Source organism: Dicentrarchus labrax, unplaced genomic scaffold, assembly GCF_905237075.1.
Source record: "Dicentrarchus labrax unplaced genomic scaffold, dlabrax2021, whole genome shotgun sequence".
NCBI lineage: Eukaryota > Metazoa > Chordata > Actinopteri > Moronidae > Dicentrarchus > Dicentrarchus labrax.
The window spans coordinates 15,005,430-15,146,080 of record NW_026136713.1 but is presented as its reverse complement, the minus strand read 5'-3'; the positions used below and the strand labels follow the sequence as shown (position 1 = coordinate 15,146,080).

The 140,651-nt window shown below is 41.2% G+C and overlaps 10 protein-coding genes across 19 annotated transcripts; 6 read left to right on the top strand and 4 right to left on the bottom strand.

The window, feature by feature from the left end:
- The first annotated feature begins 4,295 nt into the window (after nt 1-4,295).
- On the top strand, nt 4,296-16,718 carry clint1a (clathrin interactor 1a). Of its 3 annotated transcripts, none has more exons than XM_051418966.1 (12): nt 4,296-4,484; nt 7,518-7,622; nt 8,549-8,645; nt 9,100-9,208; nt 9,736-9,900; nt 10,032-10,212; nt 10,647-10,863; nt 10,958-11,045; nt 11,618-11,683; nt 12,176-12,480; nt 13,936-14,146; nt 14,277-16,718. In XM_051418966.1, the coding sequence occupies exons 1-12, from the start codon at nt 4,444-4,446 to the stop codon at nt 14,573-14,575; spliced, it is 1,884 nt and encodes a 627-aa protein (XP_051274926.1). In that variant the 5' UTR covers nt 4,296-4,443; the 3' UTR covers nt 14,576-16,718. The 3 variants fall into 3 exon arrangements, with proteins under 3 accessions (XP_051274926.1, XP_051274927.1, XP_051274925.1); XM_051418967.1 differs by having other exon boundaries at nt 10,029-10,212; nt 12,179-12,480; XM_051418965.1 differs by having other exon boundaries at nt 10,029-10,212.
- A 1,379-nt stretch (nt 16,719-18,097) lies between these two features.
- Nucleotides 18,098-21,333, bottom strand: lsm11 (LSM11, U7 small nuclear RNA associated). Its single transcript, XM_051419750.1, has 4 exons — nt 20,746-21,333; nt 19,419-19,558; nt 19,207-19,290; nt 18,098-18,595 (listed from the first exon to the last, which is right to left on the bottom strand). Exons 1-4 carry the CDS (start codon nt 21,212-21,214, stop codon nt 18,281-18,283), a joined length of 1,008 nt encoding a protein of 335 aa, XP_051275710.1. The 5' UTR covers nt 21,215-21,333; the 3' UTR covers nt 18,098-18,280.
- Nucleotides 21,334-21,439: 106 nt separating this feature from the next.
- On the top strand, nt 21,440-26,192 carry thg1l (tRNA-histidine guanylyltransferase 1-like). Of its 5 annotated transcripts, XR_007887034.1 has the most exons (8): nt 21,440-21,785; nt 22,190-22,390; nt 22,500-22,676; nt 22,760-22,929; nt 23,024-23,112; nt 24,520-24,619; nt 24,907-25,014; nt 25,513-25,530. XR_007887034.1 is itself a non-coding variant. In XM_051419752.1 (7 exons), exons 1-7 carry the CDS (start codon nt 21,718-21,720, stop codon nt 25,672-25,674), a joined length of 975 nt encoding a protein of 324 aa, XP_051275712.1. In that variant the 5' UTR covers nt 21,440-21,717; the 3' UTR covers nt 25,675-26,192. The 5 variants fall into 5 exon arrangements, 4 of the variants coding, with proteins under 4 accessions (XP_051275712.1, XP_051275714.1, XP_051275713.1 ...); XM_051419752.1 differs by lacking the exon at nt 24,520-24,619 and having other exon boundaries at nt 25,513-26,192; XM_051419754.1 differs by lacking the exon at nt 24,520-24,619 and having other exon boundaries at nt 21,440-21,813; nt 25,513-26,192.
- A 2,017-nt stretch (nt 26,193-28,209) lies between these two features.
- On the top strand, nt 28,210-46,461 carry adam19b (ADAM metallopeptidase domain 19b). Its single transcript, XM_051419749.1, has 23 exons — nt 28,210-28,515; nt 28,854-28,966; nt 29,125-29,195; nt 36,804-36,882; nt 37,139-37,215; nt 39,102-39,303; nt 39,390-39,455; nt 40,013-40,084; nt 40,193-40,359; nt 40,571-40,655; nt 40,979-41,118; nt 41,249-41,426; nt 41,527-41,616; nt 41,708-41,903; nt 42,783-42,891; nt 43,038-43,254; nt 43,448-43,525; nt 44,049-44,157; nt 44,257-44,386; nt 44,498-44,558; nt 44,657-45,019; nt 45,112-45,209; nt 45,302-46,461. The coding sequence occupies exons 1-23, from the start codon at nt 28,398-28,400 to the stop codon at nt 45,306-45,308; spliced, it is 2,826 nt and encodes a 941-aa protein (XP_051275709.1). The 5' UTR covers nt 28,210-28,397; the 3' UTR covers nt 45,309-46,461.
- A 4,286-nt stretch (nt 46,462-50,747) lies between these two features.
- On the bottom strand, nt 50,748-53,511 carry gpr151 (G protein-coupled receptor 151). The gene has a single exon (XM_051419216.1). The coding sequence runs from the start codon at nt 52,794-52,796 to the stop codon at nt 51,474-51,476; it is 1,323 nt and encodes a 440-aa protein (XP_051275176.1). The 5' UTR covers nt 52,797-53,511; the 3' UTR covers nt 50,748-51,473.
- Nucleotides 53,512-54,470: 959 nt separating this feature from the next.
- ppp2r2ba (protein phosphatase 2, regulatory subunit B, beta a) lies at nt 54,471-96,530 on the bottom strand. Of its 3 annotated transcripts, none has more exons than XM_051419206.1 (10): nt 96,107-96,530; nt 66,261-66,358; nt 64,190-64,355; nt 63,161-63,273; nt 60,478-60,655; nt 60,163-60,327; nt 58,153-58,322; nt 57,488-57,579; nt 57,270-57,393; nt 54,471-56,473 (listed from the first exon to the last, which is right to left on the bottom strand). In XM_051419206.1, the coding sequence occupies exons 1-10, from the start codon at nt 96,183-96,185 to the stop codon at nt 56,318-56,320; spliced, it is 1,341 nt and encodes a 446-aa protein (XP_051275166.1). In that variant the 5' UTR covers nt 96,186-96,530; the 3' UTR covers nt 54,471-56,317. The 3 variants fall into 3 exon arrangements, with proteins under 3 accessions (XP_051275166.1, XP_051275167.1, XP_051275169.1); XM_051419207.1 differs by lacking the exon at nt 96,107-96,530 and adding an exon at nt 74,070-74,947; XM_051419209.1 differs by lacking the exon at nt 96,107-96,530 and adding an exon at nt 66,977-67,158.
- An 870-nt stretch (nt 96,531-97,400) lies between these two features.
- rpl26 (ribosomal protein L26) lies at nt 97,401-101,383 on the top strand. The gene is made up of 4 exons (XM_051419229.1): nt 97,401-97,487; nt 98,238-98,409; nt 98,508-98,648; nt 101,218-101,383. Exons 2-4 carry the CDS (start codon nt 98,242-98,244, stop codon nt 101,344-101,346), a joined length of 438 nt encoding a protein of 145 aa, XP_051275189.1. The 5' UTR covers nt 97,401-97,487; nt 98,238-98,241; the 3' UTR covers nt 101,347-101,383.
- A 1,094-nt stretch (nt 101,384-102,477) lies between these two features.
- On the top strand, nt 102,478-105,861 carry atp6v0e1 (ATPase H+ transporting V0 subunit e1). Its single transcript, XM_051419232.1, has 4 exons — nt 102,478-102,683; nt 103,239-103,286; nt 104,455-104,578; nt 105,462-105,861. Exons 1-3 carry the CDS (start codon nt 102,580-102,582, stop codon nt 104,546-104,548), a joined length of 246 nt encoding a protein of 81 aa, XP_051275192.1. The 5' UTR covers nt 102,478-102,579; the 3' UTR covers nt 104,549-104,578; nt 105,462-105,861.
- Nucleotides 105,862-106,566: 705 nt separating this feature from the next.
- Nucleotides 106,567-110,981, top strand: LOC127374172 (vesicle transport protein SEC20-like). Its single transcript, XM_051419226.1, has 6 exons — nt 106,567-106,864; nt 107,607-107,699; nt 107,797-107,888; nt 108,082-108,186; nt 108,363-108,481; nt 108,940-110,981. The coding sequence occupies exons 1-6, from the start codon at nt 106,691-106,693 to the stop codon at nt 109,134-109,136; spliced, it is 780 nt and encodes a 259-aa protein (XP_051275186.1). The 5' UTR covers nt 106,567-106,690; the 3' UTR covers nt 109,137-110,981.
- A 494-nt stretch (nt 110,982-111,475) lies between these two features.
- Nucleotides 111,476-133,353, bottom strand: nkx2.5 (NK2 homeobox 5). Of its 2 annotated transcripts, XM_051419222.1 has the most exons (3): nt 133,300-133,353; nt 113,761-114,143; nt 111,476-113,265 (listed from the first exon to the last, which is right to left on the bottom strand). In XM_051419222.1, the coding sequence occupies exons 2-3, from the start codon at nt 114,110-114,112 to the stop codon at nt 112,652-112,654; spliced, it is 966 nt and encodes a 321-aa protein (XP_051275182.1). In that variant the 5' UTR covers nt 114,113-114,143; nt 133,300-133,353; the 3' UTR covers nt 111,476-112,651. The 2 variants fall into 2 exon arrangements, with proteins under 2 accessions (XP_051275182.1, XP_051275181.1); XM_051419221.1 differs by lacking the exon at nt 133,300-133,353 and having other exon boundaries at nt 113,761-114,295.
- Nucleotides 133,354-140,651: the final 7,298 nt, after the last annotated feature.

Sequence of the window (140,651 nt, the reverse complement as noted above, 5' to 3'; positions counted from 1 at the left end):
TTTACTTGAAGTATTTATTCTGTGTCCAAACATGATTATGGTTTGGCACAGTGGTGATCTTCTGCCTCTCTTTCTTAATTCTTGCACTCACGCAGTTCCAGGTCTTTTTCCAAACACCCCTTTTTTCACAACTTCCCCTCAGCTTTTCCACAGCTTTCCGTCTTATCGGGATGATTTCCTGTGAGGAGGTTCAAGACACAAACAACATCCATTTATCTCCTCCGTTGTATTATCTTTGCTAAAACTGCATTTCACTCCCCTGCAGTATCTCACTGGCCCTCTCCTGTGCTCTCCCCTGTACGCTCTACCTCTCCATTCACTGGTGTTCCATATGCCCTCTAAAGCCCTCTGCTCTGTCCCATTTCTCCCATTGCCTCGGGTCCTTTTTGACACCCCTGGCATGTTAATGGGCCAATCAGAGACACTGTCCTTGAGAATCTCACTTTGGCTCATTTTCATAACCCCCACCCCCCTCTCCCTCTCAGATTTATAACCTCTGCTGCTTACAGCTCCAGATGTTTTGTTCTGGTTTTTACTCTCTGTAATTGCTAATTCAATCTGGTTGTAAAGGAGCAGATGCTCTCAGGACTTGAGCGTACCTGTGTGGGTTTCTCTGTGTGTATGTGTATGCTTTCTCGCCCCTCTACAAAGCAACAGGATTTACTGTATCATCCTGACTCATAAACATAAGCCTTCACAATTACACCAAGCTCATTTCTTCATGTAGGAGAATAAGACAACAGCAGTTTTGACTTGCAAAGTATTGCACATTGGCATCAACTTCCATTATACACTGAATTACTGTCACCCTTAAATCACCGGGGCTGAGGTTTGCTGGTTTAGCAGTACTGACAGTTGGCTTTGGGGGTCTAAACTGTGGTGGGAGCCTCTCTCATCAGCCTCTTCTTATTTTTTTTATCATCTTCCATCCTTTTTCTCACCAGGGAAAGTGGCAATCCAGTCCAGTTTAGAGAGAAAAATAAACAGACTGGTTATCCACAAGAATGTGAATACTACTTTAGTCCCATTAGGAACATCTGTGTGTGTGGTTTGAGATCACAGCGGGTTGTCTGCGCGACTTTGAACATGTGACAAGTGGCCTCATTGTTTTAGCATATTCAATACTTACATACTGTGCCAGATATGCTCTGTACACTTGCACACATTATGCTGCACGCACACACATATTTACTACACATTTACATGAAAGCATACACACCAGATAAATGCACACACATCAGTCCTTGCTCACATGCCCACACACACGCACCACAGTGGACCTGTCATGTGTCATGGAGACAGGGGTCAGATACTGTGTGATGTGTGTGGGGGTTATATCGCTTGGGAAAAGGACTAAAGATCTTACCGAGGCTGCAAGAGGGCCAACAATAACAGCCTGAAATATAACAGCAGTGAAAGAACCCTCGCTCTGACAGGAGGAAAGCTGGGCCCCAGCGAGTGACTCCACAGATCTGAACCTCTTCTGCGGGCACAAAGATGGGCGGGAGCGTTAATTCGTAGCTAATGTGCAAAACAAAGAACATTGTTTTCTAATGACACTGTAAAACTGCAAAGAAAAAAAAAAGCACAGTGAGTTTCAAGAGATTGGAAGCACATGTTCGTAGAGAAAGAATAATAGCGTTGTAGAGGCTGCCTCTTTTTTGTGCACATTCCCAAGCTGAAATGATGTTCTGACCACGTTTGTCATGGGAACTTCAGCCATGTAAACACACAGCCTCGACCCCCAGTGGTTGCACCGACTGACACACACTCACATGCGCACAGACGTTGAACACACTCACCCCTGTGCAATACTCAGCAGTCTCCAGAACCAGAAAAGTCAGAGTGCCCCCTAGTGCTGCTTGTGTTACAACTACACAGTGTTTATCTGGCTTACTTTTTTCATCTCCTTCAACTCAAAAGTTGTTAGTGACAACTTGGTCTCTGTAGACCAAATTGATGATCAGCCAAAGAGGAAGATGATGAATGGAATGTGGTTATAAAATATGAAATATCAAGGAAAGGCTGACATTTTTTTTCCATAGTCAAAGACAGAACACGGGTCTACAAGATTGTCTTACAGAGAATGTATTTGCATCTCTCTTTCTTAAAATTAAAACTCAGCACAGTTTAATTGCACAAATATTGTTTGAGACCAGACTTTTACAATTAAGCCTTCTGCCAGCTATTTTTTGTCCCAGACTGCACAACACCATACTATATTTAAAACAAAGACTCACCCCTCACACATACATCCTATACATGAGTGTACAGAAAGCTGATCTTTAAGGACACAGGGGCTTTTCAATCAAAGCTTTGATTGAATACTTTGCCATCCTCAGCACTCACAAATACACACACATTGTTGACAGAGCGTGTCTTGAGCAACATCATTTACCACTTAGGCCCCTCCCAAAGGACCGTGCCATTCTTAATGCGTGGCAGATAGGTTGATAGTTCTGGTTTCTGTCGAGAAGTGCATGTCAATCAACAGCTCGCGTCAACGTCACTGAGGCAAAGTGTTTCTGAAAGATCTTTTTACTGAGTGCCTTTCTATCCATCCTCCTTCAACCCAAACACTCGCACAAAAACACACTCACGCATGCACAAACACACATACAGCCATTTCCATCTCAGCAATCACTTCTCCTAGAGTTCTCCTCTTCGGACGTGTAACAGTAATTGAGGTTGCTCCCATGGGTGCGGTGCATTCTGGGCCGTTAAGTGCTGTTTCTTGTTGTTTTTTTCTCAAATGGGTTGTATTTTGGCTATTGTGTTGTTTCTTCCTGCTCTCCTATAGAAGTGTAAGCCGTGGGCCATATTTACACGTATCATTAGAGAATAGAGACCCTGTCAGGTGCAGGGGCATCTGAGGGCTTATCTTGCCCACTGGAATATCAATCAATACAACAAAGAGTCTTAATACTTTTGGTATACACCCTGTCACAGGAGAATCAAAAAACATTTCAAGTTGGAGGAATTGACCACAGCCAATCATTTAATTCATCCTTTACAAAAAAAATGAACATTTTTTTCTTACTCATAAGCTGACTGTGTCTACTTAAGATGACACTCACTCTGTCAAGGGTGTTCACTTGCTATACTGACCTCCCTGCTCACCACATCAGGCCTGGCTTGAGTACACCCTGTGACCTTTCTGTGCGTTGATGGCGTTGTCCGTCCAGAAGAGGGAGTGATTGATCTGGATTGACACAAACAGCCAGTGCCCAGCCTGGCCTGTCACACAGCATCACTGGGTCATTGTAGCATGCCTGAATGCCAGATGAGGAAGGATGGAGAACACACAGGGTGGTGACCTGCTGATGATGATGTAGGCTATAGTTTTGGTGAAGCTGGAACGACATTTAGACAAAAAGGACAGGCTTTTACAACAGAGCAGAATTAGCAGTGTGAAGTGGAAGCAGAGAGATTATTGTCAAACAAATAATAATTGAGAATAAAACATTAGAAATTTATCTTTTATGGATAATATAGCCCAAAAGATATTTGTTTAGTGTAGATTGATATTTGAAAGTTTAAACATAATATATCGTAACTTATATTAATGTTCTATATAAACACATAACCCATTTTGATAATGATCTCTTAAATTTTTTTGGTTTTGATTAGTTTTTTCCCCCTTTTTTAAGAAAATTTGACACTTTAAAACATAAACTTGTCAGTGATGTCTGATGCACAAACTGTAATGTCATCAATTCGATCATCAATTGAAACTACCTCGGACATATATTGGTATTTCTTTAACGCAATATTTTTCTACTTATCAACTCTACACAGCAATATATATAATGCAACAATAAGACAATACCAAATGTCAGTCATACTATACTGGATAATGGCAAAACCAACATTATAAACCACAATACCTGTATATTGTATGATCGAGACCCATGCAAAACCACATTTTGACTGCTTGTTGGCCTAAAGACAGGTAATATTTAAACATGCTACTTTTTCCAATTAGGAAAACTTTTTAAACAATAACATTTTGTCTGGATGTTTTTAATCATTAAAATGAAACTAAACTAAACTATTCCTCCAGCAGCTGTTTTTTTTTTTTTCTCTCTCTCTCTCTATTGTTTTTACCTGCACCCAATAATCCCCTACCAAGTTTACAGCTGTTTCTGTATCCATTTAAAAGGTGCTAATGTCCTTAAAGTGTCACGCCTGTTGAGTAACAAAAAAAAAAAAAACCCCAAAAAAACTACAACTCCAATGCTGCTTTACGCAACTGTCGATGACGTGACGGCGGCATTTCCCGTAGTAACCTTTCCTGTCTGCGCCTGGTGGTGCGTTTGCGCCTCCTGTCTTGAAAGGGAGGTGAAGAAGAGTTTACTTTCCAGAGTTCAAGGTTTGGTGTCGGTGTTTCGTCTGGAGTTAAGGGTCTGCCGAGGCACAAAGCCCCCTTTTCACGGAGCCAAGATGCTGAACATGTGGAAGGTTAGGGAGTTGGTTGACAAAGCGTAAGTATCCCCCCGACTCCAGTCTTGTCCGTGTCGTGTAGTTTGTGCCCGTAGTTTACCTGCTCGAGAGAGAGAGACACGTACCCAAAACTTTGACGTCACCTCGCTCTACAAGTGAGCTAGCCCCCGTATGCTACTAGCGAGTTAAGTTTAGCCGACTTTAACAAACACTTGTTTGTCTCAAGCGACCCCCCCCCTCCTTCTTTGTTACACGTATCTCACTCGGTTATGTGGCTATTGTGAGACGACATCCGCACGGTTTTGAGATGAAGGCGCTTGTTGTTCGCGCGTTATCTCCGATCATTGCAAGCTAACACGCTAGCTAATTATCTAGCCTTCTTGCTAGGTGGCTACCGGACCAGGCTAGCCAGCTAAGCTAGTTTGACAGCTCCGGGGCTGTATACTCAACTGGGGATGTGTAACTCTACATATTGTCCTACCGTGGCTTGGCTACTACTATTTGGGAGTGTTTTAAAAACTTAATTGAGTGTAAAAATGTGTTAAAGTTACTCTCCGGGATGATTGTTATGACACTTGTAGCAGAGTTAGACTCAACGTTACAGAAGCTGTACTGTAAGTTAAATCCGTGGTTAAAGTTATTGGAGTACTTGTAGTGGGATTACTTCACAGCCCAATTGTTTGTCTTACACACTAGATTGCTTGACAAGTGGAACAAGTTGGACAACTTAAACTAAAAGACCTCAAGGTTTTCAAAACGGTATAAAAGCTTTTTTTTGTTTTTGCAGGCTAAACGACACGTTAATCCAATCTGTAATATACAGCAGTCTTATCAAATAAGTTTGTTAAATCACTATATATGGTACTACATGGTCGTTTTGTTGTGATATGTAACATCAAAGAAGAATGAGATAAACAACAGCGCCACAAGAGGCTGCTTATTAATCAGTGACCATTGATCCGGCAGTGTTTTGCAACTTGTTGGTGGCTGTCCAGCTGCTTGCTTAAGTGCACACAATTTGGATGATTTAAGTTTAACTAGACAGACTAGTCAGTTACTGTTTACCTCTCCTTAGTCTTTTGATTAAGAAGTAAATAGTCAGGTAACACGCTGGCAAAATGTACAAACACTGACAAATTCGTACACTGTCATAATGGGTCTTTGCATAGTTTTTATGGCAGTGTCAGTCCAGGCCTGTACGGCCAGCAGAAGTACTTTAGCACCTGAAATTATATACCAGCCATCACTGAGCTTGTGCAACACCTCGGGGGATTGTGCGTCTTTTGTTCTGCTGCGGACTCTTGGTTTACTTTTTGTCGCTGACTAAATGTGAGCATGCTGCCCTGTACTGTAGGGCTGTGGTAGGCTATTGCACAAGTTTTCTTCCCTTCAGAGGTTTAATGGCTAATTTTGCACACCCAGACAATAGCGTGTTCTTAAGTCCCCCGCCCCCCCAAGAATGCATTCCTGCTGAACACATTTGTCTCCCTGGAGTGTGACCCCCCTGGTACATGGGTTATAAGAGAGAGAGAGAGGAGAAAAGATGCCAGTTTCAAAGATTAGAGGCAAGGGGCTTTCCATGTTTATTTTCATCCTGCTTTCTTTAATAGCAAGAGTGATGAAAGCGCTTGTGTTTTTGTATTGACGGGGCAAATTAAAAATGGTGTTCATAAAGGGCCACCAAGCTGTAAGTCATTCACACTAACCGTGTGGCACTTGTAGTTGTATGACTAAAGGTGAAGTTTTTGTGGAGGCATGCAAGCAAATGCAAAATCGATTTTGCAGTGAATGAAGGCAACATGTATTATATGAAGCAGAAAATACAATTGGGTTCATGAGTAACTGCTAGGGAAATTTTTTGACATATACAGCACTACAGCCATCAAACGGAAATGTGTGTCACTGTGAGAAAGTATCACAACTTCCGTTTTATCTGTCTGATATCTAGGACACGGGCCAACGCTGTGAAGAGATAAGATGTTAAATCACTACATCATGTCCTGTTGTGTTTTACATGTCATTCATGCAAACATGAAACTTGTTGCAGTATCAGTAAAGTAGCTAGACAGAGTAATCAAAAACACTCGTCAAAACTAGATGAAACTACTAGCACTTTCCTAAACACAGATTTAGTCCTGTCCGGGACTGAACTGAGCGTAGTATGATATGTGATATGATATATATTTTAAGGATTTCTCAGCACATAAAGTTACTGTAACCATGGTCCATCTTGGAGGTTTATTTTAAACAGCTGTGAAAAAGCACCTGGCATGGTTATTTTCAAATAATTTCGTTGGCATAGACTACATTTTCACAAAAGAAAGTATGTTGTCAGAGTGGTAACCAATACCCTACAGCTTGTAGTAGTTCTATAGCTTGTCTCCAAAAAACACAGGGAGTGTGTATCTCTCCATCCATCAAACCAATGCTGCTCTTTCATGCCCTGTACATTTTATTGCTGATGTGGCGGTTGTGAGGAAGGGATGAGGAGGGGCAGGGTTCAAATGTTTTGGCTCACCATGCTTTGGCTAAAGCTGTAACAGGGCTCACTTAATTATCTGGGATGAGATGCATATTTGGTTACAGTGTACTTCTGCTGTCCTGTGAGAAAACAACCTCTCAGTTAACCTGAGAGCCGCTATTTGTAGTGCTGTATTTTCCCTATTGAGTTTCCTTTCTCTTTTCTAGTTAGTTTCTTAGAATGTCAACAAGGAAGATCTCCCCCACAGTAAGCACAGCCCTGTATCAATCAGTGCCATTTTCGGTCTCATTTATGTGTTGAGAGTGAACACAGATTTGCATTTGCTTCTTTAGTCCATTGTTTTTGACTAGTGGTTAGATTCAAAGTACACACACAAACACTCCCTATTGTCCCATAACCCTTTTAGACTCTAAAAGGACAAGTGTATGGGCGTGGCTGTAACGAGAGTACCTTTCATCTGCTATCACCCTTGTTGGTTTCAGTGGAGGCCACATATTTTGAACTAAAATGCCAAATGCCTTGTATAATGCTTTTCATAGGCATAATTAATTAAATTATGTTTGTGCTTGTTTTTTTTTATCCTGCTGTATAGAACCAACGTGGTGATGAACTATTCAGAGGTGGAGTCCAAAGTCAGAGAGGCCACCAATGATGACCCGTGGGGACCATCAGGACAGCTGATGACTGAAATCTCAAGGTAATAACAACGCACTGTGTTGTACAACATGTCCTGCTCAAAAGCATCAAGGTTATTTGTAAATTAAATGAAATTGTAGAAATATTATCTTTAGCCCTTTTCAACAGCAGGAAGTTTTGCAGGAACATTTTTCAGAGAACCTCCTTTTCGACCGCAGGAACCTATTTTAAGTTTTTTCTTCTTTGGCCCTGCCCACGAAAGTCCCGGTTTACAAAGTTAGTATTTATCTGCCAACCAGAAACCACTGTTCTACTGTTTTCAATACTGAACACAAGCTTCACCACTGCTACAACATGTGTGCAGCATTAATTCAAACTGCTGTAATCACCGGTTGTAGTATCAGTATTAGGGCAGACCCGGGAATTTTAAATTGTTCTGTTCTTATTGACATTTAAATTATAACTATGTACCCAAATAGAGACTGAATTGACCAAGTGAAAAGAAAAAAAAGTAACTTCAGTGTGGTTACATAATAACGCAGCAAAGGAACCAGGCAGAATACTGAAAAGATCCTTGCTATTACTAACAGTCCTGACCTCAATGTGTTTGCTTCAGACTCCCTTTTCCACCTCAGCATGTCTTATCCTACAATGAATTCAGACATATCAGATGCACAACAGTAAATTACAAAAAACAAGACTACGACCTGTACCTCTTTTTTAAATGTACAGTCTTGCTACATGCAGCGACATTCATAACTTTTTTTATTTTATTTTTTATTTTTTTCCATTGATTTGCCTCATCCTTGCAGTTATTGAGATGCACTGATACACAAACACAAAATGTGCATAAGGAACCTGTAGATCCTGGATACTTCCTGAGTTTACTTCCGGTGGCTCTGTCGTCAAAGGCTGTAAAATAACTAGCTCGTCCAGTAGGTTTGTTGCCATACATTTAAATTTTTCTGTGAATGTTTCTGTCATCAGAGCCACCTTCATGTATGAGCAGTTCCCTGAGGTGATGAACATGCTTTGGGCACGCATGCTGAGGGATAACAAGAAGAACTGGAGGAGAGTCTACAAGGTCTGCCACAGTACTGTACCATCAACACACATGTTTAATTATGACGCAAGGTTTGAAGGCTTAAGCACTAAGTACAGTTTTGATTTAAACATTTTGAACCAGACCCCACTCAGACCAACATGGCTTTAATTTTAACCAGACTGGTAATCCTTTTAAAATTAGCTATCTGTTTAACTTCGTATTTTCTGCTCATTACTTACAGGCAGGAATAAATAAAACTTTAGGTTAGGTGAAGAGGGATGTTTTTCATTGAAATTATAATTTTTTTTTCTTCAAATAATTCACAAAACAAAAACAGTTGGTTTTGAATACAAACAGTTGGATGACTCACATTGTTTACATACTGTGGCCATGTGAGAGAAAACAGGTCAGATTGACTCTAACAAAATTAAAATTAAGAATCAAACCATAAGCCCTTTCTGCTCCTAACTACTGTTGTGTGTTGGTTTCTCAGTCCCTGCTACTGCTCGCCCATCTAATCAGGAATGGATCAGAGAGGGTGGTTACGAGTACCAGAGAACATCTGTATGACCTGAGATCATTAGAAAGCTACCACTTTGTAGGTAAGGTATCATTCTGTTTTTTTTCCCTCTGTATCATTCCTCTTGTTTTTAAACCATCTCTTCATTTGTTGGAAGAGTGGTACGTAAACAGACTATGCTAAACAAAAAAGCGGTTTCATTTTTTAAACTTAGGTTTGATTAGGTCACTCTCTACACCTCAGCATTGTAGAGTTTAGTGTTTATTAACAATAGCTTCAGTGTGAGCTGTAATGAATGGATGGAGGCCCTAAGCACTGCTTAGTCCACAAACCTTTAAACCACACACACACACTCTCTCACGCACACACACACACACACAGCCCTAAAGCTGCTTTCACTCTTCCCAACCATGTGTGTAATTAATGTACAAACAACATTTGACCCGCCCTGTACAGGTGTGTGTGTGTGTGTGTGTGTGTGTGTGTGTGTGTGTGTGTGTGTGTGTGTGTGTGTGTGTGTGTGTGTGTGTGTGTGTGGTTTGAATACATTGTAAAAATTAAAACAAAAAGTAGCTAATTCATGAATTATTTAAATTTCTCTGTCTATAGATGAGAATGGGAAGGACCAAGGTGTGAATGTGCGTCAGAAGGTGAAGGAGATGGTGGACTTTGTCCAGGATGATGACAGGCTTAGGGAAGAACGGAAAAAGGCAAAGAAGAACAAAGACAAATTCATTGGGGTATCCTCAGACAGTATGGGATACCGAAGTTACGGTAAGTCCTCAGTTGAAGGAGTAATATACTGTACCAGACTGATAATTAACAAAAACTTTGGGGTTTTAATTCAATTCATGTTCTCTTTTTTTTCTCTTTTTCCACCTACTTGAATTATTTCCCTCCAGCAGGGGATAGATACGACTCCAGCGAAAGCCGGGGAAAGTGGGACGACGACTTCGACAGGAATAAAGGGCAATTCCCCTTCAGCGAGAAGCTGGGGGAGATCAGCGACAAAATTGGCAGCACCATTGACGATACCATAAGCAGATTTAGAAAGAAAGAAAGAGACGACTCACCAGATCGAATTAGGTTGGAGACAGACTAATCATCATATTGGTTATTTAAAGGCACAAACCATGTTCCAAATATCAACAAAAGGGAAGCTCCCACCACCAAAATTCATAATAGGAATATGAAACTTGGTATCACTCTCAAACTGTTTTTCAATACAAAACAAACAGCAACTAGTCCAAAGTTAAGTTTTCTGATGCTGTTAAAGGTTCTTTCATTATAACAGATTGTAAGCGCAACAGTAAATGTGTCTTTATTTTCAATTATCACATTAGCAAAACTCAAAATGCTTTTTTAAATCTACAAACATTTTATTTATATTGTGAATATACCTGTAAATTAAATAGCCCAACAGAGTTTGGATCTTGGTTCTTTTTGTTAATATATATATATATATATATATATGTACAAAGAAAATCCTGTCCTCACCGGACCCATTATTGCCTCCATAGTGACAACGAGGAGGACCGGGGACGCTCGTCTCACAATGGCCAGACAGGAAAAGAGTTTAAAGATGAAGAGGAGACTGTTACCACCAAGAGTGTACACATAGTCCAAGCAACAGAGACAACAGCAACACGAAAGAGAGGAGTCCCTTCCAGGAAAGTAGACTTGGGGGCTGCGGCGCTCTACACAGGAGACAAGAGCCCAGACCCCACCAACAAACAGGTAGCAAGAGTGAGCATTTGAGATAAGACTTCAGTTATATGCGTGTAGTTATATGTGCACAGTGTACTGATCTTTTTGTTGTTCTTTATTCCAGCCCCAGCCAGCAGCCCCTCAGCCCTCCAGTACCGGCCTAGCTGACCTACTAATGGTAGACACAACACCGAGCCAGCCTGCTCCCACAGGTATATTGTCACAGAACTTAAAGTAATACCCAGACATTTTGTGAAATACGCTTGTTTGCTTACCAGCAGCTATCTGAGAGGATTGGTATCCGTTGTATTTCTGTGGTTTATGCATAGTAATTGATCAAAGACGTGCAGCATAGCCTATCATAGGGAACCAATTCCCAAAAGGAACAATATGTCTTCCAGTACCACCAAATATGTTTTATTTGCACGTTGTATATTCTTAACAATACAACCTTATACAAAACAGGAAACTCCACAGTGACTGCAGGACTAGACTCAGCAGTGACAGTGCCCAGCTGCTGATGCTAGCTTAAGATTTTGGGGACAGCAGGGGGAGGGAGTTGATGTATAGGAACTAAGTGCACCAGATGTTTTTGGAGCAGTCCCTAGTGAATGGAGAGGGTGGGAGCGCTGAACAGATGTTTGCTCTTCTCCACCTATCTACCACCACCTCCCCTCCCCTCCCTCCTACACTTCTGACACTGAAGGAATGCTAACTATGGTAGAATGACACCTGGAGCTTGCTTGTTTAAAATTGATGTGTTTATGTTGATTTCTCAATGCAGACCTCATCAGTGCATTTGCCGACTTCTCCTCGCCTGCTGCCTCTGCCGTCCTCTCTTCAGGATCTGGTAGGTTTGAAGACTTTAAAAAACATTTTTTTGTTAGAGTGTGCATGTGTGTGCTGCTGTTGCAGCCATACTGCTAGAATATTCAGAGGGATGCTGGGAGGAAGCCCTGGCCATATGGAGCCTGCTACCTGCTCTGCATAACAAGAACAGACACACATCAACTCCTGTTATGGATGACAAGGAGACAGGGACAGAGGATGAATTTGGTGGGGAGAGAGATTGAGTGGAGGGATAGAGACAACAAGCAGGGCCAGTTCAATGAAAATTTAAAACGTGGCACCAGTGGTCACTAAGAATGGCCCGGATAAAGCTTGACTGGCCTGAAGACTCAACTGTTTATTCCTAATTGCTATGACAGGTTAAAATTTGCTTCTGTGAGCTTTGTTTGCAACGTGTTGCAATTATTTACACAGTTCACAATACAAACATCACTGTTTAGATGGCAAATATAAACAATGTTGCAACTGCTGTTTTTTCTCTTTCTTGTTGCAGCAGCACCAGCCTCTAGCAGCAATGGAGAATTTGGAGACTGGAATGCCTTCCCTGGAGGTCAGATGCCTGCATCTGCTCAGACTGTTGACAACAGCGGAAATGACCTTTTTGGAGCCATGGCAGCAGGTCCTACCACTGCCCCAGCCCCCGCCCCAGTCTCAGCTCCAGGCTCTGGTCCTGCCTCAGCAGACCTGTTTGACTTGATGGCACCAACTCAGTCCCTCACATCCTCCCAGAGCCTCAATTTTAGCATGAGCAGCACACAGAGTATGAGCGCCACAGTCATGCCCCAGTCTAGGTCACAGGTATGCATGATTGCACTGATACACACATGCATCCTTTATTAATAATTTATTGAGATTCATATCATTACAAGACTCACGAAGGGGGGTTAAATGATACAGGCAAGCAAAATCTCCTCAGAGAAATAACTATACACAAAAATACCAGTTGTCTGCTGTATTTGAGAGATCTCCTGCTAAAAACCTGTGCATTTATATAAAGAAATATTGAAGCTGAAAGGCTTCCCTTGGGTCAAAACTTTACAGCCGAAGGGGTTCTGTGGAGGCCTGCTATTAATTTCAGTCAGCCACTGCAAAACCTGGAAAATGACATACTGCTAGGCTTATGCTTAATTCCAACATGTGACAATAGAAACGTATGTGTGAAATGCTTTGCTTCCAGCACTGGATTTGTTCTTAATGTACTTCTTTTCTTCACACCTTTTTAACCAGGAAAACAGTGACCCAAAGATCCAGAACAAGCCAGTCCGTAAACTAAATGGCAGAGTATAAAGAGTGCCTCCAACAATGGAAAATCTACCAGATAAAATGATTTATTACATTTAAAAAGCGTTATGGTTACATGCTTTAAATACATGAATATGGCCCTGTACACACTGTATCCTGCTTTGAATATATTTCCAACCAAACATCAGTATTAGCCCAAGATACAAATATTTTGTCATCAATTTCAAATACTGTTTGTCAGCTGTTACAAGGACAGTTTAAGATTCAGCCAGAGTTTTTTTTTAGAACTAGCGTAATCATCAAACCACAGGCTTGTCGATTTGGCTTTGGCCATCGTCACCTTTTAATCATTGTATGCCTATGTATGAAGTGAGAAATAAATAAATGTCAAATGATGAAAGTAGTGTTCCAGAACAAAACTTTTTAAAAAGATTTACATCCGGTTTACACTGCTTGTTGACCACATCATCGTCTGTACAGGCATACAGTGATAAAGACATACCTTGTGTGATTAAAAAATGGAGGACAAGCATCATGGTAGAGGGTTAACATGCAGCCTCACCAGATGCTCATCTCCCCCAGAGACCGCCTACTAACCACCCACTCCTCCTGTTACTGACACATTGAATGAGAAGAATCAGTTCTGAGTTACAAAAACATTGAAAAGCTTGTGGATGTCGACTGTATTTCCATGTTAAAAGGTGGTTGACCTACTTAAAAAAAAAAGCTCAGTCCTTGTTTTGCTGAGAAGACACCCACTACTCTGTTTTACTCTAGTAACTTTAGATGGTATGTTTTAATGAGTTCAGAAAGAGACAGTAGCAGATTCCTCTGTATCTCAGTATTGAGATTAAGTGGGTCAGGCTAAAGGTTTAAGACCTTGAATTATGAGGAAGAACTGTATCCTTTCATCATGTATCTCAGGGCTTGGGTAACATCTTATATTTTTCTTTGATTTTTAACATAAATTAGCTCTTTCTCTAACATTGTACCTGTCCTTGTCTTCGCCAGCCCCTCCAGAACATAGGTGGTCCACTCCAACCGCAGTCGGTCATGCCTCTCCAGCCTTTGCAGCAGGGAATGGCCTCTCAAGGTGCTGGAGCCAAAGCATCCCTCCCTTCCACCTGGGCAGACCAGACGGTTAACATCAGCCTAGATTTCCTCGGACCAGGCATGCAGCCACCCAAGCCTAGCCAGCCCACCCTCAACACCCTCCAACAAGGTGAAAGGAATGGTAGAGCTGGCATAAGTGGTGACACTGTAGCCAGGCTCGACTTCAAAGCGACCCCGCCAATCAACTGTGATTTAAAATTGGGCACTTTTATTCATTGAGTTTGTTCTGTCATTTCCAGGCAACCAGGTACCTGCCAACATGCTCTCCCAGGGATTTTCCGCTATGAGCCTTGGATCTACAACAGTCAGGCCTCCTGTAAATCCTATGATGCACCCTGGTGCTGGCATGGGAATGGGAATGGGCATGGGAATGGGCATGGGCATGGGCATGGGGATGACCCCAGCCCACAACCAGGGTATGATGGGGATGGGCATGAACATGGGGATGCCTGGTGCTATGGGAATGGGGATGAACCCTGCAATGGTCCAACAGCCCAAACACGATGCCTTCGCTGACTTTGGCAACTTTGGAAAGTGATGGAGCTGGAGAGCATCCGGTAGAGTGGTGTCGGGGTCTCTCTCCCACTCTCTCTCTCTCGCTCTCTCTCTGCTTCTGTCTCGCTCTCTCTCTATCTCTGTCTCTCTCTCTCTCTCTCCGTCCATTGGTGAAGGATTGTTATGAGCTGCAAACAAAGAGTACTTGAATAATGTCAACTATCACAATACCAACACCCCGCAATCTCCTTGATTTTTTTTTATTTTTATTTTAAATAATGCTGTGTAGTGATATGGATCTAAATGAATGTGTGTTTGTGTTGTGTTTGAACCAATGATCTGTCTAGTCTGGGGTGATGGTCACGGATGACAGCGTGCCTTGTCAGTTACTCATAAGTCAGTGAGAGGAGGGAAGAGTGCCACCAAGAGAATGTCGTGGGGGGGGGATTTGCTTTATAACCTCAATCAAGTTAAATCACCAGAATAGCAAAAAAAACATATATCAGTAGCTGCATAATTTTTTGAGATGCATTCTCAGTAACTTTACTGAATGAGTTTGAATAACATGATCAGCCATTTTAACTTTCTAATGTACATTTAAGAATGTCAAGTTACCTCTTGTTTTGTCCTTGCGCTTCCTTTTGACCTGTAAATATAAATCTGGAGCCCTTACAAATAAGTTATGAAGTTCCTATGAGAGGAAGTGACAGTGTGAAGACTTCTATCATACAGACCAAATCTGATATGAATTAAGACCTATAAGAAAGCACATTGACACCTTCTCTTTGTACATAAGCGTCCACACACTCCAAATGTGGCCCGTCAGTGCTACAGCTCAAGTAATGAGTGTTTGGAGTGAATACTATTGATTCATTTGAGGAGTTTCTCCTTCAACAGACCATCATTTGTGGCCTTTCTTATTGGTATATACATATCTATATATTTTACTTATGAAGAAGATTATAATCAGTTTGCATCCAAATGAGATAATCAGTAGGTAGAATAAGCCTCATACAGGGGTTGTGGGTTCTTAATTACAGCACAGAGTGCCTGAAAGACCTTTGCCTTGCCTTTTCTCCTCAGTTAACCTCTTTGAAAGACAATGTGACTGTTGCAGTGTTGAGGACAGCTACCAGAAAGGAGCTTCTGTACTATGTACAAATGCGTTTGTACTTGTGCCTCAAGCCAAGCGTGCTGTCTTTACGGATATCAGATGCAATTGTATAATTATTTCTCTCATTGTGTTTTGTTTGTCTAATTCAGTTTTATTTCCGCTCTGTTCACGTCAGTGGTAACTCCAGGGCTCAAAAAACAAGATATAAATATATTGAGCTCATCTTAATTCAACACCTCAAGTGTTTATACTGACTGTTATTAAGACTGCACCATTCATCTATCTGTTCTCTGTTCACAAGTGCATCTTGGTTAAGTGCTGCCTTCTCATCTTACATCTTTATTAATGTTACACATTACAAACAGCAGTCTTGGAAGGAGTGTTGCTGTCAAAGCTGTAATCAATCCAAGTCTGCAGGTTTTTGCAACTTATCAGGAAGATCGTATGAGGGGAAGCACTTTTACCAGTTGGTACATACCCAGTACGTCACGGTGGTTGAATGAAGATGTGCTGTGCGATGGCGCATAATGAACAATCCCATTCAGCTAACTGGCCTATTAAATGTACAAAACATTGCTCTTCAGTGGTTCAAGTGCCTGCCGATGGTTGCCTCCTGACCCTTGTAATGAGTAATTGATAAATAAATCTTGGCTGCCTGACATTTCTGGTTTGTCAAGGAGTAGATAAATAATTCACTGACCAGAGAAGAAGGCAGTGGATTCTGCAGCCCCAGGAGGATTAGAAGTTGTGCTTTCCTTCTTTCCCAAGGGCTCGAGGCTGAGCAAACTAACATGTAGTAGCCTTGCATTGGAGTCAGAAGCATTAAAATGACCAAAATCAGTTTGCTGTTTTTCTAAAATATATCAGTAGAGGTTGTTTTATGCATTTTTTTTTTTTTACTTCAAATTGTTTTGATCTTCTCTAAAATGGGATTGTTACTGAAACACTAGCATATGCAAATGTAAAAAAAAAAAAAAAATCCTTTGAGAAAATGAAATTTTGCATTCTTCCCATTTTGATTTGATTTACACATCAAGATTCTTTATCTACAACATTAAACAGTTGATTGAAATTTGTTAATGGTGTGTGTTATTTGGTGTGTTGTGTCATTAGCCTCATTCAAAAGAGCTTCAAGCAGCACAAGTGAAGCCACTGCGCTTGACTTTGAAATTACATTTAGTTGATGCAAGCTTGTTAATGTCATTGTTTGAGGTAATAAAGGAAGATCCTTAATAAATATGCACATGTACAAATTATATTAATAAGGCAGAAAGCCAAGAGAACAAATGTATGGAATATAAAAGTCTAAAAATCAGCTGGTAAGTGTATTAACACCAGATCTGGAAGTTGCCACTGCCAAATGAATCACTGTGCATGTACCACACAAGACCACAAGTTAGATCACATTGAGATATGGGAAGAGTACAGAGTAACAGCGAACAAGTTAACTGGACAAAGGAAATATCTGATTCTTATTGTGACAGCCGCAGTGGTTGAACGCAACAGATGTTGAGGAAGATCAGCCCTTTGTTGATTTGAGCTTTCATGCACGTATTAGTCGTAACAAAGCTATTCGTTTATTTAAAGACGGGTTGCTACTTTGTGTCCTTAATGCTTCAATATTATTTCAGCTGATGAAATTAAACTTTGTCCTAGTGAGATGGATGGCCTGATTTTCTCTGGTAAAATACACTCAAGAGAAAGATTGTGTAGTCTAATTGTGGCCCATCTCTTCACCACTAGTGCTGTGCCCTTCTCATATTATATCAAGGTTTGTTGGAACACACTGGTGTAACAAACACCACTAAAACACAGCTTGCATTAAACAATTGACCCCATTTTCCCTCTCTGGAGAGGAAATAAATGGGCTACACTAATAATATTCTGATACATTATATGAACAGCATATAGATGAACAACAGCTCAGCTACTGCTGGAATTTGTCCTATTTTTATGGCATAAAAATATATAGAAAGAGGGTCAAATAAACTGCAGTCAAATTAAGAAAAAAACTAATAAAATAAGCTAAAACTCTGACTCGGAAACATTACAGCAACATACAATCATTCTGGGCCACTCGCATCTTTACAACTTCCACGAGATGCAGTAAATTGTGCTTTTATGGGTAATGTGCCCATTAAAGAGTAAAAGCAATCTGAGACGTCAAGACAAATGACAGCTTTTGAGTGCCATCTGCAATCTCTAGCTTCACAAACTCAATTATTCATAATGCATTTATGAAGTCCGCTGAGACTGCGCTGTCATTCCTGTTCAAACTAACGGGAAAAGCAACATAAAGGGACAAGCTCTTTGAGATGACAATAGCCCCACAGATGGCACTAATGTGTTTATGCTGCCACCTGCTGGCTGATGCTTGCCCAATAACCAAAACACAATCACAGTTGTTAATGCAGTGTGAAAATACATTTCATTTAAAAGAAAAACAATTACTATAGTAAGAAATGAGAAGCTTTTATTCCTCAAAATCAAGATAATTCCTCTGGTGGGCAGAGAAAACCTCCATATCAATATGATATAACATGTTCAGCATCAAATAACACTTAGATTTTACAGATTGCGGTTGTAGCACATTTGTTCTGTTATCCAGGGTAAGTATCAAACAGAAAACAAATATCAGAGTGGCTGTGGGTTTACCAGGATGACGTTCTCCCCCCGGATGAAAAGCTGGTTGATGTGGCGTGTATGGACCTTGCCATACATCTGGGAGTCTTTCTTCTGACAGACCTCTGGACCCTGGGCCTTCAGTGAGACTTTGTGTTTATCCTGTTTGGGTCTAACAGTGTCTGACAGCTTGGACTCTGTCCTGCTGTGCCCTCCTTTGCCAGTACAGTGAGCGGCCTGATGCTTGCTGGCTGTTTCCTGGGCTTCGTGCTTCTTCGGAGGCTCGTCACCTTCTGAGCTCTCCTGGAGATTTAGCTTCTCAAAGAGCTGTACAGAGAGTTCAGTCACATTCATATTTGTGGATTAAACTTAGAGCTTTCATGAAATCAAACCCCATGTTTGATACTTTTTATGGTTGTTATTTTTCAGCTATAGACATTCAACAGATTTTTATTCTAGTTACCTTTATATATAATATTTATTATTACAGGCGATGCCGTGCAAAATCCAAATTACCTTCACAGGAGGGATTTACAGAAACAATGCATGGATGTAATCATCCAGCATTATTGTTCACTCTAACACACCATCAGAGCTGTATTTAGTTACTGCAAACACAACATTTTCTACTGCTGCTAGTTCATATTAAAATTGTGTAACTGGGAAAGCACAGTCCAGCTTTTATTGTAAAGAAGTCACAGACAGTGCACTGTATTATTTTTTAGGTTAGCACAGACAGCGATCGTTTATCGACGGCATCTACAAAACAAGACAATAGTAATTTAGGGCTTTTATTTGACAGCAGATCAGTTTCAGGGAGTCACGAAACAGGTTGCACTCTACCAATTCCTCAGCAAGGGAACATATACCACCAAATCTAGCTATTACAGAGTATACAATATATTACAGTTAGATATATAATAAAAACTAGGGCCTACCCTTGAGATGGTGAGGGCTTTCTCATGATAGAATGCCTCTCCAAGCAGAGGCTCTCTGTATGTCTCATCCACATCTACCATTGCCTGACAAAGAGAAATAAAAAAAGGACTGGTGAAATGCCAGAATAAAGATATCAAATGTATGTTATGGATTATTTCAAATTCAGCATATGGCAGCTGCCGTGTGAGAAAACATGAGTGGGGGAGCTCACCATGTTCCAGAACTTGTCGAAGGCCACAACAAAGCCAGTGCACACACCCCTCAGCCCCTTGAAGGTCCTGATGTGAACTTTGACCCTTATCCTCTCCTCAACGCACCGGTACAGCTCCCCCAATGGACTGCCTTTACATACTGAAGACACATGACAAACAGGTTATAGAACTGTCTCTACAGCCAATAAATAATGCAAGGAATTCAACCGAAGCACACAAAGATGTCTGCCAAAAAAGGCTTAACATGCAAAAGCCACTAATATATCTTAAATGTAGAAACTATAAAGTCATAAAGGTAACTTTTCAACTGGATGATGCACAAAAGAAGTGGAGGAACGCAAAGGATTCACAGGCCTTCTTACAGGGCCCAAGTTATTGAAAGGGTTGAGTATGAAAATGATTCGAAGCTGTGGCCTTTTCAATTCCCAAAATTCAACCCGGCTGAACAAAAATGGAAAATTTTGGGCCGAAATGTTCAATAATGTTTTCAAACACTAATTTTAAAACACCAAATTAGAGAATATATTCTGGAAGGACAGTGTTCATTCATCCAGCAGCAATACAGACAGGAAAGCTACTAAAGTTTTAGCCACACTGATCACTAGATTTTGCTTCAAGTGGGGCGAATGAGTCCTTTCTCTAACCGGTTATTATCTGGGTAGGTGTGTGTTTTATGGTGGATACGGCGTTATGAGAGGGCTGAGATGATTAGTCAAGTTACAGAAAATTAGGATTTACATTTTTTCTCAGTTTCATAGCATTGTAAATGGAATATTTTTGAGTTCTGGGCTGCTGGCTGCAAAAACACATGCACTTCAAATAAATGGTCATGGGGTCATATCTAAAGACATTTGCAAGTAAAAATATATTGCTTAAATATAAGATTAAAAGCACCAATTGAGCAGAAAAAACAACAATCAACAGGTGATTTAAAAGGTTTTGTTTCCTATTTAAAAAAGCAATAGTATGTCATCCAATAAAATAATTAAAAAGGTTAGAAAGGACACCAGGTATAAGTCTGAAATGAAAAATATTACATTATTTTAACTTATTACGTGTCCAGGCTCACTCAGTTGTGGAACTGGTGATCCCAGGCAAACTCTTCCTGCTGTAACTACTTAAATTATTTTATCTTGTTCATGTGTTTTTACTGTTTCATTATAACTATATATATATATATATATTTATTTATACTAATGTGTGAGAGGTACTGTACAACTTATGTGCAGTAGCTAGTTGCAGTTCCAAATGACAACACTAGTTCATATACTAATAGTAGTGGATGCAACTGTGCAGGTAAGCAGCAGCGGTGGGTATTGAACCTACAGGGCATCCTTGTCAGGACATTTTTCTGGGGCTTGTGTCTCCCCCTCTCCCTCCTCTGCGGTGTGCCGCTGCTCTCCCCCTCCTCCGTCCCCGACACCGGGTTGTTCACCATCAGCTTCTTCAGCCTTTCGATGCGCTCCGGGTCCGCCACCCCTTTCATCGCCTTCAGCCGCTTCTTCTCCACATTCTCCGGTTTGGCTCTGCCCCGGCCGCCCTTCAGAAAGCTCTCGTACGCGGACACATTGTTGAAGCACTTGACGTTTGGGAAAGGCAGCGTCACAGCCGGCGAGTACAAGGCCAAGAGAGGGTCGAAGTTATCCGAGCAGACGTCGGTTTTATCTGCGTCAACGACCCCGGTTTTACTGCGTGCCTCCGGTTCACGCTCCGGTACCGACGGCGCACTCGAACAACCAGCGGCCGTCGTGTCTTTATTATCGGGGTTTAGACTTTTTCTTTCTCTTTCCTCCATGTTTGAAACAACCGCAGATGTGCACACGGTGACGCGGGGGATCCTGGGAAAAGTTATTGTCAAGTTGGAGGTTTCACTCCGTCTTTTTTTTTTTAAGGGACCCTAAACAGGTGGAGGCATTTCAAACCTGGAAGTGTTGTTTTTGTGCGGTTTCCGGTGGAATAATAGGATAATAACGACCCCGCTTATGTGTTATTCATCCTTAAAAACTCAACTCAATCCCCCAGAAAAGAGCCGAGCCTATAACTAAACTACAAGCTCCCTATTTACGTAACATCTTACTCATACACGATCTTTGGTTGCAGTCTCTCCTTTTATCACAAGATGGCGCTGAAACACTTTGATTATGTTTGGTAGAAAGATTATTCCTTTCAACAGCACGCGAATACGATGATATATTGTTATGGGTGTTTTAAAGAGGGCGGATAAACAACTGAAAACAATGAGTTGTTTTGTTTTTTTGGTGAATTGTTTGTTAATTTCGGACGTGTGCTCCGGAACCAATGTTCGTACAGCTCCGCGGTAACACCAGGACACCATTCGTCGACGGACTGTACACAAACCAACATGTGTGAGCTGACAACTGTCTTTTAATAAACGTAAATATAAATTGATAACACAGCTTTCAGACCTTTCAAACTCTTTTGAAAATAGTATGTAAGTAGCGAAATAGACACATATCATCGCTCAAGCTCAAACAGGCTTTTAAGAAGCACCGAGCTCGTTGTTATTGTGGCCGCAGAGGACAAACCACACAGGACATTCAATTGTAAGTAATAACTATTGTTAGTTAAAGATGGACGGACATGTAACACTAATTATTCCCTAATGAGCTCCGGCAAAAGGACATCCAACTCGTGGATCTATAAGAAAAATAAAATAATCGTGCTGCTGTTTTGCCTGAAAATATTTCCTGGGAATGTGTGTTGTTGTTGTTTTTTTTTTAAGTATTTGCGTGTTGAATTTTCTTTTCAGGAGCACCCTGATGCTGATGAAGTTCTGCACATTTGGTGGACGTCTCAGGTCTTTTTTTGTCAACCCCTCGGCCTGTTCTTTCACTACTTCCAGCAACATGGCGAAGAGCAAGTTTGAGTATGTCCGAAACTTTGAAACAGATGACACATGTCTCCGAAACTGCTACATTGTAGTGAGACTGGATGGACGCAACTTCCACAAGTGAGTTTCCCCTTTTTGAAAGCTACACGCCTGTCATCTCTCTGAAGGCACTGGTAATGTTGCCAGTCTCTGGGTTCATGCGTTATTAGACATTTGCATTTTGTTTCAGGTTTGCAGAGCAGCACAAGTTCACAAAGCCCAATGATAACAGAGCGTTGGGCCTGATGACCCAGTGTGCACGCTCTGTCATGGGAGAACTTGAGGATATTGTCATCGCTTATGGTCAAAGTGATGAGTTCAGCTTTGTTTTCAAGAGGACCACCACCTTGTTTAAGAGGAGAGCCAGGTACAGAGTCACTCCTCACACATGCTCTTCACCTGTGGTTGAGGTTTATCTGACTTTCTTTCTCCCTCTCTCTCTTCTGGCAGCAAGCTCATGACCCACGTGACCTCCCAGTTCTCCTCCTCATATGTGTTTTACTGGAAGGAGTTTTTCGGGGAACAGTCCCTCTTGTACCCCCCAAGCTTTGATGGACGTGTGGTCCTGTATCCTAGCAACCGCAACCTCAGAGACTATCTCAACTGGAGGCAAGCGGACTGTAAGTAGATACGGTGCTCTAACACATTTGGCTTTTAGACAAACTGACGAGTGTAAATGATGTCAGACTTTCTTTGTGTCTTTGTGTCTTTCAGGCCACGTTAATAATTTGCACAACACAGTGTTTTGGACATTAGTACAAAGGGGAGGACTCACTACAACCCAGGCAGATGAACGCTTAAAGGTGAGCGCAAAACATAATTTTAACTTAACCAATACCAGTTTACATGCATAGATGCGTGTGTTTATGCAAATACACTCGTTTTTATTGTTATACCATTTGAATAACATGAGAAAATCTTCAAAAGATGATAAACAATCGAAAAAAAACAATCGTTAAGGGGTTTTAAAACCTGAACAGATTTATTATTACTATGTTATATGTATATTACTCATGTTAAGGCTAAGATAAGCTAAGGTACATCCTATCTTATCATATCCAACATAACACAGTTACCAAGTTAGATACCAGAGTCACACATCAAGGGGGTCAAGACTTAACAAAAATGAAACTTCCCAACTCTAACTTTTACTTAAATTGTGAGAAATTCTCCTCGTAAAAGATGGAAAACTGTCACATCTTATTGAATGTTTCAGTCTTGCTGTAGATAAAATACAACTTCTGCATTTTCATTTTCCATTACCTTGTGATGGACACCAACCGTTTTCTGATACTGATTCATTTTCTGTATTGATTACTGGTGGTAACACAATCAATGGTTTAAGGCATTTATTAAATAAATAGATAAAATATTTGTAAGCTGTTCAGTTTGTGTTACAAACTGAATTCTTTGGGGTTTTTGACTGCTGGCAATACAAACAAATCAATTGAGACATCGGGGTCTGATAAGGTTTTGTAGTCGATTATATTGATTAATGGAAAATATAATCATTAGATTAATTGCCCATGAAAATTAGAGTTAATAGCAGTTTTTTTTTTTAAATCCAGGATCCAAATGTATGAATTATTTTGTGTTTGTGATACTTCTGTAAACTTTGATTAAATACCTATGAAGACAACACCACAAATAATAACTTCTCCCTCTCACCTATGGGTGTGATGGTCAAAATATGATCTCTAGATTCCAGTAAATATAATCATCTCATATTGACCCATTGCAGACATATTGGTATCAGTGTATATGTTACTCGATACGTGCAAATATGAAAACCTGCTTGTGGTAATATATTGGTATCACTGCAAAGTTTATCCAGCAGAGCGCAGACTGTGGCCAGCAGTGCCAGTAAGAGAGGAGAAGCAGCTCTCGGCAATGTCAGCTAGAACTGGTTGACAATGTATATGTTAAATTATTTAACATGTTAAAGAATATTAGTTAAATATTCTCTAATAAAGTTATTTGTTTAAGAATGCAGCCTTCTGGGTACTTTTGCATAGTCTTATTAAATTGGTGCACAGTCAACATAGAAAAAGTCTATTTTCATTCCAGCTCAATCATTCACTATATCAGCTGCCATATTGGTAACTGATCTCAAAAATCCCTGTCAGGCTCTAATAGTGTCTATAGCTAAAAAAAGATGTACTGAGAAATAATATGTCAAATTAAACAGAAGAGGTAACATCTCTCTACAGAACATCAGGTGTCTATTTGTGCCAGCTGCCACTGACCGACACAGCTGTTCTCTGGAAGTCGCTTCATTGTCCAGTGGGCTGTGGGGGAAACTCTGATGAGGTGATGACAGCTGATGAGTTGTGGAAATGTTCATTCTGGCTGGATGTTTGGGGAACATGAGTCATTCACAGCCCATCAAACATCAAACTGTTGTACTTCCTAGTTCCTTGATCACTTTAAAAACATTTCTTTGGAAAAACAGATCAAACGCATCTTCCTTATATGTCATAGCATCAGTGGACTTCATAATTCAAACAACAAAACACTGAAAGAACCAGTGGGTGGTGTGGTCATTTTAGTGGTTTTACTTACATCCATATCTCTAACTATGTTGTGTCTCCCTCCAGGGAACATTAGCTGCGGACAAAAATGAGATCCTGTTCTCTGAGTTTGATATCAACTACAACAATGAATCTGCCCTCCATAAGAAAGGCACCACTCTCATCTGGGAAAAGGTGAGCTACTACAAAGGGTTTGAGTCTGCACAGTTATTACAGAGAAATTCACTTGGATAACTCCAACTCTGTTAGATATTTTTGTGTTCTTAAATCCTTTACTGCTCCCACTTCCACCTCAACTGTCTCTTCTACTTTACTAGTGATATCTGACACGTTCCCTGCATATCTTCTGCCTCAGCTTCTGTGCTTTGCAATGGGTTTCTTCCTTTATTCTTGACAAATATCAGCAGAAAATGTTGTGCCTAGAAACTGTTTTGTATACTAGGCTTTGGTTCTCAGATTTGGCTGGAACCAAAACTTGACATTTACTGTTGATGTTTTGGGAAGTGGAAATCTCAGATCAGAGAGTGTTCTGAATGCATCAACAGGTAGACTTTATAACAGGTCCCTAGTTAAATACTAGTTTGGTATTTCCCAAATTTCAAAATCATCATTTGTTGATCTATTCCTTTTATGTTAATTTTACCAATAATATTCCTCTTTCTTTTTCTCCAGCGAGATGAAACTGTCACTAAACGCACAAAGCTACCAAATGAAGAGGAGAAGGACGTGCCTGTGACCCGCACCAGGAGGAGGGTGCAGGCCCACCACTGTGACATTATAGGAGACCAGTTCTGGGAGGAACACCCAGACATCCTGGAGGATGACAACTGCTAACAGCTTCTGAGCTGCTGTAGGAGAAGAATACTGAACTCCAGAGTCCAGCCAGAAAGGTTGAAGAGGACCCATACAAGAAGTGGACAGGTTGAATTTGACTTTTAAGGGATAAAGGACTATGTGTCAAACATGCCACCATGAAGCTTAGTACCCTTGAATCCCTTGAATTGTTCTGAGACCAAAGCCTTTGATGGTTGACTTTGTGCGATTACAGCCAGAATACATATTCTTACTTTCACGTGTTAAACTTCTGTCATAATGTTCCCTTAAAGTAGGATGTTTTCAGCTTAAATTGCATGATAATGCCTGTTGTGTTCAAACGGAAGCAGATGATTTCATAATCTTTCACCAGTGCTGTTGAGGACATGCACAGCAGTTTGATAGTTTATACTGTCTCATAGACATCTGGTCATTCCTCTCTAACCTTTTCTAAGGTTATATATAATACACCCTCATTTGATGTCATGAATGGCATTTATAATACTACTGTGACTAAATCTTTCAGCATGTTAAACATCTCTTGGCCCACTGCTTCTTTTTTTTTTTTTTTTTCGCTGCAGGGTTTTCATGTGTGATTTGAATCCTAACTATTCTCTTTTTCAGGGAGCTGAGTTCCAAATGTTTGAATTTTAATGATTCAGGATCTGCAAAGTGTTCGATATCACTCGCAGTTTATAGTAATAAAGAGCGTATCTGGGGGGTAGGAATAAGCGGAGTAAAGCAGAAACCAATACCTTGGCAGCAACGAGTGGCCTTGTTTTGCAGCCAGGACACCATTTAGAGATGTGAATGGATTCGGTGGCCTGCACTGTCATCAGGGCTAAGAATACCTCACACACCCTGCGTACACTCTATCCTCCTGACATGTGCTCTGTGGCATATTTATCATCACACTTATAAATGACCGGCGCAGTATGAATGGCTGCTGGAAGCTTGACGTGGTAGCAGCCTACTATATTTTGTTACTGTACTAGGCTCGGTTACTGTCAGGTATTGGAGCAGTATTTTTGGTGTTGTGACCTTGTTAAAAGCATGTAGCTTCTGTACTGTACTTTATGTAACCAGGATTCAGCTCCTCTATTCACATTTGGGATCAAATTCTTTCCTTGTTTTGTTTTTTTTAATAAGATCTCTATGATCAATTACACTCTGCCCTTTAATTAAGCAAGATGTACAAAACACATCTTGATCGTGGAGGTTTATCTTTTCCTAATGACATAAATTGTGTGCATGGATCAGTTTACCTTGACCCTTGCCAAACTCGCTACATACAGTGACTCAACATATGGCCCGTGTATAAAAACTAGAGCATGTTGAGGCAAGTGGTGCAGTTATTTAAAGGCTGCAAGTGTTTACATTCAAGGCCTAAACTTAAGCCTGTTGGGTTACTGGTTGGAATAAACAGAGGAAATAGTCTACACAACCGTAATATAATTATACTCTCTTGAAAATATTTCTTGTTCTCAATTCTCATTGGTTACATAGACACTCACACATAAGCTGCATTCACATCACATCTTTCAGACTGCATTTACAAGCAGCCGAGTGGGGATAAAAGATTTGTGGGTTGGCATGAATCTCTGACTACATTTGTTGAAAAGAACCACAGAAGTGTCAACAAACTGGTGCCAACATGGCTGTTAAGTCACCATCGTTGCCAGTTAGAGCTACATAATATCCATTGTACACCAATACAATAGAATAACTTAAAGAAGAAAAACATGTTTTTTATCTGTTATTTTTGTTGTTAAGAAACTGCTCCTGTAGCTAATTAAAGCAATTTAAATAGTGTGACTACAAGGCTAGTGGTTGGGATAAACATGTCAGAATAATTTTGTCGAGTGAAGCATTATACAACAGTAAATTTATTTAACAGTCATGAGGAGTACAGCTCAGGCGGAGAAAATAACCGTCATGATGACACAGTGATGTCATCATGTAGTTATCTGGCTTGGATTACAAATTGGAAACTACAAATTTATAACAGGAAGCTTGTGTAACAAACTGCAGATGTGGAGGTTGTAAGATGTAGGCACTAACCAGGCAGAGATGCAAATATATTGTTGCATGATGGGAAATGTAGGATCCAGCATTTTTTGGAGCTTAAAGCAGAATACAATGACTAAAAGTAAATATATCTTAGTCTCTACTGCTTCAATTGTGACCATTCTTTTTAAAAAATCTGTCTCCTGTGAGTCCAAACTTTTTTTGACACTAAATTGTTGGAGTACCTCTTTAAGAAGAAATGCTGGGGGAAAAAATCCCCCTTAAACTAGATGAAACTGCTTCATTGTAGCATATCGATAATTGAACTATTATAATAATTATTTTTTATCAACATTGTAAATTAGGAATAAAACATACTACTTTATATGCGTGTTTTTCCTTCAACAAATGTAAGAAATGTCAGTGTCTTGTTGCTCACTGGTACATCTTTCCATCATATCTTGGCTTCTTTCCTCACCTCGACAGCGACATAGTCCCTCTCCATGGGTGTGGAATAAAGGCGGGGGGGGGGTGAGGGGTGAGAATGAACGCCCCACGGTCTGCAAGCATCTCAGACGAGCAGCAGCAGCGGCGGCGGCGGCGGTCTATCGCGATGCCTCTCTGACTCGCCCAACCTCCCTCTCGGTTTCTCCATCTAATGTGAAACACCCAGACCTGGTCCACTGCACATTTATGTCTCAGTTCAACAAATTCATTTGGAGCCGTCTGTTGTTAGAATGCGTCCAGGAGCGCGTCCTCCTCCTCTCGACGCTGTGCAGTCCTCTCTGTGTCTGTGTCTCTTAGTTTTCCTCCACTGTGTTCAGGCTGCTGTGCCTGCAGGCGGTGTTTACAATGGTGAGTCCCCGATTGTTTCTCTGAGCTAAAATTGGATTTTTTACATGCCTTTTAAATAACTAGGTCTCTGTTGCATTGCATTGGGATGTATCTTTTAGTTTTAAAATGCAAACCTCACGTCACTGCTGGGCATGCATAATCTCAGTTTTATTTATTTTATTTTTTTATTTTTGTCTAAAGTGAGTCATCCGATGCACACAACAAATCCAACTGTTGTGCAGTTTCTTATTTCTTTTCTACTATGTTTATTGGTTTCCGTATGCACCACAATGCCAAGGCACATTCCTTGCATGTGATTGTTAAAAAACCTTCTGTCTGACTTCTCTGTTTTCCATTAGGAGAAAACAAGCAGGGTTCACTGAGGAGCATCCTTGAGCACGTACAGAGTTATGAGATTACTTATCCCACATGGCTGCATCCTCACAGACACAGGAGGTCTGCCAACAAAGAGGTGAGTCAGTCTGCCTCATCCTCTGTCCATTAGGCTAATAAAATGATTAAAAAACACACTCACGTACATTTAGATCTTGATATCTGTCAGCTATTTATTTATTATTTATTTAGTGAACTCCTGCTACCTGACGAACAACATTTTCTTTTTCCTTCCAGCATCCTACAGAGGCACTGGTTCTGATCTCAGCTGAGGGTCGGGAGCTCCAACTACACCTGGAGAAAAATGAGTGAGTAATTTAAGTAGAATAAAGTGCATATTTGTGTGTATAATTAAAGGATTTTAATGTCTGGCAACTTTTAGACTTCATATGAACAGGCAGGTTTGGGAGGGTTACTTTAAAAATATAATCTGATGTAATTACTAATTAGCTGCTTAAAACATGTAGTTAGTAATCTAATCCAAATGTAACAATATTAAAGTAACTTGACTACTTTGGATTAACCACCAAATATGCAAAAAAGAAAAGATGACATGTATTCTGAAAGACAACAAAACAATGTAACCTTATATATTTAATTTCATTTATAGTCTTATATTTTCTATTATATTTTGTAAAATTTTATTTTGTGATATTTTTTGTACTCTTTTTTGCACTACTTTGCCCTATTGCTGCTGTGTCAATCTTGAATTTGTCCTAAGGGAGATCAATAAAGGAACATCTTATCTTATCTTATCTTATCTTAGAAAAGAAAATGGAAACAGCATTATTTATGTCCTCTTCTGTGTACTTTTAAAGAAAAACTTTTTTTTCATTAAGCAGCTTCATTCAGTAGACTGCATTTCTACAGCTGGAAGGCATAACTTGCACTTGTACTGTGATGTTCCATTTTCTGCTTTAAAGACAAAATAATGGTTAAATTTCCTCCCAGTCAAAGCCTTTTTTTCACTGCAAGCCATGATAATTATTTGGCAACCCGTAAGATTAGTTATGGTTTCACAAGAAAAGAGTGGTTTTGGGAGACTGAGAAAACAAAAAGAGACAAAAATTCGTCAAAATAACTAAAATAACTATACGTATCAAATAATTCCAATCTGATTCCATCAAGTCAGAGCTTATTAAGCATCAGCATTGTCCTGTGTATCCTTAGACGTCCACAAGACGCCCTGGCTAGCCCCGTTTATTTGACCAGATGTTAGCTGTCACACAGACATAAGGTCAGTGCCCCTCTGGGTGCAGACATGGGGATGAAGGGAGGAAAGCAGGGTGATTGTTTTGGACGACAGAGGGTTGACACCCGATCCGTGTGCCTTGAGCAAATAGGAAGTAAGACTGTTCCTCTGCACCTAACATCCTGTAATCTGATGGAGCGGTTCCTGTCCAGTAACAATGGGATGGTGATAGGAAAGGAGCAGAGTATCTGGCACATTTAATGGACTGTGTGATCGCTGGGTGGGATAGCAGGCTGGACTGGAGCTGGTCTGGAGAGATGTCCCTGGTGACAACAGGGTTGTGGTTTATCACTTTTGGATTTGAGCCAGCACACAAGTGGAATGGGAAGCTTTTATGAAGTCAAATATAGGCTCTCTCTCTCTCTCTCTGTTGTTCATTCACTCATGCACACACATTAAGAAACCATGACTCCACAATGTCTGACTGACTACCCCCTCAGGGATTTGCCCCCCCTGCTCTCCCTCACCAGCAGGTGGTCACACTGTTAGATTTCCTCCTGGGCACAGGAATTTTCATCAATCACAGACGGTGTATGTGTGTTCAAGAGAGGGACAGAGCCAAGTAGAGACAGAAAGCTGATGACATTTTCAGGGGGTTTTTTGGGTTCCTCAATATGAGATAGATGATAATAACTACAATTTCAGATTGTTCTACAAAAGAGGAAATACAATGTAGTAAATTCTAATTCCTTGTCTCATAAGCAAGAAAAATATATTTTGAAACATTTTTGTGCAACTTCTCAACTGTTTCCTGGAACAGGAAAGCTGTTTCTTAACTGTTGCCAATAATTTCTGCTACAGTGGTGAGAAATTTGGGAGGACTATTGACAGCGTTTAAAAGAATGAATTGTAGAAATTATACCTATTTTAAATAGGCTTTTTTTATTATAAAGCATACAAAATGAACTGAGGAAATTCCAAGTAAAAACCGTCACAGTTCATTTTAAAGAAACACATCCCACATCCTTAATATCGATCCTTTAATGTACTGCGTCTGAGAGCTTTACTGACCTTGGGTAAAAAATCATGTAAATACTCTCTCTTCTACATACATGTATGCTTGTATGCCACAATTCACTTAGGGGATGGTTGAACATGATTATGTGGGGAGGAGAGGTCAAAAAAGCGAGAGGGTTATGTTAATATAATGATAATGTTAATAAACAGGATTCAGTATTCTGATGTTCCATAATTTCTAATGTGCAATGTAGTGGATATTATTAAATTACAGTTCCACTAATATATTAAGTTTTTAATGGTAAAACATTTTGCTTTATGCACCTTACATTTTGTATGATTAAACCAAAAGTTATTTTAGTATTTTGAGATTTTAAGGGAGAAGGTGTCGAGGGAAAAATCAAATCTCATACTGGGTTACTTTGTTTTGATTTGTCCTCTGTTGGCCTAATGTAAAGACAGATCTGGCTATGTGCGACTATAGGGGGGGGGGCGAAGAGGACAGCAGTTTGCGTCAGTGAAGATCAATGTCTGATTTTGGAGAGAAGCCAGAGAAAACGCTGCCAGTGTCCATCTCTGTGTCCTGGCTACTCCCTCTTGGCCTCATTGCCCCTGCAACTCTGACAGTCAGCAGATAGGGGATAACCTAAACTAAATGTGAGATGGCTCAAGCTTGTCTCTTTGTTTATCCTCCTGCAGCATTTTACATCTATTTTTTTTCCACACTCTTCCTTTTAATTCCAGTGACTTCACTTTAATCTATCACTTAAGCAAAACCTGGAGAAACACGTAGCTGTGTATCTTTGTGGGCATCAGTACTCCCAGAGTGCAAATCCAATCCATTTACGTCCTCCCGAGTCATGCTTGTCAATGTACACGTGTGTGTGTGTGTGTGTGTGTGTGTGTGTGGGCGCATTGGTCTTTTTTTGGTTTGTACGTGCAATCGGTGTGGGTGTGTGTTCGCCTAAGCTTTTATCTTAATGAAGGGCTGTGCTGTGCCCCTTAGAGGGTTGATTTGGTTAAGAGCCAGATGGGGGCTAGTGTGCTGACTCAGAGTGCAGGAAGAGGGATGTAAAAACAGAGTAAGAGAGGGAGGAAACAGTGTAAGAAAGTGAATGATGGTCCGGAGGAGAAGGGTTGAGGTGAGGAAAGTCATGGAAAGAGGAAAGTAGAGACATTTGGGGTCAGTTTGGGTGTGAGTAATGCATGTTTGGTTCAGATATGAATCGTGTGGATATTCTTGCTTCCTCCTCTGCATGACTTTCTCTGTTCTTCTTTTAATGCCCTTCCTGCACACCCTTAAGTGCATGAACCTGAATTAAGCACTCCCTTGGGAAATGTACACATCATTGTTGCTCCTCTCCTCCTCACCTCATATGTCTTCCACTGTCCACTCTAAAAACGAGCACCCCATTCTTTCTCATTTCTTGCCTTCCCTCACCTCATCTGATGTTCCCCAGGGCTCTAGTACGAATATACATCTCCCACGCGCTCTCTGCGGTCAGGGTTTGGTAGACTGTGGCCACACGCAGACAGGCGACACACACACACACACAGCAGCCCAAAAGAACACAAACAAGACTAAAAGCACAGACCTGATGGATCACTGGTCTTGTTAGCAGAGAGCAGGGATGCACTCGCTTGCCCTTGTTTAGTCTCACAGTGGCGCAGCCCTGTTTGCTTAGATGTCTTAATCCAGGCCTGTGTGTTGGCCTGTGTGTTGGGGAAACACTCACACACGGCTTCACACAACAGACCATTGGCCTTCAAGTGCAATAAAAGCCTCTTCATCATTGCTCAGTGGTACTTTGACTTTGCATCAGCCTTCTCCTTCCCTTCGCCCGTGTGTGGTGATGTCATCCGACACTATGAGAGAATGCGACCCACTGACCCTAATGCATTACCCCGGACCCCCCTCGCCTCCCTTCTCCTTCACTATCTCCAAAGTACATTAGCATTACTCCCCCACCCCTTCTCTCCCCTCATGAGGATGAACCAAGTCTTTGTCCCAGCCCTCAATGCTGGACAATCCTGATTCAGCCAGTATTGCGCTCCTCAATCACAGCATCTGTCTGGACACTGGACGACATCCAAACTGTGCAGCGCTCACGGCATCATACAGAGGGATTCGCAGTCTTGATTTGAAAGTTCTCACAGCATTTAGGACACTGCAATTAGACTCAAGGGTTCGGGATATTCCAAGGGACTGGTTGATTTAAAGGAACAGTTTGACATTTTGGAAAATACGCTTGTTTGCTTTTACATCTGTCCACTTTTACATCTGTACGGTAAATACTGTGGATAGCAGGTTAGCTTAGCTTAGCATTAAGACTGGAAATGAGTAATCAGCTAGCTCTGTTTAAAGGTTAAAAAAAAACCTCCCAGCACCTCTAAAGTTGATTAACACATTATGTCTTGTTTATTTAATCCCTATACAAATTGTAAAAAAGTAGTTTTTTTGGCAGCCTCACAGTGACAACATAACTCCTGTAAAACCACAAATAATTGTTCTTCCGTTTATGGAAGGATTAAAATAAGCACATTAGATAGGACTTTTACATATAAATGAACATCTTGCCAAATGAGTTTACACAATGCCGATTAAGCCTATCACCACCAGGTATATCTCTCTGTATTTTGCAGCATTCACAGTTTTTAAATCTGGAATTTGTGGCAACTTTCCCACACTGGAGGATCAGTATTGATGCATCCTACATGAACCAGCAATGCCAGCAAGTGGAAGACGCCCAGTCCATCCTGAAAATGATCAGTTAGCTTGCCAACCCCTGGCCATGAGCCAAAAAGTCTGTTTTTCTTTCTTGGATTCAAAAGAGGAGTGTTTTTGTTGAAAAAAGGACTCATTAATTGTTAGTTGAAGTGTTGGTTTTGTATTGAGCATTGACTGTAATGCACTGTGATGGACTTCGCTGGTAGATGGATTTTGTGACCACAGAGCCAGGCTAGCTGTTTTCCCCTGTTTCCAGTCTTCATGCTGAGCTAAAATAGCTGACTGCTTGCTTAGCATACAGATATGAGAGTGGAGTCAATAATCTCATCCACCTCTCCATGAATAACTCTGTATATGCCACTTGTTGCAGGACTAATTAAAACTGATGTCAGTGCATTTTATAAGTCATAGACGGCTGTGTAACTTTTTTCACCTTTTCTCTACTTTCACCAAACAAAGGCTATCATAATTTTGTTGGAGTCACACATTATAATATAATAGATATTAATACCCAAATTCTTCCAAACTGCATCCCTTGTTCTATCTAATATTGGGCTTGATGATTCTACATCCAGAAGCATACCAATAGTGCAGTTACCGTTTTGAATGTTATGAAAACAGTTATTAAATGATAATGATAATCCCCTTTACACTTCTGGAGATACTGATGAGGCAAATTGAAACTATACCGTTTGGGTGGTTCTGGGTTGGTTGTTTTTTGCGGTAAAAAGATGCATTGTTTGATCTTTCGTTTCAGTGTTTGTGAAGTTTTTGTGTATAACGACAGTGGTTATGGCATTACAAAGTTATATCTTAGAGGTATTTTTCACCGCCTAAACAGATGAGGCATGAACTGTTTTTGAATTTCAGTATTACAGACAGCAGCCACATCTGAATGTGACAAATACATTGCTAGGTTGGGATTTTTCAGTAACCTTTTCAGTGATGTGAATATGCTGATATTGTGCTTTCAGCAGTGGCTTTGTTAATGGGTTGTGCCTTTATGTCACATGGTGGGAGGTTATATAGCGGACAGTCTACTGGTGTACAAACTGCTGGCATTTGAGAATCAGGGAGAATGGATGAGAGAAAGAGTCATTATGTCACTAGGGAAGAGGTGATTCCTGTGACAGCAGCAGAGTAAAGCTCAGTCAATCATCAGCCATTCATTCTGCCTGTCAGCGTAACAGAGAGCGTTACACAGATGAGGGAATGATGGGAATATTAGGGAAACTTAAATTAGGAAAACTAGAGGAAGGACAGATATGAATGAGGTTAGAAGGTCAAATCACAACACAGCGGGGGTTACCCAGTTTAGGGTGACATCAGCCGGATACATTATCACCGAGTGATCATTTTTAAGTCTTCTCTTAGAATACTTTGTGTGTGTGTGTGTGTGTGTGTGTCCTCTCACCCCCCCAACCCCCGAGTGGTAATCTGTTCAAGGATGAAGCAGCCGTTTTCTATCTTTGACTTGCTTTGTGGCTGATTGCATCAACAGGCTGTCATTGTTTCAAGAGGCTTGTGTCCTTCAGGGCATCTGATAGGAGAGAAAAGAAAAACCCCCCATCTTCCCTTCATTTGTCTTCATCATACTTTAAAGGACTAGTTTAACATTTTGAGAAATGCACTTATTAGCTTTCTTGACGAGAAATAGATGAGACGATCGAGTCCAATCTCTTGTCTGCACTCTAAATAGGACAGTCAGCAGCCAGTTAGCTTAGCTTAGCATAGTGATAGAAAAACAAAGGGAAACAGCAAGCTCGCCTCTGTCTAACAATAACAAAATATGTCTACTGTATGTCCTCGAAAGCCCTCTAATTAACATGTTGTATGTTTAATATGTAAAGTTACTGCAACCAACTAAAAATAGTTTCAGTTACAGTTACACTCTAAACATCAAAGATAAAAAAGGTGTAATAGTTAAGATAGCTCTAGCACAGCCATTACCCTGAGGCAAAGCCACTAGATGGCTAACATGGAAAATATATGACGACACATGATAAATAGTAACATCTTAACAGGACATCTTGGGTCTGTCTCATGTTTATTTGGGACTTCAGTTTAAGTCCAGTCTTTCTCTACAGCTTGATTTCACTGCAGTTACCTCCTGTTTGATGGATCTGAGACTGTGGGAGGAGAGAGGAGATGGGATTTAGAGAAACGGAGCAAAAGCAAACCAGCTGTGAGTTTATGAATGAAAACAGGAAGAATGGATTGAGACAGAGTTGGAGGGAGAAAGACAGGAAAACAAGCATCTGTACGAGATGTAAATATTGAGCCTGTAGGTTGACAGAAGTTTGAAAGAAACAGCCAGAGTTTGTAGACACTTACTCAATCACACACACACACACACACACACACACACACACACACACACACACACACACACACAGATGGAGAGAGTAAGAGGAATGTAATGCTTTAGCACAATGAAATTAATGTTCCTCTCGATATACACGTTTCCCTGATTTATCAGCCTCTGCTGTACAGTCTGTATACTAATGGAGAAAATCCAGTAATAGAGAAAAAATAGGAGGTCGTTGGTAAATAATAGCCTTGTCAAACACAAGCAGTCTGGACATACCAACAAACTTTAACTCTCAGCATAGGGAAGTTACCATTTCCTACTCCAGCTATATTCTCCAGAAAGTAAAAGACGGAAAGGTACATATGGATTTTATTATAGTCACCACGCTTTTCCACGTTATTCTTTGTATTCCCTCTGATCTCTGAGAGGATTTGTGTCTGAATCTTTAAAGCAGTCTGGTTTTGTAGAGTGCCCTTTGTCAGAGTGAATATTTAATGAGCTGTGAGCTGCTGGAGAGAATCTTCTATCTCTGCTGTTTCCTGCAGCTTTTACTCTGTATATTTTTCACCATTGTTCCATCATATTGTTGCTGTTACAGGAGAATGAGTGTTTGACACTATTTATATTCTCTTGCAAATTGCCTCAGAGTTTGTGTTGTCTTTCACCAGGCAGCTATTGGCCCCTGGATATCAGGAAATATGGTACACTCCTGATGGAGCCCGCAAGTCCTCCTCTCCTGCCAGCACTGTAAGTCTAAGAGACAGTTTGATGTTTTCAAAGTGCAGCAGGGAGTTGTAAATGATCATAGAAGAGAAATAAATATCAATGCAGCAGATTAAATCATATGGCAGGAGTATAACAGGCAGAATATAACAGTATGGACATAAATACTACATGTCTTGCTTATATAACAAGGTCCTCTGGTTGAATTGCGGCCTCTTGATGCTGCATCACTCTGCTTCCTAGACCTCTGTGCTGAGCTTTGATTGTTTTTGTCTTCCAGGGACACTGTCTCTACCATGGGGAGGTTCTGGGCATGGTGGGTTCAAGTGTTGCTGTTAGCACATGTTCAGGACTCAGGTATGTAAAACTCCACCACGGGCTGTATTCAGAAAGTTTTCTATAATATTTAGAGTTGGTCCCACCAGTGAAAGACATTTCTTAAAATTCTAAGAAGTCTCCCATGCGACTAAATCTCTCTAAAAATAAAAAAAGTTATCCATGAAGACAGCTCCCACAGTTAAGAGCAGGGAAGAAGAGTTTCTTCAGTAAGGGAGTAAAGAGCTGCAAGAAGTAGGGCCAAGAGAAAAGTTTTCCCAACACTGTAAAGCAGGAAGTTAGTGCTACGGATATATATATATATGGTGTGGGGGTGATGTTTCTGGTAGATCTTCTTAAAGATGTGTTTGCACCACTCACTCAATTAATTAAAGCTATTTGGTCCATTAAGGCCAATTTCACAGCCTCTTTTTATCTGTTTTCCAGCTGACGTGCAAACATTTTGGGCAAACAAAAGAGAATTAATGGATGCACAGCAATTTCCTCAGTGTTTTCTGAGTCAGTGATAGAACGCCCGCCCAACATAACATAATGCATAATTTGCTATTGTTACCTTAGTATTTTCTATCTTAGTCAACCTACCAAAATAGACGAGGAAATGTATCTAAATGTTGAGTCATTTTCACAGCTCAGAACATCACTACAATTCCTATACCTGTAAGAAGCTGATCAGAAAGCCAGTTGCATTTGCATCTGACCTGAAATTACCTTTTTTCGAGAGGTCTAGCTGACAATCTCCTTCCCTGATTACTGAGAAACGAGGTTTGTCCTATACACAACACACAGATTTTAAAGAAACCTGGGTATTGCAGAAACCTGAATTTAAAGTGCAAATGCTGTAAGCACTGCACAAATCTAAAAATATTTAGGTTATTTTTACTAACACAATTTATTTTGACAGTACTAGAAAGTCACACTTTAAAAACTTTAAAAGTAGCATGTAGACTTCTACCTAGCATGTTGAGATTTTCAAAATGTACACACTAGCAACAGGGTCAACCAGTGCTTAATATGAATCTTAAGGCTAAATTTAGAATAATCCTGATTTTGAAGATGAAAAGAATTTGTAACCAAAGCCTGCACAACCATTCAGTCTGTGATAAAAACCATGGCTGAGAAGATAATGACAGGAAACAGTTGTGTGTGGTGTCTTGTGCAGTCCAGTAGGTTAGTAAGTCATTGGCTCACAAGTTGGTTCATTGAGTACAGCCCAGTATGGAGATCCTGTGTTTTCTCCTGGTGTGGATCCAGGGCAGCTGATTCTTCCTGCTAGAGACACTGAGATAAGACAGAGGAACAGAGGAGCAACTGGCAAGCACTGATAGAAATCGTAGCCATATGTGTGCTGTTGTGGGTTCAGTGCTCTGCATCTGGAGGACAAGTGGATGAATACGTCTTCCTACTTATGTTGATTCTCTGGAGAAATGCAAACACGGCATAGAGGGACATGGACATGTGGGCGTCTGACCTCTCCAGATGTTTTCTACAGCTGCCTGACCTGCTGCTGTGTGCATGCTCGTGTGTTTGTGTCCGCACTCATGAGTGCTCTTGTGAAGACGCCAGAGGATTGTGTATCGCTCTGTCTGTCCCAGCTGATATTCATTTATAAACAGCAGTAAATCACCTGAGACACGATATACTCCTCCACCCATCCATAAAACGTCCACAGCCAAATTAAAAAAAATCGAATCTAATATGCAACCATATGTTTTTACCCATGCAGCAGTTTGACTATAAATGTTACTGTTGCAAACAATTACATTTAATCTGATGTTTTATGGTTTCAAAAGGACATTTTTATTTACAATATTTGCAATAGAAACAATAATATCACAGTGTGCAGATAGGCAGACAGCACTAACCCACATTGATTGGATGGAACCATCACTAGTGTCTTGTTTTCCCAGGGGACTGATTTCTCTGAACACAAGCGTCAGCTACCTGATAGAGCCTCTTCCTGCTTCCACGGATGCACAGCAACACGCTGTGTTCAGAGCCGAGAGTCTCCATCTATCCGGAGGTAGCTGCCTGCATCACTACGGCAACAAGGAGCATGGGGAGGGGCTTAATGACTTCATCCATGGAATGATGTCACCACGGAGCGTGAGGGTGAGTTTTGACAGGACGAATGATGATCGCCTTCAAGATATTGTCACCACATATTCTGTAATAATCTATTCTGTATACATTTTCAGGAAAAAAGGGACCTGAGCCAGAATATGAAGTATGTAGAGCTGCTGATAGCAGCAGACAAGGCTGAGGTGAGGACACGGTTGTGAATACGGTCATATTTGGTCACTAAAACAGACAGAAATCTTTCAGTGTGGGAGTACATGATGTGGCTTTGTATGTGAAATCACCTACGTAGGCAGAATTAAGTATCATGAGATCATGGAAACACAGCACCATTTTTCATGTGTGAGTGTGAATGGTTGTCTGTCTCTATGGGTCTGCCCTGTGGTTGACTGGCACAGTATCAGCTGGGACTGGCTCCATCCCCCTGCAACCCCCAAGGAGAAGTGGGTACAGCTAATGGATGGAAGGATGTTTTGAACTATATTTATATACAGTATAAATAGTATGTTTCTACCTTATGCAGTATTGTGATGAACCTAAACAAAGAGAACAACCTCAGCAGATGGCACCCATCTCTATTTTCAGAGCTAGTTAAGGGTGGGGTAAGAATTAGAATTGTATTTCAGAGAATCGTTACACCTACTACCTTTTAAATATAAATGAATGAATCATCTCCTGTAAGTCCCCTTTTGAGGTTTGGAGTTGTCTTTTTCTGTGTACAATGTGGTTTCTTTTTTTTCAGTTTGAGAAGCATGGAGGAAGTCTTGACAAGACCAAACTGAAATTACTGGAAGCGGCCAACTTGGTTGACAAGGTACTACCTTAATGCTGAAAACCACAAACTCAGTTTCTTCACGCCTATATTTAGTAGTGATGAGCAATACTCTGTGTCTTTGACTTTTCCTGTCTCATACTCTTGCAGTACTACAAGGCTTTAAACATTCGTGTGGCATTAATTGGTATGGAGGTGTGGACAAGCCAGGACATGATCAGCATGTCAGACAACCCTCACAGCACTCTGGCAGCATTCCTGTCCTGGAGACGCAAACAGCTCCGCGTGCTCCCCAATGACAACGCTCAGCTCATCACGTCAGTCACTCTACCACTAGTCTTCCCATTTGTCTTTCCTCACCCTCTCCAACACTAACACCCCCCTCGCTCCTCTAAGCCTCCTTTTCCCCAGGGTAGATCTCTCAATTGATTTTATCTCCGTTGTGTGAGACAATAACCATCACCAGTTGTATCACAGTGAGAAGTTATCCAGTTGGAACTAATCACCAGTGGCGTTTTGTGTCTCCAGGGGGAGGTCTTTCCAGGGCACCACTATCGGCCTGGCACCTCTCAAAGCCATGTGCTCTGACTACCAGTCGGGTGGAGTGAACACGGTGAGATATAAGAGTCTAAACACACATTAATCCTCTATATGTCAATACAAATTCATGTCTTATATATCTTAGATACTCTGCTCACCTGGGGATATCCAGAAGGGGTGGCTGTTAGCTCAGATGGTTTACAAACAAGAAATATGATCTAATATGGGTCTTGAGTTTAAATTATTTAAGGTTAGTATAGTGTAATGTCAGTGTGTTACCAAAAGGCAATGAGAAATACACGCAACATACTTTTTTTTACACTACTTTACTCTCTCACTGAAAAATTGACTTTGTCCTCTTCTCTTTAACTAATCTTTGCCTCTTCTTTTGAATAGGACCACTCAGAGTCAGCTGTGGGTGTAGCTGCCACCATGGCGCATGAGATGGGCCACAACTTTGGTATGAGCCACGACAGTAAAGGCTGCTGTCAGGCGAAGGCTGAAGACGGAGGCTGTATCATGGCTGCTGCTACCGGGTACACAAATTCCCCATGGTTAAACAAATTAGAGTTATTAAACTGACATTGAAGAGAAAAACAAGAGATTGAAGATTTGAAAGATGACATTTCTTACCTACTGTATTTCTGCATCTTCCTCACGGCCCAGGCATCCATTTCCTCGTGTGTTTAACGATTGTAACCTGAAGGAGCTGAAGAGCTACCTGGGCTCTGGAGGCGGGAAGTGTCTCTTCAACTTGCCAAACACCAGATCCATGTATGGAGGGCAGCGCTGCGGCAATGGTTACCTGGAGGACGGAGAAGAATGTGACTGTGGAGAAGAAGATGTCAGTGTGTTGTGTCGTTCAAATATTGCAGTATATATTTACCTTGTATCTTTTTTGCCAAGACTCATGCCTCTTCACTCTGCTACACTTTTTTGCCTAGGAGTGCACCAGTCCTTGCTGTAATGCCAACAACTGCACTCTGAAAGCTGGAGCTGAGTGTGCCCATGGTGTCTGCTGTCAGAACTGCAAGGTACTAACCTCTTAACAAAATCTGTCTCTCCTCATCTCAGTTTGTCTTGTTTTTTCCTAAACTTCTCTTCCTCCTCTTCATCTCTTTCCAGTTGAAGAGCCCAGGTGTGCTGTGTCGTGCTCCCTCAGGGTCGTGTGACCTGCCAGAGTACTGCGATGGGAAAGCAGAGTCTTGTCCTGCTAATTTCTATTTGGTGGATGGTACATCTTGCGCAGGCGGGCAGGCCTACTGTTACACCGGCATGTGTCTGACCCTGGAGCAGCAGTGTCGGTCTCTGTGGGGACGAGGTGGGTAAACCAGATGTTGGTAATCTATAAATCTTTTCTTCTAAAAGGGCGTATATCCTTTATTTTGATCTCATAGTAGCATGTTTGATACATGCATATTAGGGATGTAAGAAAATATTAAATTAAAATTGTTATATATCGCTTAGCTTACAGTATTGCAATATATCTACGGGATACCCAAAATTAATGCAGTCTAATACCTCTATTTATATCAATGAGGGGTTTTCTATATAGTCTATAGTCTATTTGCAAATTAAGACAAATTCTTGATTGGATTGCACATGCAAATTAAAATGTCTGTTTAATTTAAAACAGTCCTGACACCATTATTTGTATATACTATAGGTGATAAAACCTTAATATGTAATATTGACGCAAGATTGACATATATTTTGAGGTAAACTGAATTAAGGAATTCCCAAATTGAGACTCTTGTTAGACTCTACTTTAGTTTTCATGGCATGAAGGGATGATAAAAGTTTTAATGAGATAATCAGTTTAAATGTAGCCTAACTCTTTAATGTAAAAGCACAAAATGTCAGTCATCAAATAATGTCACATTGTATCTTTAAAGCAGTTAAACATTCAGCACATGTTGAAGCAGAGAGGCTGGATAGAGTTAGAGATTAGCCCTCAGTGGGTCACAGGATTAGGAACTGTTATTGGACAGTGTCCATATTCACGTTGTGACAGAGCATCCCTGGAGAGCCTTTGTAGTACCACAGGAGCCACACAGAACAGTAAGGGATGCCATCTGGTCTCCATCAGGTGGTCACATAAAACACTGTGCATGCATTTACTGTATGTGTGTGTTATTATGTGTGTGTATGTGCAGCCATATTAATGTGCATCTGTGTATTTTCTCCTCTTCAATCACAGATGGCCTTCCGGCCCCTGACCTGTGTTTTCAGAAGGTAAACGAAGCTGGGGACATGTTCGGGAACTGTGGTAAAGATCTTCTTGGGAAATACAGGAGCTGTAAGGACAGGTGAAGTTCAAAACATTCAGGTTCATTTACTCCCTCAGTACAAAGAGGGTATCTACATTTCCTGAGAAGTTAAAATGCTGTGGCCTTTTTCTAGTCATTGATCAATCCCTACAAATTGATTATATGCTTTTTATTATTTCTGCCAGAGATGCTCAATGTGGGAAAATCCAGTGTTTAACTTCAGCTTCCAAGCCCATTGAGAACAATGCTGTTCGCATAGAAACCACTGTCAATTTGGGCCACAAGAAGATCCACTGCATGGGAACACATGTGTACAAGGATGGGCAGGGGGATGAAGAGGCACAGGGCGATACTCTGGACCCTGGTCTGGTCATGACGGGCACCAAGTGTGGTGATGACTCGGTGAGACTTATACATATGTGGAGATATGATGAATGGAATTTATTGTTGTGGCAGAAAGCATGCTTTAGATGTCTTTTTGAGATGTCAGTATATTTTAATCTGTCAGGAAGCAAGTAAAGTAAGAATTCTGCTAATAAGAAGCACTTGATGTTCTTACCCCTTCTCTTCCTCACACCCCTCTTTCTCTCAACAGATTTGCTTTAATGGAGAATGCCGCAATGCATCTTTCCTCAGAGCTGATGAGTGCAATGCCAAGTGCCATGGACACGGGGTAAGTTTCTATATGTGTGAGGAACGATACTAAGGGAAATGGATTTGGCTGCTAGCCCACAATTCTGAAAAGCTGGCAAATGTGGAAGTGGTGCAAGAAGTATTTATATCTTTTACTTAATTAAAAGTAGCAATAAAGCTATGGTAAAATATTCAGCTTTGCTGTCCTTGTTCTTAGCTGTTATGTCTATTCCTGTTAGTACGATAAGAGAAATGAAAGCCAAATTTCAAAAGCAGATTCTGATTCTGATACTATACTGCAAAGTTTTCCTTCAAATGTTGTTGTGTAGAAGTATAAAGTAGCAGAAAATGGAAATATTCAATGGAAGCACAAGTCAAAAAGTACAGTGATTGAGTAAATGTACTTAGTTACATACCACTGAACCTTGAATTTGTTTCTATGTAGAATGAAATGTAGAAGTCCTTCTGTAGTCCTAAAATGTAATTAACTATACCTCTATATCGACGTAATGAATATGAACATTTATGTTGTAATTTTAATGGATGATATGTTCTTTCACCAGCTGTGCAATAACAATCATAACTGCCACTGTGATGTGGGCTGGGCTCCTCCTCTGTGTGACCAGAGTGGGTCAGGGGGCAGTGTAGACAGCGGACCTGTCATCAGCCACAGTGAGACAACTGCATTTTTCATATATTGATTTTATTATTATATTTCTTTTTTTGTTAATATACAAATTTCTAAATCTTAACAATTTTACCTTCCAACAGGCAATCTCCTTCCAGTCCTGTTGGTCCTACCCCTGGTTCTCTTTGTGGTTTTGGCTGCTGTTGGACTGTGGTGCTGCTATAGACATAAACTTCACCCACTGAAAACCTCTGCTCCACCTCCAGTGCCAAAGTTTGTAATTCTGATATGTTAAATACTAATACTTGCTGGTGAGTACTTTTGCTCTAAAATCTGTGTTATGTGGATGTATAAAGGGTGGGTCTTTTGTTTTTTAACCCACAGTTGTTCAGTCCCAGTTGAGGGACATGCCAACCCGACATTCTTGCTAAAAAAACAGGAGTTGGTAAAGAAGCACATGATTACCTCATCTATTATTGTTATTATTATTATTAAATATTATAATAAACCACTGAACTTTTTTATGGCTGCATTCTTCCACAGGGGAAACCCTCTCCTCGTCCGAGCCCGTCTTGCCCGACTCGGTCCAGGCATGCTATTGTGCGTCCAGCAGTGAAGCCTCCTCCCGTACCTGCGTATGCTGCAGAGCAGAAACAGCTGATGGCTCCAACTCAGATCCTGCCTGTAGCCGATTCTACTAAGAGACAATACTCTCCTCAGGCTTATGTTTCACCTCCTCTTAAATCTGATCAGAGACAAAACCAGGCTCCGCCACCACCCTCAGGACCTCCACCTTTACCTTCTCTGGATACCAAAACCCATTCACCGCATTCAGCAGTACCCAAACCCCGACCAGACCCCCCAAATAGACCTCCACCGCCTTTACCTGTCAACAAGCCATCTGTGGTGAATAATTTTTGTTTGGTTTTAATTAAATAGGCATATTTTGCTTTAGTTAAATTTATGTGACATGTCTGACTTGTCATTTTTCTATGCAGGAGCAGCAACAAATCAAAGGCGTGCATATTACTACTAATGCCCTGCAACGAGGAAAAGCTGCTTTGGCTCCATCTGCTGGACAGAGAAAGCCAAACAGGTAATTTACCTGGTGGCGTTTTCTATTGTAAATCTATGCAATCCCCTTGTTAATGGCTTTTATATATATATATATTTTTTTGCTTCTTACAGAACCTAAGAGCTCAGGGAGATATTGGGGACCACCACTTGCATCCAGTAATGGACTACTTGATTCTCTGTGGATTACAGTGTACACTGATGTGTGCTGAGGGAAATTTGTAGAATTACATGAGTACGTTTTAAGTCTTATGTTTTAAGATTTAGGCTTAATCTGTGTTTTATAAATTAGCCTAATGTGTCTGCAACTTGAAACAGCCAGAGCTGTGAATTTAAGAACTTTTTTTGTTTTTATTGTCTCACAAATGAATGGAAATGTGAAATTGTTACATGTGTACAGCAGTGTTGATACACTGTTCCGGGAGTATTTATTCACAAAGAAAAATGAATGTTTACAATGTAGCCTGTAAAGGGATATCTTATATTAAGAAAATATGCCAATGTTGAAGTGCTTACGCTTCTTTTGTGTGAATAAGGATGGGATTTTAACTGGACCAACAGGGACCAGTGAAAGCCCTTCATGCATGCTGTAAGTATATGCTTATGATGAGAGATACATGTCTGATATGTAGCAGGAAATGTTAGGGATTTTTCAGTTGCACTGCATTATTAGTTTTGTTTTAATGATTTTATATTGTGATGTTACACTTTGAGCACCCCCTGAAGGTGTTAAAGGTAGCTGTTAAAATATCCTTCTACAAAAGTACCCACTAGTAAAAGTCATGTTTCAAGCCTACAGGAGGTGAGTATTTGATACCAAAAAATATTCTGGGTGAAGTATCACTTTAAGGTTACCATTGATTAAGTTGTCCAGTAAAATTTCAAATTAGGAGCAAAAATGAATCAAATGTATCAGTTAAATATTTCAAAATTGCACCATCAGTTTAAATAATTTTTCATGTTGGTCCAAAGATGTCAAAAAAAAAAAAGTTCCCTCATGACCAAAATGCTATAATGCTACTCTATCTGAGAAGACTATATTATGAAACTGGAGGTGATAACTTTGGCATTACTGTAAGGTACTGTAAAAATCCTGGTCCATTTGAGTGCTTGGGGCAAAGAACTGGTTTAATCTGTAATGTGGAAACACAGTCTGTCAGCTGCCATGTTTTATCTTCTTATCAGACCTATGCAAATCCTGACACTGTGCAACACTGTCTTCAACTGGAATTCAAATACATGGAAAAATAAAAACATGATATTATACATTTTAACTGGTTGTGTTTTGTCAATACATGTGATCTTGTTCATACCGGGATTTAAGAGCATGTTACACTTTTCATTGTGCAAGCAGCAATTCCTGCACACAGGTACAATGACCTCTACATTCAGGCCAATAATATGAGAGTTTGAGTGTGTTCTACTTCTGCCAAATTGGTATACAGCTAAAGGATCTCCTCACAGAACTGCAGTAAAGTTAGAGTTCAACAGGAGAACATGTTTTAACTAACATACTAACCTAAGTGCTCTTGGGGTGCTGCTGTGTGACAGCCAATCACTCCACCATCTCTCCACATTTGCATAGCTAGCAGAGTCTATGTGTGTGACAAAAAAAACAGAAGAGTTTCCCCATAGGGATTAATAAAGTACATAAAATTAGTGGCTAAATGGATTGACACATCACACTGTAAAGTCCTGTTTTCTTGTCTATTATTCCTTTTAACTCTGTTTTTGTCTCCACCAACTACTGAGGGAAGTATCTGACTCTTTACTTGTTTATCAGAGCTTTTCCACATGAAACAGCTGCACTGCTGTGTCCAAAACAGTGGTAAGACTGCCACAATTGTACAGTTGTGGACCTTAAAACCAAAACAATGAGCTAAAAGTAGCACAAACACTCTTTCGTGATTTAGTGGCCTCTAGCGGTCAAGTTGTAGATTCCAACTAACTGAATACCTCTGGTGTCTGTATTTGACGCCCCGAATGAGAAGGGTCTGAGAAGTGTGTAGATGGCTCTCAAAAGCTGCAGAAAATCCAAAAGGCCCTATGTACAACCAGTATTTGCTTTGTCTGTTCTGGGCTACTGTATAAACATGGTGGTTCAACATGTGTAGATAAAAACGTGTCATTCTGAGGTAACAAAAACACAATGATTCCAATATTCAGGTGATTATACACAAATTAAAACATACCTATGATTATTATATTCCATTTCTGTCAATAGATGCTCCTAAATGTTACACACTGGCCCTTTAACTGCATCTGCTGAACATATCTTTACCAAAACTGTGTTGAACCTTTAGGACTTGCACTATACTATACAATTTGTCACAAAAAAGTGCATTGATGATCAGGTGATTCTTATTAAGAAATGCCAAATTCAGAGAGTGAGAGTACATTCACATCACTTCCATGATTCTCTTATAGGTGTTTTCATTGTGTTGTTACTGGAGGAGACCTTTGATAAGCATCCCTCTGCTTTTTGAACAATTATAAATCGATAGTGTATGCATAGGTTTAAATGACACCCCCTCTTAGCACTGAAAGGTGCCTGCCCTTTAGATCTCCACATCCTTCACTGAGATGAAAGCTACCTGATTTATTCTAATCAAAAGACTGCTAAATACCAAGGCCAGACCCCCTGAACCAACCTTCTACCAACACAAAAACAACCACACACACACACTCCCTGGTTGACTCTCTGCGGACTGAAGAGCCAGGTGATCTTCCACAGGACCAAAGGGAGGCAAAAGGTAACTGTGACTCAGAGGGAGATGTGGCATTGGCAGGCAAAGGTTTTAGCATGTGGCTTAATTGCAGAATCTCCAGCTGAGCATAATTAGTGTTAGCTCGCATGTCACTTCCTGTGGAGTTTCATTTATTAGAGATGATGATTGGCTGAGGGATAAAACGCAGGGGTGACACCCCCGCCTCCCCTCACAGCGGGAGGGATGTGCAGCCGGGAGGGCAGTAAAGAGAGGATCTCACCTGCTGAAAGCTCCCCTGCTTTCTATAATGACCCAATTAAGCCCGAGTTGTTTTTCCACTTGTAATGTTGATTATCACACTCCTTTTTTCACCAATTTCTCTCTCAATCAATCCCTGTATTCTTAGATTGTTCATCCTGAACTCTCTCCATTTTTACTCAACATTGTTACAAGTGTTTCTTTTAATTAGCTATGCTGTTTTATAGTAAAATATTCTGCAATTATTCATCAGTATCAACTATGACAACTAAGGGCAAATACCAGCTAATACATCAGTATCTACCACATAGCAGCACTGTATTTAAGTGTCCCTTCCTCCAGGGGGTTTAAGGATGAAAACCTACATAGGCTATTGATGCATATAAACATAAAACATTTTCTGGTATGACTAAATTATAGTTACACATTGTGCATATTTAGTTTTAATTTAAGTTTTTAGTCTAATCCAGAAGGTCGTTAGTCACACCTTGACCTAATGAGGTCCAGCTGGGAAAATGCTGAGTCACCCTGCACACATGTTTACAATTATTCTGCTGATTACATTCAGGTTGTGTCTGAGCTATGCTAAGAATCACATCAGCTCACAAAGCTACATAATTAAAGTGTCTGAAATCAGTCCCTAGTTGCAGAAAATCACAATTTACTACTTATTATATAGCACCATATTGACTGGTTAATACTTAACCAATAATGCATACGTTTATTATTATGGCGGAAAAAGTGAGTGATTAAGGGATTTCAGACACAGCCAGAGTGAAAAATGTGTAAGTTATCCTGCCAAAACAAGTGCAACTAACTAACAGGAGTGTGTGTCAGTACGGTCTGTAAAGTCTTATCAGGCGCAATAAGTGTAAACACCTGGGCTGGTGTGTATAGGAGCTTTCAAAAGCTTAGGTCACCATACAGTTTTTTTTCTCACACAGGAAACATGGCTAAATTTAGTACTCAAGACAGAATGCAAACACTTTGTTCTGAGTGTGCTGATGATGCACACTATTGTCCCACTTTGCAATATACAGAGGGAATGAATAAGCTACACACAGCTGCACAAAAACAAACTACATTTAATATGGTGGCAAGACAGCTACAGAAAGCTAAAAATAAAGAATTAATCTTTGGCTAAAAACACTTTGTGCTTTGTCCTAAAGTGAAGTTTAATTCACAGTGTGATTCCAAAATTGCAGTTTGACTGATGCACACACGTTGCATAGCTTCCTGTTATTGCAAAATGGTAAACTTAGATTTTCTTGTATACTTACTGCAAAAACGAGTAGCCTAGTATGTGGCATAGAATCAGGACTCACTTTTTGCTGGAAAAGCGGCATGATGGTGCAAAGGGAGCAAGGGAGGTGTCAGCCAGGTGCTTACTCGCCATTCCTGGTCTAATCAGGCAAAACAGGTGAAACCTGGATTGGTGTATGATAGGAGCTCTAAAAGGCATTCAGTATGTCTGAAATATGGGATGGCCTGCATTGTACCAGTTGCCTGCCAGTGATTAGCAGCTTCAGGCCTTTCTATTGAAATGGGATAAAATCCCACAACTGCAGATTTACCGGCTCATTTACCAGAGTAAGTCAGATGTGTCAAACAGTAACGGCTGGAAATAGTGTGCAACAACTATCATTAATGCTTACAGTTACTGTTTTCGTATTATTGCTGTACAATAACCTTTAATCGTCTCTCTATTTATAGACTGAAGGTTAAAATTTCAGTCCAACAATAAGAGCACAGCTTTTTGCCTTCAGTGTTTATGGCCAGGTCACTACCCCAGGGACTGATGGTGGGTTATATAGTTAAGTGTTGTTCTGATTGAGAGACTTGCCTCTGGCAATAAAAGGTCAACATTAATGATTAATGAGAGGAAAATGTCATAAGGGAGAGGGGGTGGGGGCAAAAAAAAGGTGTAAGGTAACTATGGAAAGACTCCAAATCCTAAATGTTCTTCTGCTCTCTTCTGACTTCTTACGTACATTTTATTATGCCAATATTATACATTTAACCCCATTTAAAATGTAGAATGTAGGTCTTTCATTAGAGGGAATAGTGGGATTATATACACGCTGCTTCATTGTTCAGCACAGCCGGGTTCCTGTTACATCACACAGACAAATCAATCTTAGATCAGCTCAGGCACAGTTTCCTAATGTTGTTTATCCCTTTAACTGTGAGGTTTTGACCTACCATGTGTATTCAGATCAATGAAGAGAGAATTCCTTATGAGACTCCCACAGAGGTGAGTCCACTGAAACGACTCCATCTGAGTTCAGATGAAAGCTCTTTACCTCTAATTAGAACCCTTGGCAATTCTAATGGATGCCCTTATGAAAATATATTTAATGACCTGATGTCAGCAGGAAACCATCCGCTGATGTCTGAGTCATTAAGATTCTTCTGTATGTGTGTGTTGGTGGTGTATGCGTGTGTGTCACTGATTTCAGAACATTTGTGACTGGACTTATACACAAATAAAACACACATCAACATCTATACTGCTGTTGTGCAGTAGAAGTAGAATTTATACTTCTAATCTATGTCATTTTTCACACCACAAAACAGTTTTATCACACAAAGGCTATGTTTTTAGAATTGCCTTTATTATGAACACTGGTCATTCAGATGCACAATGATTAATAATAACTAATATGAATAATCTTTCTCGCAGAAAAAGGACTGGAGACACAGATTTGTTTACTGTCACACAAATAACTGCCAACTTTAACAGCACTATTATCCAAGGGGTATATACAAACAATAATTTCACATGAGTGCAAAATAAATTTATAGTGTTGACTGTACCTCCAATTAGGATCTCAAATCAAGATTCCTGTCTTTCCCAGAGGATCCCTTGCAACTCACCAGCAAAATGACTGAGCAGTATTATGCCCAAATACTTCAAGAAAACTGTAAATTACAAGGTTCATTCACCACACAATATACTGAAAACTTATATAAATCTACTGTGTATTGAATTCACATTGTCATCCTTGCCAGAAGCTTTATTTTACAGCCACCAAAAGTCATCTTACGCTAATTATAATGAAGTTTTTCCTCATTAAACAACAAAAGACAACATTATGCATACACACGACACTGCTCTATTTATAGTCCACACTCGTATTCCATACTGATTGCACTTCTTACCTTTGAATAATATCATAAACACAGTGAATAGATAGAAGAATACAAATGATTTACGGTGCAGCACTCAGCAGTCCATTCAACTGAGGTCTGTTGATGAAGCTGCTGCTGTCTGAGTACTGTGATGAAGATGATATATAAGATCAGCAGGAAGGTGGAAGTTATATTTTCTCCTCTTTGCTCTGGTGCTCCCACGGCACAGGATCATTTTCGTCTGTGTGCAATCCAGTCTCCCTCTCATGCCAGAACTGCTCCACATCAGGCAAGACAATCCCATCTTTGAGGCTTGCAGTGTCGACCTCTTTTCCTCCTCCTCCCTGCTCCGGCTTGGGCTGAGCCTCTCTGCTGGGACCCTGGCTGGAGCTTGATAGTAGGCTCTTCTCCCCCTGCAGCTGGCCAGAAGTTTCTGGTCTGGGGCAAGGCGACTGGTGAGCTGTAGGGTTGTGAGGTCCGGGTTTTGGCTTTGGAGGAGGTTGTTTGCGCAGGGTGAGGCGCCTCCACAGCCCCCTGTAGCCCTCTCTGAACTCCTCGGAGAGGGAGAGGACTATTAGAGGGTTCACCAGGGACAGAGAGAAGGTGAGCAACTGTGCAGAGAGGGTTAGAAGAAGAGGAAGAGGGGAGACAAGGGGCTTGGCTCCCTCTATTTCCTTCTCTGCTATGTGACGCTCCCAAACCCACACCACCCACTGTGGAAGCCAGAGAATAGCCATGGCCACAGTCAGGCTGAATAGCATCAAGGTGAGCTTCCTGGATCTGATCTGTGTGCGGAGGTTCTGAGTCTTACTGGAGCGGCGTTGGCACTGGCCGTAAGCCTTCCAGAAATACATCAGGGCAAAGCTGAGAGGTGCACAGTAGACCCCCAAGGGGTATGCTTTGACGTACACAGACATGAAATTACTGGCTTCAGGAGGAATTATCAGCACACACACCAGCCCCCGGATCTCTCTCTGCAGCCTAGCAAACAGCCAGTGAGGGATGGTGACAGAGCAAGCAGACAGCCAGATGAAGAAGAACACCACAAGGATAGAGCCCAGGTGGATGCTCACCTGCTTGGTGGGGTTGGACACGTAGCGGTAGCACGCTTTGGCCATGACAGCCACTGTGAAGCTCTTTGCTGCCATGCAGGATTGGAGGAACCAGTCAGCTGTCTTGCAGACCACCCAGCCCAGATTCCAGCTAGCTTTGGAGTAGGAGGCAGCCCTGAAAGGCACCGTAAACATCAATACCAGTCCATCAGCAAACATCAGGTTGAAGATGAGGGAGTTGATAAGAGATAGTTTGCCTCTATGAGCGTTGGAGAACAAGATGAACATTGCAGTGAGATTACAAGCCACACCCAAGACACAGATGACTCCAAGAATAACCGGCACCAGGACCCTCAGATCCCCATGATCCAGGTGCTGGTAATAGCCATGTTCATTGAATGACCACTTGTCTATGGAGCTGTTCACCACTGTTGCATTGTTCTCACTCAACTTATCCATGTTTTCCAGAAAGAAAGGATAGGAAAAGTCAAAAGCAGCCAGGATAAGAAAAAAGGTTAGGAACGACTGGGTAGAAGATTTCCTAAAATTGAAGTGCTCAAAAGACAGATTTCATATATTTAGCAATACTGCCACTCTGAGTCTAAACGTGTTAGAGTAATTGCATCAGAGAAGGCATCGATTGACGATCGATGATCACAGTGGAGCTCCTGTCTGTCCCCGGGTTTATTCTGAGACACAATGATTCAGCTTCAGCGCCTGGTTATAAAGATGCTTTTTGATTGACAGCTGCTGTCCCCAGCTGACAAAATGTGCGTAGACTACTGCCTCACAGGGCCAATTAGAAAAACTCTGCATAATGTGCGCAGTACGACAGATGAATGTATTGGATTTCTAATTGTGTGTCAATGTCTGTGAATTAGTGGTCATTACAGTGAGGTTTTCTTAGGGATAATAATGCTTAACTCTTGATTATATATATATTTTTTGCACAAATTGGGTGTTACTCTGTGTTTCTCAATCAGAAAACTCCTAATCAAAGATACTTTCAAAGTGAGGATGAAAGACAGTGAATTAGAGACAGAAAAGGATTTGAAGTATCTTGGAATTGTTTTGGACTCTCAGTTAACGTTTGACAAACGCATTAAAAGATGGGAAGAACCCAGAGCTTATCTTCAAACCTTTTGGCATTTCAGACACTACTTACCATTTAATACAGCTCTAACATTTACTCATACACTGCTGCACAGTAGTACTGCATAGCCTCTGGGTCTTAGCCATTGGCCTCTGTCATTAAACCACTAGCATCCCTTTACAACCAAGCTATCAAAATTCTGGAGAAGAAACCACTAAGATTTCATCATTGCAATGCTCCAGACAAGTACAATCTTCTCAGTTTTGACAATTTCATTAATTACTTCAACCTCACACTTTTCATAGACTTGACTGCAGCTTTGCCAGAATATGCACCAACTAGTTATGTGTTATTTGTATACTTGAGTTCAGACTATAAATGGTTTGCATTTTTTTATTGTTGGTTTTACTTGTCAGTTTGTTGTCATTGATGGTTGTTCTTGTTTTTGATTATCATACCCACTTATTTTAAAATCGTAAACTGTAACATATAATTCTAATTAAATCTAATAATTGCTTAAACTATCAATGCCCATCATGGGACTGAGGTCGGAAATAATACCTATACACATGTATAGAACTGTATATATGTTTTGCTGTACCTTTCCCTTACAAATAAACAAATAAACAAAACTAAAATAAAGGAATTTTACAATTTGTCACAAACACAACACAAAATATACCATCTGAAGCATCCACCAGTAATCCAGATGGATTTTGTCATTTATGTTTGTTATATGAGCTTTCATGGTTCAGCAACCTTCACTTGGAAGCTGGATTTCTGCTCTCAATGGTTATTTAATATAATATGAATAAACGTGAATAATTAAGAACTGTGACAAGTGGCAAGAAATTTGAAATCAGCCACTGTGTCTAGTTGATGAAAATCCGGTTTCCGCCCCCCCCTTTTTTTTTTTTTGCAAAAGGGACTGAGGTATTACTACCCCCACAAGAGGGCGCTGTTATACCACAAGCAGCAATGAACAGTCAGGATATGAATTCGAGTCAGCAGCATGAACAGATAAGATCCAACAATTCAGGTTTTGAACTTGCACATCTTTATTCTTTTTTATTCAAAGAAAGTCCAGTAAGCATAAAGACTGCATGGTAATTAATTGCATTTCAATACATTCTGAGCTATAAAAGTTTTTTTTTTTTTTTTTGTTTCAATTAGTGTCACAAAGAAGGTTGTTTAGAAGACATTACTGTTTAAAGGAATCACACTTAATAATTCCCTGATTTCACAGAGTTCATTTAGACCTTTGACTGCTTACCTTTATGGGAGTTGGCTCTAAAACAAATCTGAGACAAGAGAGGATTTCCAAACTGATCCGAGCCGAGTGCCGAAATACAACCTGCTGCTGTTCCATGTTACACATCTTCAGCAAAAGGAGGAACATGGACAGGCACCGCAGCAAACTCAAATCAAACATTTTAAACTGGCTACTTCTGCAGAAGTATTTTACTTGCATAGTGCCACATATGATCTGTAGATGTTCAGATATCTATGTGCAGGCTGTCAGGTTCATCAGAATCAGATCCATCGCATGCAAAAAGAGCTATGCTAGCATTACGTTATGCCAAGAAATCTTAAATTCAAAAATTGGACATGAGAAGTTTACGTTTCTACCATCTACAGATCATTTTCAGTACTATGCAAATAATGCAAAAATGTCGATTTTTTTTCTCCAACAGGAATTTTGCTGAAAAAAAAAAGGTTTTGTCGTGTCTCTTGCAAACTGATGGCATCAGACTGACTGCAATGTGATAAGAGCAACAATTACTTTGTACATATCACAGCGTCCTCCCTTGAACTCACAAGCATGTAGCCGGTGCTAAAATGTAAATTTTGACTACATTGCTTCAAGCACTTTTTCCACCCGGGACCTCAGTGGAGATTTTTTATTTTTGTTTGAAGAGAAAGAGAGAAAAAAAAAAGAAAGAAAAGAAAAATTCCTAAGTTAACATTTCATTTGAAACATTCACACTCCTGCCTTGTACTCAGTCCCCTCCCCCCCTCCCGCTCCCACTACATCGAACCCCCACATACCAAAAGAAGGCACCACAGCTTCTAAACAGACTCATTGACCGAGAGAAGGACTCAATAAAACAACAGCATTAAATAAAACCATTGACACAGCCTGGAAGGGCTTCATTCACATTACAGACTACAGCAGTCTCACCAAGGAGACACAGAATTGGTACTAGAAAGACTGACCACGTTGTGTCACAGGCAGAGAAAACTCTCAGTTTCTGGGGTCAAGGATTAACAGTCTCTTCCGCTTTTGTTTTGCAGAGGGTTGCACTGTCACAACTTTGCCTCAGTTAGAGGGCCGCAGGACTGATCACATGCACTGTAGCATGAGCAGATTGAAAGAGAGGGGGCACTGTTGCTACATGACAATGAGCCACCATCATGTAAGCTAGGTTTCTGTCTGTGTGCTCTACTTTATGTTCAGTGTACCCACATCGAACCCCTTTCTTCAGGGTGCAGAGGGCTGCTACATCATGGTATTCATGCAGCAATCCTCTTGTTGCATAAATGCACAGGATTCACTTCTCCGGGTGTTGGCATGGCTAAATAAATTAAATTAGAAGTCAAATTGAAGAATGAAAGTCCATTCTTGATTTTCGAGGAACCTTTTTCCTCAAGTTGTATCCAGGTTCTATCAATTCCCTGCTTCCCAAAATTCCCACTGTCTATTTATCCAGTTCAGTCACTGGATACTCATCTCTGCACTTCCTCAGAAGGGCGGCAAAATTCAAGACCGGCAGCAACAAGACGTAGGGAGAGGAGGAGAAGGATGTAAATAAGGGCTCCATCTCTCTTTCCCCCAACCCAGCCCCTCATGTGTGGGGGTCAGGGGTCAGCAGAGGCAGACTGCCCTTTAGTTGACCTTGTCTTGGAAGATGTAGAGGTTGTTGGTGGCCGCTACAGCGATGATGTTTTCATGTGGGTGCCATGTAGTGTGAAGGATCTTCTTGCTGAAGTCTAGGCTGTCTACACTGATCTCATCCTTACGACGCTTCCCACCCACACACACCTGGAGGACAACAGAAGGGATACAGAGGCTTTGAGGGTGTGCACAATTTTTAAAGCATAAATGACCATTTCAGTGATAAAGCTTCCTATAACAGGGCCAGAAGAAGTTGTCAAACACAACAATGACTTATTATCACCTCAATGATAGATATGACAAATATGTTAGCAGTACATAACAGATAGTTGTTGGATATTAACACATCCAGGATACACAGAGCAACATTAGCATTCATTTCAGTCATGTTTATGGCCACACAATTAAGTCCCATAATCACTCTGGTTTAGCTCTGTTTTGGTCTCTACTAATCCCTGAGAGAAAAATATGTCTCTTTAGCTGCTAAATGCTCCATCACCCAGCTAGTTGCTAAATTTGTATGTTGCTGTTCAGGTAAACCCACTGTTTATAGAGCTTTTTTTTAACTGAAAACAGCTGCTTGTTTTGTCTAGAAATTAGGTCAACGAGAGTGAATCAAAACTGAGCTGAAAGATGCTAAAACGCCGCGTAGAGCTGAGGGGAACTGTAGAGTCAGTTGATAATTCCCTGTGGGTTCACCACTTTGAGTGACCCATCTCATCCCACTTTATGACTTAAGACTCTAGCTGTATTTCTCTCGATAATATAATATCATAATCAATTATATGGTAGCTTTTCTATGAAGATTCCCAGTCATTAGGATATCTGAGTCTATCTAAATTTGAACCTATAATCTGGCAATATAAAACAGCAAATCCAGCTGGATTAAACGCAACAGGACTTCCAGATATCGGGTCACTTGTATTGATGAGCAGTGCTGTACCTTGCGAGGTTTGAGAATGGCTCTGGGTTTGCTGTTCTCCCTGGACGCTTCCAGTGTGACGTCACGTTTAGTGTTCCGGTCAAACATTCGGAAAAAATTGTTATAGGAGCCAGTCATTATGACACTGAGGAGGAGCAGAGGAGAGCAGAGGGTTATTGAGATACAGAGATGCATGGATGGATTGATGGATGAATGGATGGATAAGAAATAAATCTTACCTGTCTGATCCATTCCAGACACACTCAAACTTGTCAAAGATGCAGTCATTCTCGTACAGAGAACAAAGTTTTCCTCGTAAATAGTCGTGAACCTGAAAAACAAATTAAAAAATGAATGTCCACTTGGTGGATTACGCTGACACTTTTCCAGCATCTAAAGTTCGTCACATTGCCATACAACCATAAGCTGCACTGCCATATGCTCTACTTTCAGTAATCCCTCCAGACCTGGTGACCTACGCTAAGATGCTAGGTAGCAGGTGGAGGCGGAGCTGGAATTGGACAGAATCCCTTGAGCCCAGATGATGGCCTTATCAATCATGACCTGCCCTAAGATGGCTTCCCATGATCAGACAGTGTGGATCTGACCCCGGTGACCACACAGTGGGAGGTTTTGCCCTTCAGGTTGCATCAGCCCCACTACTATCTGTCTTTTTACGGACAGTCAGCTCAATAAGCCCTCCCGGAGTAATTGCTAAAGATGACAGTGTAACAGATTGGCAGGGTGACAGTGAAACAGGATTATGTTGAGTGATTAGTCTAGAAATCAATACGTTTTGATTTGATCTCGGCCTAACCGTCATTTGCTAACTTTACCAGCTGGGGATTATCTTTGCAACCTTCAATCTGTCTAACAGGCGCATAAAAGCATGACAAAAGCTCACCTGGTACGTCTCTAGAGGTTTGTTCTCCATTTGAAGGTCCCACACCTTGACAGTGAGGTAGTCCCTTGTCATCAGGTAGCGTCCATTGTGGCTGAACTTCACGTCAGAAATGGATGAGATGATTTCAGAGAAAAAGGAGCGAGTGGAGGGGTCCTCTGGCTCCTCAAAGTCTACGAGAGAAAAAACAAAACAAAACAAAAAGCAGTTATCTTCTGACGGAGAGAACACATTTTTCACTGTAGGAGGTCGCTGCTTAAAAGACATGTTTTTCATGCACGTCTTTTAATCATTCACAGCGAGGACACACTAAGCAGATTTTGTTTAGGTTGGTGGGGGCCGTCATTAGCAAATGATAAAAGCCACAACGATGCTTGAGTGCAGGGTTTGCTGCAGCAGCTGCATTTCCTCACAGTATTATTTCGTGTGTGTTTAGGGAGGCGTGGGTCAGCATGCTGGGTAAATATTGGTTATGATTCATATTGATTCTGGCAGCTGCTGATCTGTGTGCAGGCCAGCACGCTGGGGATAAGAGCCAGGCATTCCATCGTTAGCTGTCAAGTTATTGTTCCTCCTCCTTTTTTCCACCGTTCCTCCCCTCTCTCCTCTCCAGCTCTCCAAATATGCCCCCACCGTTGTCCCCCTCCCCTCCTCTACCCCTCCTCCTCAGCTGAGGCCTGGAGAATAGCTCTGTGATGTGCCAACGGGGAGTCTAACAAGGGATGCAGCGTGAGAGATGAAAAAATGGGGAGGATGAGGAAGGGATAAGAAAAACAAATCAATGTCAAAGTGCTGGGCCCATTTGAGCCCCACTGGATTTGTGTGTGTGTCAGTGAATGAGTGTTTGTGTATGAGTGGGTGTGTGCAGTGTATGCAGGTATATATGCACGTGTGTGCATATTTTTGTGTGTGTGTGTGTGTGTGTGTGTGTGTGTGTGTCTGCCCTCCCTCCTGGTATATAATAGGGTCCCTGGGGAGTCGGAATGGGGACTGTTTGGTCCCCCTCTCTCTGTCCTGGGGATCAGCGTTTTGGCAATCCTGCCTATCCCTCCATCCATCCATCCATGCTCATTCTAACACTGATTAATACCAGCAGCCTCCCAGATATGCAGGTATGAGAGGAGATACAGTATGAGTGTGTGTTTGTGTTATTTATGTAGAAGGTTCAAGAAGTTCTGTGTGAGTGTGGATGTCAAGGGAAGGAGGAGCTGTGTGTGCGTGTGTGTGTGTGTGTGTGTGTGTGTGTGCGTGGGAGGGAGGCATTACACACCGCTCTGAGCCATACACGTTCATGCAGTGAGACAGTAGGTCGGTATTAACAGACCTGGCCTGAGGCTAACGAGAGCACCTGCCTGCTCTGTTAGTGTGTGTGTGCATCCGTGTGTGTGCACTGAAAGCACCTGTCAAGTAATGGCACGTACATGTAACTTAAAAATCGACTAAATCTAATAAATCTAAAAATCCAAGCATTTCTTCTTATTTAGCCCTCTTTATAAGAAATTCAACAGGCCGTGTTAACGCATGGCCCAGTGAACACATCAATATGTCTGAGGAAATGACTGACATTATCGAACAACAAGGTGTGTCCATGAGGGACTAATGCGATTGCTCTTAAGCCATTGATTTTCCAGCCAAAATGTCAATGTATTCATTATTCATTCCACCAAAGTGTATGCGTGATGTTAAGCTTCAGAAAAGGCCATTCATTGTTTGAAACACACAGGGAGAATTATTGATGGGTTATCAATCCTGGCAGATTGAGGAGGGGGTAGGCTATGTCTCACAGCCACACAGAGGAGGAGCTGAAGCTGTAACACTGAGTGTGAATTAACAACCTAATATTTATAGTTTTATAGTATCTTTTGATGGCTGGTCAACAAAGACTAGAGGGGGAATTTGGACACATAGAATTTGGAGGTATAGAATTTAAAAAAAAGTTAATGAAACATAACAAAAGGACAAATTCTATAAAGATTTATTTATTTTTCCATGATGCAATCTAGTGGTACTCACATTTGCAGTGTTTGTCGCAGAGCGCAGCCTGTCTCATGTCACACAGACGTATTGAGCCTTTGCTGCTGCTGTAGGCAAAGGTGTGACACTGCTGGGGATGAAACTCAGCTGAGGTGATCACCTCTGTCAGCTCCTCCATGTTGGCTGGCTTGATGTCCACGATGTCTGAGAGACAGGCGCTAAGGAACAACTACAGCTTTTAGACTGTGGACATTTAGTGGACAGCTAACACTCTGAAGGCCACAACACAGAGAAGTCACTACTGTTTTAAATTTTAGCTCAGGACACATTGAAGAGAAACAAATAAGAGGATACTGAAGCTGCGATCGGTAATCTCCAGGTTCCACAGGTTCACCCTGAGGTCGTCAGTGGAGATGAACGTCTGCAGGTCGGAGTTGACAGAGATGGAGTTGATGTGGTAGGTGTGGGCATTGCTGAATACACGCCTGGCTGTAGCCTCAACCATCAAGTCCATAGGCTGCAGCACCGGCACCTATTGGTAAAGACAGGTGAATTAGAGAGGGCAAAAGGGACAACATACAAAAATATAGCCACTTGGATGCTTTCATTTGTTTTGTAATACTGACTCAATATTTTATGCACTTTGAAGCTGGTTGGCCTGCTTATATTTATCTGTGTATGTGTGAATGTGCATGCACAAGGTTGCTTGTGTGCATAGATTCTGTGTGTGTGTGAACCAAACTAGATGACTCCAGGGATTCACATGACATTTACTCCACAAATCTTAATGAAACAGAGACAGCGACTGAGGGGCTCCGGGGCTGTTTGATGAGCTGGTTCAATCAGACTGTGAATATCTGTTTGCTACACGGCTACTCGGTGATCACACCTCTCTCTCTCTATCTCTCTCTCTCTCCCTCTCTCTGTCATGTAAGTGCTGAAGAAGTCATTCCTGTTCTCTTGTTTGTGTGTGTGTGTTAGAGAAAATGAAAAAAGAGAGAAAGCGAAGGAGGTGGAAAGAGATATGGCCAGAGGGCATCGCTAGGCCCTGCTGAGGAATGATAACTGAACTCTGCAGAATTAAGACAAGCTCACACTCTCTCTCTCTCTGTCTCTCTCTTACACACACACACAGTTGCATAGTGCTGCTAGGGCTTCAAAGACACCCAGCACCAGTCTGCATGCAGCCCCCCGTTGGCCAGATAAAACCCAGACAAAGAGAGAAGGGAGGGGAGGGAGAGAGGAGAACAAATCGACTGCTTCTTCCCTTTTTCTCTCGTCCGTTGCTGGCACTGACAGAGAGACATGGCAGCCCAGCAGGCTGCTGTATCTCCATGGGTGTCACTTCATTTCCATGTCTTTCACTGGCTGTCCAGAGAGACATGGACCGTATTAACCCATAACCCCCAACACTGACAGTTACACTGTTCAGCTTGCTTGAAATGACCTAATAGATTATCTTCTTTATAGCATGTAAGGGATTTAAATTGAGATATGTCTGCTTTAAAAAGTAACCAATGCCCATAAAAATCTATTCACAACACAGAATTTTAAGGCAGTTTTCCTCTTTTAAAGCAGCACATCAGAATCAGAACACAAAGGGACATTTTTTTGTTTTAAGAAGAAATTGAATTAATTTATATGACACAAGAAAGAGTATTTATTGTTATTTGGCTATATTTTGGCTCTCCCTTTTCCTCCTCTGCTTTCTCTCCCTACGCAGATTTCACAGCCGCTAAACAGGATTGCCACAGTCCCGGCCTGTCCTCCAGGTTGCTATGATCCCCTGGCCAGCCAGACAAAGAGGGACAGACACGCTGAACACAGCACTAATCTACTATGGCAGACACACACACACACACACACATATGCACGTACACGCACGCTGTCCTATGTGCCTGCCTGCTTTGTGTGAAAATTAAAGCGGTAGTGGGGTGATAAGGAGGGGGGGCAAAGAGGATGATCCCTTCTTCGTCTTCACCTCAGTGCACATATCGATCACTCATTCTCACTTTCTTCTGCCAGTGCAAGTTAAAAATTATCCAACGATTGTGTGTTTGCTGGTGTCAAAGTGTAATTTATATGTATTGAAAGTGAGCATATATTTAGCAGGTATTTTAAAAGGGATACTGTATCAATATGTGTATCAGTATTAGTATAAGTTGCTAAGACGTTTAGAGAGGATTAAAGGCTATCATAGCATAATGGCTGAATGCTAAATTTTGATTTAATCAGCTTATCTGAGCTGTACTTATTCATACTTCAGACTACTCTATGTGCAAACACAGAAGATTTTTTTTTAAAGGGTGTAACTAAGGACAGAGGTTGTTGTCCCATGATTGTCATTTTGGACTATATAAATAAAATTTGACTTGACTTGATTTTGACATTCACAGAAGAAAAGTGTTAATTATAAAATGAATAATGGCTGTATTCCATTTAGCTGCTTCAGTGTCCTGGTATTGTGCATGCTGGCTCACTGTCACATTGTCATGGCTTAACAGGACACTGAAATATACTGCAACCATTGGTTATGTTATTAGTAACACTTGTGCTTTTACTTCCTAAGTCCAAAATTGCAACATGAATAATGAGAAAAAAGATAAATAGTAAATAGTTAATAGCATAAAACATATTTTACAAAATGTGAAATTATTTAATTCTTCTTGTTATATAAAAGAAATCATTGGAATATTGTTTCCTACAGTACATCATGGATATGAAATCAGGATAACAAGCGTATAAAATAAAAATATCAATGTAGCACTTAAATTTAATATCAGTCAGCATGTAAGTATGTTTTTTTCTTATAAGCTTCCATTTTCTACCTCTGTCTGTAACCTGAAATATTTTAATTTCGTTTCCATTTAAGATTAATCTTGAATTTTCTGGAATGTTCCCTGTCTTCAAATCATATCCTACTATTTGAGCCAAACAGTAAAATTTTAACACACCAGCAAGACAAGACATAGAGCAATTGACCTCAGTCCATGTGACATTTTGGGTGGTTTTAGACCCGTTTTGTGTGACTTCTTACCCGTAGCGAGGTGATGGTCGACGGATTCCTGATCCGTCCATCCTCATCCTTCAGGTTATAACCCTCCGGACGCTTGTCCCTCTCGCTGATCTTCCACAGCTTCACCGTCTTGTCTGGGATGGATACATCACACAAACATACACACACGCAGACACACACAAACACAACATACAGTTAGATCATGGCTCACTACAGTGAATCTCAGATACAAGATGGATGCGGGGGGTTGGGCAGCCAATCTGGCATGTAGCTGGGCAAGAGCCAGCAAGAATGATGAATGGCGGCTCCTGTGAACATTCTGATGTCACTGATATCAATCTACAAGTTGACTATAGTTCCCGGCTGCAATATGCACTCCCCCCCGAAAAAGCCATCTGGATGGTTTTCAATTCTGCATTACACAAACACCAGTTACATCTCATTTTCTCTGTCTAGTGAAGGGGATGGTGGCAGTCAGGTTGTTGTTGCTTTTTTTTTCATTTTAATTTCCGCTGTGAATATTGGTGTCAGAGCACCGAGGCCATCGCCACAGGACCCTCCGCCATCTGCTCCAGCCATCACTAGCACTTCTGTAGCAGCCATGCATGAAGCCCACAATCTGCAAGACGTCTCTCTGCTGATGTGTGTGTCGGTTTGAGGTAGCGTGCATGTATGGTGTGTGGTGGCACATGCTTTACATTGTGTGTGTGTGTGTTGCTGCTGTGGCAGTCATGCATGAAGTTCTCAATCTGAAACGCGTCTGCTGGTGGCACTTACTCAGCCAAGTGAAACACCAATACATTTACACAAATAGTCAAAAAGACATTTTCATGGGATATTAATAACATGTCCTTTTACAACAGCTCTATATCTGCCCATTCTGCAAAGTGAATGAATAAATCATGTCTTTAGTTAAACACTGTTATTGACTAAGAACAACACAATGCTCACTTTTAAACACACTGTCATGGGAGATTAATGGTTTATTTGGCCATTTTGCCACTTGTGTTGCTCACGTAGTACCAGGGTCGCCTTAGATAAATGACTGACCGTTGGTGGATAGCAAGAAGTAGGCGGCGTTCTGCTGAGGAAGCCATTTGATCTTGTTGATCTTCTCCTCAATCTCCAAACTCTTCAGGTAGTCAAACTCCGGCTCGTGGCTCTGGAATGTGCTGTAAACATTGTACTCCCCTCTACGCTGGGGCTGGCTCTTACTCTATAAAAGAAGGAGAGAACAAGAAACATAGTGAGAACTTGACCTGTTTGCTGTTAACCACAGAAGACTAAATATTGGTTACCACAAATTCATTAACAAGCTGTTGTAAATGTACCGTCTCTTCCTCTAGGCCCCTTTAAGTAGCTTCAAAGTAAAACAAAACATTTTTAGCCATGCTAGAGGTGGCAATTATGGCCTGTCAGTCGTTTGGTTCAGACTAAAATATCTCAAAAGGTATTCTTGGTCTGCAGACAATGAATCATAACTGCTTTGGTGATCCCATGAATGACTTTTTTCATCTTCATCATTGGGTAAAATTTTTACCATACGTTTATTATCACGTACCTGCGAAACTAATGACAGTTTAGTCCTCTTTAGTAAATTTTAACATGCTAACATACTGAACTAAGAGCTAAGATGAACATGGTAAACATTATGCTTGCTAAACAATCTACATGTTAACATTGTCATTGTGAGTGTAATAGCATGCTGATGCTAGCATGTACCTCAACGCTCTGCTGTGCCACACTATTTGACAGCATTTCATATACAGTATATACACTATCTGTGGTTTTACTAGATAATTTTAGCAAATTTAAAGACAAAACAGAGGGATAAACAACAGCTCCTTGAGCAACAATTAAGCAACCTCCAGGAGAGTTTAACCTCAACCATTCAGAGGACCTGAGACTTCAAATTGATGCCACTACAGCAACACTATGATGGACCAAAAATTACTTGCTAAAAGCAGAAGGCTTGTAGGCCATTCAAATGCATATGCTGCCCTTGTGCCTCAGTTATTACAAATGGCCAGAAGTCTCCTGTGTTAACGGTGGGGCTTGATACCTGACAAGGCCTCGCTCCAACTATGCCCCCACCATAGAGGCTTTGGCAGAGACCATTAGAAGTGATCCATTAATGACAGGCATAGGAGGTGGTTCCTGTGCAGCATAAAATCTACTTATATGCAGATGATGTTCTGCTTTATCTAAGCAACCCTGAGGCTTCTGCTATGAGAACAGTTGAGATGGTGAGATAATTTTCAGGTTACAAGATTAATTACCTTAAGTGTGAGGCAATGCTGCTAACTCCTGCATCTGGATCTCTGAGCTCTGATCCTTTTCGTTCATCCCCATCAGGTTAATATCAACTTGGGTATATATATTACCCCCTCCCTCTCTGGCCTGCAGAAATCTAATTTCATGGCCTTAATTCACAAGATTAGAGAAGACCTGGCTGGCTGGACAGCTTTGCCACTGTCTCTCAGAGGAAGAGTGAACCTTTTTAAGAACAATATACTTCCACAGTTGTTGTAGCCCTTTCAAACGATCATCGCCCTTTTAATAAGGAAATCACTTTTGGCTATAAACAGCTCTCTGTCTTCCTTTTTTTGGAAAAATAAGTGGGTTAGGTTGAAACTTCTATGTAGAAACATCAGGGGGGTTGGCGGTGCCAGATATTTAATGCTACAAAATTGCATGCCTCTAGTTATCTGTGGCTCTGGTTGAGAGACGACTCTAATTCTACCTGGCTTACTTTGGAGGCTTCCTCAGTGGCCCTCTCTGTAACATTTTATATGCTTCTAAAAAATGGGTTCATAGCAATGTAAAGGATAATCTTATCCTACAGAATACTCTAAAAGTCTGGAGACCGGCAAGAAAACAAAGGGGACTCCATTTCTCTCTAAACACTCGTTTTTATTTATTATTTATTAATTTTATTTCTTTGTTTAGTCATTTATTTTCTGGGGATTTGAAAATCAATAAGAGTACTCTTGGAAATAATATATACACCTTACTTGCTAGTTATTTGAAAGCATACGATCCAGCTTTATTGTTTCAAGGCTGTCAAATCGTTTCAGCAGAAGAGCAGCATAATTAGTGTTGCATTGTTGGCATTTCCTACCTCCTGCTCCCTCTGGAAGACAACCACTCTGCCTCCTTTATCCCCTGTGGCCAACAGCTCCCCCGATGAGTTAAACTCGACCGTTGAGATAATGTCAGCTGCAACACAGGAAGCAGAGCAAAGAGGGGGAGAAAATGTCAGTATGGATGTGCACAGCTGTCAAGGTATCAGTCAGACAAAAAGATCTGGTAGAGTGACTTCTAGAAAACATGTCAGGGGAAGAGAAGGGGAATCTCATGACAAACCCACAGAGGACTCTACGGCACAGATATCCTAGTTTGGTGAAATATGGGTTAGGAGAAGTCACTGGATGAGTCACTGCATGATATCAACAAATTCAGCCTGATTGAAGTGAGCCAGTCTGTGTCATTTAATTGCACTCCTGCTTTTTAGAGGACGGAGCTGCCACACTAATAATGCCATTCACCTCACTCCTCCTGGCTGCAAGACCCCGTGCTGCTAAGTAACTCTCCTGCCCCTTCATTAAAAAAAACACAGTCATAAACCTTTACACCGTGTCCTTTTTGCAGCTGATATATATGTCTATGCATGTCTTGCATACTTTTTAACTTTCAATGTATGCAGTGCACCGACAGGATAACAAAAATATAACAGCAATAAATCCGTAAACGTAATTGCTCCGTTTATACTCGATTGCCAACATTTATCCTTCTCTACATAGTAGTTTCACCAAAAAGTAAATAATAGACACCTACCCTTAAGGTACTTTTTCCTCTCCTCCTCAAAGACATACATCTGCCTGGATTTAGGAGAGGCTAATGGTGACTGTAATTATTATACAGCCCCAGGCTAAAAAGGTATAGCATAATGGCTGTCACACACACACACACACACACACACACACACACACACACCCACGGCAAAGGCTAGCTCTCTGTTTAACAGTGACAATCATATTAAACAGAGAGAGAGAAAAAGAGAGAGCTTGTTGTTTTGTACCCCCCACGCCCTCTGTGGACCTGCTACTGGCGGAGCGCTGAACAGGAGAGGGGAATGTTGCTATGGAGACTGTTTCCATCTCTAGCGGCAGTCAGAGGGGTGTATATGTGTGTGTATGTGTGCCAATAGCTCTCAGACTTAGTTGCTGATGCTAGCTGTAATTCAGCAGACAGAGAGACTGCTGCAATAGAGTGAAAACCTGCTACTGCATCTGGGGGAGTGTGTGCAGTTCAATGCAGCACACAACTTCAGACAATAGGGTCCCTGTAGACGGGCTCATCTCTTCACATAAAGCTGCTGTGCATGATGGAAATGACTAAACAGCATGTCTTCGGATGTATGTGTGTGTGTGTGTGTGTGTGTGTGTGTGTGTGTGTGTGTGTGTTGTTTCATTTAATTGCTGAATAGAAACCCACATTCAGTGGTGTGGCTGGGGGAATTCTTATGGCCATGTGTTGATAATGACGTGAAGATTGAGGGGGCAATCCTAATCATATTTGAATCTAGAAACTAATAACGTTTCACAGACAAGGCACACTCTGACCTAATTACAGTGTGGGAGTACCCCACTGACACACCATACTGTTGTCGCATAGACCCTCACAAGTGCACATCTCCCATTCTGCACTTATCTCTCTTTCTGTATCTGCATGTATCCACCTCATGCATGTACAGAGATGTGTAGTGCAACCCCCCAGCACACACACCTACACACACACACACACACACACACACACACACACACACACACACACACACACACAATGCTGTCTTCCCCAGCACCATCAGGCTAAAGCTACTGGTGTGAATCGAATGGAATCGGCTTAGTGGTCAGCTTTCTTGAATCAAAGCTTTTCTCTCTCTTTTTGTCCTTCATACTCTTTTTTTCTGTCTCCCCCACTCCCTCTCTCTTCTCTCTTTCCCTCATCATCAACGCATTAAGCCACTGAGGAGAAACAGTAATTGATGGATGCCATTTAACGAGTTTACACACGGATACATCCTTCAATCATTCCAATGAATGAAGAATCTGGGAGAACCAGTGAAGCTGAAACTCAGAGTAACATGATGGAATGCTTCCCTAAATTAGTTTTCTTCATGCAAATGTATTCAAACCAGACAAGGCAATCTATGCAGCCTCAGCCACTGAGGGAATTGTGTTTGAATATTGTTTTTACATAACACGTCATTATTGGGAACAAATCGATTACCAGTGGAGTTGCAGGTAGGCAGGTTCTCTGTGGTGATTTCTACTTGCATCAGATCAGATTTTTATTACTATACAAGTTCAAGGTGGATTGGAATTAGCAGCAGCCTAGTGATTCAGCTGATCAAATGTGTACTTACACTTTCTTTCTCTCGCTCTCACACACACACACAGCTTCATCAGTAGACCATAACCAGATGAAGCCCATAAATCCTGTGGCCAGCCAGGTCTGACACAGACAGGTCAGCGCTTCTTGATGCATCAGAGGGATGCTCGAGATAACACACATCCATCACCAGTAATAACACAGACAAGCCTGTTGGCTTGCTGCTGTGAGGCGTGTGTATAACTGTATGTATGACTGAAATAAAACAGGCATGGCATGGCTGTTATCTGTTTCTGTTCACCAATGTGAACCTCAATAACCGCCCTTCAGCATGCAATATAGAATCGGGACTGAAACCAATTGGATGGAAACATAGATATGCATTGATTCTGGAATGAAAAACCAGGCAACGAGGAGCCAGATACACAGGGTGGGTAGAGCGGATATTGAATGTATTTATAGATGCCCAAGCATGCAACTATCTATCACACATAACAGAGAGGGCCACTAAAAGAAATGAGGGGGGGAGGTCTGGGGAGGGAGGTTTGTTGCTCTAAGTAGGTCAATAAAAGATTGTACAGTGAGTCTCGTCGGCACAGACACAAGCAAAGACCAAAATAGGAGCACCCTGGCTAACCTCTAGACAACATATAATCCTGTCAGGGGTGAAAAAACAAAACAAAAGCAATCTGAGGCTTGATCCTGTGGCATGGGAGGGTTGTGTAAGACAGATACGCCCAAAATGGTGTGACTGCATGGAAAGCTAGTTGCGTAAGTGTTGTGCAGTAATTCCAGGTAGAGGGAGGGACGTGAGCAACATGGTGTCGTGTAAATGCTTTGTTAGCATTAGACGTGGAGAGGAGAGGATTATAGCACTTGTGCTGAGCTGCCTGCGTCAAAGGATCAGGCTGGAGGATAATTCAGGTCCGTTCTTTCTTGCACCACCGCTCTTGTTCTTTCTATGATAATCAACAATATGTATCAATCTGCTTCTGTTTTTTTTCAGGAACATGAACACAAATGCTTGTTCATATAAAGACTGAGCACCTGATAACGGCCTCATTTCACACCAGCAACAATGGGGATCAATCAAATTTTTGAATAAACCCTGCTACCTACTAGTCTGGTATCCAGCCATATGATTAAGGGTTTATTAGGCTTTATTAGCTGCACACAAAGCAATAGAGCACAATGCAGCTCTCTTCATCTGAAGAGCATGACTCTTTGTAAGATCTGGAGTGAACAAGCTAATTAACCTGGTTTCTCCAGGATCAGCCCCTTGAGAATGAGACAGAATGTGTGTATGTGTGTGTGTGTTTTGTCAGAATGTGTATGTGTGTGCACTCTCTCTTTTGTGCATGTATGTATGCTTGTGCTTGCTTTTCTGTATCCCCACACTCCAGGGAGTTGAGGGTGAAATGGGCGAGACGTGTTACTGCTTCACTTCTCACACTTCATTAACACATCGCCGTGGCACACATCTGACTACAGTCACAGGACAGGACAGGACGAAACAAGAAGTGGTGAAAAGACCCGAGATCAGCGATCGATTCCTGTGTGCACTAAGATGAATACCAAGAGGGATCATTTCAAATGCTTGTTATTTGGTATTCTCTTAGAAATTGAAGATGTAAGAGGGGGATGGTGAGGAAGCGGGGGTGCATAGAATTATAATCCTCCACCAAAACAAAAGCTGTCTCTCCCTCTCTATCTGTCTTTCTGTGTTGCCTTGGTGCAATCCCTTTCATCTTCTTGTTTTCAAGGCTGGAGCAAATCAAAGACTAGATGACTGCTGTACAGACCAAAATCCTGTATCTACAGTGACCTTATCAAAAAAAAAAAACATGAAAGATTGCGAGTGATGCTGTTTCCTCGACAGGACACAGGAATTAGCTATCAAAACTTACAAATGCATCCCATTATAAAGTCCTGAAAGGTCAAACATTGCTTAGCCTTCAGGCTAGCAGTGCACCGAATGACTCACAAAGTAGATCTATCATCTATAAATCTACTGACCAGGAAGCAAGTTGAGAAATAGGATATTTTTTCTAATCATACTACAGTAGCAACACCACGGGTATTCTTTAATAAATTCTCATTAAAATTTCATGCCGCTGCAGACTTAATAAGAAGCTAATCAGGGGATGAAAGCAGCTGCGAATAAGGAGTGTGACTCGCCCCAACTTCACAGCTTGCCATTAAGAACCCACCACCCCCACACCACCCCCATACACACACATAGACGTTATCTTTCTTGCGTTATGTGCCGAGGCGGGGTTCAGCGTTTTTGAGTGTTTCGTAGTGAATAATGGATGGGACCTGGGGGTATGGTGGGCTAAGTCTTTTTATGCCGGGGTCCTAAAGTGTGGCCCCAGGCCGTTTGCCTTGGCACAGGCAACCAGCCGCTGCTCTGCTCTCATCAGCAGCTGCAATAAAGGCTGTGAGCTCTCTGTTACGGGACTGCATCAGTATTCAGCGGGGCTAGAGGGGTCACATCACACACAAGCTTGTACTCGCATGAGACACACATATAAGGAGAAAGAGGTAGAGAGAATGAGAGAAAAGAGGGGGTAGGGGAGAGAAGGAGGAAGGGATTACATGTCCTACCAATAGATCTTTAGGTCATTGTTCCGGTGGCTAAATTGTAAAGGACCAGAAATCAATACCAAAGCAGACATTAGGTTAGGTCCTGCCTCACAGCGAGGAAGCTATTTACATTTTTATACCCAAAGTGGTGTTTGGCTATTTGGCAATTTCACCCATTAGAGAAACATCCAAGGTGCAGATTATGAAAATTAACTGAGACCCATCTTGTCAGAGCGTAACAGTCCATTGACTCAACACACACTGATATGCACAGCAGCAGTGAGACACAAACCATCCATCCTGTCACCATTAGCAATGTGTCATCTGCAGGCGGCTGGTGAATGCAAATCAGACTGTAATGCAATTTTCTTTCATCTAGACAACAATGATGTCTTCGGAAACTTTGCTGTCAGGTGGAGAAGACTTTAAATTTCACACCCAACTATGAATGACCAGCACATCTTACCTCACACAATGTAAATGCATACGCCGAGTCAATGTAACCGCCCACAGACCCACTGAGGCGTGGGATTGGTGCGAGCCAAAGGTCAGCGTGAGTGACATCATTAAAATGTGACATCATTAAAGTGTCCTGCTGCTGTGGGCAAACACGGCCTGAGGGAAATCCCTACCAGGAACCTGTGTGTATATGTGTGACTCTGTGTGTGGGGTCTAAACATGGTCTGGACTGGGCCTGATGGAACAATGCGCACTTTGGTATATTTATGAGGACGGACGATAGACCCAGACGCCGACCCATATGATCTTTGGCTGAAGACTGACTTCATACCACTTAGGAGACAAGGAGCGAGAGAGTGAATGGGCACAGACTCATTCGTGATATATGAGGTGTGACAATCACTCATAAATTACAGCAATAAAAAATAACAAAAGTAGACACTTCTTGTTTGAAAAGCGCAGATGGGCCACAGACCAGACAGTCATTTGCTTTCAGGAGACAATTTTTACACCCTGTGTAACTCTCATGCACTTTCTCTTGATCAAATGAATGAGAGCGAGTGAAAGAGTGAGACAGAGAGACAAGAAGAAGCTGGAAGAGGAATCTCCCCTACTGTTTTTCATCTCAGCGCACACATCAAACAAAGATATCCATCACACCCACTCCCACCCCCACTTCACTTCCTCTCGCTCCAAACCAGCGACTGTGTGTTTAGCAGTGACAGGGAATCATTTGTAAGTGCAGGAGCAGAGCAAATGATGATGCCCTCCCATATTTAAATGAAAAAATAAATAAAATGTTGAGGAAAGCTGCAGAGAAAACTGTGATAATGAGACTGCTTTCTGAGCCTTGACTTTTTCCCCCTACAACCTGCAGTAGCATCAGTAACTTGAGCTAATGGCAAATGGAAGAAGATCTGGGTGGCTCTGACCCACCCTGCAGCCACACATACCCTCCAACAACCTCTATGTACCCTCCACATCCCTCTAGTCTAATTCTGTAATTTGTCTGCTATCTGATAGTTGAATTATCGGATGCTCCATCATATTTCGAATCTAAATATGTTTCCTTTCTCTCACATTTCCTATTTTCAAACCTCATTGTAGGTGGGTGGTGAAATGTATCTGGTGTGAAAGAATTATAGGCTGCCCCAGTGCTGCAGATACTGTTATTAAAACTGACTGCAAATAGAACAGTGCTTCAAACTAAACAATAAAAAACAATAACTGTACTTATTCCAAATGTTTGTACAACACTTATTAATCATTTATAGCAAAATAGACATCCCACATCAAAGCTTACTAAAATCTTGTAATAATGTGGTAAAATAAGTAATATAATTTGATACATTTAGAGGCAATGCATCACTACAATCATTACAGAATGACATTATGTTTAATCTGTAATGAAAAGCCTTCAGTTCCCTATGGTTTTATTATCTCACTGATATCAACTCGGCAGTTAATGTCTATAACCGATCTGCATAATCAGTAAATGGGTTGCAATGAGACTGAGGATGCTGAGGCTTTTTACCTGTAAATCAATGTTTTATGTTGATCAATGATCCTAACAGCTTGCGGAAGACAGGTGGAGATGATTGGTGGAACATAAGGGAACTATTAAGCATCAAACAGTTAACAGGCTGATAATCAAGATGTGTGGTCAATGAGGAGGAAACAAACATGTGCAGGAGGAACAGCAGTTATAGCTGTGGGGCTGCAGAAAACAGCTATTGTTCAAAGCTCCAGTTATGAGCATGTACAGTAAAAAATGCAGTGTGTGTGTGTGTGTGTGTGAGTGTGTGTGTGTGAGAGAGAGAGAGAGAGAGAGAGAGAGAGAGAAAGAAAGAGAGAGAGATCCATATTTCAATGCACTGCCTCTTAAAATTAGGGCACCTTCCATGGCTTTGTGTAATTATTTCAACAAGTAGAGACAGAATGAGGGGGGGAAAAAATCATCATGAATTCACAATGTTTAACTGCATCACTGTACAGACTCCAGACGCTGGAGCAGCTGTACAAGAGGCTTTATTCCTCTGTTGCCCCTAGTCCATACAGATTAAAGCCCTGATTCCCCTCGGTCAGGATCCTAAAAATAGCAGGTATGATGGGAAGCCACCTCATCATCTCCTGCTATTGACACCACACGGTAACCTACAAGCTCCGTGTTTATGACTAATAGCAGCTTATAGTGTGTCAGAGGTGATTAAATGTGATTTTAATTACCTGTAATGCACTTTATGGTGGTCAAATAACATCAGCCTAATATGAGGTAGGCCTACTTATTCCTTTCACCTAGGCCATTTATAGTACATAATATTTGCTTATAAGGTTACCTTGTTTATTTTCTGCTGCCTTTTTTATTCCTTTGCAGTGACTTATTTTTGCTGTGATATAAGCATCCCTCTAGCTACAGCCTCGGGTTATTCTGCTGTGCCGGTAAAACCGCTTCACTCCCCCCACCCCCCCACACCATCATCGGTTAAAATACCTTCGGTTGCATAGTTGTGGTCGCGAAGGAAGCTGTTGTTGATTTTCCGGGTGTCACTCTCTTCCTCCATTGATAAATTGGCTGGTTCGGAATCCTGTAAGCGACAGACCTGCTCCCATCCTGCCCGGTACCGTCAGCAGGCGGGCTGTAGGATCAGCGGGGGGCCTGTCATGGCTCCAGATCTCCGGTGTAATCAACACAATCACGATCAAATACCTGTGATGATGAATGACGGTGATGATGCACGGGCAGGTCCTGTCCACACCTCAGGACGCATCCAACAAACCGCCCACCCCTCCGCGACGCAGTGACAGTGCCGAATCCAACAGGGGACTTAATACCCTAATTATTATAGCGCATTAGGTCCTCTGCTTCAAATCGAGATATATATAGGCTGTCTTCCAGAAAATATGAAAATATATGATCACCACGGAGCGCTATAGAGAAGTGGTCGAAAATAAAATGAAAATTGAAGGAATGTCTTCTCGGAGGTGGATGAACCCGCAGCAGCAGCGCACACACGCAGTAAATCTCTTTTGGAGGATTTGAGTTTAGGCAGGCTAGATTTGCCCCCTCCCAGTGCCAGCGGGGCGGGTGGGATTATGCGTCAACAAGCTTGCTCCGATCACTTCAGTATTTCCGTGTCGGACTCACAGCTCCGCGCATCTCCAGAGTTCGCCTTTCTGTATCCAGATCCTGCAGGGTCCCCTTCTCTCTCACTCTCTCTCTCTCTGTCTCTCTCATTCATTCATTCCCCATCGCCTCTGATGATCCCGGCAGCTCAGCTGACTCACAGTGCCGGATAGCGCAGAGCTGTACTCTAGTTACCCACTGTGCCGCTGCTGCTGCTGCTGCTGCGCTTCAGCAAAGGAGGGCCCCTCCCATGCTGCCTGGCGGCTGGCTCTTTAAAAGCCACAAGCTGCAAATGTGACGCTCGCTCGAACCACCACCACTGAGAAGGAGTTTAAAGTCTGCTCGCTCACAGCATGATGACCACCAGCAAGGTTCGTGCATGTAAAGCCGACAGCTGCCTTATGGCCTGGTAGCAGGTTGCCTCTTAAGCCAGATCCTGCATCACCATCCCTCCATCCTGCTGCAGAGGCATCCATACATTCTCACAGGAGATTGAGATTGAGCAGCGAGTCTGCTTCCTATATATGATTTCCCCTCTGCATCCAGACTTGGCTTCGTAACTGCAGCTATTCGTGTCAGGAAAGGACAGCAGGCTTTATAGGATGTGTTATAGGAGGCGCATGACATGGCACATTTCTGTCCAAAACACTTGGCAGAGGGCGAGAAAGTTCAGATTCAGAGAAATCAGAGCACAGAGGGACACAAAGGAGAGAGACGGAGAGAGGAAGAGATGGAGAGGGAAGGATGAGTTGAGACGACTGGAGAGGAGAGAGCAACAAAGAGGGGCAGAAAAGAGGGCAGAAGAAAATGAAAAAACCTAGACGCTGATTAATTGGATTAGTAGGGCCGCCGTCTGCGCCTCTTTCTGGAAAGATCTCATTTCCATGCTGAGTTTAATAACGCCACACACAACGAGCCTTCTTCTGGTCCAAGCATAATCTTTGATGAGTGTGTGTGTGTGTGTGTGTGCTGCATCAGTGTGGCTGCACTTGCAGTGCATCCCTGCCCTTATCTACTCACTTTACCCTAAATCTCTCAGGCTCCACAAAGGGACTGGGTATCTCCCCTGCACGAGCGTCAACACACACACAGCAGCAGCAGCAGCAATAAAGAGATTGTGAAGCCCCCTCTCCTAAATGCATTAGCTCTCTAATCCACAGGACCATTTGCACTTCCAATCCTCCACTCCTCTACTAATGGGGATCTGGCTGTGAGGGTGGCAGGCTGCTCATAGCAACAACAAAAAAGCAGGGCCTTCCTACACATGCTATTTTACACCCCATCACCCTCCAACCTCCATCTCCATTGGAATACATTATAGGGCGTTAGCCATGCAGGGGGATAATGAAGGCTGGTGGAGCGTTGGCAAGGGCCTGGGATTCACATGCTTCCATATTTACAGTCGTCTGCTCTCCTAATGAAATGTGCACAGAAACTCTGCCATCCTTGACCCTCTCAGATCTGACTGAGTAGTCAGCGGCGCTTCCAATCTTTATCAATATTTAAACAGCGTCTACGAGGACAAAAGAAACACACAGCGTTCCTCTTTCACAAAGACTTCGGCTAAGTTACAGCTGAGCAGCAAAGGCCGAATAAAATTGAAATGGAATTGGTGAAACAATGGATTTAGTAGAAGGAAGCCGCATGGATGAGAGGTTCAGGTTTTTCAGATTTTGTTGGGAGCTGAGGGGGGATATTATGAGGCACAGAGACAGACAGATGAAGGGCAGGGGTGGCAGTTAAAGGCGGAGAAATATTTGACTGTATAATGAAGGAATAAGTGGAGAATGCTGCTTGGAGCCAGAGCCTGGGATCAATGCTGCCTCCCCCCCACCATTAAGTCAAAATGTGACCACACTGGCTCCTGCCTGTGGAAAGCATCTCAGAGCAATAACCTTGACTGGAAACCAGTTTGGCTCTTAAATGAATGCAATCACGTGACCTAACAAGTGATCCCAGGTCGATATGAACTTATTCTCAGAGCCTTCACTCAAAAAGCCTCAAGTTTCTGCCCTCCAGACATGGCTCATTTAACACTCCCTTCCTATACCACCAGCTACTTGTTCTCCTCTGCTACCTCACTTCTCTCGCTCATTACACCCCATCTCCCACTCCGCTGGGTAAGAGACCAGTGACAGCGCCACTACAACCCAGCTGCCATGTGTCAGACTTGTAGGAAATGCTCGGGGGGCCCACCAGAATTGGAGAGCGTGTCCTCAATTCTCCTCAATCGTATGGACAAAGTGGGTTAAATTAGGCTCTAGCAGCCCAAACATAGGGACACAATCACATGGCAATGATATTTTAGTCATGCCCAATTGCTTTCCTTGATGTGTGGTAATTGTTTGACCTGAGGAGGCCAGTGCAGGGCTATAGGCAGCAAAGACGCTGTCTGCATACCAAGCACCATACATGCACACACATGTATACGTGAGTAAAGATATATAACTACACAGCAGCTGCAGAGCACAATACTCCACCTTCACTGCAGTTCCCTCATATCTCAATATTGCAGTCAAGTTATATTGACCACTGGGTAATGTCTGGTTTAAATAGGTGAAGATATTGATTAATTTCATCCAGTTAATCCAAGAAATATGAGATTAAGATAAATCAATACAAAATCTATTGCAAACCCATATTGTTAATCATATTTCGGGATTGATAAATTATAAATAATGGAGCAACTAAAAGTGGAATACTTATCATAGTGCAATAAATGTAATTAACTGGTAGACAATGATTCAATTGTAGGCTGGGTTCCTTCACAACGGTAAGTTAATCATATCTGTTATACAAAACAAAAGATCTGGGGAAACCAGTCCATGAAACTGTATCAAAGATACACCATTAAGGCCAAACACCTTTTGCAATGTGATAATGACAAATTAAATGAAATTTCCTCTGAATGTTAGGATAAAAAGACAAAACTAATGTGGATTTTTTTAGATTTTCATTTGTTTTCCAAATCAAAACGACAAACTCATACAGTCTTCTGTCAGCAGCCAGGAGTAGGGGTGGGTGATATGTGGAAAATCGAATCTAATACCATCTGTAATTTCGTATTGCAATATCGTGACAATAGGAAGAAGGTGATTAACTTTATTAATCCCCAAAGGGAAAATCTTCTCTCACACATAGGCCAGAAATACAGTACCGTACACACACATAGGGCTTATAGACATGCAAATGTGCAGACGTAGCGGCGCTCTGGGAGCACTTAGGGGTCCGGCGCCTCAGGAGGTGAACTGACACCTCTCCAGCTACCAGTCCACACTCTATACTGTGGTCTGTGCTGGACTTGAACCAGCAAACAGCAGGTTCCTAAGTCATGTCCCTACTGACTGATCTATTGCCACTCCATTAAGTAACATTTCTGTACTGTCTGCTGTTTATGGGTAAAACAACCAGATAGGAATGTCTGTTTTTGGCTAAACCGGTGAATGAAGTGCCGGACAAATCATTGCCATCATCATCACCACACTGATGCAAAGTCACAAAACTAACAGTCTACAGCCATCCTAGTGGCTCTGTGAAGCTGTACTTAGACATTAGGGTGTTATGAGCTAAATGCTGACACTAACATGACAATATCCTCAAAATGACTATGTTAGCATGCTGATGTTCAGCTGGTCTAACTTTACCATGTTCCCCATCTTAGTGTGTTAGCATGCTAACATTTGCTAGTTAGTACTACACAATACAAAGTAAAGCTGAGGCTGATATTTGTTCAGAAAACTAAAACAAATAGAAATTTTGACTTGATGACAGCACTAGAGGAAAAGTCATCTCACACGAGACTGCACAGGATTGTATTGTATTGTATATTGTGATAAAGCATTCCTGCTAATTGATTTATAATATTGCCCACAAGGATTTAATACAGTCAGAGATTAAAAGGAAGAGCTACCACAACATAAATGAAATGGCAAAATCTCTAACCATAGACATGGTTAGAGATCATGGGATATACAGTTATAGAGTCCAAACCTATTGTAAAGGCACAAAGAGCATTATGAAACTGTGGAGCACTAAAGAACACAGTTGTATCAGGAACAGAAGGAGCATGAAACTCTTACTACTAATAAATGCCATGATTTGGTTTGTGTACGATATTGTGCTGAGTTACATGCCCTATTAGACTTTTTAAAATAATTTGAGTCCAGAAGGAAAGAGAGAGAGAGAGTCACTTTCTTCAACATTGCTGGACAAGGATGAAACCACTATGTGAAATATATACAGTAAAGCCTATTTAGTGGCTGAGCTGATTTGATATGACATCCTTCAGTGAGGCAAACTGTATTTGAGTACAGTAACTGAGCTACTAAGTCGTCATGGTTATCATTTTCACTGCCTCTTCACTGGTTTTAGATCTCTGTCATGTTATTAAACAAATCGGGATGATCATCATTCAGTAGCATGAGATTCTCCCTCCAAACATTCATTGTCTTCCATTAGCCATGCAACCCACCCTGGCATTAAGAGCAACTAAACACATGGGGGTAATAGGATTGCCCTGGCAGTCCATCTGTCAGGGGACTGAGCAGCAGCAAACCCCGGGGACGCAGCACCCTGGCCTGGATACACCTGCTTAGTCTGCCCTTTCTTTGTACTCTTCTCTGGAGATATTTATTCAGTATTAAAACATAACCTCTGTGAGAGTAAAACATAACCATTCAAGTGTGTAAATGTCATAAGAAGTAAGTATCATGCGGACAAAATACACGTTCTTTTGGGAGTTTATAGCCTTCTGGCTTTAAAAAAATATAAAATGCAGCTACTATGCTGGTAATAGAGTACAGATGGAGATACACGGCAGTGGCTGGTGAGTGAATACCGCGAGGCAGGGTGGGGGAGGAATATGAAGGAAAACGGAGGGCCTGGGAGAGGGAAGGAGAGAAAGATAAAAAGATGGATGTATAGTTTTGGTAGAGGGCATTAAATCAAGCCTAGAGGCTGTCCCTAAATCAGCCGGCTTTACTCTTGGTGTCATTCCAATTACATCAGGATGAGACTAATGCTCCATTGCTCTGAGACTTTAGACCAGCAGGATTGGATTTTCTGTTTCCCCCTGACTCTCCTTTCCCCTCCCCCAACCTCCCCCCTCCCTCTCCCTCCCTTGATAATTAATTAATTGAAAAGAATGCATGTACAATGATTAGCTCAGGACGGTGCATTTTGGGTGAAAATTAATCAACTGAAATGAATTTGTGTGGAGCAACGCAACTACCACACCTCGAGGGTATACAGATGCACAAATGCTGCTCATGTAGACACCCATATGGAGGTCTACATAAGCAAGTAAACTATTTCAAAACACACACATATGCACTTATAAACTTGTATCTATTGCATTGCACAGTTTTAAGCAAAATGTGACATGGACATTAAGGCGAAGATGCGCTCACATACTGTGGATTTGTTTTGTGAATATACAGTCTAGTCTCGCTGAGAGGAAATGATGCCACTTAACAGAAAATCATTGCATTGTACCTCTCTGGTTGCTAGGAAACTGCAATTGAACTGGCATTGCAATGCAACACAACAGCTGTCTACATAATTGGACAATTAAGATCTTAAAATGTCATTATTTTGGTCATATTCATCTCAATAAAGGTTCAAGCGCGTCCCAACATGTTTTCTACCAGTTGGGTTAATGGGCCGAACATGAGGAGTTCATGTTCGGAGTGACGCTGGATTTCATTAGTGAAATGATCAGTGATGCATTAAGGGTAAGGAAACAGGAAACATAACAAAGCACGGTACTATTCGTGTTTCTCGGAAAGCTTGGATGGACACTGTGTGTGTTGTTAAGTATGCTATATTTATCCTACAGCACTTTCCTCTCTGTGGATGGATGAAAGACCATCAAGTAGAAAGTAGGTTAAGCAGGTTAGTGAGTGACTACAAAGCCACCTCCCCATGCATGACCAGGGATCCATGCACGGCTTATGTTCAGGACCGCGGAGAGCTCTTCACAGAGCAGACGCTGAGGCAAACAGAAAATGTCTCTGAAATGGGTTAAAGCGAAAGTCCACTCTAAAAATGGAATTCATATGTGGTATTTTATAATGTAGCATAGCTCAGTTTTAATTTCAACAAGCAAGAGAGAAAAATTGTTATGATGGTGTCATCTAGTGACCAATCCTGGGGCTGCTTCCTAGACTAATGAACGAATGACATAATGGATAAACTCCTATGATATTATAACAGCACCCATGAAGATATTATTGCAGTATAGCAGATTTCCAATTCATAAATATAAGCCTTCAAATACAACAAATGTAATTTTTATATTTCAAACTGTTTCTGTGTCAATAGACCAACTCCAAAAGTCACATCAATCAATTTAAATTTAATGCTTGGTGAGACTTTGTATGTTTTTGTAGATACCGATATTTGTCTGTTCATAATCGTTGTTATTGCACAGCAGAAAGTTTAAGGATTGTATTCATTTTCCCTTTTAATATTTTGTATTTCAGTTGCTATACATGCCACATGACTGTAAAAATTATTTTTTAAAGAAACAACATCCATTCTTGGTCTCTCTTCACTCTCTGTGGTGTTTGTCTGTAGATGTTTAACAGATTATCTAGAGAGTACATGTAACAATTCATAAATATTCCCTAACCAGGATGTTTTTTGTGCCTACTAAACCTCAACCACAATGGTGTAATATCAGAAAACGGTAGTTCAATAAACCAAAAAGCTCTTGACTATCCAAATGGAGTGTTACAAACTTCAAAACACCGAACAGCTGACATACAGTAAAACCACCATCCATTGGCTCTAGCTGTATACGTAAGATAGACAAGGTCTTTTCAGCAAGGGTTAATATTGCTAATAAGAACCGCAGCAGTGAGGAAAAAGCCTGACCCCACATCTGAACAAATTCCCTCCCTTTTTCTACAGCTTGCCAGAGAGACTTCAGTCATGTTCAACCAGCCCCATGTGACAACAGAACATGTTCTCTTTGCACCTCGGCTCAAGACCCCCACACACAAACACTTAAACACACACAAAAAAAGCACACTGCTTTATTACAAATAGTCCTCACACACAGTCCGTCAACAACAAAGACAAACACATGCAAGCGTGTCACACTTAGAGGCTGTAATCTCCAGGAAAATCCCATTTGGCAGAGCAGCTGCCAGCGTGGATCACAGATAGACCGTAGTTGTGGTGCCCATGGGGTGGCAAGCTGTCCATCCACACTATTCTATCAAGTAGACACACACACACACACACACACACACACACACACACACACACACACACACACACACACACACACACATACACACTTGAAGATGAGCTTAAGGTGGGATCAGGCCCTACCCCTTGATGATAAATTCATGCCACTTGTTTTAATAGAAACATGTCGATTGGCTCAACAAGCCAGTTTCTCATTTGAACAAGGCTTAAGTTTTATTACTCGATTTATTGAGCTGGCATGAAGGATTTCTGCTGCAAAGTAGCCTCAGGGACTTGCCATTTCTGCGGAGTTGGAGATGACTGGCTGGCAAAAGTGGTCTGTCCATCTGTCTGTTTGTCATGCTGGCTGTCTGTCAGAAACACTTTCTTCTGCTAATGTGAAATGCTACACAGGTAATAAGAGACATTGAAATAATATGCATTATTAAGTCTTAACATCTAATGGGATCTAATGTCTTACTACCTATATTATGAAGTATACTAAGTGAATAAAGTAAATCTATCTATCTATCTATCTATCTATCTATCTATCTATCTATCTATCTATCTATGCTTTGTATAATATACATGCATACAGAATACATGAAATTATAAGCTTATGGACAAAGAGCAACCTCCCTTCAGCTGATCTTAGAGCACCACCATCTGGCAAAAAGGAAATATTACATGGTTAAACCTGGGAGATACCATCAACGTACTGTGATGCTTTCATGAAACACATGCATTACCCTGCTCTATCATCCCAGTCATGATCTCCAAGAGCTACAAACTTACATTACTATTCAAAATGTGCCTTGGCAATTAAAGGAACAGTGTGTAGGATTTAGTGGCATCTAGAGGTAAAGATTGCAACCATTTGAATACAGCTCAGCCTTCCAGCATGTAGGAGCAACTACGGTGGCCACAAAACTCAAAAGAAAAATGCGAAAGACCCTATCTAGAGCCAGTGTTTGGTTTTTTTGTTTGGTTTCAATATGCCAGACTCCATTAATCCAGACTAACAGCTCATTCTAAGTAAGCAAAAACACAACCATTCTTATTTTCAGGTGATTATACACTAATGAAAACTTACTTATAAATATAGTTTTCCATTTTATGCAAATAGATCTTCTTGAATGATACAATGCACTTTTAAAGTATAGGTTCACACTAACATTGAACTTGCCTTAGGAAGGAATCTCTATGCTGCCAGTACCGACATTTCCTATCTGCTCTCTACTGTTGACTCACTAATAAAAGCATAAAATGGGCCCAAAACAAATACATAAATCACACATACGAATACAACAACATATATTAAGTTTAAAGTAATAAAACGGAGAGTCAAATATGAATAGAAAATGCAGCCTGTAAGGGTTTTAAACAATGTTGAAGTGATGCAATTCCTTTTTACATATTTTCCAGACATATATGGCAGTACTGATTTATCTGTGATAAACAAATATGAGCTATAATACTGTATCTGGTCTCATTATATTGGTTGGACTCTAATTGAATGTTCCCAAAAATAAATTGTTTCTATATATGTGTGTGTGTGTGTGTGTGTGTGTGTGTGTGTGTGTGTGTGTGTGTGTGTGTGTGAGGACAAGGCTCAGTTCACATTTCAATCAATGCAGGAAGTGCTTTTTTCCACATCCCAAGACAATCTTTGGCCATATTATCATAAATGAAGGATTACAAGGGGAGGATGTAAAGAGAGTTTTATTTATGTATGTAGAAAGAATGCACATGTTTGTGCATGTGTCCTGAGTGATCACCGTACATGTGCACTCCCTGCATGTGATGTGACAGCATCAATATGGAATCCATATTTTGTCCACCCCTGGCCTAAGATGCCGAGCAGAACTAATTACTCTGGCAACACAAAGGCCAGAACCTGCCAGCCGAGGGCCTGCAGGAGAGGTCTGAGCTGAACAATCTGTGAGAAGTGGAGATGTGGGAGCAGCCCTGTAATTTGTGTATTCAACACAGATGCATGAGGTCATACACGTGGGCACACAAGCGAGCAGATAAACATACACGTACATTTCTAGGGGGAAGTGGTGCTAAGGGGACGTCCATCTCCTCAGACAGACGAGCCAGTGAAGCAGGAGCAAGACGGTGCTGGGAGTTGTCCTTTACAGACACGCTTCAGTAATCATACAGCGAGCAAGCAGACAGAGGGAACGTTTCTTTGTGAAACAGGCATTTCCACCTTGGCAAGCCTCTCCCCATGGTGCAAATCCAGCTTGTTGAACCATACCACACAGAGCTTTTTCATCATACATTCACAAATTAACCACTTTTTCTGGTATCTGTTGCTTATTCATTCATTGTTATCCCTATCTGAATGTAAAATAGAAACAATCAGACAGTCTGAATAGTGATGTCACAAACAGACACACATGTACATACACACATGTACAGACACACATGTACAGACACACATGTACAGACACACACACACACACACACACACACACACACACACACACACACACACACACACACACACACACACACACACACACACACATCTTTCATTGAATGGTTTAAGTTTGGGGTAAACAGTAAACAGCCCCTGTGCCAGGACAGCTTGGCCTAGCTGCACACCGTCAATACTAATGACATCAGGACACAAAGTATCACTATGGAAACCTGGAGGCCCTGGCCCTATCCCACACCCCTCTGTACTACCGGAAGGAGAGAGAAAAGGCCCAACGGGGGTGGAGAAAGAGAGAGTGAAGGTAAGAAAACTCGGAAAGAGAGAGCCGAAGGAAGGAGGTAGTGAATGAGAGTCAGAAAGATTAAGAGGTGGAAGACACGGGTGAGCCAAAACGTCAGAGATAGAAAGAGAAAGAGAGTGAGCGGGTGGGTGGGTTGCGGGGTCCAGAGCCACTGGTTGCTTTGAAGCTGGTTAGGAGCCAGAGCCGAGTGCTTGGTATGAAAACAGGCAGAGCAGTGTGCCGCAGCCAAGCCTGAGATTCAACTCTGCCGGAAAAGGGCTCCTTTTCCCCCCCAAATCTGCACTCTCATCTTCTCCCCTTCCCCCTGCATCCATCACCCCATCCATCACCCTCTCTGTTCTACCACCTGACCGCCTCTCTTAGACTCAGCAACACTTTCAAACAGGCCAGATGGGCTCAATGAAATACACCCCACTGTCTGCAGCCGTCTAAATCACCGTAATGCTACTGCTCTCCTGAGCTACTTTATTTCCAGGCACAGTTTTGCCAAAGTGTCTACTACAAAACCAGCACAATGTCACTTTGAGCAGGCAAGGCATGAGGCAATGTGTAGGTCATTACACAAAAGAAAAAAAAACGTAATGCCTTGCAGGATAGATTGATCTGGTCGGGTTGCGGCCCTCAAAAACATTTACTGTAAGTCATTTCCAAGGTTTAAATTGGCTGCTGGTGGGAAACCCAATTTAGGCTTTGACACTTTGTCACACACCAGGCCTCCAAACACATTTTGTGCTAGGTGGGTCACAGAGCCATTTGGTCAGATCAATGTGAGCTAATCACTGAGAGCCAAGGTTGAGAACAAACTGAACACGGCTCATTTTATATAACAGACCCGGGAACAAACCTTCACTTATCGACTCATAAGTTAAAGTGGGACTGTTACTGGTAGAGAGTGTATGGTCATTTATTTAAAGGGTAATGCCAGGTCGCCTGGTTTGTCAGCCTCCAGTATCCAATCATAATTAGCTGCACATGATCTGGCTTTCTAAATTCACAATTATTTTGATTAATCTTTTGTTGGATGTTGTGAATGTTTGATGGAGAATGGATAGTGATAGTCAATATTTCAGATATTTCTATTTCTAACTTTCTAGCTTTCATTTGTTATGGAAAGTGACATAAATCTGCACTTTTTTTTTTTTTTTTTGCTTTTTCCCTGGCCTCTGACTGAAGTGAGTCCGGGAGTCTCTGTCTCTCGAGCCTGCCTGTGAATATGTCAAGCAAATGAGATAACCAGTGCAGATCCCACAGAGTCTCATTCAGTCACGTCTGTGTAATCCCACTGGAGAAGAGGGAGAGGTGAATCCAGAGTATGATAACAGTGTGGTGGGATTTCAATTCTGGTTATGTTCCAGTGAAACCAAAGCTGGTCAACGGGGTTCTTTGCCCTAACAATTTATTTGACTAGCCGAAGAAATTCTAATTCATGTAAAACATTTCACACTTATCTCTAAGGAAGGGAGCACAGATTCAAACAGTGATGATCTATGAACTAAACAGCCAACATTGCACTCCTTTAGTTGTCATTGTGAAATACTATGAGTGGTATCTTAGTAGTCTACTTTTACATTGTGTTGTTATACTCTCTAGTGATTAATAGCCACACATATGCCTTTATCCTCACAGCTTGTAAAATTCAAACCTGTGAATTGTGTACAAATTTAGTCAAATTAAGCTCTGAAGCATGGGCCTGAATGCGTAACGATTAGGTGAACACCTTCAATACTATGAAAATATTAAACATTCTTGATGTGGCACTGCGGCACTGAAGGTTTCTCTCGCTGGAAAATATGTTTGTGCTCTTCTCCAGACTGGCTTTGGTAAGAGTTTGACTACGTTATTGTTGATCTGAATGCTTGAAGATCAATCACAGTCAGATGGTTCATCCAATCAGCTGCCAAGTGCCTGCCCTTTTCCAAACAGTTTACAAGGAGGCCTCCCCTAATGGTTCTGTGTAACAAACCATCCAATACTGTAGCTGTTGAGGCTTAATTTGCTGGAAAATATATGGTGCCATGAATTTTGCAAGTTAAGCAGATATCTAATGACTAACCAGTGATACAACTTAATGGGGTTGGAATAGCTGTAAAGCAGAGACTACAGGATCATTTTATGGAAAAATTGCCATACGACTGAATGTGATATATGTCGATATGTGACCTATATTTTCAGTTCAAGCTAGAGCTAGTTAGAAACATCTATTTCAAGAAAATAGTCGATAGGACAAGCTAGCAGTAATTTTATGGTGAGGTTCACAAGGTAACAGGCAGACATAGAAGCTGTATTTTGTGTAATGTTTGGTGATACACCCGTGGGACAACTAATATGAAACTATAAACTTTTTTTGGGTAGGCTCTACTTTCCAAATCTTACAAGTAGTTCATAGAGTATTACACTGGCTTAAATGGACTTAGTTGATGACTAATAAGGTTCAGGGGAACTCCACCAGCTTCCTATCCTGCATAACAATAATAGCTATAAATAAGGTGTGTCTCACAGTGCGAATCAGTATAAATGTACTGCATGTAGAAACTGTTTATCACAAATTGTCTAAAAACTAGAGACACACAAACATATAAAAAGAAGAGGCAGACAGAGACAGAGAGAGAATTGGTTTGCTGATTTATGACTCATCATGTGACATCATGTGCCATCCATCCATTCAGAGGGTTGTGTGTTTTGTACTTGGGGGTGGGGTGGGGGCTGTGGGGTAGTAAGGGAAAAAGAGTCAGAAAGGAGAGGAGAGACAAACTGGTACTTCATGTACTGCTGCTGTCTGCAGCCTCATACAGTAGCATTAGGCTACATTCTTAATCCAGTGCCATGTCTTATGTGTAGAACACCATTCAGACAGAACAGTAAAAGCCTTCACTACAGTAGGGCTTGAGGATTGATGCCTCTCTCCGGTCTCACACACACCACTATACTCTGTCCGTGGTGCTGACAGACAGAAAACAAAACAAACAGCTTTCTATCTATAGCCAGCTTTGCTCCAGACTATGTTTTGGTTTGATCTCTTCTTCATATCGACCACATTTCTCAGGTTATTTTATACAGGACGGTGATGACTCTGCAACAATGGACAGCTATTTTCATCAGTGGGATATTATATTATATATTATATAAAACTATACTGAGAAGCTATAAAAAGGGCACCTAAAACGAGATCTTATTGGATGGCAGCCATTGCCAGTGGGTGTGGTAGGGTTTCTACGGAGATAAACCCCCAGTGGCAACTCCGGCCGTGTAAATCTGCTTCTCCACTGCCCTGAAAGGACATGATTGTTATCTCTCACTTCCTGCTGCAACTCTTGACTTCCTAGAGAAGCTAGGTTGGGTGTATGTAATTACTGCTATTGTGTGCCTTGCCCTTTGCTCATCCTGCAGAGTCATGGTGGGCGTAACACAAGCAGAGGAAATGGAATTAAGGATCCCTTCTCTGTTCCTCCTCCAGAACTTTAGTCAGGACACTGTTGGTCCTTGCTCATCTGTCTAAGGGCTCCTGGGAAACCTAGACACTGACCCCCTCTCTCCAGGGAACACTAATGTCTGCCAGGCCACAGGAGCTCTGAGAGATCAGAAAAGGAACCAACATCTGGGGTCTCAAGCCCTAGTGCCTTTCTATCTCTAATCTTATTTTCGTATTAACCTTTATTCATGCAAGGAAGGTCAACTGAGCATAAGTGCACCTGATCAGGAACATCCTGCATAGTATTAAGTACATTTTCACAATTCACAATTAATTTAATTATTACAATTTTTACATCGGGGACCTGCCCAGTACAACCACAATTCTTACTTACAGAGGGAAGTGTTACTCATTCATTTTCACAACCAAAAACTGTTGTGGGACTTTTTTTTACTTTCCTTGTAATATGGACAAATGTCGAGTCCATCTAGTTGATGACTAATAAGGTTCAGGGGAACTCCACCAGCTTCCTATCCTGTATAACAATAATAGCTATAAATAAGGTGTGTCTCACTGTGTGAATCAGTATAAATGTGCTGCATGTAGAAGCGACACACAAACATATAACAAGAAGAGGCAGACAGAGACAGAGAGAGAACTGGTTTGCTGTGTATTAAGAACATTTTCACAATTCACAATTAATTTAATTATTACAATTTTTACATCTGGGACCTGCCCAGTACAACCACAATTCTTACTTACAGAGGGAAGTGTTACTCATTCATTTTCACTATCAAAAACTGTCATGGGACTTTTTTTACTTTCCTTGTAATATGGACAAATGGTTCTCAACCTGTTTTTCCTGATGTATCCACACAGTCCTGTTGGATAAACTCAAGTACCCCTGAAACGACACCACCCATCATCATTCAAATGTGTTCATTTGAATTTATTTTAAATTGCATGTTATTTCAAGCTGAAATAACAGATGTTTCTTCACAAAAAAAGAGCTGCAAAACAAATGATTTAATTGACTTAAATGGTAAACAGTTTCTTATTTATACACCCATCAGATACAGAGCAACATTAGCACACATTTGGCAATAATATTCACTCTCATTTCAGCTCTTTTTTGGTCTTCACTGACTCCTGAAGGAAGCAGTTTGTTCTTTAGCTGCCAGATGCTTCACTATGTTCACCATGTAGTCACTAAATATAGCTGCAATTTGCTGATGGGCATGAAGATTAGTTGTTTTTTTTAAGCCTTTTCATTGAAAACAACAGCCCGCTGTGGCTGGAACTTAATTTTTTTTCCCAAAATAGTTGAGCTACTCCACAATCTTTCCATATACCCCATGGCAACTGCAGAAGTACGGTCTGGAGTACAAGTACTCATGGTTGTTAGTTATGTTATATTGGTCCCTTCTGTATATATATTTTTTTCTAGTATTCATGATAATCTAAATATAGCTGCAGTACACAAACATGCAGTGCATCTGCCTAAAGCTTCCTGTTGGATTAGATAAAATGTGTAAAGTTACTGTCACACTTGGTTTTATTATCTCCAGCACCATTTGTTCTTTTTATCAACTGTATATCCTCTTCTCCGCTGCTGCACAACCTCATTAAAGTTTCATTCAAGCTAGTCTATTCTTCTAAATTTACACAACTTAAAAAGGCTGTGATCCATGGGTGTAACCTGGGTATGCTGAGCACTTGTTATATCTTTGGGTTAGTCTAATTTTAATCGTTTAGGTTTCGTATGAAAAGCTTAAAAAGATTAAAATAGGAGCAATTTTTAATTACACAAAGAGTCATTGAACCATTGTTGCCTCTAAACTAAAACATCTAAGAATATATTACACTGAAATTATATTCTGTCAATCACAGCATATTTCATTGCTACATTATAGACTAATAACATAAAATGCACAAACTTTACCATACATCAGGATTTAATTAATGGATTTTATTGCAGCAGTGCAGACCTGTCTCACTCAACCCATCAGAACCATTTATAAAACCACAGAGACAGATGGGTGGCGGAGGAAGCCCATCCTGATGTTCTATATATACCTCAATCCCAATAGCAGCCTCTGTCTCTGCAGTCTGCCAGCCAGAGCAAAGGCCCAGCAGTCCGGCTCAATAAGGAGCCTCTTTGTCTGGCTCTATAGCTCCCAACAGGGGCATAGTCGAGGCTGTACAACACAAGGTGTTTGAACACTGGGACTCAGGGTCTAGTTACAGGCCAGAGTTGAACATTTTACACTTGTTCTACATATTGTGAAACGGTGTTAAAGAAAGGAGAGAATGAGATTTGCGTCACTATGTTTGCTGTAATGATACGCTACCTCCTGTGAGGCTGGACAGTAGGAGTGAAGGGAGTTTCAGTGATACTTTAATTGCTCGCTTCTTTCCTTGTTTTCATGTCGACTCACAGTGGAGACCTAGCAGGAAGTGTTTATGGTAAAGTGAGACTGTGGGTGAGTGCTGTGTGAGAAAGAAATGGGTATGTTATGGTTTTTTCATCTCACTGTGTACAGTTCCCACAGGCTCCTGAGATCCACCTAGTGGAATTCAAAGGATTTATCCCTCTTAACTACACGACACCTATGCATTATATTGCTGCTCAACATTTTCCAAAGCAAACCACCAGCTTTCATGTTGACTTCCTTCTAGGCAGCCTTTTGTCTCCCTTCATTTCATTTCAGTATGAACATGAATCACCTCTAACCTAATGTCTAAACATAACCATTTCTAGCCTAACACAACCATCTATAATAACTAAACATGACATTTTGTTTGCATTTCTCTCCCATTGCTCCAGTTTGGACAATTCCCATTGCACTACATGTCACTGTTAACTCCCCCTGTCAGCCTCAGGAGGGTACACACTGTAGTATATTGCAGACCATGTACTGCAAATGTCTGATGCAATTCACATGTAGTCCCTAGCCAGCCACTGCTTCTCACATGCCTATGAGGAGCTTCACCACAAGTCCCACCACACAGACACCCTTACCAACAGAGGGAGTCCCTGCTGCAGCGACTATTATGATGCCCCCACAGGTTCATTATTTCATACGCCAACATGGTTTTCAGGATCATGAAGTTGAACATTTTAAGATTGCTGTGTAAGGTCTATAAGATTGCTCTATTTGTAGAAAACACTACATAATGTGGACGTGACAGGTCACATCTGGCTGACAAATGACCGGTTTAGTAAGTCAATATTGGCACCGATACTAATTCAGTTTATGTGATTAGTGCACTACTTAGTTAAAAAAAAACAAAAAACAAAAACAATATACTTGTCTAAACCTGCAGTCATTGATGTTTTGACCACTTCAACCATCTCAAAAAGCTGATATATGATAATTCCATAAAGTTGATATGGCAAAAGAAAATAGTTTACACACAGTTTTACACAACCAGAGTGCATGGAATAGCTTTAAACAAAAACAAAAACAAAACAACGAACTGAAAGGCACTAAAATGCTCCATAGAGCTCAGGGTAAAGTCATGTGATTATTATTTGTGGGTTTATCACTACCAGCAGCACCTTCCATACATATAGTTATTTGATCTGATGCAAATAGAAAATTATTGACTAGCGTTGCTTTAGACTTGACTTGATTTGTGCAGCTTTCAACCTTACTGCATTACAAAAACAATGTGGTTTAGTTTATGTCAGTGGTTCTGACATAACCTTTATTCGCCCCACAGTTTGAGAACCTGATTTATGTGAAAGCTACAAATATGCAGAACAATCAACATGCTTTCTTTGGCTCCATCCCTGCAAACAGAAATAGATTTTAGACAAGGAATGTCACTCATAAATAAATGTCAAAGTAATGCTGCTTCAATCAGTCCTCTCCAAAAACAGAAACAATCCTCTTATTTTGTCTTTGAAATGTTTTCAATGAAGGGAAATTCTCCTTTCTTTCAACTACACCGCAAAATCTGCTGCAGAAGAAAACATGAAGCAAGTAGGCATGAAAGCGTCTTGCTCTAGGGCACTTCAGCAGAGCAGATGTTTGCTGTCACAGGAGCCTGTGCATGTGTTTTCCACTCTACCAATCTTACACAGCAAGTTCACTTTACTTGAGGAGTAACAGAAAGCCAGTGTTACAGACTTCAGGACAGGCAGGGTCTAACAAAAGCCAGCATTGAGGTGCATTGTGGGAAATGCAGTGTGTTTTTGAGGCTTGACCCATACCAGAGACTACAAGTCAGAATATCTCTGCTGCTTTGATTTATCGATCCCTCTCTTGTAAGTCCCACTTTATGGGAGTGCAATACAATCACAAGAGTGTCCTACCCCTTTGAGGACATTCTCCTTTCTCACCATGTTAAGTTGCTTGTCAGAGTGATAAAGTATAGAGTAATAGCTGCTCATGAACAGACGGGACTGGACCAGGTTGGACTGACAAGCAGTTTTCAAGAACTACCAAATCTTTCTCTTTCTCTCAGCTATCCTTTTTAGCACCATTTTGTCCCCTGTTCTCCCATATTTCTACCCTCTGAACAGAAAAGCTGACCAAACTGAAACAGAAGAGTCACGTGTACAAGTGTGTAGATGCCTCGTGTGTGTATGTATGGTGTTCGTCCCCGGCGGCATGCAAGGACGGGACAACTACGAGGAGTGTGTTCTGAGCTGTGAAGTGGGTGTCTGTCAGGATAACAACAACACAACAACAGGCTGTATGATAACAGCACACACACACACACACACACACACACACACACACACCAGCATACGCTGCGCTCCAAACTCCAACTCAGTGTCAAGCTTTGTCAAAATGCCGACAGAAGTCCCCCTCAGGCACTGCCATGACAAGCTCACTGCTCTTCTTTTAAATAAAACAGCCGAGCAAAAATGCACAGATACACATACATACATACACACACACACACACACAGACACACACACACACACAACAAAAGACATGACAAATGTCAACTATAGCCATTAATCACAAAGTCTTGTCACAGATATAATCTTAAATATTCATTACTCTATTTTTCTGTCAGACTCAAACAAATAATGTATCACAGAGTCGCCCTCAGACACTACGGCAACTAGAGGGAGGAAGAGGAGGAAGCCGAGGCAGGACCGGCTGTGTTGATTGATGGCAGCTAGAAATATGGTGAGGTGTCAGTTGGGGACGCACATTTTTTCCCTGACTCAAACACAAGACAGCAGCAGGGAGGCACACATACAAACACACAGCCATCAGAAACCTTTAAGACTTAATCCATCACAACAGAACTGACAGACTGATGTGAAATGGGCAAAAGAGAACACCAAGGGACAAAAGAACAAAAAAAATACATAAAAGCCACAATTGTGCAAACTTACACAGTGGCCCAAACGCAGACACATTTAAAAAAGACACAGGTAGTCAAAAGCTGGCTGTGTTTCCCTTTAGAGACTGGACCCAGGTGAATCCGAGTGATGCTGGCACACTGTTCTCCACAATGGCCCAGATAAACAAAAAGAACAAACACACACACACACACACACACAGTACGGTCCAGTTCAGGGCTTATATAATGTATTTTCCACTAACATGGTAACTGCACACTCATCTTCCCTGGGGCGAACTCTGCTCAGCTGGAGCGGACATGAATGCTGGGAGATGTTGAAGAGAGGGGAGGGAGAGGCGAGGGAGGGCGAGAGGGACTACAGCGGTGCACCGACCAGCCTTCCTCAAGACCAGCAGGTCTAATGGAAACGCAAACCACGGTAACAAGGTCACAGCAGGAAGTGCAAACACAAACATAAACAAACGCTGAGGACAATGCAACACAAACGCACATGCATGCACTGATTTGTGCACAGAAAACCGTTTGTCACTCTTCTCAACACATACATACACATATATATATATATATATGCAGTATAGCGTGTAGGTAAGGCAACCTTTTTTTTACACATCGTATTCCCAAGGTCATCTGCTGTGTCATCACACCCCGCTGGCCTCAAAGCACACGAGATGCTCTCACTCGCTTTTCTGCGTACAACTGTTTCACATTTCTCCACACAGAGAGCAACACAGGATCATGTATCACATTACTGTGGCTGAGCACTGCAGCTCCACGTTTACTGATCTATCACTTCCTCTACTATACCACTCCCTTATCTCAGGCAGAGGGATTGAGAGTCGAAGGGAGTGGAAGTGAAAGATCGTGTTTGTTGGACATCACATCACAAAGCTGTTAAATGGAAAAACTATAAATCAGAGTAATTAACAAGATAATGATGGAGCATAAAAGTTCTTGGTCTCGGAAACAGTGCTTTGACTTAACTCAATCTCCTCTTACTCAGGTTTTCCAGAACTTCCAACCACACCTCGTTTTTCTCCTCAGTGGATCGAGTTTGCTAAATCTTCATGGAAATAATACTTTACACCCTGTTATCATGGCGATCTGTCACAACATACTCTCAGACAAAGACTAGTTTCTTTAATGTTTTACACTTTTACTTTACAAATGACATTATAATGTTTATGTTTTACAATTTAAAAAGACAAAATATGTAAATCCCTGATTAGTTTGACATTAATTTCAGAAATCCAATGTCTCCTGCTCTTTAGGCCACATAAAGAACCCCAAAATGTCCTTTACATGGTCTACATACACAGAATTCACTCATTAACTGTAAAGGGGAAGCAGCACTCTACTCACAGTTTGATTCAATTCATGATACAATTTTCTAACAAAATAAGATTGAAGACTTATGACAAAAAAATAATATACTTTTCAATTGTGTCTTTTAGAATATATTTTCTCTTCTGTTGTTTTCTCAACTGTATGTGTTTTTGTTGTACTTCCATCTTTCTCTTAAGCTCATCTTTTGTATACTGCATTCAAGATGTTGTCAATAAATAAAATGTACTCTTAAACCCTGTAGACTAAAATTGTCGTACAAATTGAGGGCAATTTAATCATATTTCAAAGAGACTAATCAATGTAAAATGGCACAGAAGGATAGTGAAACAGAGGCTAAAGAGTAAAACTTTGTAAAAGGGAAAGTAACACAAGTGAGTGAGTGAACATGCGTAAATACCCCTCAGGTCTTCCTCCTATACTTGCTGAATATACACTATATAGGTCAGCTTTACAAGCTGTGGAGGACCCTGACTATGACCACCAAGATACTGTACTGTACACTGTACCACACTAGCTTCCTTCCTGTGCCAGAGGGCAGAGCACACACAGGAAGGAGGGCAACTATGCAAAGCTAAATAATGCAGTGGCTCAGTCTCCACATTATGACCTAGTAAATGGCTGGTTATACAAACACTCAGACCCCTCTCGGGCTGCCCCGTCTGACAACACAATCAGCAGGATGAATCGCCCAGCTCTTATGGACAACGTCTATTGCTATAGTGGCTGAGGTCAAGTCACTCAATTCAAGATTTTAACTCCAACACAACTCCAGGACAACAACTCTGAATATATGGGGTTCATTACACGGTGAATGTTTTGGTATTTTGAGGAAACGACACCTTGGAGATATGAACTGAGTGACTTGCACGTGGATTAAGTGATATTGTCTCAGAAAGCCCTCACTGCCTAAGGGTTATCCAAGCAAAATGTGACAGGGAGAAATGAATGAGAGACCCAGTATTAAAGGGGCAATTTAAGATACTAGTCATGCAACTCACACAAACTGAGAGTCTCTCTGGGCATGCTGTAGGCCTGTATACTGGCAGCTCTAGCTTTAAGGAAAGCAAAAATGAGTGGAACAAGGAGTGCTATACTCTTTACAGACACACAATCACACACATAAATATATCCTTCTCAGTCATTTGCATCAGTGGATCTTTACATCTACCCCATCTCTAGATATGAGAATGACAACTTCGTGCACTGTGACAAATCTGCAGTGGCTTAATAGCCCCACAACTGGACAATCTAACTTCTGCACACATGTATGCTGCGTGTGTGTCGGGGGAGGGGGGCAGCAGCAGCCTAAACATTCATGTCACACGCTCAAAGTAAGCAACTCACAGCCCCTTGACAGCCCCCTCGGCGTCCCACCCTACCTTCGGTGTGGCAAGTGGAGGAGAGGATGGTGCTGGGAGGGCGGAAAAGGTACGGGAGGTAACGGGAAAAACATTTCATCTTCTTCTCCGATGCTTGCCGACGGGTGAAAAGCGTTGCGTTGCGGGCTCCACATCCGCACTGCCGCCGCGACAGCCAGCCAGAGAGGAACCAGGGGGGTGCGGGAGGGGAAAGAGGCTCTCTGTCCGCGGCGCAGGGGGCTATGACAGCATCACTTTTCGCAGGCAGACAGCGCAGGCAGGCAGGCAAGCAGGCTCCGGTGAAACTGCGCGCCGCTCGGGGGGAGCAAACAGCGCACGGTGTCAGTGCGCCTCCGCTTCCGTGTCGGTAGTTCAACACCCGCGTATGTAGTTGTTTCCAGTGAGAGCCGGACAGGGGATCGCCTCTGTCCTCAGATGGGAGGTCAACGTATGTGTGGTCTGGCGGTGTAAACACCCCCCACCACACACACACACACACACACACACACACACACACACACACACACACTCCCCTCCCCTTGTGTTTGACTGTCAGGAGTAAAAAAAAAAAAAAAGCTCCTTATAGAAATTATTATTTTGTTCCACTATTTAATCTGATTACTTGGTATTGAAATTATTAGGCCTACCAAGAATTTAGCTATTTTATAGTCTCACTTTTGTTTTGCAAATGTTTGTGTTTTATCCTATTACAAGTGTTTGTTGTTTATCTTAAGTGGTGGGGGAACTATAAGAGCACAGTCTGTGATGCACATAGACCAAAACTTGATGAATCATAGACAAAACTTGTTTCCAACTGCTGAGCAGGTTATTGATTAATAGGGTTTGGCGCCATCATGTGGCAATGTTTCATATGGACAGAAACCAAACAAAACTAAAACCAGCAATAAAAGTGGAAGGAAGACGCTTAAATTATTGATGTTGTTACCGTGTTGTTTTATTTTCTCTTTAACGATAACTTACATTTTTATCTTTGTTGTTTGTTTTTATTTAATTCATTTTGTCAAGCACGTTGTAAAGTGCTATACACATACAATTATTATTATTATTATTATTATTAAATTAACGTTTGTGAACTTAAATGTGTCGCAATAATACAGGAACATAATAAAAAGTAGTCAAAATCAAATAAACGCTTACAGGATCAAATGTAACAGCTAATGTTTTATGTTTAATATTTAATATTTAATGTTTAATGTTTTATGTTTAATGTTTAATGTTTAATGTTTTATGTTTAATATTTTATGTTTAATGTGATTTCTGTTTATTTGTGGGTTTGTTGCCTCTTCTCGCGGAGATCTCGCGAGACTTGAGTGTGAACTAATGCCAGCGGAAGTAGTTGGAGAGTCTCTTTTCCGCCGGCCATAGAGGAGCAGACGGCAGGGTAAGGACTCCCGGCAGCTAATTTCACTAAAGTTATCACCATCCATCCTCCGTTTAGTGTCACTGTGTCTCCCTACAACAGTGTAAACACCTCGTGAACCATGTCACAATTAAAAGATGGCCAATATTGATCCGAGTTTGATGATAGATTATAAAATAAAAGCCTCTCAGTGTCGGGTCTCTCTCTCTCTCTCCTCTCTCGCTGTATCCGTCGCTATCCGCATGTCGGCTACGGATACCGAGTGTGGCTGATTCTCGGTGCTAGCGAGTAGTGTTCTGCGTTAAATATACAGTTCGTGTGTTTTCTGCTTTGTCTGTAGCTCGTTTTTAAAGGATTAACTCACTAAACTCGCTCCGGTCTGTTTGTTATATGATGCTAACTCCGTAGCCTCGTTTTTTTTGCTGTTAGCTTAGCATATAGCTTTGAAGACCTGCCTGCTCGCTGCTGTTGTAACGCTGTAAAAGTGGGTTTTATAAGTGATTGTAGTGTTAATCGCACGATGTGACACTTCAGGGGAGGTTGTGTGCAGACATTGAAATGTTAAACACTTAAACTTGAGTTGATACTGAACCTTAAGACACTAGCATTAAGTTGCTATCTTGCTTTTCTTTCCTGGACTGGTAGCATTCAGGTTGTAAGCACTTGAGAGTTGAGTTTGTGAAGCATCCTGTGGCTTTAATCTATCTAATAATAATATGTATTTATTCATGGCAACTGCTTAATAACCGGTTTGTCTTTGTGTGCGAATAGCATCATGAAGCTGAATCCATTTGTAACATCCTCCCGCCGCAAGAACCGCAAGAGGCACTTCAATGCCCCCTCACACATCAGGAGGAAGATCATGTCTTCCCCCCTCTCCAAGGAGCTCCGCCAGAAGTACAACGTGAGGTCCATGCCCATCCGCAAAGATGACGAAGTCCAGGTATCGTAATTTTGGATTGCTGGAAGTTTGTCGTGAGTTTGATTGATTGATTTTTTTAAGCTGCATTTTGTTGACTTGTTTGTTCTGTTTACTGACAGGTTGTCCGTGGACACTACAAAGGCCAGCAGATTGGCAAAGTGGTCCAGGTCTACAGGAAAAAGTACGTCATCTACATCGAGCGTGTGCAGAGAGAGAAGGCCAACGGAACCACAGTCCATGTCGGTATCCACCCCAGCAAGGTGAGACCCGGTTGTGTAGATCCACAAATTGGTTTTCCTGTCAGGAAAACAAGGAAGTGTCGAGGTGAAAGTGATGTTTAACACTGTAGGTTACACTGGGGAGGCTGGTGGATGCACACCTATGTTAAGAAGCTTTATGTGTACCTGTCAAGACTCACACTTGTGTTTTTTGTGATTTTTTGACACCTGAAAATAAAGCTGTCAAACAAATAACATGTAACGTACAATTTTAGGTGATAAACAACATTTCCCTGCAGAGAACTATACCTGCTTTATTCTAGTTTGCTCCTCAAGTATCAGAGAAATTGTCCTCATCATAGTTCATAAGATTGTATGGCTTGCAAGCACTCTGCAGTGGATGTGTTGTGTTCAACGATACATTCAAAGTATCATCTTTGAGCTTTAGTTAGTGGTTTTAATGCATTGCAGGGCATTATCAGGGTTCCCAATGCGTCCTGGAAAACCTGGATATTTAGAGACTTGCTTTCCAGTCATTGAGAAAGACCTTGAAATTGATTTAATAAAAAAAGACTAAATATCCTGGAAATAATCTATGCTGTCCTGGACATTTTTAACTTTATTCTAGCCCCTCACTCACATCGACCATGTAGACCTATGTTTGTATTCAAATAATTGGAAACAGAGCGAGGTCAGGAAGTGTCCAGTACATGCTGACCACCTACAGCACTAAATAATGAGAAATAAAACAGGTTAAAATGTGTAAACTCAGACTGTTGGTACATTATATGAGCTGAAAAGATCCTGGAAAATTATTTCTCAGAGTGGGATCCCTGATTATATTGAAGTTTTTCTGATGCTTTGTGTTTGGCCACATTATGATTTCAGTTAATTGTGCAGCTCGAGTGTCTTTGCGGCTTTTTAAGTTGTCTCAAACAGTAACATGGTGTACAGCTCTTACATTTGTAAGTCTGTTCTTGGTTATTTCTTTATTTGCCTCTATTAAGACCATCAAATAATCCAGTTTTGAGTCCTCTTGTTCACCACCCTGTATTGTTAGCAGGCTTAACTGGTAATTGTTTCAGTAAATGTGCACTTAAGATTTTAAAGGCAATAAGAAATAAGGAGGCGCTACTTGGATCTAACAGAAATGTGACACAAATTAAGGCAGTGTAAAACTTTGTTTGATTTAAAAGATACAATAAAAAAGCAGGTTTATTTTGCTAAAGTCTTTTTGGATCTGCAATTAATGTTGAACTGAAGTGAGACCTGTTTGAAAATACAGTATCAAGTTAACAAGATGACATTTGAACATATAGACAGGAAGAAATGTGAAACACTAAAGTTTTAGTGTCTCTGAAAAGTTGTATGAAAGTAAGGAAACGTGAACTGCTCATGAATCTGTTAAAGATGGGTTTTTACGTAGTAACCAGAAAGGTAGAGACCTGTACATTGTGTTGCACTAGAACATCCTTGTAAGAAATACTGTTGTGTGCATTTCATTATAATTATAAGGTGTTTCTAAAGTTTTTGCTCATCTATATATGTAAATGAGGTAGAGATGTTAGTGTACTACATAATTTTATAACCGCCTCAAACCCATGAAAAGGTCACTTAAATGCACAGATAATACAAAACAGTTTTTAAATTAAAGAATTACTTTAAGGCTCACTGTCATGACTTACTGGGACTCTTTAACAGACCAGATCCTACATTGTTATTGGTAACACCTGTGTGTCTCCTTTTTTATGACAAGTCAAAATGTCCATTGTGAGAAACATCTGTTGGATGAACTATTGCAAAGTGACAATCTTAGAGGACCAAATCGGCCTTCCAGTTTTTCCCTCTTTTCCACCGAGCACCAGCTGTGTTCAGTTAAGTGCAACTGGCAGATTACATTTCAAGTAGTATGCAAGAGACAGTGGCACATATGTGACCTGCTCACAGGTAAACGTAAACGGGCCAAAACAAACTGCAGTTCTGATGCTTCTAGTGAAGCCTTTGGCTCAGCTAGAAGTCAGTTTTAACAGACTTACTGTGAGGAAAAAGGCACAGGTTGATCTAATGGTAATAATGAGGGTTTTTATTCCCTTTAACTGTTCCAGTAAGTCATATCATTCAGGCAAAACATGCACAGCACTGATCTGGAATTGGCACACCTAAATGCAACGGTGCCATTACTAACCACCAGCACTTTTCTGGTTGTGGCATTTTAATATCTATAGAGAAAAAGGGTGGCGTTTATTGGTGTTTTTAGACAGTTGGCAGCGATAAATGTAGTAATGCTGATCTAAACATACAGAACTCTGTAGTATTTCATAACAAATAACTGACTCAAAAGCCAACAGATAATCCTTTTAGACGTTGTAACTCCTCCCACTGTCTGAAGGTTGGGATGCCTGTTAGATATTTCTGATGGATTCTGCATTTTGTGTTTGTAGCAGCTCTACAGTTCTTCATTTACTTATACATCCAGCATCTATTAAAACTATTGCAGAATGTCAAGGCTGCTGATAACTTGTCTAATCATTAGAAATGTGGTTCTTTGTCTTTATTTGCATGATTGGTACTGCTGCCAGTGAATCATTGAATGACTTTCTTTCTTTTACAGGTGGTCATCACCAGGCTAAAGCTGGACAAGGACCGCAAGAAGATCCTGGAGCGCAAGGCCAAGTCTCGCGCCGATGGAAAGGAGAAGGGCAAATACAAGGAGGAGACCATTGAGAAGATGCAGGAGTGAAAATGATCTTTTGCTATCAATAAACTGTATAAATGGACTATACTTTGTCTGTCTCATGTTTTTAAGATGTGGAGGTGGAGCGCACGTTGTTAAATGTATTTGTAGGTTTTAAGAAATGTTGTATTTTAGTCTAACAAAGATTGTTGTACATCAGGTGTAGAAGAAAACTGGGTCATCTGTACAGACCCGACAAACACCTAACACTGTAGAGTGCACTCAATTTTAATCCAGTGCCTCGAAGTGTATATTGCAGCAGCCAAAATGTAGGAAACTGATGATTTATGAATTTGTTTCGGCAGACGTTTGCCTTCTGGAGAAACTAATTTTGGATACTGATAATTTGTGTTCTGTTTGATGTTTGCATGCAACAGTTTAAATACTAGTTGCTTTGATTCCTGTCCTTTTTTTTTAATCGTATAAAAGGACAAACACAGAGCTCATAAGATGACAGAAAGGCCCAGACACCCAGGAGCATGTAATATTTGCATATAAATGACAGAAGTCTGTCAGTACGTGTTGTACAAGGAAACTGAACATTGCCTGAATGAAACACTAATGGAAGTTTATGAAGTTGAGAGATTGAATTGCTTGTAATTTTTTAGAGATGGACACAAAAATGAACATCACCCAGTTAGTTTGTTTTAATTTAAACACTGTGCATTTTAAAGGGAAAAGAAAGCTCAATATCAATCAAATGAAATCATAGTAAAGGTGCAACATTTTGTAGTTTTACCAAATGAGCAATAGGTGTCACTTTTTCACCACAGTTCAAACACAAGGAAGTCTTGACATAAAATACGAAATTAAAAGCTTAAATGAAAGTGTCTCTAAGCAACATAACTCACCAAAGAGCCAAATCTGTCAAAAATCAACCATGTGACTGACCAGCTTGTGTTATTTATCCAAAAAAAAATGCTCATAAATGTCGATATTTTTACAAGATAACACACCAATTTCACCTTTTCAGCTGCAATAATATGTGAAGAAATACAGACATAAAAGGCCACACTGGTTATAGTTGCACCCATACTTCAACCATGATGTATGTTTTTACACATTAATGTTAAAGCACTTCAGTTCCTCCCTCTCTGGTTAGTGGTCATGTGATACTCTCTCTCTCTCTCTCTCTCTCTCTCTCTCTCTCTCTCTCTCTGTGGACAAGTTTACTGCAGTTTCTCGAGTCAAAAGTTTCTACTTCTGTTCATTTCTTTGGGTTTTAAACCAAACACCACCATGGCGGAACTAAGTTTCGTGATCTCCATGTCTGTGATGACCCTGTTTTGGGGTATTGTTGGAGGAGTAGTTCCCTGGTTTATCCCCAAAGGACCAAACAGAGGGTAAGTTTTTGTTAGCTTCACTTTAGCTTTCAGCTGGCTAGGAAGTGCTAGCTAAGTTTTATTCTTTATTTTTTATTGTATGTTGTATTCATTTGATACAGTTAGATGTACAGTGTATAGCTTAGTGGTGTTTTTAGATAAGTTTCTCAGCATTATTTGAAGTATTTCCTACATTTAAACCTTTTTATAAGCTAACGTTTCTCGCTAGTTATAAAAGTTAGGGTTAGCTATCTGAAGCTAACCTTCCGTATTCACTGTTTAATACTGAGCTTGTTGACATTTCACTACAGTAAATATATATATTGTCTGTTTCCTTTTATTAACAAACCAAACTCACGTGTAAAATATATATATATATACCCAAACTCTGGAAAATGTGCCTAACGCAACTTCCCTTATTTGTTGTCAGTCGCATCACGAGATCTTGTTACTGAATGGCCTAGGAAGTGTTTTAAATCCATGTCTGCAGCCATTTAATGTTACTGCTTTTAAATATATATATATATATATATATATATATATATATATATGTAAATATTTGTCCTGTTCCCACAGAGTTATAATCACAATGCTGGTGTTAACTGCAGTTTGCTGCTACCTGTTGTAAGTATTATCATCCTGGAAATGTACAGAGATGCTGTGCTTTTAAACTTTATACATATGTGCACTTAATGAAGGGTCAGTAAGGATCAGGTCTATAATATGAATGGAAATCATTAGTTGATTAATCCATTGGCAGAAAGTGATTAGGCATTTACTTTGGTAGATTATGAATTACTTAAGTCATTTAGTCAAGCAAAAAGTCCCTCAGACTTATCAAATGTGATGATTTGATGCTTTTCTTTGTCTTACGTCGTAGAAAACTGAACATATTTGGGTTTTGAACTCTTAGTCGGACAAAACGAGACATCTGGAGATGTCAAATTCATTAATAATGACAATTAGGGATGCACAAATACCACTTTTTTCAGACCGAATACAAGTATTTAGATTTGGTTACTTGCTGATACCAAGTACCGTTATGAGTCCTCAATAATACCATTACAGTTATAACACTGACTTTATAAACATGTTTTATTTTTCATCAGATGTTCTGACAGTAACAAATTGTAAGAAAGGTTGTTTAAAATATCTCCAAACTGCTGTTATTGCTTGTACTTTGCCTACCTGCTCAACTAACAAGAGATTACATCACACTGCCATAAAGTGGTATCGAGTATTTTTATGAATACAAGAGCAAATTCATTAGCACAGTATCATTATCAGTGCGTCCCTTTTGACAAAAACCTTAAATTACAGCCTGAATAATGTATATTATATATAGTGAAACAAATGTAATACCTCTTTTCCACAAGTAGACATTTATTTGTGAAGCTGAAACTGAGGAGATTGATCGATTTGTTCCATATTTACGTGCATTACTGTAATAATAAAAAGCTTTCCATTGGAGTTAGTACTCTGATGTTTATGTCTTATTTCTGTGGTATGATCAATTATTCATATTAGCAATTAGGTTTAAGTGTGCATATTGAGTCATATTACATGGCAGAGTGCAATAGAGACAAAGTAGTGTTGCAGCCAAGTGAACTTATTATCCAAACGCCCTCAGTTTGATGCTGTGTAGAATAATCCTTAAACTTCCTGAAGCTTTGTCAAGATAAATGTGTCCTAAAACTCAGAATGACCCTTTGTTACAGAAATTACCCACATTATTAAACTTGAGTAGTTTTATATTGACACACGTGAACTTAATATCCTTTCTGTCCATCAGCTGGTTGATAGCAATCCTGGCCCAGCTGAACCCACTGTTTGGGCCCACACTGTCCTCTGATACCATCTGGTACCTGAACTATCACTGGCCTTAATTTACCCTTCCGGGACTCCTGAGCATGCAAGTAAGTATTGAACCTACTTTTTAACCTACTTTTATGCAGCTTACAGATGTGTTACTTATATGTATTTCATTGCTTGGCCTGATTTTCTTTAAAACTGTGTTTTACTGTTAAATCCACTTGATTATTGTCTCATTCTTTGTAATTATCTATAACTTATGCAACACCACAATCAATTCAATTCAATTCAATTTTATTTGTATAGCGCCAATTCATAACAGAAGTTATCTCAGGACACTTTTCAAATAGAGCAGGTCTAGACCGAACTCTTTAAAACATTAATTACAGAGACCCAACAGTACCACCATGAGCAAGGACTTGGCGACAAGGGCAAGGAAAAACTGCCTGTTAAAAGGCAGAAACCTAGGACAGATCCTCCGGCTCTAGGTGGGTGGTCGTCTGTCTCGACCAGTTGGGGTGTGAGAGAGAGAGAGAGAGAGAGAGAGAGAGAGAGAGAGAGAGAGAGAGAGAGAGAAGAGAGAGAGAGAGAGAGAGAGAGAGAGAGAGAGAGAGAGAGAGAGAGAGAGAGAGAGAGAGACAGACAGACAGACAGACAGACAGACAGACAGACAGACAGACAGACAGACAGACAGACAGACAGACAGACAGACAGACAGACACCAACAGTATTACTTACTTAAGTAAACTTATTACTACTTATTTAATTTCTGTCAGCAAAACTGTGGAATATGTTTAGATTTAGATTTACTTTGTATATAGGCTCTTATTATCTTATATCTCTACTATCTGAACTATATGTATATACCTATACATTAATTTCTGTATTATATATTGTGTTTGATATTGTATATAAGTACTATTCTTTAACGTTGTCCCCCCCGGGGATCAATAAAGTATTTCTGATTGTGATTATTTCTCTAACCAGGAGAGAGGACCTGACACTGCTGCATACCAATGGATGTTTGTTGCTCACTGCCTCAGAGTGAGCAGAGATTATCTCCCCCCCCGAATCGCCTTAAACTCAGACCCCTGTGTGATTTATTGAGTGATGCCCACGCTGGTGCCTTGTACAAAAATAATTCCCAAAGGACCTCTGAGAGATCTCACTGAATGTGCTTTACTCCGATTGAAGCAACCGTCCCTTGTTGTGTTGTTTGGTTTATATATGATGTATATTGTGTTTATTGCTATAGTTAATATAAATGACCTTGTCTTAAATAGTTGATGTGTGTTTTGTTTGATGTGATTTCTCTTCGTCTGGTATTGTTAGTGATGGATGTAATTCATTTGATAGTTGTTAATTAATAAACTAATAATCCACTCCATTGGTCTGTAACTTTTTTCTAATTAATTTGTATTAACTAATTTATGAGCTCATGACCTTGATTGTAACCAGAGGTGGATCTAGAGGGGTGGCATAGGGTGGCAGCTACCACCCTAGTTTAGTGTGAAATGCTGATAAATTTAACATGTTAATTTAGATTAATTTGAAAAAGTAAGGTGTTAAAAAACAGAAATTAATTGAATCTATTACACAATAATAATCTGCCACATTTACGCTCAATGAAAACCGACGTGTATTTGGAAAAATGTATGGTATTTCAAAGATATTTCCATCTGATGTTTTACTAATGTGCCACAATAATGTTAAAATAACTTAATTTGAGGGCTTTTCCAATCAAATCTTGATATATGTGTTTGTGAGTAAAATAATTCAATCATCATTCTGTCAGGTGGGGTTAATATGTCCTGATGGGCTACCAAATGTGCAACAAATAAAGAAAAAACAAATAATGAAGTTACTTTACTTTATGATAATAAATTATGAATTGATAATTGATCATCTATGAATCATCATGTATAAGCCACCTATTAATATTGCTCTAGATCCGCCCCCATTGCAATGACTTAACTTTCCTTGTAGATAATGTCATTGTAAATATATTTTCTTATTCTGTGGTCATCAAGTAAATGTATGCATATATATTTCATAATAAATTTGAATTCATTACCAAATATGTAATTAATAGGCTTTTAATTAAGTGTATTAATCAATTTCAGTGCATTTTTGTCAAAATTTTGTTTTTGTCAGACTATATATTTCACTGTGTATTTATTTAATGACTTAATTACTTGTTATTTTATACCCAGTGTATGTTTTTTTTCCGAGTACGGTTTTATGGCCAAAGTCGAGAGTTCAAAACAGGCTTCCTGCTCTCCGTAGCTTCAGCCGGCTACGTTGGCAACATGGCGTCCTCAGATGTCCACGTCCGTATATGTGAACAAGAAATACTCAAGTATGACTTGGAAATCAAAGCTCTCATCCAGGTGCGAACATTTATTTGGTAAGACTACTTAGTGCCACGTTACGACACGCCGCTTTTTGAACTTGTCATTGAAGGGAACATCTAACTGATCCCGGTTCAGCTGCTGCAGGCAGCCGGTGAGCTGTCACTGGAGGTGGAGGCATGCATCGCTTTTAGGGTCGAAATGGGCTGAGAAATGTGCTCACCTGCGGGGATAATGTTATTATATGATATAATGAGGGAACCAGAACTGGAAGTAAAAAGAGCTTTAGAGCCGGACTCGGGTATCATCAAGTGGCTATAACAAGGTAGCTCATTCAGGTAGAGAGAAATCATTTAAACTGCCAAATTTAATCTATTAGCCGATTAAAGACGAATAATGAATAATAATTTTTAGAGTTTTTAATTTAATTTGAATAATTAATGATAATACATCAATAGCACTTCTCTTTTCTTTCTTTTTATACAATTTAACTTTCAATGCCTTTTGTATTTGAGGACAAGGAATTTAATGGCTCTCTTTGGACTGTAGGAAATTATGATTTGTCTCTATATTCTGACATTTTAATAGATGATAAAAACTATGAATGATTGATCAATTGGTGTTTCTTTATCTGTTGCACATTTGGTAGCCCATCACAGGAAGCAGGGGGCAGCTCAGACTGTCAGACCCGCCACCGTCCAGCAGAGTGCCTTTGCCTCACAAATGAGAGCAATATGTTGATACATATATCCATCTGACCCTTCTTGTGATGTCTCATCAGGATATTAATGAGTGCACAGGCCCTCAAAGCAAGCTGACGGAGCTGAACGCTGACGTGAAAAAGAGTTTCCACAATCTCAGATTGCGGATTCAGGTAAGAAACATTATTTGTGACTGAATATAAACATAAAACTATAAGCTTTTTGAATACTAGATCGCTCAGGAAACATTTGTTTTTGTTTCTTTGTCAGGATTTAGAGCAGATGGCAATGGAGCAGGACAAAGAGTCAGACAAGCAAGCCATGGTCGCTCAGGTAGACGGACACAGAAAACAGATGCTGAGGTAACGTCTAGATTGGAATAATCGGCCATCCCTGACTTTTATAACTGTGAACTGTTTATTTTGTCACATTTCTGTGTTGACAGTCCTGATTAACTGATCGGGGGAGAAGCAGAAGAAAAATGCCAGCTTAAACTTGCATAATGTCTACTTTATGAAAGTATATATCTGTTTTTATTTGTGTCTGTTTTCCCAGTAACCAAACAGTTTGGAGGAAAGCCAACCTGGCCAGCAAACTGTCCATAGACAATATGGAAAAGCAGGCACTTCTCAATGGAGAAGATAGTGCTATGAGGCAGAGGTGAGCGGTGTTATACTTTTGTTAGAGAGAGACTGTCTCATAAGTTAAGAGGTATTGAGCGACAGACAGGCATCAGCTGTATGTGAACAACATCATAAATCCTCTCAGTGTTGTAGTTAGAGAAATACATTGTTTCTATATCTCTATGGAATTTGTATCTTTTATCTTCTTCTCAGGAAGATGACCAAAGAGGGCCTCGCTCAGACGACCAGTGACATTACGGAGAATCTTATGAGCATCAGCCGGATGATGGCACAGCAAGTTCAACAGAGTGAGGAGACCATGACGTCTCTAGGTTAGTGAAGGAAACGCAACCTGATGTAAACACTGTATTCATTATCTTTTTTTGATGTACCATGGGCAGGTGCTTAAAATGTGATTTTCCATTTAGTTTAGTTGATTGTTTGATTCAGATTTACTGTGTGTATGTTCTGTGAATATTTTCCTTTGTTCAAAGAGCAATAAATGCACTTAACTTGCACTGAACGTCAGCTGCACTTCATCTTGGCTACCAGTGGTTTGATACTTTTAACATCAGATGCTGTTTGCTGTGACTGTTGTGACTAATGCCCTTTCGTATGTGTTGTTTTGGCCCTCTTCTGTAAAACTACCCCTTGAGGGACTATAAAGATCTGAACATACTGTAGGTTTGTGGCCACCGATTTTAGAAGAGGGACTATCCATTCCTATTAATTATGTGTGTATAACACCGCCCTGCTTTGTGTTGAAATCAGTTCCCTCTTCTGTTTGAAGCAACCTCCTCCAGGACAATCCAAGAGACCAACGATGAATTTAAGACCATGACGGGGACCATCCAGCTCGGGAGGAAACTCATCACCAAATACAACCGCCGAGAGCTCACTGATAAACTGCTCATCTTCCTGGCACTCGCCCTCTTCCTCGCCACAGTTCTCTACATCCTTAAGAAGAGGTTGTTCCCCTTCCTGTAGACCAGGTACCCGTTTTTGAGGGGCTCTCCCATGACCACATACAGTACCTTCCACGGTCAGCGCAAATGATTTAAACAACCCCGAATGCTGCGTGTCATATTACACACACACACACACATTACACAAGAGTTTCTGCTCAGCGGAATTTGGACCGCTCACTCTGCTGAACTGTGACGCTGCTGAGGGTGAAATATTGTGCACAAAGAGGAGGATAAACCTAATAGTTCCAGATATTGTTTAATTTATTGAAAAGATTCATTACAAAGAGAATAATTCATTCTTGTAGAAAAGAGGATGCACGTGTTGGTTGCACGTGTGTTAGTTAGTGTGACAGTAATGCTGTGCATTGCTTTTAATGATGACCAGTTTTGAGAAGAGATGGATGACCCAAACCCCCATTAATCTTTTCTTTTATACATTCCTGTGGAAGATATCCAGTTACAGTTTTCATATATATAAATATATATACATTCCCAGAGATACATAAGAATGCCTAAAGAAAATAGTGTATATGGTCAGATTAGTAAATTGTGATTATCACAAAACAAGTGCACTTCTCGTGTCAGTTCAACAAGCTTTTATTGGCATGGATGTCATCAAAACAATTTTGTAATAATATTAATTACTATTGTTAAATAGTAATATTAAATGCCACACATTTAAGGACACATATTTTGGGAACAATATTAGGACTTAAAAAACAAACGTGTCTGTGTAACATAAAGGTCAGCAACCTTTACTATCAAAAGAGACAATTTTCGCCCCCCCCAAAAAATCTGTCAGGTGCTGCAAAACATATTTGAGGTTTCTAATGATATTTTACAGATCTAGGATAGTGGTAATCCATAGCTAGACTCGATAGGGAGACGAGATTAGAAGATTAGGTGCCACCGCTATCGAGGTTCAGTAAAATACAGAGGAACGGGATCAGGTCAGGACGTATGAGGCACATTTTAGTTAACAAATTACAGTTGGAAAATCACATTGAAACACTTAAAAGTGTTAAAAAAACAACAGTTTAATTTCCATGTATTTTTTTGTTAAAGCCACAGGGAGGGACTAAAGAGCCACAGGTTGCTTATCCCTGGCGTAACAGAAAGGGGACTTCTTCATATATTTCTCGCTAACTGGTGTTTTAACCACGACCTGAAATCAGAAACTAACGTACAAGTGTTTTGTGTAATTGTTATTTATAGCATTGTACTGTATAACCACTGTAAGGTATAATTTATTATTACAGCATTATTATGACTTCATGCTTTGGCGGGATAGAATATTGAAATGGCTTTTTAACTTTTGACTTGATTGGAGCCCAACTGCAATCACTCAATCTGTGTTTCACTAGCTGGCTGATCAGAACAGTGCTTGTACGTGTATATGTGCACTTCAGATTGTCCCTATGTGTTATTCAGTTCACGTGCAAACCCAAAAAATAAATACATTTCAAAGAAAGAGTGTGCACACTTCCCTCCATCTCTGCCCGTGTGAGCTTGGCTCTGGTCTGCAGCGGAGCAGAAAAGCTCAGAAAAGCAGTGGCAGTGATCACACTGGCAGAGATAGAGCAGCATGCATCCCTGCCTTTCTTCAGATAAGACCCGGAAAAGCAGATTATTCCGACCCGTTTCCCCTCTCCCTTTCCAATGTGGGTGGATATTTTTAGGTTTGTGTGGCGCTGCTATCTGACGTTGCCTTTTCAACACCTCGGAGGAGAGGGTGGCCAGAGGGGCTACATGACCTTGCTACCCTTTCTGCAATTGCATGGCATTGCCATTTTGTTTCAATATTTGTAAATGTTTGTCAGTATTAATGATCAATAAATACAAAGTCTTCTGGCTCGATGTTTGACATATGTTTTCTCAAATGTTTGTTGGTGGGGGTGCATTGTTTTAAATTGAGATAGAAGACAACAGAGCATGTGTGGAGAGACCTGAGAGATGCCTAAGCATCTCTTACTCATGTAAAGTGGTGGCAGTTGGGCAGAGCCAGTTCCTAGCCTGTTCATATAACTGCACACTTAGACAAGGACTCTGGCTCTCTGTTAAGCAAATTGGACTATTCTTACATTTAGCACTGTGATAGTGTCAATCAAGTGTTTGGGTTTGTATCTGGACAAGTGGACCGGGGTCTCAAGGGAGCGTACGGCACCAAACCGGTGGCATAAACACAGGAACCAGACAGAGTCTCTCGCAACTCCACATTCATGTTGGAATTTATACGACTAAAGGAAGCGTTGTTCGGTTTTATACCTGACTTACATTATCTGTGCATTTTTACCATGAGTCTAGTTAAACTTTGTCAGCTCAAACACTGAAATAAAACACAGTAATTAAATGCCAAAATGTCCAAAAGGGAGTCTTTAATGATAAAGTATACTGTCCAAATATCTTGGCTCAGGTAACATCTTAAGTTTGTCCTCATATTTACAGAGAAAATGTTGTCGACTGCTAAAGAAAATGCTTGTACACACGATACAATTACTGAAAATCAAATGTTTGAAGTTCCATAGAATTTAAAAAACAGCATTTCCTGATTAAATCAACAGAACCTGATTTTAAAAAACCTTAAATACAAGTCAAGGTCATGACTCAGCCATCTCGGTCCCAGCAACGTTAAAAATATGTGTGTGGACATGTGGCTGACAGCGGTTGTAAAACGTGTAAACTTTTAGCAACCTTTTAACCTTGTTTAAGCGTATTGAAGGAAGCTTCCTAATGACCACTTGAACATTTTATGCAGACACAAACCATGTGAGGGTTGTACAGATGTTGGCGTTCTTTATGTAGATCTCCTGAATAACCAGTTCAATCATTATGTGATCCATAGGTATAGATTATATATTGTCATAATTAGAGTTCAGTGTTATGCATTTCATATTTTCCCCTAATATTATTATAGCTGGAGCCAAACCAGAGTTATTATATTAAAAAACTTAAAGCAATTTTAATTAAATAGTTGCCAGTCAGCAATATTAACAACTGCTACTACTACTTTAATAATAATAACAATAATAATAACAACAACAGTAATAATAATAATCATTTTCCATGGCTTAAATTGTTAAAATTAGGTCGTATGTATTGTTTTATAGTCTCCTATTGAAAATACTTACTTTTTTTTATAGGTAAAGATATTTAATAATCAATTTCGTGTCCAAAAAAAATTAAATAAAATAGAATAAAAATATAAAATGCTCGGTCAAATTTAAAACTTTTTAAACATTTAAAGAACTGTGGTTTCAACTTGTTATTTTTTTTTTCTTTTCATTTTCTCTCAAATTACATGTCTGTGCGCTAATATCACATAAAATAAATAAAAATGTTTGCTATTCAGACAAAATTCAAAAAAACTGGTGCGGAAAACAAAAACGAAAAACTACCAAAAGTAAGTTATTAAATATAAGAGACGTTACACAAACTCCGCAAAGTCTTGACACATTTAAAAATGCATGCAGTCAGAAAACAATCCCGTTAAACTGAATAGGTAACACGAGTATTTCTTTATATAGGCTATTTGGTTCACCATGTCCTAATGCCATGTAAGGAAGACACCCCATTACTGGAGGAAAACGTGTTCTGGACATTATTCAGGTCCCCTACCCCAAAGTTCATGTAATTCCCGTTGTTGGAGGATCCTTGCATAGTTTGCATTGTGGCTGCAGGGTAATTACACGCATAGTTTGTGTTGCAGCCGGGACTCGTGTAGTTACTGAAAGCTGGATAGTTGTTATAAGTGAAATGGTTGATGTGACCCATACTGTAGGAGGGGTTGTAGGTGGCTGTGTCTGCCGCCAGGCAAGGCTTCCCATCCCGCACCAGCACCGGCACCGACACCCTCCTGGGCGGCGGCAGAGACACCATCTCCAGGCTCTGGTCCTGCCTCTGCCGCTTGCACTTGTACCTCCTGTTCTGGAACCAGATCTTCACCTGGGTCGGGGTGAGTTTGAGCACGCCGGCCAGGTGGTCTCTCTCCGGGGCGGACAGGTACCTCTGCTGCTTGAAGCGGCGCTCCAGCTCGTACACCTGCGCCTGGGAGAAGAGGACCCGCGGCTTCCTGCGTCTCCGGGGCTTTGGTCGGTCCAGGTCTTCGGGTTTTATTTCCTCCACAGGCTCGGCCGGAGGACTGAACTCCTCTGATTACACCAGACAGAAAGAAAAGGATTAAATATCTACATAGGCCTGTATATATGCAAATGTATTCTTAACAGAAGGCAAGGTTAATCATTAGAGGTATTTTACTACTGACAACATTAATAATATAAATACTAATAATAGATATATAGATTTTATGTTGTATTATATTCCGTAATATAGTTAATTTGCTTGTGCAGTTCTCCCAATGTTCAATTCAATTCCCCTGGCCACCCATGATGCATTCATTCCCCTAAATTTCATAAATCTTAAAAAAAATAGTCTTGCAGGCCTGCAAGAAAATGCAGACCATCAACTTAAAACTTTGTTTAATTTTCTAAATCCCGTATAAATGTGTTTTATCTGTATTAATGCTTATTAATTCTTGTTTATTTTGGAGCATATGTTGTGTTTTTGCACAACTCAACCAACAAGAGCCTGCGGGCCTAACTTCGCGCAGGCCTACAAAGCAACATCTCGTCCTCTCACCAACTCACCTTTTCTACGTTTCCCCTCAAACGCGTCTGATTTCCCATCCTTCTCTAAATCCATCTCCATGAGTGATTTCCCATAAAAGGTAGCGGCAAAGTTGAGCGCATTGCCTCTGCCGGCTCTGGGCTCGTGGAGGTCTTCTCCAAACAGCGAGGCGGCGGACGACATGTCCCGGAGAGGCTCCTGCTTCAGGCGGGCCAGCATGCAGGATGAGGAAGAGGAGGAAGAGGTCGGCACGGTGCAGCAGTCCATACGAGAAGAGACGTCCAGGGAAGACACCATAACGTCATGACTCTGCTCCAAGTTTAATATATCCTTTACAGAGAAGGGAGTGGACGTGCTGGGGCTGGGAAACATTGCCAAGAACTCCAAAAGTAAACTTATTAACCTGTCATATGGAGGCAAGAAAAAAGACGTCAACAAACTCTCTCTCCTTCCTGGTAATATTTACTGGATTTAAGTATTAGTTTGGTATAGCAGACTGATCTTGAGTGAAGTGTGCATTTTGAATGTCAACCCTGTCTCCAAACTTTTTCTTGGCCTCCCCTCTCTCCTACCGGTGACGCAGGGAGGAGGGAGGGAGGGAGCCAGTGGGACCCTCTGTATGGAGCCACCGGTACTCCCATTTTATGACGTAAAGTGATGTCTGGTGCAAGGGCTGATGTTACTTATAGGCCTGTGTGTGTGTGTGTGTGTGTGTGTGTGTGTGTGTGTGTGTGTGTGTGTGTGTGTGTGTGTGTGTTCAACCACTGCAAAAAAAAAAAAACACCACACACCACCCCAGAGCTGATTCTTCTCTTTAGAAAACAAAGTGAAACTCTTAGAAAAAAGGTCTCCAATCAGTCATTTTCTTCATCCTGGTGCAAACATACAACCTCTTCTGGATAGCCTTGATTTATAAAGTTAATAAATTATGTCAAACTAAATAAATGAGTTGTTAGATGTGTAGATTGGATTCAGTATTGGAGTCATTACGCACAATGCAAACGCTTTTGCAGTTCATCCAACAAGCGCAGCGTTTGGACGGATGTTTACACGTATCTTCAAGTGCCACGAGAAATCCATTTATCCAACTGTGTGGAGCATCGAAAGTGTATAATAACGACTAAAGAGTTCAAACTTGCATTATTTAGGTTATAGATAGGAATTAGCTGATAACTGATCGACCTGAACGTGCGTGTGCGTGTGCGTGTGTTTGAGGTGTCGACCCGGCCCTCATCATCCGACGGGAAGCTGACCAGACAAGCGTCAAGAAAGAGGGGAGCAGCAGACAACAAGTTGGGCCCCTGAACACGGAACCTGAAACCAGCATACGACACACTCTGTTGTCTGCCTCCAAGAGATTCTGGAGCCACTGTCTGCCTTATCAGGACGTGATAACAGATGACAACAAACCTGCACACACACTCACTCCCACCCACGCTGCAGGCCAGGTTATCCTAAAGATGTGTCATGTGTGACACCCGGGTTTTAACCAATAAAAAAGTCCCATTTTATTGCCTTTAAGCTTTTATTTTTGCAGTTTTCTATGGACAGTTTTTTGTCCAATTCCAAGACAAGCTTTAAATCCCAATGAGGAAGACACCCCCATCACCTCCAGGTGTCCATTCTCTAGCAAAGGTAAACGATTAAGCAATTAAGCATACAATCAGTAATTTATAGGTCAGTGACAAAGGACAAATCATTTCTCTGGGCAGCAGTAAAATGGAGACGACTGTGCGTAATGACGCATGTGTTTCCCTCCGCACGGTTGGCACTAAACCTATTAATGCCTGTGGAGACGGTCACAGGAGACAGACAGTATTATCGTTTGTTTTATCTTCAGCGTTTAGCACAGCCACGGGGTAAATGGGTCCCCCTGTCTCCGACCCAGCGATGGTGTTTATAGTTTTAAAGACTATTTGTGCGCCTCACGAGCTGATGAATGGCCGTAAAATCTTTCTCAGGCGCAGTGAGAGTCAACACTGGCCCGGCTCTTGCTGTAATAATTGGCGAAATAAAGTAAACGCGGGTGGAGGTGGTGGGGGGAGAGAAGACACGGGAAAATGTTTTCATCATGATTGATTCGCATTGGCCTTGCGCGGTTTCAGTGTACGGTTCTCTGTTTTTCTATATATATCCATTAATTGCAAAAAGAAATAATTCAAAATTCAAACGATTTATCCTGCGGGATGATGAATCACCCACCGAATTACACGCGTCCTCAGTTCTACCGGATAGTAAACTATAGAGTCAACTGTAAATTGAACATGACAGGTCTGGCATGTGTTTCATATCCCTAATGCTTCGTCCTGCAGCAGCCCTGCGGTCCCCTTTGACCTGTCTTTCTGCAGCACATCTCCAACTCAGATAAAGCTGCAGATAAGGTTGCTTAAAAACTTCCGCTGCACGAATGTGTGGGTATTTTGAGGGTTGCATGTCGGGAGCCTCTCTCTCTCTCTCTCTCTCTCTCTCTCTCTCTCTCTGTGTGTGTGTGTGTGTGTGTGTGTGTGTGTGTGTGTGTGTGTGTGTGTGTGCGTGTGTGCGTGTCTGCGTGTGTGTGACCCAAATTAAATTTTTTTGTCTCTTGCATAAACGTGTATTCTGTGTCCTGGAGGCCTTTTGGTGCTTTAGATCCATTAACTGTTTAGTGAGACAACAGGCTCATTAGGATATAATCCGGTTAAGAATGACACAGTAAACATTTTACACTTTCTCCACAAAGAGGTTTCCTCCATTAGTCTGTTCAACATGTCAGTGCGTTGCAGTGGAGGACAGAGTAGGCTTATCTAAAATCTTCTGGCAATATCACAGTGCTTACATTCAAAACTTTGCATGTGTAAAAGTTTACAATTATAAGTTGGCGTTAGTTGTAACCACATAACTTATTATGACTGCTTTACCTCATAATTTATCATGTAACGTGTCTAATTGTGAATTGAAAAGTGCCTGAGAATGAACAGTACATGAATATATGTAGTGACTTTCAACCCCTGATACATTGTTGAGAAGCTTACATTAAAAAAACTACAAATAGTAACATGTTACTAGTATAAAATAACTATAAAATAAAAATGAAACATTAAACGCATTAGAAAAGAAACCTGAAATAACTCTAGTGAAATATATTCACAGATACATGAACACATCAATGCATATAATTTAGATACACACATGCAAACCTATAAATAAACACTATATGTTTTAGTATTTGACTGCTATATGTACATATATAAACAACAATGTAAAGAAATGTAAACACACAGACATACAAATATGTTAATACATATAATAATCCATCAGAATAAAGTGAAAAATCAAAACATTTTTACTTAAATAAATTAAATTTAAAGGAGGACACAATGAACTGGCCTCACCGGGAAGGCTCTAAAATAAGGAGCCCATTCCTGGTGCCTTAAATCTGAAATAGCTGGGACAGCCAAAAGTGCCTGTTTGAGGGTCTTACAACACACTCTGGTTCACACAGAGTTACAAGATCTGTGATGTTGAAATCTGTAAAAACTCTATACTTCATTGGAAACCACTCAGAGAGCAGAGATCTACTTTGTTGTTGCTGTTTGGATATATTAAGAGTCTGGCTGCTGCGTTCTCATGCGGGAATAAAATCTAGATAAGAGAAAAATACCACTGTCTCCTCACAATCTGTAGGAGTCATGAAGGCTACTTTGGAAAGTTTTAGAGGGCAGCTTTCCTCTCTGGTGGAGTTTAAAATGACATCAGAGCAATTTGTTATGTTTTCTAGACATTACGTTTTTCAGTCCTATGGAAACTTTTTTATATTTAAAGGAGACAAAAAGAGGAATCCCAACACAACACTGTTACACGATTACACTAACTAAAACAAAATCATATAGTGCAGCAAACATACAACACCAACAAAAGCAGAGTAATATAGGGCGAATGCAGTAATTCAACAAACTACATCAATGCAGTAGTTAATGTGAACTTGCGGATCAATGCTTCAGACTGAATATAATCTATATCCGAGAGACCAAATGGGAATGTTGAAATGCAGCAGTGATAAAAATGAAAATATAAACAGCCTATTCTAAAATAATTACATTTTGAAATTAAATTCATTTAAAAATAGGATTAATCTGCTGAATTGCTGTGACCTTTAATCTCTTTATGGTTTGACTGTACTGTGGCTAAAACATTAACTTATGAAATTACTAAGAGAAAGGGAAAAACATATTTACTTTGTACTCTGCTGAATTTAATTACCTGTCTTTTAATGCAGGCATGTATGGCTATACATTATGTTATTGACAGATGTTACTTGTTGATGTACCTTGTGGTAAATAGAATAAAAAAGTTGGTCACAAATAAAGAAATTGGAATAATCTCTTTGAATAAATTGACTGATGTGACAGATTTCTTCAGAGAATCTGCTAAATTACTGAAAAACCTGAATAATTCTGAGGAAATCGGTCAGTTTTTCATGCAGACTAATTAGCGTGAATTTAAAACTGTTAATTTAAACAATAAAAAAGTAGGTCCTACCTGTGACTAACTGTCATTCGAGCAGCTTCAGTTTAACCTACACCATAATGACAATAAAAATTACAAGTTAACATACCATAAATACTCACTGGACTTGGAATTACCTTCTAAATGAAACCTAAACCTTTAACCATTTCTCATTGAGGTAACATTATAACACCAGACACCACAGCTCTTGTGTGACCCAGCAGACATACATTGTAAAGTCATATCCCCAACTGTTTTTCCATCTTTCTTTTGAAGAGTTCATATCATAAGGTCAGGCCTTGGCTACTACATTCTCACGCTGTGTCTCTGGATGATCAGAAACTAGAGTGGCGATATCATGAACTGACTCCTATTTAGACATGACTGATGTGGTTCATAGCCGATGAGTTAAATCTGTGCCCTTGGCCCTCTCCACCACTCCCTTTTGAGTTACACCACCACCATGTGGCCATTGCATGAACACAGCCAAACTTCTTGGCTTAATCCATTGTCCATGTGCTTTCTTGATTATGAACATGGGGATTTTTATTATAAGAATGATCATGGTGGAGGTCCTGTTGTGGCAAAGATCATTCAGTGGTCAGCACACAGAATGATTTATTGCATGACAGAAGCATCCGCTGATTCAAAGTCAGGTTGTTGTAACTGGAAACTAACTGAACATGGCAGCGATGTCAAGTGCCATCTGTCCGTGCATCATTTGTCTTGTCTGTGATGGAGGGAGCAGCATCCCCTTCATCTATCCTCCATCCTCTGCCTCCTCCTGCCCGCCTCCCCACCCCTCACACACACTGCCCAGGTCATGTTCGCAGGCTTGGCAAGGCTTCACACAGTCTTCTGTTGAGTTCAAGGTGGTGTTAGGGCCCTCATGGGAACATAAGAGGATGATTTTTACTCTGTGCCTGCTTTAGTTTTGTCTACAGCTGATGTTTGAGGTCAGTGGTGGGATACTGCTGTATTGTAGCTCATGAGCTGATGAATGGATTTTAGGGGACAGATTGTACCCTGTTGACATATGCAAACTGGATATGAAACCAAGATGTTAAAGGGGTACTCCAGTGATTTAGTATTGTACTTTCCTAAAGTTGGAAGACACAATTGAAGCAGCAGAAGCCTAGATATCCAGAATTTTAGACCTTTGTATGAGTCAAAACCACTGGAACTCAATGGCTTTTAGACCGTAGACGTTCCCTGCCCTTTACAAGATAGTGAATCAGAAACAAATTAAATCAAGACGCCTGAGTAGTATCTGTCCTGGTATAAAACTGTGATAAAGTGTCGAAGTACTCCGATCCGCTGTGACAAATGTTTTACAAAAAGGGTGTCAGTCTGATAAAAGACTTCAGTGAAAGATAATCTCTCCTCCAGGAACCTTCCTCGCTTCTCTGAACAGAATTGAGGAAACCAAGACATCCTTCGTGATGGCGGACCAGAGACATTTCTGGATCACCTGATGAAGCAAAGAGACATGAAATAAGGCAAATAAGAAGCACTCATTTTAGTCTCAAGCCCAACCCGTGATTACCTTGATCACCAGGGTTATTTTCTCAGACTTTAGAAAGCTCCCTCGAGGGCCACAGAAGACATTACGCAAGGAATCCATTGTACAGGCTAACCACGACATACGTGAACTGACCTCTGTGTGTAAAATAGGTGGTGCTAAAAACTTAAAGTCCCCCTACAGACAAAATTTTTTTGTTTTTTTGTTCCTACAGTTAGATGTGTGAGCTTCACTGTGCAGAATGTGCAGAGTTAGAATGATGTTTCCACATTCATCTGCTAGAAGTGGAAAGTGTTCTCCATGCTCACTGAAAATCGGATTTTTAAGGGGCGGGACCTATGAGCATGATTTGTGACATCACAAATAGTTTTGAAGTTCATTCTGGTCCAATATTCAACTTATACGTTATAAGTGTGATGTGGAAACTTGAAGCCTCCAGTGCACAACCACTGAGAATTGACTTTACAGTGAAGTAGAAGACATCTTGTGTCCAGCAGGAAAACTTCAGAAATTAACAAAATTTGTATATTTATAGATTTTGGATTTGGACTTTGACCAGACATACATTATTGTTCCAAGCCATATATGTCTCAATACATGTCTGGAGGAAATCTTTAATCAAAATATATATACCAGGTCGAAGACTGCAACAAATGCATGTTCACTGAAACTGTCGATAAAAGTTATATAAATATCTTATTTCCAGTTTGGTCTTCTTTTTTATATCATATTTGAGCTTACACAGCAATTGCAAAAAATCCTCTTTATAGGTCCCTTTCACATTTCATTGTATTTGTATCAACATGTTATTAGTGTTTGTGTCTTCCTGGCCTGGGGTCGCAGATAGTAAATAGCTACTATATCTGGTGCAACACATCTCTCCTCCTTGTATGAGATTAATGTTTTAATGTACATGACACCAGACAAATAAATAAATAAAATAAACCACATACCTTAAGTGCAGCATAATCTACCATGTCAGTCCGCAGGTCACCAGAGGAGGGCAGCATCACACAGTAGTTTACTTACTCTCCCACAGTAATACCTCAAACTCACACATAACTTTTTGGATAAAAGAAACATCATATCAAATTTTATCATATCATTAAATCATCTTCAGCTTTAAACACATTTTTCCTATTAGTTCTAATGGAGAAATACCAGCAGTGCTGCATTTACTACAGGTTTTGTTTCATAAAAGTGTGTTTATCATTGGATTTTTTTCAACTTTAAATTATACTTGACAGTGTGTTAGGAGCTATGTAATTTCCCTAATGCTCAGCCTATTTGTAAATATGCAGTTTAACTCTGTGTCCTCCTTTGTCCCCTCTTTAAATGTTAGTTTTCATGAGCTCATCATACCGCAAGCCTGCTTGTGCTGTATCAGCTGCCGTTGCTTTATGGCCCTTAATTCACCCAGCTATCCCTGAGCACATTTAACATGCTGACTGCTCTGTTTTCCATGCAATTGGAGTTGACCAAGAAATGAGGTAAGAGCATTGCTAATAGGCTAAATGACCAACATTGTAATAAGGCTTGCCGGAGCAGCTTGATTACCACACTTGGCCTCATGGATAATTCATATGGAGACAAAGGCGACGTGGAAAGAGCACTGATCTTTGTGTGCACGTCTCTGGTCAAGGATGAACCCTCTGCCATCCATCAGGTGCTGACACACACACACACACACACACACACACACACACACACACACACAAAACACACTGTCAGCTAGTGTGGGGAGGCCACCAAGTCCTTGGCGTCATCATGCTTCCTGTGCAAAAAACTATGGTGGTACACATACATGTAAACACCTCATTCATAGACTCTGAATCCATTTTCATCACTTCTGTGTGGCAAGTTCTGCAAGATTTAGAGCATCCATCATTGTGTCGTCATCTTGGCACAGAGATTGTGGCTGGACAGATCGGACACTGCTTCATCCAACTCCAGCCCATTACTTTCAGTATCTGACAGTGAACTTCAGGGACGTGATGGCTTGAGCCATGTCTTGGGCACTCACGAAGAAGTCTGTTGAGCAGGTTAAAATACAGCTGAGGAATTTAAAAGGAGGGCTAATTATAACGCACTGCACTGCACTGCAAGAGCCACCAAGTCACCTTAGTAAGCGCAGGGCTTCGTAAGGTTACTGTACGGCCACTGTGTGTGTGTGTGTGTGTGTGTGTGTGTGTGTGTGAGAGAGAGAGGGTGAGAGAGAGAGAGAGAGAGAGAGAGAGAGAAAAAGAGAGAGAGAGAGAGAGAGAGAGACAGTGTGTTAATGTGTGTCCTCTTCCTGTCTTCCCTCCCTGCCTGTCTCTCCCTCTCTAATGGGGACAGTATGAGAAGAGAGCTTGTGCTCCGTCTGGACCTTTCTAATTGCCCCTGCCACAGAGGCCTGATACAGCAAGACCCTGTGTTCCCAGCAGGTCAGGCGTGTGTGTGTGTGCCTACGTATGTGTGTGTGTGTGTGTGTGTGTGTGTGTGTGTGTGTGTGTGTGTGTGTGTGTGTGTGTGTGTGTGTGTGAGTGAGAGAGAGAGAGAGAGAGAGAGGGAGAGAGAGAGAGGTAGAGAGAGACTTAGGCAGACAGAATCATCACTCAGGTGGTGCTCCCTTGGCTCCACCACACATATTCAGGCCCCACATAGAGAACGCCATTCATTATAAATATCAGAGCTACGGGAGCAGAGCAGGAGTGGTGGGAAGAGATATGAGAGGGGGAGGAGGATAAGGTGAAAGAGGCGAGGTCAGGACAAAGAGATGAGTAGAGAAAGTGAGTGGGGTAGTGCAGCACAGGTAGATATTAGATATTTGTTAGATGATGACTTGATACATTCTACAGCAAATGTTTTAGCGTCTTTATCAGCCTGAAGTCAAACCCACTTTGTAGCTTTATGGGACACACATGCACACACACACGTATCCAGCTCCATCTTATGCTAGCACATAATCTTCTTGCAGTCCTAAGGCCCTCTGCTATACTGCCAGGCCAGGTTATGAAATCCACCCAGGGCCAGGTTACAAAAATCCTCTCTGTGGCATCTGCCAGGGAAGGCAGCTCCGTGTTGACAGATGGGCACAGCATTCCTGGGCCCCGGGCCTCGCCAGCACACTGCCAGGAGGTGGACTGAAGGAGCCATGCAGAGGCTGACTGGCATTTCTTTACACCTATGTGCTTAATTTCTGTGGCAACCTCGAGGCACGTACGACATGAGTTACATTCCCTGAATGCTGCTCCTTCAAACTGACACATAGGGGCAGTGATGGGTGTTACTGGGGAATGAATAGGGTAGTGATGGGTGTGGATTCATGCATGTGTCTGATTTAATTAAAACTGCACTAAAATTGGGATGGTAGCTGTGAGGGTCATCTTGCTTTGGTCACTTCTCCTTGCTCTTTCCCGTAATAAAAAAAATAAATCATTAAAGCCACAGAACTTGGTTTATTCACACGAAGCACCAAGCTTAGACCGATCTGAATGTTTAAGAGGAGTTTTTTGAGTGGGTTACCTCCACATCTGAGGCAGGCTCAGTCCCATGCTGGCCCAGTTATGTGATCCATGTCCAGACAGGGAAGAAAAGTTTGACCCCTTCCCCCATGCCTCATGCTGCTTCCACAGGGATAGTGTTTTACATGCTCAAGGTGAGTGGAATACCAGCTTAGCTCCTGTTAGCCCTGTGCTTTACTCACTTAGGGTCCCCATCTCTCTGGCCTGTCTACCACTGGCCACCTGCTCCAACACTGTCCCCTAACCAGGTCACACTAATGAAAGCTGCATGTGGCCACTTAGCAGCAGCTCAGACTGCACACACAAATCAAACTCAGATGAGGCAACATATAGGGTTTTTTTTTTTAAATTAGTTTTCTTGCAAAGTGAAGCCATTTCTTGTGTTTTCATGTGAAAAAATGTACAGGACATTGAATTCTACTTTGCAATTCAGCAGAGCATTTGGAACACAAATATAGCTTTGGCATGGCTGAACTTAATAGGCTGGCATTCTGCAAAACCATGCCACATTCTCCGCAATCACCACTCTTTAACATCTAGCACTGCATGGACACAATGTTCCAAGACACAGTGCACGGTGGGTGCCCCGCCAACTCCTCCGACAGTGAGAGATTACAGTGATTACTCCTAAAGCAATCTCACTATGGACTGATGTATACACGGGGGTCAGAGAAGGGGAGGGGGGTGCAGGAACATTGCTAAGTTTCACAGCCGAGAACAAAAAAGACCAGCAAACGTGAGCGAGCGAGTCGTTGACCTCAAAATCACTGTTAAAACACGGTGTCCCCATTTGGTAATTATTCTCCTCCAGAGATGAGGTCAGGCTGAAAATCAGCTGAAAACAAAGTGGGATGATAATGGCAACGGTGATGACGGGAATGAGAGAATGAAAAGGAGAGGGGAAGAGGACATGGCAGGGTGAAAATGAGAGAGAGAAAGAGAGAAGAGTGAGAGAGTGTGGTGGAACTCACTGCTTGGTGTGAGTGAGCATGGGAAATGCGTGGGACTTCTGGACCATCACTTGCTCCAAGGGGATCTGTTTGGTGACTGACGCACACACACAGACGTACATATAGGCATGGATACACACTCACACTCACACACACACACACACACACACACACACACACACACACACAGCTAAGTGTAGAGCTATTCATTCACTTTGGCTCAGTCCTCTCAACAACCCTCCATTTAATGCTTGGCTGCAGCAGACTGAGCTACTTACCTGCAGGAAAATGTTTCTATGAAATTTCCAGATTTAAGCTAAAACATGCTTTTCATTTGGAGCACATTTCCTCCATTTAAAGAGTGCAAACTCATCATTCATCTGGGGTCTGCAGCTGTTAGTGATGCTTTTCACTTGTCAAGGGGGTGATGCAAAAACAGTGCTACCCAAATTGCACCACCAGAGGGCAAAATCTGGTCAGAAACTATAATGGAGAGTCTCTCAAGCTCATGTGCATGTACACACAGACACACACAAACACGTTCATCATGTGCCGAGATGCACAGATGCACGCTCCTCGCTATTCGACACACATACAAGCCTTCCTCTGTCAGCATTTACATTCTTCCACTCGTGGTTACATATAGTATATACAATTCACAGCGTGAACCGTTTATATTACACATTCTGTCGAGTGCATAGATCTGGATATATAGCTGAGCAGAGAATAACCAACTACAACTGTATTGCAACAGTTGACCCTTAAATACCAACAAAAAGGCATGTTCAGGGAGGTAAATGTGTTGTATTGGCCCCAGAATTCATTTGATTGCCCACCAGGATCAACACAGCACAGGTAGCTGTCATCTTTGAGCTGTGAGGTCTTGAGCCTGACTCCCCGATGAGCTCACCTCATGGTAGATTATGGGCCACTGGAGTTTGTTCACATATAAACCAAACTCTAGCAGGATTCAGCATGATGCAGTCTTTTCTCATGTCTAGGTTACATTTATGGCTGAGGCAGTGGCGCAGCAATTGGGAGGTCTGATTACCCTTTGAAATAAACCAACACAGTCAAATTTCCCTGCAGTGGCTGATACAGGGCGCTGCTCTGTGAATCCAGCTTTGACGAAGCAAGACTGCAAAGGGCGGTTGTGAGCAGCAGCATGTTATTACGCAGCATTTACTGTGTGCTGCAGATTCAGCTCCATCGAAGCAAGCCGATATGTTTTTATGTTTCATGTATGTCTGTGCAGAGAAGTTAGCCATAGGTGGTTTGGGTCAGCTGTTGTCAAGCCCATGCTGAGGGCTGAGGAAAACAGAGCCGCTGAGGACCATGACGTGTGCTGTTACTGCATGCGTGTGCACTTTTATACGGCTTTAATTACAGACTGTGAACACAGACAGACTTGTTTATTCTGCTGCGTAGTATACACTGAGGCCTGGTTGGCACCACAAACACACGTGCCACACACACACACACACACACACACACACACACACACACACACACACTGCTTTGTAGTAGTAAAAGTATCTATCCTGGACAGCGCAGCAGGTTGTATTCGCCAGTGGAGTGAGTCACTTGTATTTTATGTCCATTAATTCAGTCATTTATGGATATCTGAGCGCAGGACATCATCACTAACAGGTAGGGCCTTCTGACATTAAAACCTTCTTCTTTTCATCATTTTTTGGATAAATCTTTTTCTACTTTGCAGGCATTAAGCAATTCAAAGTTTTTCAGAATTATAGTAAGCTATCACCACCATAAAGTTGTATTCTAATTCCCTCAGCTTAAACAAACAGGCTATTTAAAGGGCATCAGCCTAACATAGGCTGCTTTATTTTGAGTAGACGAAGAAGGTATAAATAGACTTTGAGGAGTGCAACAAGCGAATGCTTCATATGAAATGGCTGGTGTTACATCATTGCCTGTGAGAGTGAAGTTCTGGAGAGGCGCTGGGCTCTCTGGGCCAGCCATTATGGTTTGTACTAATGTTCTGGTTTCACAATCCAAACATTCTAAGAGCTGTTATTTGCTCTCTTTTTCCCTTTTACTCAGTAATTCTGCTGCTTTTTTTCAGCCGAGCAAAGCTGTCAACAGAGAGGAGAAGCAGCTTTAAGTGGGAGACAGAAAAGGGATGAAGGAGGAGGAGGAGGAAAGAGATGGGAAGAAGAGAGTTGGATGGAGAGAAAGAACGAAAAGTAAAACAACACAAACGGAATCAGCTTTCAAGTTTACAAACTGTATCACCTGTGAGGTAAACTTAGAACGTGTCACGTGTCCATAAACGTCTCACAATGCATTGTGGGTGCGGGTGGTGGATATTTGTCCATGCATGTGCAAAAAGAAAAACAGTCAGTTTGATTAAAGGATGAAAATGACTGAATGTGTTTTTTGCTTTCTTGCACACCGCTCTATTCCCAGCAGCAAGGTGTATCTCTGTACAGACAGTCTGAGGTCTGAGGAGGCCACTAGTGAGGCAGCGTCCATCATGTGGTTGGCATACTGCAACTCATCATTACTGTTGGCTTCGGTTCGCGCAATTGAAATGACATATATAAGTGAATCAATGCCACTGTGAGACGTTCCCACTGGTAGCTAAATCACGGGACAAACCAATGTCCCATATCATGCATCTCTCCTGCATTTATCCTCTGTCAGTAACAGAGCCTGCTCTTTTTCAGTATAATGAAGAAAAGCTGAATCAGCATATTCTGACACCAGACTTGTGTCTCTAAGTTGGCTCATACGTATGTCATTCCGTACAACGTCTGGTATTTGAAAAAAGAAAAAAAACTTTTCATTTCGAAGTGCAGAGATAATGAGATGAAAACATAATTTGTGGCGGAGACATTTACAATGGCTGCCTCCATGTGTGAAACAGGGCTGGGATTTGTCCCTTAGCATTATTTATCTATATTCTGTTTTTTTCTGTATGACCGCATGAAAGATTACAAACTAAATCCAGTCAAAACCACAAACTTTATGAATGTGGTCTTAGACAATACTACTGGACATTATTGTCCCACAAAGCAATGCACAATTGAAATGAAGAAGCTACAAAAAAAGCTAATAAAGTTAGCTAAGTTGGAGGTGCGACAACTTGAACAACTCCTCAGAAAACCCGATTTGTAAAGTGTCATCGTACACATCCCTTGTATAATTTCCTGTTGTTGAAACCCATTTAAGTACCCTGCTAAAATGTTACAAATACTCTATCTGTAAGCGGGATATCCAAATAAAGTGAAACCTAATTCATTTCTTATATCACAGCCACCCAAGTAATGCTCAGTTTTTATGACACCACGTTACAACAGCAGCTGGTCAGCTTAGTTTAGCACAAACACTGAAAACAGCAAATCTGCCTACCAGTACCTCCAAAACTCACTAACACATTATACACCAATCAGCCATAACACTATGACCACCTGGGCATGCTGGTGGTCATAACGTTATGCAGCCCCATACGCAACAAAACTGCGATACACTGTATGTTCTGACACCTTTCTATCAGAACCAGCATTAACTTTTTCAGCTATTTCAGCTACAGTAGCTCCTCTGTTGGATCGGAACACACTTGGCAAGCCTTCGCTCCCCACGTGCATCAGTGAGCCTTGGCCACCCATGACCCTGTCTCAGATTCACTGCTTTTCCTTCCTTGGACCACTTTTGATAGGTACTGACCACTGCAGACCGGGAACACCCCACAAGATGCTCTGACCCAGTCGTTGAGCCATCACAATTTCCCCATTGCCCATTTTTCCTGCTTCTAACACATCAACTTGAGGACAAAATGTTCACTTACTGCCTAATATAGCCCACCCACTGACAGGTGCCATGATAACTAGATAATCAGTGTTATTCACTTTACCAGTCAGTGCTCATAATGTTATGACTAATCGATGTATCTCATTCACTTTTTTCACTTTTGTTTTTTAACGTTGTTTAACTGTGTTAAAGTTACTGAGTCACTGCACCAAACCAAGAAATAGTCCTGCTCATAATAAAACCACAACTTGTTGCTTTTACATTTTATGTATGCGTTGAACAAACTAGATATAACGAATTAATGAGGTCACATTTTGGGACTTTTTGGGTGTTTCCCCGTTTTCAGTCTTTGTGCTAAGCTAAGCTAACCAGCTGCTGGCTCCAGCTACATATTTACCATACAGATGTGAAAGTAGTTCCAGCCACAGCAAGAAAGCAACTAAGCGTATTTCCCCAAATGTCAAACTGTTTGCTTAAAGATCACTTTGGAGCTAAGAACACATACATGTAGTATTAATATTATTAAAAGGTTGGTATTCCCTGTAACCTCAACACGCATCTAACAGAAAGCAGGAGTTCCATTACCAAATGTTGATGCTATAGACTGTTACATATGTTAAAAGTGTTGTATGCACAAATGGATAGTTACACAAATGTGTTTCAGCAGTTTCTTGAACGCAGCTTGGACTCTACCACACATTCATCATGTACTATTTGTCAGGGTGGTTGAGGGCGGGCCTGGTCCCATCTGTATAGTAGTATCCGTGTTCTTGGGAATCTATTGTGCAAGTGTTTGCATTGTGCATGATTAGGAATTAAAAACCACACGTGACTGACTCTGTTATTAAGTTGTGGCCGCCATCAGTCAAGTCAACAACTCTGCTGGACACTCAGTGATTGTACATAGAGTCCTTACAGAAGAAATAGAAATGTGATATTTTGACTAATAGTGTGCGAGTTGAAGGAAAGTCAAATCACCTCTGGTTCATTGAAAAAGTTATTGGAATACAATTTGTTTAAGCCTCTTACAAATGGCAGGTCCTCATCCCAAAGAGAAATTTTGGTTCATTACAAAGAGAAATGTTGGAAAATGAACCCAGTGTACCCACTGTGTTCTTTTCAAGCTGGCATGCTGTTAAACCTAACAATTGGTCTTTCACCAGGTGTTGGGCTGCTAAAGGCGTTTTTGTCTATTGGCAGCCATTATTTCATTGACATAAGTCATGTTTTCTTAATCTATAATTATGCTGCAATTGCAAACCAGCTGTAAAATCACAAGGATGGCTGTACTCTACGTGCTATTGGTCTGAGTTGCTAAACTGTCCCAGCATTTTCTTTTTTTAATGTATAATTCAAGTGAAACTGCTGGAAGTCACAGAGAGCATTGGATCCATTCGATAGTCCTGGTATATTGAATAAAGAGCCTTGCATCCAACTTTATGTAACATTCCCCACAGATTCCACACGTTAACAGAGAATTTGCTCGACAACAATGAATACATAAGCTGTCCTAATTGAAAATAGTAAAGCTTTGGCAAAAAGCTTGATTATGGATGGCTGAGTCTTCCAGATGCTTGATTGCAGTTCCAGTGAAAATAGCTCTTAGGGTGATTGTCTTGCCTTCTCAATACCTCCCCAGTGAAACATTTCATGAGAGAGGCTGAGAGGATAGTGAAGCCTGAAAAAAAAAAACAAACAAAAAAAAAACATGTACTTCTCACTCAGGTTAGACGACATTAATATAAACCATGAAAGGGTAGATTGGTAGATAACAAGGGTTGGGGGGCTTAGTGTTTCTCTGTTATCATTCCTCAAGCAAGCACTGTAGCCCTAGCACATCCAACACAGGGTGCATGCTGCAAGAGGCACCGAGGGAGTGCCTGGCATGGTTGGCATGGTGCCGTGGCCTGTGCTGCCTGGTGCATGCCACTCATTTCTGTGTGAAGCTGAAGCTGTCGCCACATGGACAGCTGGTTGTGAGCTGCAGAGCCCTGCGAGAGCACAAACCACCACATCCTTTTACACCGTCAATAAAATGGTGCATAATACTCATAGATCCGCATCAGTTTACCCTCTCTAAATCACTACCAAAGAAATTTGTCTTGAGACCATGAAACTGACCTTAGACCAGCGCCTGGAAACAAAATGACACCCTCCGGCGTTCCACAGCAGTGCAACAGGACCCTGTCCTGAGTTAGATGAGCCTGCTTTCAATCAGCACACATCAGGCTGTATATCAGGTCTAATTAGTGTACGTGGGCCTGCAGCACAGAGCTTGGTGTGAGACATGAGCTTTCCGTGCACTGTGAGCTCTCCCCCGCACGGCAAGGCCAGACCTCATGCCTATACGGCTTGCATTGCGTGGGATGTGACGCACAACTTTTATGGGCTCGCTAGTTCTCATCTTAACAGCACATGTGTCGCAGTCTGAATAAGATTCCACAACAATTGGATCAAAAACATGAAACACGGACATCCATATCCTCGCACACAAACTGTGGTGCTCATCAGTACCAAACGTCTTACAAGAGAGGATGGATTTAGGCCTTTAAAAGATAACACAGGGCTGTAGGGGAGGAAAGGGGGGGGTTTGAATGATACTGTTTGGTTAGAAGCGTGAGTGTAATGTTAAAATGCTGTGCCTAAAGGAAAGCATGGAAAAAAAGGACAGTTATAAAGGACAGTTTGTAAAGATTTGTATGAACATTATAAACATATTTGTCCACAAATGAACACAATGTAATTTATCATAATTTACTCAGCAGTTTCATTTTAAAACAAAAATGCACACTTATGCTGCACTTATCAACAGTTTTACATTAACAATGGATCAAATGACTATGTGAAAGAGGTCACTCTATAATATTACTTGACTCTGCAGATTTGAATGTCTTTCAGCTTGCTGTTTTGGTTTGTTTGCCCACAACTTTACTGTTTTGTTTCCGTCTTAACGTTCTCATCCAGTGGGCAGTTGTTTTCGGTGTACTGATCAATAAACCCAGTGTGTGCTACCTTCCCAGCTCCAACTAACAAAGTTAGTAACATTTAGCATAAAGATCAAAAACAGAGCTTAAAGGAGTAGCATTCATCATTTGTACAGCACATTTATGCCACCAATATGTCAGTGTCTCCTTTTAAACAACAGCTTAGATGTTTGGAGGATCTATTGGAATATAATATGCATAGGTATGTTTTCATTTGTATATAATCACCTAAAAATAAGAATTATTGTGTTTTCGTCACCTTAGAATGAGACGTTTTCATCTACAGAAGGAGCAAGTCCTCTTTGTTGAACCGCCATGTTTCCACAATAGCCCAGAACGGTCAAACCAAACACTGGCTATAGATAAAGCAAGTTTTGTGGTCACCATATAGTTTCTCCTACATGCTTGGAAGGCTGAGTTGTATTCAAATGGTTAAAATCTGCAACTTCACCGCTAGATGCCACTAAATCCTCCCCACACTGGTCCTTTAATCACCAAAACACCTATTTGAAATGCAAAAGCTTAGCTATCAACTGAAGCCAGCAGTATAATATAAGTTAAATTATTCTGATAAAATAAAGTAGACACTGTGCTTGCTTCCTGCACACTTCAATGGCAAGGAAATTATGCACTAATACAGCTCTTCAAGATTTTGGGGGAGAAAAGTATTTTTTGGCTCAGCATCATGTGACAGTCCCTGTTCCTGGAGGCTCCAGGATGAGGAGTGGGGACAGTGCACTCAAGTGGTTGTGTTATGTGTTTCTGAGTGGCCCCTCAGAATGTTGTGTACATCCCTGGCTAGATGCTGGCCTGAGGGCAGAGATTGGCTGGGCTGTGTGACTTTATTGGGAAAATTAGGGTAAGTGGCGTGGTGGGGAGCATGTGGGCGGAGGGGGGTGGGGGGTTTTGTTCGGAGCGGGGGTGGGTTACTGACAAGGGAATTTAGTTACTGGCCCTCGGCAGACGTTCCTCAGTTACGTTGTGGCTGTTGAAAAACTAATCCTCGCAGTAAATCATGACATTATACATCCACACAGCTAAAATTATCCTGTGAAGGTCAGGCAGAAATTGTGACCAGGGTTTGGCTGCATTCTGACAAAGTGCTAGCAATCCAGAAGCAGACAAACATCCAGATAAACATAGTTCTATCACTCTGGCAGCCTTGCACAGCTCCCTGACAATGTCCAAACATTGCAATTTCAATTTGCACGCCCTGAATCATTACACAAAATGCAGGTATTTTAGGTAGGCCGAAATTGTTTTATTATTTTTAACACAGTAATTGCAAGGCAAATGGTCTTAATTGTAACCCCAGCCTCTGAAATAAACAAGGCTGAAAAACGAAAGTGGTAATTATGGTTTCCCTGGGCCTGATGTGGGATTTGTGAAGCTGCTGCCAACTGCGTTTTCATGTCACTGTTTCGAGTTCCTGCCCAATATAGACACACTGAATCACTCATCAGAACACATGCCTTAATGAAGGACAGTTCGAAAGGCTCTGTCCAGCACAGGAGAGATACTGAATCTATCCACCCCCATCATTCCTTCCTCAATGGAATGTTCCATAGGCTGTACCCTCCACAATTACCCCTGCCCCTGTGATGAATGGTGGAAAAACTGGATTTGACAAATAATATCTACCAGTGCTTCTTTTTCCCAGAAAACAGTTAAATAGTTATGGTGCAACCAGAAGAAATGTACAAATGTCATTATAACATACAGGAAGGATTTCAATGCCTCAATTTGAATGATGCTAAATGTCTGCGATATGATTCCATATCTGTGCCAGAGCTCAACGAGAGGCCAAAGCCAGTGGCCTGGGGCTTCTGCTTCTCCTAATTTACATTTTGCAGATGCTCCTATCACCGCATTTTCTTTTTTCTTGGAAGATTAGAGTACATTGGCTGATATGAGCAGGACTCCATGTGTCATTTATCACCAGTGTGCTTTAGAGGTATAACTGTATGAATGCACGAGTGTGTTAATGGCAACGAGGCTAAGATGCTAATTTGTCAGTCTAGCCTGTGTTGAGGCAGCGTGGATTGTAGGGCAGAGGTGAGGGTGTGACCTTTTTTTTGCATAGACTTGATTCTTGCTGCCTCAGCTTGCCGTGCTCTTCTTGCTCCTGCCAGGTGTTCGCTATGGCCATTTTGCTACCATGCCAGTGTTGTGCTTGGCCAGACATCGGAAGAGTGGCAGCTCTTGGCAGTACCAAACCTCCAAACACAGACACACACACACAGACACACACACACACACACACACACACACACACACACACACACACAATGCCCAGGTCCAAGCCTGTTACACATAGATGTAATGATTTAGGACCCACCTTTGAATTTGGCTTCTGTCCGTTTTCGGTTATTTATGGATGATTTGCTGATTGATGTGACGGTTCATTTTGAGATCCAGGCTGGTACAGTACAGAACACACACAGAGTAGAAAAGACTAGCTTTAGTAATGGTTAAAACAATAACACATTTAACATTTTGGAAAATACACTTATTCACTTTCTCTTGAGAGTTAGATGAGAAGATTGATAACACTTACAACTGAATGCTAAATATGAAGCTGGTTCCAGGAGACAGTGAGCATAAATACTGAAAGCAGGGGCAAACAGCTAGCCTGGCTCCATCTGAAGTATAAAAAAATTGCCTGTTTAAACTGTACACAAACAGAAATGTAAAACAGAAATCTTAATTCTTGTTTGAATGCTGCTCTGGAGCACTTTTTTTTTTACAGAGTTACACAGTTTACTGGACTGGGCTCCTGATGAATTAAAAATAGCTCATATAGGCTATTAAAAACAAATGCTGAAAGTGTCATGATGAAGGAGGATAGACCCCAAAGGGATATTTCACAACAATATCTTATTACTGATTTATAAAGCACTGCAAGTTAAAAAAGAAAGACATTAGTTATAATTTATTTGCAATTATGGTTCCACTTAATCTCAATGATTAATGAGATTGAAAAAATAAAACTTAAGTGAAGTAAATCGTCTCTTTTAAGTGGTTGCATGTCAGCTGCACCAACCTTCCAAATTCAATATTCCCCCAATATTTTTCTTACTAGAAGTAATTAACAGTAACTGATAATAAAAATTACATCTTGGCAAATCCCTGAATAGCCGGTGGCAGCTTATCTGCCACAACAGGAGCTGCTTTGAGTAACTCTCTCTTAGCTTCTCTCTCTGCTTTCCCATTCTTTGTCTCTCGCTCTCTCTCTTTCATATACAGACAAAGTTTCACACACGTAACCCTGTAGCTGCGAAAACCCACACTCATGTATGCATGCACACACATTATTGAGCTAATTTGAAGCTGGTATCAAGCCTTTAAAGAGATTGTAGTTGCTCCCCGAGCTGAGGATGAGGTTCATCCTGTGGAGACATTTTAATGAGGGAACAGTGATCTACATAAGCCAGAACGCAGGAGGGCATTAGACGTTACCTCAGTTCATCCCTCTTCTCATGCATCTGCCTTTCTCTCCCTCAATCTTTGTCAGAGGTCACTGGCTGCTGTATGAAAATTGGTCTTTATTTTTGCTTTGCTTTTCCATCCATTCTCCTTACTCTTCCTCTCTATCCTCAACCTGTATTCTACCTTTGATCTCTTCAGAGCTGCATCAGTGTGGAGGAAAGCTAAACGGAGGCCAGTTAAATGGATGGGTTGGTTTGTTTCTCTAAAAGAGGAGAACTTCCACTCCCTGTAATTCATACAGTGTCTTATTTGCATAATGTTTCCTCTTAGCTGCTAGGTAGCCTTTAGTAGCTTTGGTTACATTAAGGTATCACTTGGATTTTATTGAGTTGTCACTTGGGCTAACAACTGTTACAAGAATGACTCGCAATCTGCTCTTTAAAGCGTCTACAGTCACTTTTCAACATAAACTGTGTGTGTGTGTGTGTGTGTGTTTGAAGGAAGGAAAGTGAAGGTTGGTTGGCATTGGGTTGCTCAAGGCAGTGGTGCCCTAAAGGCTAGAGAAGCGATCTTGTGACCAAGGTGCTATGCATTTGCACGTTCTATACCTGGACCTCTGAATTAATTAGTAAGCCCTTGCCCACTAACAGCCAGCCAAGAAAGAAGGGAAGTGACAAGCCTAATGGTGTGTGTATACATAATTCCTAAACTATAATGTATTATTTTCTATTTCTACACTTGAACATGTTTGATGGCCTTGACATTGTTGGAAGGGCAGATAATTCTTAGAGTAATTTTACTGATGAGTAAATAAAGTAATTCAATTTCCTTCTTTTCATTTTTCAAGTAATTTGCCCAAGACTGTTGTGTCATTTGTTCTTAAACCAAAATAATTCAACATTTTTGGAAATATATTTATTCGTGCTCAAGTTAAGGTTCAAGAGATGAGATGGAGGCAGCCATTGTTGAACATCCATGTTTCTACAGTAGCCCAGAACGGACAAAACAAAAACTGTCTCTATATAGGGCTGTTTGTATTCTTCTTCTTCTTCTTCTTCTTCTTCTTTATTCCTCTTCTTCTTCTTTGTGTTCTTAGCGCATTTCGCGGCCACTGTAGTTTCTCCCATGTGCTTGGAAAGCGAGGTTGAAAACGAGTCCCACGTTTTCTGGAGTCTCAAGACTCAAGATTCACTGCACCCAGCCAACAAATAGTCCCTCTTTTTGCTAAGCTAAGCTAACTGCCTCCTGGCTGTAGTGTCATATTTAGCATGTAGACCGTATTCTCATCTAACACTCAGCAAACTTCCCAATAAATCAAACTATTCCTTTAATATCTTTGGAAATGTTTCATCATCTACATTCATCTCAAGAACTGGAGCTAACTGTCTCCAATCGACCACTAGTTTCCATTGACCCCAACAGTAATAAGAGAGCTGAACAAAGAGAAGGCAACAGAAAGAGACAAAGGGAGCTGTCATTACTATCTGATGTGACCCGAGAGCTCAGATTCAGGTATGAAGCGATGAATGGAGTGAGGTAATCTTGGACCTCAGTGAGTAACAAACAGAAAAGGAGTGAGTGCATTGAAGGACTGTCCTCTAACTGAACTTTAGTTGATCAATTAACTCCATTATGTTAATCTGGGATGCACTCCATGTTCCCTGTGGCTCTCAGTCCACCCAGGAACCCGGGGATGAGCCAAGACACAGAGGACGGGGAGACGGGTTCATACGGTGAATGAGGTCATCAAATGAGGAGCCTGGGGGCCATCCATCCTCCTGTGAGGTCACCTCAGGGTCTGTCGCAGCCTTGAAATACAACACATGTCCTATGTGTGACCACTTTGATGTCTTAAAAGAATACATGCTCAAATGAAGATTTATCAGAGACTGTCTATTTTTACTTCTGTTTTCATTTGCCAAAGCTTTAATGGGGCCCAGATTCTTGTGTGCAAGATACCATTTAAACTTGAGTCAAACAAGCACACACTCACATGTCAATGTACACCCAAACATGAGCAGTCACACGACAGAGCTATAAAACACACGCATTCTTAGTTTTAGCACATTCAGGTGACTCGTAACATCTGCAGCTTTTAAGAGGAACAAAGCAAAACAAAGCAGTTTTTATGTTGGTCAGCGATGTTGTGACTGTGGTGAAGCATGCATCCCAAAGGTGATTCATGACAGTTTAGGACCCAGGGTCCATTGCTTTGAGCTGACACACCACATCAAGACCACTTCAATGACCCAGAGAAGCAGCCGTGACTAAAAATAAAGAGGCAGAAAGGCCAAGAATAGCCTCGGTATGAGAGGAAGGAGTGAATTACTGCTGCGATAAGCCATGATTCCTACACATGCAGTTGGATCATGATGTGGCGGGGGCACGCAAATTGGTACCAGCTGTGTGGCCTTGGAGTATGCTGCTGCGGACAGGAGACAGGGCCCAACTATGCGGATTAATCATTTACTCATATAACACAGCCACGTTGGAAACCTCAGGCACTCACCGCATTTATCTCCATTCATGTGTGGTGGCACTCATGCTTGGATTTATGCGGCAGTGTGTGTACGTGCATTTGTTGCATGCGTGTGACTCAGAAAACAATGCCGGCCTCAGTGCCCACCACCTAGTCCATTAAGGTTGCCGAGTGGAGAATGCTTGCTCAGTGGATCAATCATATCAGCACTCTGAAACATGAGCAACATGATCGTTCCTCCTCCTTCCGTTGTGCTCTTCAATATCCCATCTACCACTATAATGCTGTCTATTGATAGCCTGAAAAGTCCTGGTGTCACTCTGTTTCCAAGTTTGGCTTTCGTAGAAACCATTTGGCCCATATTTTGGTTTCAGATGCATTCTTGAGATTTAGCACCCAGTTTTCTAGGAACAACATATTCTGGGAACACTCCACTATACAGTATTTCAGAGAACTATATTTCATTGGAATTTTTTATTTGGGAAAGTGTGATTTTGAAAGTCAAGCCAGTGCAGATGAAGCCAACAAATAAAGTGTATTGCCATGAGAAACACAGACCTTCAAGGAAAAGCTGAGATGTCAGTAAAGTCGTCGCTGGCACAGTGCTAAGGAGACTACATCCACACTGAACACCTACTGCCAGGTCTTATAAACTGCTGAGTTCACGTACATAGAATCACAAACCTCATTTTACAGATGGGGGTTAAACACTCAGCATCATGATGACAGAATTTTAACGGCTGCACACACGTGCACACATATACACAAAAATCATTGCCTCTTTGAGTTGTTGGTTCACAGGACAAGACCCCCATGTGTTACTCAGTGAAGCCTCTGTTTATGGTGCTGTTTTTACAGGTCTATAAAATATTAGTCTGACCCACTCTGCTCTTGTGTGTGTGGAAAAGCCACATCTGAAGCCTGCTGGTTTGTCATGAGTGGCTGTGGGGAATAAGAGCTAATGCCGTGGCTTGGGACCCTTCCTATAACAACACAGACTCCTTCAAGGGTCCCACCATTACAGCCAAGACCACTGCGCGGGCCTTGCCTGCTATATACTTCAAATATAAAAATCGCTACAGGGGACCCGTGCCGTGTTTACCAACCGACCTGTCTGGCCTGTTGCCAAAAGCAGTTCTCAGACATAAGTTGTTCCTGTGACATCACCACACGTCTCAGCCTGCAAGGGGATGGTAGGTAGACCTGTGTGGGGCTACAAGAAGCTATCTCAAACCAAAGCAGCACTGCACGCACGTGTATCTCTAGATAGGCAGAACCTCCGGAGAGAAGTTTGGTGAAAATGTCCTCCTGTCTGTCTGTCCTGCATCACCTTCAGCCTGTCCCTGTCTGTTCTTTGTGCATTATTTTCTTTTGCGCCACAGTTTTACAGGCTTCCTCAGCACTCAGTAAAAGAATATCTTTGTTATCTAACTGGATTATCATAATCCTCCAAGTCAGCACGGCACACAGGGAGTGCCACTAAAGCTACTCCCTCCTGAGACCAAGACTACTGTTCCTTTATCAGACAGAGAGAGACAGAGACAGAAAGTGACAGGGAGAAAGTAAAGCACAAGTCATTATTCATCTGTATTCATTTATTCATCACTCCCTGCAGAGTCAGATCAGTTCAAACACAAACTTTTAATCGATTTCTACCGGCTATTATCACAAACAGAAAACGCGAATGCATGTTTAAGCTCTCAACAGATTTCCATTAGAAAGCCAGCTCACACCATGACAGGTACACAGAGATTTTCTTATTTGTTTTCCTTGGAAAGACTGTGGGTGAACTATACAAACCAAACATGCAAAAAGGATTTTGTTTTTCTAATGGAAAGCATTCACCCCCTCTGTCTGCAAACACACAGAACTAATGCACCTAATACTTTGCGCATCATTAGAAGGAGAATGTTTGGAATCTAACATACACACAACACATAAACAGACTGAGTTATATTTGTATATTCAATGAATAACTGCGTCTCTGAAAAATGTAAATAACTCGAAAAGACAAACTGAATCTGTAGAGGAGATATAAACCATGAGAAAATAAGAAAGGGAGAGAGAGAGAGAGAGAGGGAGAGAGAGAGTGTGAGAGAGAAGAAGAATTGGACAATAAGGTATTATGATGGAAGATGGCCCTGGGCATAGAGTCTGGTGCACACACCATATGCACCACTTTGTGTACTGCATGCATGCATTTACCACACACACACACACACATACATACACACGCACAGTACAAAGTGCATCCCATCCACCAACCCAGCAGGAGGAATGCGGGTCCAGTAAATATCTAGAAGGGGAGAGTTGACAGATGGCAGTCCTGAACACAATAATTACCACATACTTCCCACCACTGTGCATGTCTGCTACATCCTCAGTTCCTCAGGCCATCTCCCTCCAGCTTAGGTCTTCACAAAGAAGCCTGGCCTCGGGTTAGCAGCTAAATCTAATCCACAACACATATAGACTGGCTAGCTGTTAACCAGAAGCATTAGCCCACAGACATATAGGTTTAAGCTAACTCGAATCATGTGATACCGCAGCCTAGATCAGCTCCGACCACAGAAGCCTATAACCACAGAGGCACCGGAGGAGCCATTGTCTGCCTCTCTCACCAAACCTACCGTGACAGACTCCACTAAGACCACGTTTAGACCCCGGGGCTGCTTCTCACACCATAAACGCTCAACTTCAATTCACTAGCTGTCTGCAGCTTCCATCCAACCCACAGGTATGACTACGCATGCTGGGATGGCCAAGACAGCGTAATCATGAGATTGGGGGTTGGAACCCGCAACCATGAAGATGAGTGGCGCCCACCATCGCAATGTCATGAAAACTAAGCTGCACCTCGCTGCGCTGTGGCTCCCTGGAACTTAAAAATGTCTCGCTCTGCCATGTGGTCTCCGCTGATAGAGAGTTCAGAGCCAAACAAGAGGTTCACACTGGAGGAAGACATCAACATTGCAACAAGTACTTACTGGTCCAGTTTATTTCAACTTGTTGCACAAGAGCTGCAGAGCTTCAAATGTTTATACCACAGTTCTCAACCTTGGGGTTGAGATGCTATTTGTGGTTGCTTAATATGCAAACAGGGTCACAAGAGATTTGTCAAACTGATACATGAATGTCTGATATATTTGGTTTAAATATAAGGAGGTTTAAATACATTAAAATGTCTATGTGATTCATTTGGAGCTTCTACTCTGCTCTTGAAAATACAATTATAATATGTAAAATTTGAGGACTTAAGGGATCAGAAATCCTGATTCAGATATAACAAATAACTTCAGTCTCTTGCTTTGAAATCCAACCAACCACACAGAGAACAGATTTATTACATGACTCAATGAAATGTGCTTAGAGGCAATGGATAAGTGAGGGTTTAAGGGATAGATAAGGGATTGTGAGCTGGATAAAAGTGCGTTCTGTGTGCGCACAAACGACTGAAGGCAGCCTGCTCCCTCTCTCTTACTGTGATCTTTCAGCACAAGGTAATGATGAAGGATAACCCGGCCTTCTAGGGTTCACTGAGTTGGTCTACAAACACTCCCCTGACCCCTCTCTGTGCACTCAGCTCTGATGCTTGGCCATGCAAGGAATGTTCACACATATGGATACAAATACAAACTGGTAGCAGGTTATCTAACATTCCTGACCTGGAAGACATAGACTAAATATGGAGACTGGTCCTCACAGGAGAAACTTCAGCACTGGTTTGTTTGTTCAAATGCCTTAAATGACCTCTGTTTATGATTTTCTGCGAGAGACCTTGT

Bases quoted from the DNA above. Each gene is read 5' to 3' on its own strand.
- ppp2r2ba (XM_051419206.1), bottom strand. From the start codon at position 96,185: ATGAAATGTTTTTCCCGTTACCTCCCGTACCTTTTCCGCCCTCCCAGC. The intron at 57,580-58,152 runs GTGAGCTTTTGT...TTTGTTTTTCAG, and splicing joins AACCTCTAGAGACGTACCAG to GTTCACGACTATTTACGAGG. The intron at 56,474-57,269 runs GTACAGCACTGC...GTTGTCCTCCAG, and splicing joins CCATTCTCAAACCTCGCAAG to GTGTGTGTGGGTGGGAAGCG.
- LOC127374172 (XM_051419226.1), top strand. From the start codon at position 106,691: ATGTTTTTTTTCCGAGTACGGTTTTATGGCCAAAGTCGAGAGTTCAAA. The intron at 108,187-108,362 runs GTGAGCGGTGTT...TCTTCTTCTCAG, and splicing joins GATAGTGCTATGAGGCAGAG to GAAGATGACCAAAGAGGGCC. The intron at 108,482-108,939 runs GTTAGTGAAGGA...TTCTGTTTGAAG, and splicing joins GGAGACCATGACGTCTCTAG to CAACCTCCTCCAGGACAATC.
- thg1l (XM_051419752.1), top strand. From the start codon at position 21,718: ATGTTCGTACAGCTCCGCGGTAACACCAGGACACCATTCGTCGACGGA. The intron at 22,677-22,759 runs GTACAGAGTCAC...CTCTTCTGGCAG, and splicing joins TTGTTTAAGAGGAGAGCCAG to CAAGCTCATGACCCACGTGA. The intron at 25,015-25,512 runs GTGAGCTACTAC...CTTTTTCTCCAG, and splicing joins CCACTCTCATCTGGGAAAAG to CGAGATGAAACTGTCACTAA.
- gpr151 (XM_051419216.1), bottom strand. From the start codon at position 52,796: ATGGATAAGTTGAGTGAGAACAATGCAACAGTGGTGAACAGCTCCATA.
- atp6v0e1 (XM_051419232.1), top strand. From the start codon at position 102,580: ATGGCGGAACTAAGTTTCGTGATCTCCATGTCTGTGATGACCCTGTTT. The intron at 102,684-103,238 runs GTAAGTTTTTGT...CTGTTCCCACAG, and splicing joins CCCAAAGGACCAAACAGAGG to AGTTATAATCACAATGCTGG. The intron at 103,287-104,454 runs GTAAGTATTATC...TCTGTCCATCAG, and splicing joins GCAGTTTGCTGCTACCTGTT to CTGGTTGATAGCAATCCTGG.
- adam19b (XM_051419749.1), top strand. From the start codon at position 28,398: ATGCGTCCAGGAGCGCGTCCTCCTCCTCTCGACGCTGTGCAGTCCTCT. The intron at 41,617-41,707 runs GTACTAACCTCT...ATCTCTTTCCAG, and splicing joins TCTGCTGTCAGAACTGCAAG to TTGAAGAGCCCAGGTGTGCT. The intron at 43,255-43,447 runs GTGAGACTTATA...TTCTCTCAACAG, and splicing joins CCAAGTGTGGTGATGACTCG to ATTTGCTTTAATGGAGAATG.
- lsm11 (XM_051419750.1), bottom strand. From the start codon at position 21,214: ATGGAGGAAAGAGAAAGAAAAAGTCTAAACCCCGATAATAAAGACACG. The intron at 19,559-20,745 runs GTAGGTTCAATA...ATGTGTCTTCAG, and splicing joins TGTCCTGACAAGGATGCCCT to TATGTAAAGGCAGTCCATTG. The intron at 18,596-19,206 runs GTAGGCCCTAGT...CTCTCTGTACAG, and splicing joins AAGCCCTCACCATCTCAAGG to CTCTTTGAGAAGCTAAATCT.
- nkx2.5 (XM_051419222.1), bottom strand. From the start codon at position 114,112: ATGTTTCCCAGCCCCAGCACGTCCACTCCCTTCTCTGTAAAGGATATA. The intron at 113,266-113,760 runs GTGAGTTGGTGA...TGGTGTAATCAG, and splicing joins TGAGGGGAAACGTAGAAAAG to AGGAGTTCAGTCCTCCGGCC.
- rpl26 (XM_051419229.1), top strand. From the start codon at position 98,242: ATGAAGCTGAATCCATTTGTAACATCCTCCCGCCGCAAGAACCGCAAG. The intron at 98,410-98,507 runs GTATCGTAATTT...GTTTACTGACAG, and splicing joins GCAAAGATGACGAAGTCCAG to GTTGTCCGTGGACACTACAA. The intron at 98,649-101,217 runs GTGAGACCCGGT...TTTCTTTTACAG, and splicing joins TCGGTATCCACCCCAGCAAG to GTGGTCATCACCAGGCTAAA.
- clint1a (XM_051418965.1), top strand. From the start codon at position 4,444: ATGCTGAACATGTGGAAGGTTAGGGAGTTGGTTGACAAAGC. The intron at 10,213-10,646 runs GTTGGAGACAGA...TTGCCTCCATAG, and splicing joins GACTCACCAGATCGAATTAG to TGACAACGAGGAGGACCGGG. The intron at 11,684-12,175 runs GTAGGTTTGAAG...TTCTTGTTGCAG, and splicing joins CGTCCTCTCTTCAGGATCTG to CAGCACCAGCCTCTAGCAGC.